The sequence below is a fragment of the Saccostrea echinata genome, unplaced genomic scaffold (assembly GCF_033153115.1).
Source record: "Saccostrea echinata isolate AGI-Se365-2 ecotype Australia unplaced genomic scaffold, CSIRO_AGI_Sech_v1 ptg000047l, whole genome shotgun sequence".
NCBI lineage: Eukaryota > Metazoa > Mollusca > Bivalvia > Ostreida > Ostreidae > Saccostrea > Saccostrea echinata.
Window position 1 is genome coordinate 2972272 of NW_026889796.1, and position 144179 is coordinate 3116450.

A 144179-nucleotide genomic window follows, 5' to 3' on the forward strand; every position below is an offset into this window, starting at 1 on the left:
TACCCTGGTGTTGAACATGTGCCTCTCATGTGTAATGTTCTTCCTCGGGTTGCAATAAGCCTCGAATTTCTCACAAATGTCCGCGACTTTTTCTTTATCTTTGTCATCCCAGGTAAACGTATTATAAACCTCAATGGCTTCAGCGCCAACCACGTGGAGTAAGGTCATAGCCTGCACTTTATCATCTTTCTCCGCCGTTCCGGACACTATATTATATATGTCGAATTGCTGCTTAAATCGCCTCCAATTCTCCCTTAAGTTTCCGTGTAAGTTGAGTGCGGCTGGAGGGTTTAACCTGTCCATTTTTCTTCTGACACCATGTAAGATTCTCAATAACACTTGTGCACAGTTGCCATCTTTAATACACAATGCATGACGTCACAATTACAAGGACAATAATACAAATCACATGACAAGCGGCATAACTCTGTAAATCTTGTTACATATATAACGTACTTACATATGTGCGTTCTATATATATATATATATATATATATATATATATATATATATATATATATATATATATATATATATATATATATATATATATATATATATATATATATATATATACATGTATATATATTAAGAAACGGAGAAATATTTTCTTACAATTTCATGTATGTGAAATTGATTAATCTTTTGACAGAGAAGAAAATGTAAAATGCTTAAAATAAAAAGGCATAAGACAATGTTGAATTTCATATCCCAAGGGGAAATTAATTAAATTTTCATGACTCACATGTTTGATTATGTATCAAAGAACTGTGCTCGCCCTAGCGCAGCCGCACTGTCAAGATATTGCTTAAATTCCAATACAACAGGCAATTTAAATCAAAATAATTCTGATGAATTTCAAATTGCAATATGCTTAGCGCTTCCCAGTACTTTCAGTACTTTGATTGTTCTGATTAGCAACCGGTTAGGTACTACACCGTGAAATTTATTGTAACACACCTGTGTATTAATACAACAGAAAAAAATGTTTCAGGAAGATGATGTATTCGCAATGTTTTTTAATAAATAATGTTATGCAATATATTGTAGTTTCCTGAAACATTAGAAGGGGCAACGGGATAATGCATAACACTCGCAGATATTAACTATTTTGATATAAATTTCAGGGTCAATGATTGAAAAATCATATGCAATTGGTTCGATGTCTCTAAGATTTATAGTTTTCAAAATTTTTTCATTATTCGTAAACAGGGGCAGTAACTCATTAGAGGGGTCAACGAATCCTTCGCAATGAATAGATTGAAGAGTCTCCTTAATTAGTTGAAAACATTGGCGAAGGTTTCGTATCTCTACAATCTACGGTTTCGGAGGAGTTTCGGAGGAGTAGCGATAACAAGATTTCTCATGCAAGGGGCAAGAACTCCGAAAGGGGTAAAAGTTTATAGTCAATGCGTCAAATCTAGACATAATTTTTAACGACCTTTATGATGAACAAAAAATCTTTTGGATAATATTCAAAACAAAAAATCAGCAGAAGAAAAATTACAAAAAACAGAACAATTTCAATAGGTCTTTCGACAGAAAGGTGGAAAGACCTAATTAAGGTCATGAAGGCAGATCCGTTTTTCAAAATGAGGGCCAACCTCCCTAAAAAAATGACAAGTAAAAAAGTAAACTGCCTAAACTTAAAAATCCGATTTCGTATGTGAGGATATTAATAGTGTTGGTATACAGTAGGCATATAGTTTTTGCCCTGTCCGTCTGTTTAACCTTGCCAACAACTTTTGATTGTCTGGAGAAATGTTTTCCTTATTGTATATTCCTTGTGACAAGACCTTTTTTTTGGTACCAACAATTATGTCCTTTTGAAAAATATCACCAAACCTTAACCTTGGGCATAACTTTTAAACAGTTGTTGCTTAGGCTTTTAAACTTCACATGTGTATTCATATTGCGACAAGATCTTTCCTTTTGGTATAAATACATCAGACCTTGACATTATACTTTGACCCACTTTTTATAAAACTTTAACCTTGGCCATAACGTTTGAGTAGTTAGTACTAGGGCATTCATATTTCACAGCTGTATTTCTTGTGATAAGACCTTCCTTTGAATACCAACATTTTTGACATTTGAACTTGGGGTTTTACCTACATTTGAAAATCTTTAACTTTGGCCATAATTTTTATACAATTGGTGCTAGAGCTTTTGTATTTCACAGGTGTATTTCTTGTGACAAGTCATCCCCTGGTACTATTAATTTTGACCTTGACCTTGGAGTTTGACGCACCTCTTAAAAGCTTTAACCTTGGCCATGATAACTTCTGAACGGTTTCATATTTTCATATTCCACGGGTATACATGGGCGGATACAGGATTTGTGATTAGGGGGGGGGGGGGGGGGCGTGGATAACTTCGTTCAGGCAGGGGGTCTGGGGGCCGCCTTAAGGCCCCCAGTGGGTCCAGGGCAAAGCCCTGGTGGGGGCCCAGGGGGCGAAGCCCCCTTTAAGCTCCTGGGTTTTCGTGAATATTAAGAGTAAAACCAGACACAAAAATAGTGGTATTTATTAGTTATGTACACTATGATATTTCACTTTTTAAGAGGGCTGGGTGGTAGTGGTCATTTTCAGACTATATTGATCTTCTATAGAAGAAGAGCTCCATATAAAGATATACAAAAATGATCAAATTTTAAAACTAAAATGTATGAAATTTTTGTTTGCCAAATGATAGTTGACAGCTTAAGATATCAAATCTAAAAAATTAAGTTATATTTGATGCCTAATTTGTTAACCCCCAGCCTCCTTAAAAGAAACACACACACACACACACACACACACACACACACACACGCACACAAACTAAAAAACAACGAATAAACAAGATCAGATTTTAAAAATAGCATTTTACCTAGATATACAAGAAGTCGCAAAAATCAGAATGTTTTTCAAAGTACATTGTCACTTAAGAGGGCTGGGTGGTTGTGGCCATTTTCAGACTATATTGATCTTCTTTAGAAGAAGAGCTCCATATAAAGATATACAAAAATCAAATTTTAAAACTAAAATGTATGAAATTTTTGTTTGCCAAATGATAGTTGACAGCTTAAGATATCATATCTAAAAAAATTAAGTTATATCTGATGGTTAATTTGTTGACCCCCCAGCCTCCTTAAGGTATCCGGCCCATATTAGCCTCAGATTCAATGGAATTGAATGCATAACAGATATGTATGGGCTGAGTACTCAGTATATTTAAACATAATTTTTATGTTTTAGAATCAGTATGTAAGAGCAGAAGGTGCCCTAATTTTTGACCTTGTCCTGTCCTTGAAGAGTTATCTCCCTTTGATTTTATTCAATAAAAATCAATTCTAAAAAATCTATCCAGTGAAATAATAGTTTTTAATTGTTTTTCTATTCCTTATGATCAAATACATCTTTCCATCATAGCATTTATTGATATTCTAAGTATTTAATTTTTAAAAAATTACTTTTTTCCATAAAATTCAATGCAATCTTCAGAGATTAATAACTGCTAAGGTAGTATTTTTTTGTAGAAAATTTCTCTTGGTAAATCCTTTTCTATTCTAAAGTGCTTTGAAATAATATCATAGTTTTTTAAACACGACTGATATTTAGAAAATTAGGTCCTAATATGGGTCGGATACCTTAATCACCAGTGGGGTTTTCAAGCAGCATACGTCTTGGATTCCGTGAAACAAAAATATCAATGATTTTACTAATGTCAACCTGGATGTCCCTATGTATAAATAAAAGCATAAGGGCGTTGAATCGCTCCCCACCCATCGTAGTGCGTAGATAGCTCTTAATGAAGCGTAAAGACGAATTGGCACGCTCCACAGAACTTGAGGTTACAGACGTCAAAAGTAACAGATGGATAACTTTGGTGACATTCGGGAACATTGTCCGGCATGTTCTGTCGTCCAGTAGTGTGCCTGAAAGCGTGTCTGGAGGATCAGTTTGACGGCTCCACATTTGCTTCCATAAGTTCAGCTCTTGTGGAAATGAAGATCGGTCTGGCATGTCCGGTCCAAAGCTGGTTTCTATAGCATGTAAAACTTCCTGGTTTAGGCGAGAGAGATTTGAAGGCACCAGACACAATGCTTGTGCACTTTGTTGAGCCAAGGTTGAAAACCGAAGGTCGAGCTGTTGGATTAAAGAATCCAAATAGGGAATGTAGGTATTTCGCTTGAAATACTCTTTTGCTGATGACGCAGGAACGTTGCTTCTTTGAGTTTGCCTCGAGCATTGACGAGTGACAGTCATGGCACCATCTGCTAATCGAGCCATCTCCTCCATCCTTTCGTATACACTGTCATACTCCTCATCGTTCGACCTCAAGCCTGATATAACTTCGCGCACATGTGCCACCATTCTGTATCCCTCCAACACATCCAAGGTGCTTCCCTGTAATTTCTTGCTGAGTCCAGACATGTATCCAAAGAAATTCCGGATTGTTTGAAATGAGGCAATAAATTGTGGATCTGACAATTTCGCTAGAAGACCATTTGCTTCCACAACCGCCTTTGAATCCCAGTTTCTTTCTCTTAAGGAAATCGCTTCTAAGCAGAGCAAAATTGGCTTATACATATCTTGATATGTTTGCAGGGTGTTGTGTTTCTCAACCCATCTGGTCTCTGAAAACACTTTAAACTTCTTCCTGTCAATTTTGTTTTCAGTTCTCTCTTCGTTGACTTCATCAACAGCCTTTTCCAGCCTTCGTGTGCGCTTTGGTGAATATTTAAAGAATATACCCAGCTTCTTTAGTGTGTCTAAGCATATTTGCACTTCTTTCAACGAACAACTTTTACTGATGGCGAGATTAAGATCATGACAGCTACAGTAATGATATACAGCTAGGGGATACTGGTTTTTAAATCGTGATGCACAACCGGAATGTTTACCGGCCATATTTCCAGCACCATCCATTGTTTGGGAACGACAATAGCTCGGATCCAGACCAACTGCATTCATACACAAGATAATGGATTCACAAATGGCCATCCCAGTGATCTCCTCACACTCTATAAATTCAATAAGTCGATGGTTAAAAAGAATGTGCTTGATTCGCCTAAAACCTGTGCTAGAGCTGTTTCTAAGGTAAATCCGAGCGCATCATTGTTGTCTTGTTTCTGCATAATAGTGCCGCACTTAGGGTTTCCCAAAGATACTAGCAGCTTTCTTCCTCTGATCTCCATTTCTCCCCCCAGCTCTTGAATGAGCATATATCCCCCATGATGACAAAGTCGTCGATAAAGTGATGTCCCCAGATGTAAAATGTGATCAACATCGGCTGATGTGTTCGGTGTGTCCGAAGACAGGTATGCCAAAGCGATACAGCAGCATTGACTTCCGCCATCTTCTATTTCCCCTTGGTGCCTACTTCCTTTACACAAAAGCCTATAAGATATGAATTTAGTTTGTAACTTACAATACTCTAAAGTCTTTGTAGGAATTTCACGTCTGCTTAAGAATAATGTACAAATTTATTAATCATTCGATAATTTTTATTTCAAATTTACTCTTGAGAAAGCAGAAACTTTGTGTGTCTCCGAACTTCGTGAATCTCCGAACTTAGTGTATCTTAGAAATCGTTCTGAATCATTGTTATTTCAGCAAGAATGCTAGTCAACCTGATATTTGTAAGTAACTCTAATGTTATTCCAAAAAGTTTTTTTTTAGATTCCATACACATGTATCTCCACCGCAGCCAAGGAAACAAAATAAACAAACACGCTGTAACGTGCAGTTCCGTTTATAGCAGTATGAAATAAACGAAGCACAATGATACACAAAGAATATCTGAATATTGAAAAATTAAATATTGCAACGTTTGTTTTTATAAGTATTATACATATATGACAGAATGAGATACACTGTAGGGTAGGGTGGTGTAATTTCGACCGATTATTTTTTTTTTTATATTCAGATTTGTTCAAGTATTTCACTGCCTATTACATGTATTACGCTCAACTTTTACTGGATCCTTTTTCCTTCGGAATACCTTTTATTGTTCAGATTACATTGTATTATAGGGGGCCTATATAAAATAAATGTGTTCGATTTACAAGAAATGTGTGTTGGGTAACTTCGACCGCACAGGGGTATTTTCGATCGATGTGCAAAAATATAAACAAAATTATTCGCGTCATCTCTAGACTAATTTATATATAATATATATATATATATATATATATATATATATATATATATATATATATATATATATATATATATATATATATATATATATATATATATATATATATATATATATATATATATATATATATTAATTTAAATTATTCTGTTGTAAACATAAAAGATTGTGAAAAAAATTGAAGACATTAAGTGCACCAGGTGACTAGAGACTGATTTACCGATTTGTCAAGGCATGCTTCAAATGAATATATATGCGCAGGCATCTAAATCACATGTAAACAGAACAGATGTTTTTTCACTGTTATTATAATAGAACTAGTTTCTACGGAGTATTCTTGTACATAATACTTATCCTAATACTTTTTTTTATACGGACGGTGGTAATGATTTTTTCTGGTAACAAATAGCATTGCGTCATTTTCATTGCATGGTCGGACTGAGTTACCCGCTGACGCCGTATTCATGCATGGGTAACTTCGGCCGATTTCTGTTCAGCTGATCTGATTTGCATTTTATTTGTAAAACTAAATACTATAAATTAAAAAGGTATGAATTTAAATTGCAAAATTAAACATAGTTGATAAATTTCACGCCAGGAATATCCACTGTGTCTTTCTATATATTCAAGATATTTTCAGAGGTGATCAACTGATATTCCCCGCAATGGTTTAAAAATACTCGTCCGTAATTTTTCGGGCGATAAAGTTTTTTCTTGGATGTAATTTTCCAGTGAAGAAATAAATTTCGCCTATTATTATCGACATTGATTTGTATATGAAAAATGCATTTTCTTTCTGCATAAAATAGATGTACGTACACTATAATGGGTTATAAACAATTTTTTTTAAGGTATTTATGAACGGTCGAAATTTACACCATCCTAACCTATATCCTGACGTTAAATTCCATTTATATGGAAAGATTATGATATGTGTGTGATGAAAAAAGTCTTGTATCTATGTAAGTAAATTACTGCATAGCTACACCATTGATAAATAGATACATCAATCAGTGGACGGGTTTGTAACGTAGACCGTCTGATTTTAAATTCATTTATTTACCTTCGACCAGCCTTAAAATATTGATGTATCTTTTCTTGCATCATGATAGGAAATAGACAAGTGCAGTCTACTCTTCAAACGAAATCGGGAGTCAGACGTTTTCCGGTTTGAATAATTATGAGATAATATTCATAGCCTTAGCCCTATGGAATGCAAGGTTTTCAGACTTGATTTTTAAGAAAACCGATACTTGGTCATTAAATAAAATTATCATTTTTTAATTGACCATTAATTATAAAACCAAAGTATGGCATTATTAATATTGGTCATGTCATACTTTGAAAATTTTAGGGGGGCGTGCGCCCCCCACGCCCCCCCCCCCTTAAATCCGCCAGTGGTATATTCATTGAGACAAGTCTTTTCTTTGGGTAATAACATTTCTTTTTATCTCTTTACCTTGGAGTTTGAATTGTATTTGAGAAATTTTAACTTTCGCCATAAGTCGCAATACGGGGGCATCAATGTATCACAAACACATCTTGTTTTTATTAAAACGCTTATTCTACGTTATTTTTTTTTTGGATTTTCCACATGGAATACGTTGTACATGCGTGGTAGAAGAATATTTTATGAAATATAACAGGTAAAAAAAAAATATTGGACATACTTTTCTCATAACTTGATCTAATTTATCTTGCATGTAGGGGGTCAGAAATATGCAACCATATGTTACAGTCAAAACATTTGAAATAGAAAATGAAATCGTCGGTTACATGTACAATTCGACACGGACGTCTTAGAAAACTGGATTAAATTCTAGTTCGAAATTTATTTTCAATCCAATTTGCTATTTTTTTAATGCGGAAATACATCCAATGTACATTGGAATTAATGTACATCAGAATTTTTTACCCAATATTTTTAAGGACATGCAAAATTTATAGGTAAAGAATATATAAATTATATATTCTTTCAGGGGACAGTCATTTGATTCGGGGGGTGCGGGGTGGGGTGGGGTGGGGGTTACTGGTAAATTTTGTCTTGTCAGATTATGTTCATGTCTTCATGTTATGTTTAGAAGAGATACTATTTATATGTTGTCACTCAAAAATGTTTAACAAGCAAAACCGGAGAAGGAGGGTGTGTGTCCAAACTAAAAAAAACTTTCTGAACATCTATAACTTAACGCCAAGATTTATTTTCTAACAAAACTCACGCTTTACCGAGTATATCCGAACGCAATACAGCAAGACATTTTTGCAAAATCTTTTAACTAATATTCTTTAGTATTAGGTACTCCCTACTTTTGTAGCTATTTTTGACAGGTACATTTTACTCTAGTTGATTTTGGATGATTTTTATCTATCTAATGTACAAATAATATAAACAAAGTACAGTGTATTACTGTAATTGCGTCATCTTTTATTCGCGATTCGTCATTTTTAATTCAATCTGCGTCGATTAATTTCCGCGACCAATGAACCATTTATATACAAAGCGTCTAAATAAATGGTTTGCGGCGATACATGTAAATATTTGCGAGTTAAAGAAGGTCGGGAAACTCGCAGATATTTCTCGCACGCGAATAAAAGTTGGTTTCCAGAATATATCTCTAAACAATGCACATAATTTCTCAACCTACGTTTGACAGGTATAAGATTAATATTACGTATTTGTTTGTTTGATTGTTTCTTAAACATCCCTTCGAGATTTTTTCATTCATATTGAGACATCACCATTTGCCGGTGGAAGACTGCATATTTAGACATGTACTTGGCACTCAGGACCTTTTAAGCAGTGAGTGATTTTTTTTTTCGTGAAAGCACCTACCGCGACTCGGGACCTTAGTTTATAGGTCTTATCTGAAGGACCGATGTCTATGCAGATCAACTCCTTCCTCCAAGACTCTGGAGCAAACGCTCTAACCACTGCGCTACACGGGCGACGATTTTACATTAAAAAACGAATCCTATAGATGTGATTCTCCCAACCTATCGGAAGCCTGTATCAGCTGAGATTGCCTCATAAAACACGCTATTGCTCAACCTACATCGCACAAACATAGGGATATTGTCATGATCAGACTTGCTTTTTCCACCTACCTGTACTTTAGGTTATTCGCCAACATACTTTGGACAGTCCGAGATTAATTAATGATGAAAATGTAACTCGGATCCCACATGATTTCTTCTACGTTACCTTGTATAAGCTAATATTCCTCCACAAATAGCGAATACCATTACAGACATTCGAAAATCACATGATTAATTAAACATGGAGATATTATGTTCTTTCAATATGTTCCTCCCACCTACCTGTAGTTCGTACCAGCTGAAATTCCAAAAACAGTATACCCCATTGATCAACATACTTTTGCATGTTGAAAGATTAATTTAACAAGTAAATATAACCCTGATCGCAGACGTTTTCTTCCACTTACATGTAGTTGGTACCAGCTTAGAATACTGTTCAACACCCGCCATTTCCCTACGTGCTTTGGATAGAAACAAAATTTATTTAATATTACCTTGATCCCAGATGTTTTCTTTCACCTGCCTAACCGTTCACGGTAGCTCAGTCGGTAGAACGCTTGGTCCGTGATCGGGAGGTCGTGAGTTCGAATCTTGGCTGCGACTGACCTAAGTCGATAAGAAATGGGTAGCAACTGTTCCTTCGCCTTGCGCTTGGCACTTTGAAGTGAAAGTTGCGGGTCCTTCGGATGAGACCTTAAAAACCGAGGCCCCGTGTCACGGCAGGCGTTTGCACGATAAAGATCCCTCACTGCTCAATGGCCCTGAGTGCCGAGTAAAGGTCAACATTTGAAGCTCTTCACCGGTATATGGTGACTTCTCTATATGAGTGAAGAATTGGAATGAGACATAAAACAAAATACAATCAATCAATCAATCATCTTTCACCTACCCGTGGATTGCACCAGCTAGTATTCATACACAAAACTCGCCAATACTCTAGCTACTATGCAGAGTCACAAGATTAATTTAACATAAGAATATACCCGTGATCTGAGATGTTTTCTCCCGCCTACCTGTAGCTTGTACCCGCTTTTATTCCATCATCAGTATACGCTATTCATCATCATACTTCGTATAGTAACCTGATTTAAATATTGAAATTATAACCCTGATCCCAGATGATTTCTCCCACCTACCTGTAGTTTGTACCAGCTAAAATTCCAGCATAAATCATCCTAATATCCTACCTACCTTGAAGAGCCACAAAACTAGCTCAACAGAAGGTTATAACCCCCATACCAGATGTTTTCTGCTGCCTACCTGTAGTTTATAACCCTCATACCAGATATTTTCTGCCACCTACTTGTAATTTTTACCAGTTTTATTCCCCGCATAGTATACGTTATTCATCAACAATCATTGTATAGCAACCGGATTTATTTAACCCGAATCTAAGATGTTTTATCCCATCCACCTGTTCATTGTTCGATTTAATTTTGAGAAAAATACATTATGCAAAGTCAATTACAAGTTTTGAACTCTGTATAACTGCATGGATCATACTTTTCAAATTGAAATCCATTCCATATAATATCATGAAATTAAATATCCTAATTTGTTTAAAAATATTTCTTTAAACATCTTGATAGAAATTTTTGCTTATTTCAAACAAATTTTACCATCAATAATTTGTTGATCTGCGAACAACACAAACATCGAATTGCAATTATAATTATATCTTCAATTTTTGTCAGTTTGTTTCATCTTGAAAGTTTATCATTAACGGAAATACTTAAGAGTATTATGCTGGAAATAACAATATATGTCCGGTATACTTGACCTCAGAGACTGATCTATCCTTCACTGACTCTTAAAATAATTCATCAAATATTCCATATATCTCTCTGTCTCTTTTACATTGACCAAAAAAGTTCCTCAAAATGTTCATGTGCAAATATACATGTACGTGTGCAATTCTAATTAATTTTTAGAATGTTATCAAAATCATTGTTTCCTATAACTTATTAAATATATTCCTTAAAATTACTGACCATATTCTGAAATAGTAATTATAACTTTTTCCGTATAAACCTTTCATAGGCATAAATATTTATCTTTCCTTGTGCAATTTCCATGCCAGAACATAACCAAAAAAAAAAAAAAAAAAAAAAAAAAAAAAAAAAAAAAAAAAAAAAACGAAACAATCTTTGAAAGATTGGATGGATGAGAGAATGTACTTTCCAGCTATTCAGTTGTTTATCGCACTATGCTATGGTAAGGAATGATAAGGGTAATTTTGTTATAATCATGCTCACAAGAAATTGCTGGCTAACCTTTTGTGTATTTTTCAGACGATGTATTGGCATCTTCCACAAGCTTGAAATATTTTGACACAGAGAAGGGTCAGTTTCATTCACCTGAATACCCTAACAACTATCCAAACAATGCAAACCACACTTGGATAATTAGAACAGGATCCAATGCAGCTAACGTTTCTTTTAAATTTATGATATGGATATCAGGAAATGGAATCCATGCGACGACTATCTTGAGGTAATATTAGTCTGTATGTGTCGGATATAGATACAGTAACTGAAGGTGAACAAGCATTCTCATAAAGTCGGTAATCAATACAAATTGTGAACAGGACAAAAAGCGGACCTGATGAAATACGAGAGGTAGGCTTAGATACCAAGAAGGAATAGGTATCTCTTGACAACGGGTCACACTAGCTGTAAGCCCTAGTATTGATAAGGTAAATAGAGTAATCTCTTGTCAAAATTAATATAAAACAATGACCTAACAATTAATAAAAACACATTTACATTTGCGAAAAAAAAAATATGAGAAAGTTGCAAATTGTGGACACTTAACGAAAATGTCCTGGAGCATCATTTGTTTGTCAAGAAGCCTACACCCTTTAAAAATTGATCGCACTTGGAACACGCTCTTTGGTGTCTTTGATTTCGAGCCATGTAGACATATGAATGAGGGTAACATTGGTTTTGAATAATTTTGATTCATATAAATATATAAACAAGTCGGTTGATAAAGCCGCACAATAAGAGCCAATCGGAATTCCGAAAGATTGTTGGATGCCCTGGTTTCAAAAGCCTACTTAGATGTCGATGTGGAACTCTAGCATCTTTTTTAATATCAACTACGGTGTACCTGTATGTAGAATAAGACTGATTTTCAACAAAGTTCATTTGCAGATGACTAATCACAAGAAATCGAAAATTATAATTTTCATTTTTAATGAAGAAGTGGTTGTCTGAAATATCAAAAAAGTTTGGTCTTAAATTTTTCATCAGGATTAATTGCACAAAGCGTTGAAATGTCATATGTTTTTGTATATTAACTTGGAGGGGGAAAACTTGATTTCAAATTTTCTTAAAGTTCCGTGAAGTTTTTGAAAATCCGCATTTGCCTCACATCACTTCTTAAATATTTTGTAGCACTGTATGTCTGAAGTTTCTTCTTTACAACAGTAACTATTTTAATGAAGAACAAAGATAATTGAACATTCACTGCTCCCTGAAATGTATCTTTGTTTGGAAGTATCTCTTTCTCTTTCTGTGTATGTTGGGTACATGTATGTTTAACTAAAACCAGCATTATCATTTATTTGCAGATTAAGGAGGTTGAACCATGCTGCTTAACTTCATTTCATAGATGTGGTAAAAAGCAGGGAATGTCCATTTACACAAGAGGGAAGAAAATCAGGATATCCTTCATATCCGACAAATCATTCACTGCAAAAGGATTTAATCTTTCTTGGACAGGTAACATCTCCTTTTTCTATTATTCTACATTGGATGTCATTGTCGTTATGTTTAAAACCACTTTTAACTTTAGTAACTTCACCACAACCACCACGACGGACTGCATATATTTTTACAACTACAAGAGCTACTACAACAACAAAAATGATGGTTACATCTTCGATTAAAACAAAAAAGACAAACTCTGTTTTGTTAAAAACACAGCCAACTCTATTAGCAACACGCCCGCAAACGACGTTTAATTCAAGAAGCTCAGAATTAACAGGTTTGTTTGTTTATTTTGTTTAACGTCCCTTGAAGAATTTTTCACTCATATTGAGACAATACCACTTGCTGGGAGAGGGCTGCAAATTTAGACATGTGATCGGCACTCGTCGCCTTTGAGAAATGAGGGATCTTTTTCATATCAGCAATTACTGCGCTAGGGAACTCGGTTTAAACGGTCTCACGGAAGGACTGGTTTCCACGTCCCGCAGTAAGATTCGAACCCGCAACATAAGGATCATCTCCTTACTCCGCGACTCTAGAGCAAAAGCTCTAACCATTACGCCACAAGGGCGACCGAATTAACAGGTAAATCGTTTTGTAAAATAACGTACATGTAATTGAAATACAGACCTAGGAAATGAAATACTGTAATTGTGAGTGATCATGATAAGAATTCAGAAACTGTACTTTTATTTTGATTTATAAGTATTTTTATTCATTCCCTTCACCTTCAAAAAACGTAAGCTATATATAAACAACTAGAAAAATTAAAGATATATCAGAATAATTTGTTACCATTTAAACCTATTAAAAGTTTAATATATTCGAAACAAATACCCTAGAAAGTTTGACTACCCAAAGGCAATCGCATTGAGCAATATTCCTCATGATTCATTTGGGACGCTTAATAACTTAACAGAACAGTAGATTGAAAAAAAATCAGTCCCTTCTATTCTTTGAAACTTTAAGAGAGAGAAAAAGAAAGAGAGAGAAAGAGAGAATAAATGTTCAAAAAATTTAAAACACATATTTTATCTTAATATTAGATTATTTTATTAAAAAGTCAAAACTGAATTCGAACGTACATGAAAAGGTTACAGATCGATAAACTTGGCATTTTGCAGTTGTAATGTGTGTGTAGATTATCCAATCCCAACTTTGTAAGGTTTAAGCCATGTTGGCTGTGAGTGATGAATTGTTCAGACATACTGGGGCAAACTGAATCCTTCTGTTGCTTTGTTACGATTATTTAATCAAATCACATTATAAAGGTTTAGGAAAAACTAAACCATCTACAAATGTAAGCCGCAATCTAAGGACAGTCCAGGCACTTGTAAATGCTTCCATCAGTGAAAGAGCTTCAACATCAGGCAGGATCTTTAAACAGGATGCTACAGATTTAACCTTCCTTGAAAGATTTCCAGGTAGACAAACAAATCTAGCTTTTACGCTTAAAATTTTTAAATAAATATTACGGAAAGTTTTTACAAAAATATAATGGCTTCATTTTGATAATTAGCAATACTCCTTTTGTTAATTTGTAGAAACATCTAAATTAACTAAAAATGTAGACCCTAGTATTACGATGACCCATACACTTGCATACAATCCTACTTACGATAAATCATCAACATTAGAGATAACTTTCAAATATGACGCTACAATACCATCTCTTGAAAGGTCTTCAGGTCGGCAAACACATCTTTCTTATAAGTGTTACATTTTTAAATAAAGTGGAAGCTTTTTCATATAAGTCAAAGACTATTTTCTAGAATAGGAATGTTTAAGTATAATTCATATTTATGTTCTGAACAGTACTTCCTACCGATACATCTCCTCTTGCTCCCGAAGACAAAGGTAAGAGTCGACCATATTTATAAATCGTAATATACAACATGTTCATATGTAATATTTTATTCAAGTTGAAAAAATTGTAACTGGGATAACTGTAAACCAAAAACAAAATTCGTAAGTTTTGTGAAAAGTTTATTAAATTACCGTGATCGTATAGATTTTCTAAATGCTTGTTTCTGAAATTTCACCAGAATAGACCCATACGCTGGTTGTGGCAAACGTTTTAAAGATCCGTCCCAAATATTCCAGAAGAGCGTAGAACTAAAACTCCAAAAGTAATAATTAAAATTAGAGTCCAATTTGTAATCCTAAGAGTCAATAGATACCTAATGAATGGTCGAAAAAAGAAGGATAGAGTAAAGAACCAAAAATGCCGCTTTCCGGCAAACAGGGTATTTTATGCTCAGAGGGTATTCATGGTCCCGGATTTTAAAGTACTTTTCATTGGTTGACTTACCATCGTCATGCCACCTACGCTTAGTCCGTGGGTCTGTCCGTTGACCTATGAACCCCAACATGACACAACCCTCCAATCCAGGTATACCTTCATTAATAATATTTATGGACTCGGTTCCCATCTCTGCACCACAGGATTTCTAGCCCTAGGCTCCTTTACTTATCTGCTTCAAAGTTCCCAATTTTATTACTCTTAATCAAGAATCTTAATAGTTAATTTACTTTTCTGTTCAAATTTTATTACTTAGTATCGATGGGCTTGATTGGTCTATTCTGATCAATTCCATTACATATGAGTTTACAAAAGTATGGTTCATTGTATCAATAACAACATCCAATTTGATCTAAAAATATAATTATAGTTCACGATGTTAAAGTCTCTTTTCCAATTATAAAATCACTGCATGTGGTACACAAACAATGTAAATCCCCGATTAACAAACTTTTATTTTATTTTACTGTCATTATTATTAACTAAAATAATTATGTTATGAATATAGTCCAAGTTTAAAATGTTCAGATAAAATGTCCATTCTAAACCCTCTAGGTTTACACAATCAGAAATGCAATGCATAAGCATTCAAAAGTGATTAAGTTAAACAAAATTAAGAGTGTCTTTATATACTTTTCTAAATTTTATAGTTTACATATTTATTGGGATATCTGGTTTTGTGGCCGCATTAATTATTATTGGAGTGATAATATTGAAGGGATTTCATTCAAGGTATAATCATTTTTTACTTCATTATTGTATTTTGTTTTGGATCTTGTTTAATTACTAACAATTGTATCGTCGTAGAAAAGCTGCTAATTCTATGATGATGCTTGCTTACTATGAGGGCTTTTGTATGTTCTTAACCTTCTTCAACTAAAATGCAGGATGTTGAAAGAAAGGTCTCCTCAACAAGGACTGGACGCAACTGATGAGGTAATGACGTCCTCGATAGAGAAAGATGCTCATGATGCATATGAATCGATTCCTTTGGAACATTTCCTTTCAAATGATTTAAAAGAAAATGATGAAGGTGTATACGTGGAATATCCAGATAATGTCTATGACAGTACATTTGTCCGTAGACCTTACGTCCTTCAACAAAACACTGTTTACCATACAAATGAAGGCATTTACAATTAAACTTTTGCAATTTGAGATCATGGTATTACAGAGGCATCAATCCTGTGAATTAACATATTCTTTAAAACAGAAGAGATATAAAGAGAAATACTGTGTACTAATCGTGAAAATGTAAAATTTAATAAAGATATGAAATGTCAATTAAAATGTTTTAAGATATGTCAGAGATACGTATGCCCTCAGCAAACATGAAAAAATATTTGAAAAGGATATCCTTTAATGCAGTCAGGTACACTAGCATTTGAATTAAAGAATACATTGTACGTCAGATATGCTAAATGCAAGTAACACAACACTGGATTTATTCTAGTGGAACAAGAATGCATATTTGTTAGTATTAAATTTTGCGAGTAGATGTTATAGAAACGATTATCATTGAATATGCATGCATTGTGATTATAAACTGATTAAAATCACATTATCACCATGCACAGTTCATATCAAAGATACTTTTTGGCTGAGAATATTTATGCTGATATGTTACAACTACTATAGTGGAAAGTGAAATAAGACACTATTAATTAAATGTATATAATAAAGATGGGTGTATTCATGACGTATTATCTCTATTAACAGATCCGGTAAAAGAATAAAACTTTTATATATGACAATATATTTATTTTTGCTATTCAAAGACCCAGAGATAAAAATCGTCTTCGTTTAACGTGAGATATTTTTCATCTGGACTCTTAAAAGAAATAACCTATAAAGCATGTCGTAATCGATTACGTTTTCATAAGAAAATACCTTCCTTATTATATGTTATTATTTATGAAGCGCGAGTAAATTCCACAGAAAGGAAAATGCGTTTGTAAGTGTTATAGAAACGTTTTACAATCAAGACAATAAATTAAATATTAAATGATTGTGTGAACTAAAGATAAATCAAAGAAATCTAGTAAATGATTTGAAATGGTTGTTGAAAAGGCATATGTACACGAACGAATCAATATATATATATATATATATATATATATATATATATATATATATATATATATATATATATTTATAGATAATATGAGGATTTCCTATCGATAACATAAAGCATACGACTTAATCTACACAAATAAGTATGGGTGACAGTCTGTTTCTGATATACCCGGACAGGTCCATGTCTTGAATATATTTGTACCAGGAAAAATCTGGGTCTCAATGGCAGGTTTGTGTCCTGGATGTATCTTTACCTAGACAGGCACATTTTCATGTACGGGCCCTCAATGTCATGATGTGTCCTGTACCCGGACACGTCTGTGTCCTGTACCCGGACACGTCTGTGTCCTGTACCCGGACACGTCTGTGTCCTGTACCCGGACACGTCTGTGTCCTGGATGTGTCTGTACCAGGAGGACAGGTACGAGTTTGAGGGGTTTCTGTCCTATGCCCGGACAAATCTCAAGAATAATTCCGTGGAAAAGTAATTAACACTTTATTGACCCTCAAATCATTTAATTTCTTTAAAATATTAATTGATTCTGATTGGATAAAAAAATCTTTTGATTACTGCGCATTAATAGAATCTGGAGTTCACTTGCACTAAGCAGCTGGAACTACTTTGTTTCCCCCTTCCAGATTACTTTGTGAAAGAAAATTAAATACTTTTACTCTATTCTCATGATTTTCAAAATTTGTCTATAGTTACTTTCTACTTTCGTTTCTTTTCGAATTATCTTCATTTGCTAAACAAATCAGATCGTCTGCTTGACAACAAAGCAGTTACGGGAAAAATGGAAAGACATCATCATACAATAAAAGTTTGTCTTTGAGATGACTGGTATAAACAATAGAACTGTGAAAAAAAAATTATATACTACCATAGCAGGAAAATGCCTTTAATCTGTTTGTTCTTAGAAAACGAATGCATGAGAAAAACGACAGTAAAGCGAGGCCAGATATTCTTTCAGTTTTAAACAGTCGACAACTGCTGACTCTTTCAGATTTTACAGTATGTTGTGTTATACATGGACAGGTTATGAAACGTATATACCGGCATATGTTCGATATGAAATTCAGATGAAGAGATGCGAAAATGAAATCCAAAATTTCGGTGACCTAGAGAGTTGTCAGGTTTATGTTTGAGTATCTTCCCTTAATTTACATTTACGAACAATATATAAGAAATCAGCAGAAGTAAATACATACCCAATGGGATATAGCAAAAATTAATAACAGAACTGGTAAGTTTTTTTTGTGTTAAAACTGTTCTTGTTAGAAACAGCTGGTAATGACAGAATGAAAATATTTGAGAACGTTTTTCTTTATGTATTACTCCGCGTCTGAAAATTTAGGTCATATATTTTCAAACTAATCTCTGTGTTGTTCAGTCGTTCATTATCCTGTTGAATGTAATCACTGAAAGATAAATATTAAATGATAAGAAATAAATATTACAATTTTTTTTCTTTGATCGATGTATCAAAGAAAACTTGGACGGAAAACTTTTTCATCAATGCGCTACTGGAATTGATAAGTTTTCCGTCCAAGTTTTTTTGATACATCGATCAAATAACAAATATAGGATTCATTTCTTAAATGAATTTTGACGTCAAGGCGGAGCAGCGGACATACATTAATTTTTGTGTACAGCTGAGTATTGAACTGTTCAGACAAATGACCTTCTAAAACAAAAACAATGCAGAGAAAATGTGTTTAGGACTTTAATTCATCGTTAATTTAAACATTTTTGACAGATCATTTCACCATATCGAAAGAAGGAGCTGGACGATTGTCAGTTATAACAGACGAATTAACGTCACCAGACCTAAAGTTGGTACCAAATGCATGGTGCGCGTCCGACTTAATATAGTTCACAGATATCATTGGGGTTGCAACACCAGTTGATGTTTTTTCCGATATCAATATGAGAAAAAACTATATAACGCTGAATTGACGTCAAAATGACGTGATTATCTCTGCAGTGCTCTTTTTTGTTCTTGATAAAACTCTGGTAAACTTCAATGAATCGAACTCTTTCTTCATTAGAGTTAAAGTAAAAGTTTCAATAATTTCTAAAAAGCCCTCGTATAGTGATATAGTCAACGGAGTGTGTGATCTTGGTTTTCATGATTCTGTGAATGAGGTTTTGACGCAAGCGACAACTGCAAAACAATGCACAGATAGAAAATGTACATTAAGGTTAAAACTAAATCAACATTGTTTGACTAATTATCAAAATAAGTTATGTTATATATATAGTCGTATAAGCAACAAATGTTATAATGAAAGGATGAATAATGCTGTTTGATTCTTTGTTTGTAAATGAGTTTCGTAATTCAACTGAAAAGCACTGTGAAGAGAGGATGCAGATATTTTGACTGATAATGACTACTGGTGCCTTTATTTATTTTGCATTGTATTTACTTTGATTTCTAGTAGAGGGTTTGGAAAAGTCAATTTATGTATATAGATTAAGGTAGTCAAAAGTCAATTATGTCAGCTATTACCTAAATGGCGGCCACCACATGTAAACATAAGATATTTTAATACTGTTATCATAATTGACAGAATCAGTCTATAGACAGTACATATTGAATATTTTCAATTAAAACTTGATAGTAGTACATTGTTTCTATTTTCAGTTTAAACAAAATGAGAGAGAGAGAGAGAGAGAGAGAGAGAGAGAGAGAGAGAGAGAGAGAGAAGATTTTTAAATTTCAGATGATACTGCTTGTATTTCAAGATACAGATATTTATAACGTGAATTACTGAAGAAAATTTTATAATAAAATTTATTAATAAGTTTTTTGCAGCAATTAAAATATGTTGTACTTATTGTTCAGGTTTTTAATTCAACTATGTTGAGAAACCTTAGTTCCTGTAATTATTTATCTCAGAATTATAAATGTTGCAAACTTGCATCTGAAAATTTTTGGGGAATTTACATGGAATTAAAAAAAGTTGGTTTTCATAAATGGACACCCATGCGAGTAAACAAGAAAACTAGACTTTAAAAAACAAATGCATGATGAGAGAAACCCACCCATCTATATAACACAACACGTCCATAGATCTGTATCACTAAATAAAATATAATGTTATCTGATAGATGGTTACCTGTTTACGGATGCTGAAGAATCTTATTCCCTAAAATTATTCATCAGGGAATTTTAACTGTTGCAAAATTGTATTGGTTTTAATAGTTATATACAAATATAAATTTTCAGCAAGCATGAAAATAAAATTGCCACAATCATTTAACAAATTTAGAAATTGTAGCAATGTACTGCTAAAACCTCTTACATTGCGTCCTTAATATTGAAACGTGAATATTTATTTCGAATTCAAATAATACTTTCTTTTACATTTTTATAAAAGCGAGCGCAGCGAGCTCTTACGACAACGCCTGGGCGAAAAGAAAATTCGGACTGTGCTTATTCATCCAAACGATTTTTTCCACTGTAACCTCTGGATCTATGAGACGCCGTTTTGGTATTTATTGCCATTTAGTGATATCACCTATTCGAATAGGTAATATCACCTATTCGAATAAGTGATATCACTCATTCGAATAAATTAAAAAACTTCAATGACGTCACCCATTGTTATTAGTCTACGTATATTTTACAGATTCAACCATCACTTTTGTCTAGTTGGATATATAAAGATCCAACTGGCCATCATTTGGATATTCAGATATCCAACTGCCTAACTGTTGGATATTTAAATATCCAAGTGGCATACAAACATAATGAAGCAATGAACAAAAGAGATAAAAGGGTTAAAATGTATTTCCAATGCATATAAAAAAAAAATAATTACTCCGAATTTGTCACACTATTAGAATTTATGTCCAATGTACACAGAATTAATCACTTCGCATTTTTTATACCATTAGAATCGTGTTAAAAATGTACTTCCAATGCTCACAAAAATTACAATTCCTCCGAATTTTGCACACTATTAGACTCTTGTCGTCAATAAAATATACAATACTTAATTATTTAACAGAATGTTTGCGGTCTTAAATTTTGAAAGCATAACTTTTTGACACGCTTATTAATACATTTTCACCTTGAACCTTAAACCACATCACTTCCTTTTGCTGAATATTATTTCAGTGGTCCGTTATCAGCAAATCCTCTCATATTTTTCGAGGTTCATCTCTGTTCTCATACTTTTCCAGCGTACTTCCCAAAACAGTTTAATAAATTGAAAGCCCATCTATTTTTTCACCTTTTTTATTCCAGATCTTGATATGGAATATTTATAAAGCAGGTTCCGCATAACATGCACCGACAATCTTTTCATCTGTTTTAGCAGTACTAGATGTATTGTCCAAATGGAACTCCATAAGATTCCAACACTGTTCCTCTTATATGTAATGATATATATCCAACCTTTTATCAAAATTCTGTAGTTTCTTCTGCTTTCAGGTCAAAATTTAAGTATTCAAAACACTATCTGAACCTCTCCAAATTTACTTTGGATTTAAAACTATTCTTCATCTGATTTCATGACTGTTCAGAACAATGAAAATGACATTAGCACTATGCAGTTTCATGATCACTAGTCCATGAATAAAATGGGTGTTCGATTAGGCTATTGTATTGTATCACTGTTGGATATCTAAATGGGCTAGATCCCAATCTATTGCAGCAAAGGTGGATATATGAATGGGTCAATGTTTCTTTGGGGTCCAAAGTGGGGAAGTTTTTTAAGTAAGATAAATAACTCGACAGTGCTGAATAGTTTAGAGAAAACATCCCCTCATCGGACCTTCTGCCCTCGGAGGGAATGTTTTCTCTAAACTATTCAACACCATATCGTTATTTATCCATTACATAGGTGATAACATCCATTTGAATTGGTGATATCACTTATTCGAATTGGTGATATCACATATTCAAATAGGTGATATCACCTATTCAATTTTGATTGGTGATATCACCCATTCGAATAGGTGATATGACTTATTTGTATTTCTTACAACATTAAATTATGAATGCTCCCTTTCTAAAGACTATCTAGCTTCAAAGCAAAGTTAAGAATAGAATGAACTTTTAAAACGCTTTCAAAGAGCAATTTTATTTCCTTAGCATTGATTCAAAATTGACGAATTAATTTTATTACTCTTGAACAAACTTTTCAAGAAAGGTTTTAAAGTTTTTATGGACTTTTTAAACTTAATTTGAGCCATAACCTTTAATATTTCATTGATCAAATAAACTGTAGTTACGTTGTAAGATCAATTATATCACAAAGAAGGGGGAGGGGCACTATTTGTAAGTTACAATATATATGTACACAAAAAATCCCATAGAGAAACCCGATTTGCATTTTAAAAAATTAGATTTTAATCCCCCAAGTCCCTAAGTAAATTCAGGCTGACTTTTTCCCCTGTGTTTTAATCCAAGACATTTTAAAAAACCATAAGTTATCGATCCTTGTGAAGTTATATAAATTTTACTTGCAGTCAGTTATGCTATATTTATTGATACTTTCTCTCTCTTTTATTATTTACATGTATGCAAAGAGACTGAATTTTTGACCTCCTGTAAAGAGTAAACGTATGCAGTACATATATAGTCTTGGGAGCAGTTGCTATTTCATAAATAATTTGAATAGGTGATATCACCTATTCGAATAAGTGATATCATGTATTCAAAATGAAAAGGTGATATCACCTATTTGAATAAGTGTTATCACCTATTCGAATACATGTAAGTGGTATCACCTATTTGATTTGAATAGGTGAACATTACTGCCATTAAGTGACATCACCTATTTGAATATGTGATATTACCTATTCAAATAGGTGATATCACTTCATGGCAGTAAATACCAGAACGGCGCCTCGTTAAAAGGGTATAATACCATTTACTCAAGTGTAAAATTTGTTCAGTCTGGATTCAGATAGTCCGAAATATCTGACGTTTTTAAGGATTTTGACATTTGACGTGCCAGGAAAACGTCAGAACCAACACCATTATGATAAGTGGAAATTCGAGGTCTCCAACCGCAGGCAGCATTCTCGGGTCGACTTTCGATACATGCGAAGTAAATTAAATGTCAACCTCACATCTTTTCAACAGTACAATGCTTCTAATAAATACGTGTACACATTTCGCGTTTTTTTTTTGGTTATAGAAAGTGTCTGGTGGAAAACAAATTATCAAAATGACGAGGTTTGTTTTGAATTTGTGCATTTTAAAATCTCTGGAGATCTGTATCGAAATGTGGAGTGAAATTTTCTTTTAAGCAATATTATTTGGTGAGAAGTAGAAGCATTGTACTGTTGATAAGTTATGAGTTTAATATTTACTTCGATTTGCAAGCAGTTTGGGGCTGCAAAATTTCCACTTTTCGTAATGGCGCCGATTCTGACGTTTTCCTGGCACGTCATATATAGGAAATAGTGAAAAACGCCTGGTTATTATTTCCTTTTGTAATACTACAAAAATCACTTCAATGTAATTAACACCTGACGTAGTAGATGTGCTAATGTGTGTTTATATTAGTGACCTGAGACAAACTGAAACCCGAAGTTGACAGCCCATTTAAAAAAAAATATTAGGTTTAGTTACAAGAATTATTAAAACCGCCAGTTTACACTATGCATCTTGACACATGCATCTAAACTCATGCTTCTGTTTGCCTCATGCATCTTGTTATTTAGACTATGTGTCTTGACACATGCATTTTCAGAATGCTTTCTCAATATGAAGTTTTATCCATAAAAAAAAAAATAACAAAGCCCTCAAATTCCCTTTCTAGATTTGTTTTAGCTGAGCAAATCATTCATACTTTCCTTTTTTTGATAATTCTGGGAAGATATAATTTATGTATATTCCCCCCCCCCCCCAAAAAAAAAATCTCTTTTTGATTATAATCAAATTAGTTTTTCTAATTGAAGTTTTAATCAGTATTTTCTTTGTTTCTGGTTCTTTTGGGATGCAATTTTCTGAGGAAAATAAGGCTTATGATCCAATGTCAACTCTGACCTCGCTTTTAATTGGTCAATTCCATGCATCTTGACACAAGAAAAAGAACAAGTTCTATTCCATCTGTCAAGCTGCAACACTTATTAAAGAAGTGCGAACGATGGTATTGTTCTCCCGCCTACATGTACCTCCAAGTCAATTTTCAAAAGTTAACACATTTGAATGATTTTTCATATCTATATAGATATTTATATGAATTTTCATTGGGAAAACGAAGAGAGATAACTCTATAAAGTTTTGTTTTTCACTATAGAAATCGGAAAACGGAAAATATTTTTAAAACATCTACCCCCCCCCCCCCCGTGAAACAAAAATTCCTTTTTACAGGTAATATGGACTGTCATTTCACAAATTCATACCAAAGCTTTTTGTGTTTCACGGGGGGGGGGGAACATATGTTTACAGACAAAAACCTAGAAAAATGCTTATTTTTTCACCAATTTCAAAGGGGTTTACGACTAAAACATTGTATTATTTTATTAATGACAGGCCCGTAGGAAGCAAATTCAGTTGGGGGGGGGGGGGGGCACAGCCATACATTTTCAGTTGACAGTTGAGGGGGCACTACCAAAAATTCCTTGTCAAGCAAAAAAAAAAAAAAAAAAAAAAAAAAAAAGGTCCTCAGACGTTTTTATTGAGGGGGCACAAGCATATAGTATCTATGTTTACTATAGTAATCTATATAGATTATTGGGGGGGGGGGGGAGGGGGTTCCTACGGCCATGAATGAAATATGTTTAATTTTCTATGAGTGAAACATAAGAAAAGATTTAAGGAACATTTATTCATATCCAAGAATATTTTAAAATGTGGTGATGCTTTCCAGCCCGATTTCAATAAAAAATATTGTCTACCCACCTTATTTAAAGAGCTCGAATTAGGGTTAATAGACTATTTATCGCTGCCATTAAAATTATCAGTCAGTTGCCATTGAACTATTCTTTTTATTCAACAAAGATTTTACGGCCAAATTGCCATAAATATTGAATTAAATGGATGTAAAATGTAGGTGGGAATCGAGAGTTAGCGCGCGTAGTTCTTTAACACAAGGGGCTTTTTACACTTTGAATTTAGATGCATGTATCCAAGATGTGTGTGTCAAGATGCATAGTGTAAGAGAACCTAATGTCTTTCTCAAGAACTATATCAGGGGCATCCTAAGTTTTGCCCTAAGACATATCTAAATTCATATCTTAATTAAAACTATTCGATAGCATACCTCCTGAAAATTTCGATAGCAAGTGTTCTGTTTCTCCATGATTAATGAAAAAAGTCAAGATAACGAATGGTGATCAATCTCATTTATCCCAATTATTAGCAGGGCAAAAACACGGATTCCTTGGAAGACCAGGGACGAGATAAGCTACCTGGGAGGAGTCAGCGTCCCACTGTGAGCCCTTTGTATGGAAGAGGTAAACGTATGGAACAGGTAAACGGATTAATTCGTAGTGAATTTTGGTATTGAAAAATTAGGAAATTGGCCCATTAGCAATGAAACATGTAAGCCAAAAATAGATTCAAAGATAAGGTTGTGCTTTCAAACAAGATCACTAAAACGACCAAAGAACTTGCGAAATGCTGATATCAAACGAGATAGTTACAAGTCCAGTCACTATCTGCTTATTTGTCAGTAGCCCGTCTTGGTCTAATAATTAATCACACCCAGGTATGCTCTTGCATACCGAATCAGTTGGGTGACATAAACATCATATACAAGAGAAAAGCGATATTTCTACGTAAACGGGGGAAGTTCACGTCGAAAAAGTTAAAATTGGAAGTTTGTCATGTAGGTTTTCTTTCTTTGCGAGATTTTTTCTCTTTTGAAATTTATATTTGCGAAAAAATTTAACGAAATTTGTGTATTATGGTAAATAATCGTTAAATAGAAGATATATACGCAAGAAATTTTCGCGAACGAATGGTCTTAAATAAATAAACGAAGAATCACGACGTCGTTCTAATGAATAAAAAGAGATTGACAGTGCATTAAATATTTTTCATGGGATAAATAAGGAGACATATCTTTATAAAATTATTGTTTTTTTTTAATAGCAGTGAATAATTATTCAAATTACTATAAAGACACCCCAGTAAAGTGCAAATTCATAATATTTGATCAAATCATACATGCAACCGTTCGGGGTCATCGCGTGACTTTATTGATCATCACAAACATGAGGAATTTCAATCATATCAATCAAACTTTTTTCCCACATATGGAGCATAAAAATAAATCAAGCTCTATCCTTGAACTGTTGAACGAGAGATAAATTTTCACTCTAGCTGATAATATTTCGGAATGGATAAAACGTGACCCCAAGATAAAAACAAACACGTAGTAATTTGCAAATACAAAGGAATATTGTACAAGTAAGATTTTCAGTCTATTTTTCTTTATTTTCAAATATTCCTTTTCTTCCCCAAAACCACTGATTGATTTAAATATCCACACAATTAAGTGAATTGTGTGTCCGTAGATGGAGAAGCAAGCTCAAACTCTATGGGAAAATAAGTAAGAAATGAGGACAAAAGAGAAACCTACAAATAGGAATATACTGTAAACGTAGTCCCTTTGGCTGTATATTTCTTTTAGGTGCATTTGCGGAAAGCAACTTCCGCTAATTTAAGTACATCGCTGAATGTCTTGCATAAATACACATAAATAAGAATATTAAAGAAATGCGCTATGTCAAATCTACGCTTACATGTTTAAGGAGGCTGGGGGGTCAACAAATTAACCATCAGATATAACTTAATTTTTTAGATATGATATCTTGAGCTGTCAACTATCATTTGGCAAACAAAAATTTCATACATTTTAGTTTTAAAATTTGATCATTTTTCTACATCTCTACATGGAGCTCTTCTTCTAAAGGAGATCAGTATAGTCTGAAAATGGCCACAACCACCCAGCCCTCTTAAAATCAATTTCCGCCAATATCGTACATGCTTAATATAATACATAGACAGTAAGCAAAACATTTATCAAGATTTTCCGGGAACAAATCAACCAAAGTAAAATGTAAGCCGCATTCACATGATGCAAAGATTCACGTTTCTTCGGGGGAGGATGTGGGTTGGAGTGAGAGGGTTATGTTGGAACACGGTAGGGCTTAATGTTTGATATATAAAGGATGACTGCACTTAAGGACATGCGAAATTTGCGACAAAATAAACTTTCAAAACAAGCATTTTTCTTTTCATTGCAAGAATGGTCAAAATCCAATCTACAACTTTATGTAATTACGTTTAATAAAAGTGTGTATTTACGAAGTTTGAATCTGTTTTCAAAGGCAGGGGTCATCACAATTTCTTGAATCTCCGTTCGATAATGAAGACGCCCACTTTTTTTACTGACTTTATACATAGTCAGCGCATGTTTGTCTATTGTTCTACGTTTAACAGTAGTTGTATATTTGCATAAATAACAATGTGCCAAAAGGAGATCAATAGACAAATATGCGCTCATGGTTAAAAAGAGAAAAAACTGCTTCTTCTTACATTCGTTCTCTGTGTTGTAACCAAGGATTGTGACTTGCTGAATATTATAATTCACCACGTGATTTCTTACCTCAGGTAACTTTGTGAATACTAGATTCCGTCACGTGACTTGTAAGGTAGCATGTTATGTGCTAACTAGGACATTGTGTTCGAACACGTTAAGTCATCTGGCATTGATATAAAATCTGCTTTAATCACATTAACGTGTTCATATTGTTAATTTCGTTTTGAAACCTTTGTCAGAAGTGTATTTGTGCCACACAGAATAGAGAGGGAGATTGGAAAGAGTGATCACGTTCTTTATCCAAACATGTCATTGTTATTTATCAAGTCTAATTTTAGACCCATTCTTACAATGTTAGCCCCACCTCTCTTGCATATCTAATGTTCAATCAAGGGCAGGTAAGTGTAAATTCACTATATTTGAAAAGCAGTAAGGACAAAAAACATTGAATCATTTTATTGTATCACAGTCTAAAATCATTTTAAGATTTAAATTTGGTTCCAAATTGACAGGATTCTTTCATAAACATACAAAAGTGAAATAAGATTTAGATATAAAAGCAACAGAAGCAATCGAAAAGGACCCAAAAACAGGCGTTAAGTGCAGTCATCCTTTAATAGGGGAAGTCCTTAAAATCTTCAACCGCCTCAATATCACCATATCCCTAAGACCAAAGACAATCAATCCGGCATTTTTCAACAGAAACTTGTTCCGAGATCAGTCAGGACAACAATTATTTGATTAATATGTAAATATCTCAATATCATGTCTGTTAAAGGTTTTATTAGCATTTGCTCCAGACCGTTCACGGTAGCTCAGTCGGTAGAGCGCTCGCTCTGTGATCGGGAGGTCATGAGTTCGAATCTCGGCCGACTGACCTAAGTCGATAAAAATGGGTAGCAAATGTTCCTTCGCCATGCGCTCGGCTCTTTGAAGTGAAAGTTGCGGGTCCTTTGGATGAGACCTTAAAAACCGAGGCCCCGTGTCACGACAGGCGTTGGCACGATAAAGATCCCTCACTGCTCAATGGCCCTGAGTGCCGAGTAAAGGTCAAAATTTGAAGCCCTTCACCGGTATATGGTGACGTCTCTATCTGAGTGAAAAATTCTCGAACCGGACGTAAAACATACAATCAATCAATCGGTAGTTGCTCCAGGAGTTAATATTTTTGTGGAATTAAAGATTAAAATATTTATACGCAAAAATATATAATACTCCCTCAAATGTATTCTCAGGAACATAAAAATACTAAAATCACTTTAATATGTAAGAATCCCCTAATATCTTTAAATCTTGACCTTAATTAATGTAGAAAGGGAAGATGTGAGCAGGATAGAAAAAAAAGTATTCAGTTAAATATAGACTTCTATGGTGGCATTGTTCTGCCACAACTTGTCAGATAATAATGTCAACTTGTCACCTAGTTATATCGACTTGTGAGATAATTTAGTCGACTTTTTGTTGACTTGTCACTTGATCAGGTGTTAAAATTTGACATATTTTCTGACAAGTCAGCAATTAGATCTGACAAGTCGACATAATTACCTGAAAAGTCAACATTATTTGACAAGTCGATATAAATGTCTGACAAATCGACGTAATTATTTCACAAGCCAACGTCATTATCTGTCAAGTCAATGTTACATCTGACAAGTCGAAATAACATCTTACAAGTCCACAACATTAACTGACGAGTAGACATAACATTTGACAAATCGACTGGACAGATCAACAGTTCAATGTCTGACAATAAACTATTCACACCCCACCCTTTCCCTCAATATAAAATCTTATGAATGTTGATTCAAAGGACTATATTCGGTAATGGCCACTGAATATCTTACCCACTAATCAAACTATAATAAGGAAATCTTAAATCATGTTCTTAGCCAGGAGAGTAATATATGAAAACATCAATACATTAATCATTTTCATCTACCGTGACGTCATACATTAAATATGACCTAATGTAAATTCAACATTTCAAGAAAATAATGTATTTCCTACGATAATTTGATTGGAAAATATCTAGCGCAAGTCTGCACACACACCATCTTTTAATATAAAGTGTATAACAAGTAATAGCTTTTCAAAAAGCTTGCCTGACTAATCAATCAATATCTATAGAACGTATATGCAAGAGAGGTGCTAAACGTTTCCGTCATCAAGGAGCGACATAGTTGCGATACTTCATTACACAAGATGTACAATTGACTTTCTCAAATGTCAAAACCAAATACTACAGATTAACGAATATCTAAGACATACCACTATTTTGATCATTCATTAGTTAGCCCACGGGCTGACTAGTTACGTTGGGATGAAACTGCAAGTGCGCTAGCGTAGATTATAATCAAAGGCGGATCCAGTACCGGCGCGCCGGGCGTACCCCCCCCCCCCCCGTTTGAATTTTTTGTATGTAGAACTTATATTGTTTATTATCCTAAAATCAAGGAAAAAACACCTTATTTGTAAGAAGTCGTCAGCTTCCGGGGGCTTCGCCCCCGAACCCCCATCAGGGCTTTGCCCTGGACCCACTGGGGTTTTAATACACCCCCCCCCCTAACCGACCCCCTGCCTTCTACTGCGCCCTCCCGTTATGAAATTCCTGGATCCGCCACTGATAATTCTGGAAAAAATAGTTATATGATTCGTTTTCAAGATATTCATATTACATGTACTCTCTTACTAGAGGGCGCACTTCTTCGATCATGCACACTCCCTGGTCAGTGATAGATTGATGAGACGGCCTCTATTTATAGACTGGTCTGCTTTCCGTCGTTCGCGACGACGAAGTAAATTATGAACAGTTTAACTGGGAAAGTTGTCTTGAAGTGTTTGAGACAAAAATGCTTCAATGCTGCTCTAGAAATCAAAGTAAATGGCCTGTACATTTTATAGCTAGCGCAAAACAAACACCCCCCCCCCCCCGGACAAAACTCTCGCGATGATGGTCTTACCATATACATGTACATGTATTATAAATGAGTTTAAAATACATCTTTATATACAGTTTTGAAATTGTTTAGTTTTTCTTTTCAATCGATTTCAGGACCTTTCTCATATTTATAATAACGTGCTTTTTTATGAAATGAAAACTGGTACAGATCATGATTTCTTATTCATTTTGCCGATTCTTTACTTACCGTATATACTCGCCTATAAGTCGGTTTTTTGGGAGTTAACTTTTGGTCCAAAACTTTATGTCCGACTTATAGGCGAGTCATCAAAAGCTTGGTATTTTTCTAGATGACGAAATGTAGTATTTTCAACATAACTTCGACGATTATCGTTGAGAAATGTCTGGACGTATTATATTATTTATGTATTCTAAGATTATATATAAAGTACAAGTATTTACATGTTTTCATGATTTTATTTTGATCTTAAGTGTATATTATTTATTTGATTAATTATAAACAAAAATATTTCTTTAATCAACTTGTGACTTACTGTAAATCTATCGTTTGTCGGTAAAATTGAATTGCGAACCCGATATACCGGTAATACGTTGAGCATTAATGTATAATTATATGTACCGTCTGCAATGTTTTTGACAACAGAAATAATATTCTTAAAAAATAATTCAGAATATTATTCTGGGGCTATTAAAACTCGATTGTTTATGAATGAATATTCCAATGTGTAGTACACGATTTTCTCGGGGCACGTGCCACTAAATAAACACGGTGTCAGGTAAGGGATACAGGTAATCAAGAGACCGTAATTGCTAATAAAAGATCAAACATAGCGTTATTAAAAACTATAAATATGGCTTGGACATTGAGCACCTCCTAATTAAATATCATCAAAATGTTACTAGCCTCGTTACATAGTTCTTCACCATGCCAAAGAGACCGAGATCCGCCTATGATCGAGATCGGTGTATAAAATATACAAGACAAGGAATTTAACGCTTAAACAAACCAGTATAAAAAAGAAAACTAAAATGGTAGTGGTTTGATTTGTTGAAAAATAAAAATATTAATTACCGATGTCATATCCTGACATATTATTTGAACACAGGTAAATACATTAGAGTATTGATATGAAATTTATATGAGAAGAAAAAAGAGAGATAAAAAATCGGCGTAATTTCTCAAAATATTATTTAAAACACGTTAAAACATTAGAGCATTGATTTGAAATTGTCCATCAATCCTGGCAAAAAGTTGTACCGACTTATAGGCGGGTCAATGGCAAATACCTCCAAAATAACCTCAAAAATCACAACCGACTTATAGGCGGACCGACTTATAGGCGAGTATATACGGTAGAACTTTACGGGAGTGAAGCCCATTCCTCTACGGGTACTGACCTACACTCTTGTCACTCTGTTAAAAGGAAACCCTTGTTCATCACAAAGCATGAAATAATATGCTACTCGCTGACTTTCTAAGCTTTTTTTTTTAAAAACCTAACCTTGTAACGTACATTATTAATAAATGTTAGTAATATTGAAAGAAAGACTAGGTGGAAAACAGACTGAATCAAGAAGGGATGTCCAATTTACTAGGTGGAGGGAGTTTGTTTATGATTAGACCAGTCCACTTATGGGATAAATAGTAAGAATAATCAGCACGTCCATTGCTTTAGTGTTGCCTGTCCATGTACAGTGTGTTCTCTTATAAAATGAGATAAAATTTACTGTTAATAAAAAATCTAGAGCTTAAGAATCATGCTAAAAGAATAAACTTTATTTATTCCTATAGAAGTTATCACACCCATTCAATAGAACAACCCAAGAAAAAGGCGCGAAGATAATTTACATGTGACATTTGGCGCGAAATCATTGTGTCACCCCTTTCGTAGAAGGCAAATGGACTGATCCAGTAGTTTAGAAACGCAGAAAAAATGTTACACGGACATGTCCGTACAAAGAATCGCAAAGAATAAACATGTGCATGCAAAAGAACTGAAGGAATTAAACACATCATTATTTTGCATCAGTTATATGATTCTTTCTTCTGCAAACTGTATTTGTTTAAATGCAGGTAACAAATTCCGATGTAAATCAGCTTGCACAAAATCTAGTTCATTAAGAATGATCGCTTAGTTTCGGATCCCTGAAAAATTAATCCTTATACTGCCTGACGCACGTGGCGTCAGGCAATGATAATATCAATGAAATATTTAATAATATTCCCGAGCAAGTTTGCGCTCTACAAAAAAAAAAAAAAAAAAAAAAAGAAAAAAAAAAAAAGAAAGAAACTACAGTCAAAATTGAACAAAATTTCCATTTTGTCCTCTTTTTTTAAAGATAATGGGAAATCTCATTAGTTTGTGACGTCACAGAGACAAAAAAAACTTAATTCAAATTTATGTTATACAATTTATACAATCATAATCATTTCATAAGGTTGTTCTATGAATAATAAGTATAAATTATACATAAATACTTATAACACTGTAAAAACTTGTAAATTTCTTTTGTTGATTCAAAGGTAAAAACATTTCAATTACAAACAGCATGAAATTTCAGGTAAAGATGTATTTTTTGCTTAATTATCAATGTCGGAGAATAAAATTCAGGCCCGTAGCAACGGTTTTCAAAGTACTAGGGGACCTCCAAAAATGTACACAACCGGAAAAAGAGGGGGCATTGCCCCGCCACATACTACGGGCCTGTAAGATATCCCCCTCCCTGTAACTATTTGAATTATTTTTTTAAATCAGACACCGATTCAATACATTATATTCACAAATCTGATATAACAAGTCGTTCAGATTTTGTTGACTTTCCCCTTTCATTCAAATGAGTCTCCTACGCGAAGTCTTCATATATGATATGCAGCACTGATGTCTGCGATATTTAATTTTAGCGGCATAATTTTTATGCCGCGGGATTCCGGGGGTATATTGTTTTTGTCCTGTCTGTCTGTTTGTCTGTCTGTCTGTTGTCAACTTTAACCTTCCCCATAACCTTTGATTGGTTGGAGCTATGACTTTCATATTTCACATGTGTATTTCTTGTGATAAGACCTTTCTTTGGGTACCATCATATTTGACCTTTCAACCTTGACCCACTTTTGCAAAATTTTATGAGGCTTTATCTTTGGCCATACCTTCTGAACAGTTGGTGCTTAGGGTTTCAAACTTCACATGTGTATTTTTAGTGACAAGACCTTCCTATGGATACCAACAACTTTGACCTTTTGAACTTGACCTTGGAGTTTGACCTACTTTTGAAAAACTTTAACCTTGTCCATAACTTTTGAACAGTTGGCGCTTGGGGTTTCAAACTTCACATGTGTATTCCTTGTGTCAAGACCTTCCTCTAGATATTAATTTCTTTCACCCTTTGACCTTGACCTAGGAGTTTGACCTACTTTTGAAAAACTTTAACCTTGGCCATAACTTTTGAATGGTTGGAGCTAGGGCTTTCATACTTCACATATGAAATCCTTGTGACATCACATTCCTTTGGATACCAACCACTTTGACCCTTTGACCTTGGCATAGGAGTTTGACCTACTTTCGAAAAACTTTAACCTTGGCCATAACTTTTGAATGGTTGGTGCTAGGGCTTTCATACTTCACATATGTAATTCTTGTGGCAAGACCTTCCTTTGGATACAAACCACTTTGACCCTTTGACCTTGTACTTACTTTTAAAAAACTTTAACCTTTGTCATAACTTTTGAACAGTTGCAGCTAGGTCTTTCAAATTTCACAGGTATATTCCTCGAGACAAGACCTTTCTTTGGGTACCAACATTTTTTATCTTTTGACTTTTGACTTGCATTTGAGAAACTTAACCTTCGCCATAAGCTGCCATACAGGGGCATCAGTGTTTCACAAACACATCTTGTTTAGTATTATTTTAGTGCAACATTAAGGAATTCAACTTTGATATACTAAAGTGTATAAGTCGTCTAAAACATGTCAGAAAAGTGTTATTCATCAGAGATTGTTGACATAATTAAATTGCCAAACCTTGAAGCAACTGTATTTGACAATAATTTTTGTCCCCCGCTTTCACTGGAAGTGGGGGATATTAATTTGGGTCTGTCTGTCCGTCCGTCCGTCTGTATTTCTGTCTGTAACACTTTCGTTTCCGCGCGATATCTCGAGAACCCTTTGAACTTTCGCAATGAAATTTTGCATAGCAACTCCCTATGGCCTAAAGAAGAACCCTATTTATTTTGAGGTCAAAAAGCCAAAGGTCAAGGTCATAAATTCAGTCTGTTTTAACACTTTCGTTTCCGCGCTATATCTCGCGAATTCTTTGAGCTTTTGCAAGGGAATTTTACGTAACAACTTTCCGTGGCCGAAGGAAGAAACCTATTGATTTTGAGGTCAAAAGGTCAAAAAGGTCGTAAATTCATAAATTCCGTCTGTGTGTAACACTTTCGTTTCCGGGCGATATCTCAAGAAGCTTTTGAGCTTTTGCAATGAAATTTTATACCATAACTTCCCATGGCCTCTCTTGCCCCTCTCAAAGTGTCCCACCCCGTTTTTTATTTATTTATTTATTTATTAGTCCCCTACCGGTGAAACCGGAGGGGACTATAGGTTTCCTCTGAGTCTGTCCGTCCATCTGTCTGTCTGTCTGTCTGTCTGTCTGTCCCTCTGTCTGTCTGTCAGTCTGTCCCACTTGGTTTTCCGCACTTTTTTCCTAAACGCTTGCAGATATTGAGCTGATTTTTGGTATGTGAGTGTATCTTGATGAGTTACAGAACAAATTTGCATTTCGTTCCGCTTCATTGATTTTTGACGAAATTACGGCCTTTTCAATTTTTAGGGGTTTTCCGCAATTTTCTTCTAAACGCTTTCAGATATTGAGCTGATTTTTGGTATGTGACTTTACCTTGATTAGTTATAGATCAAGTTTGCATTTCGTCCTGCTTCATTAATTTTTGACTGAATTATGCATTTTGAATTCTTAACGGGAACCAGATTACACTTGCCGGTAGGGGACTAGTATTGCTAATGCAATACTCTCAGAATGCTTATTAGTCCCCCTACCGGTGAAACCGGAGGGGACTAAAGGTTTCCTCTGAGTCTGTCCGTCTGTCTGTCTGTCCCTCTGTCTGTCTGTCAGTGTGTCCCACTTGGTTTTCCGCACTTTTTTCCTAAACGCTTGCAGATATTGAGCTGATTTTTGGTATGTGAGTGTACCTTGATGAGTTACAGATCAAATTTGCATTTCGTTCCGCGTCATTGATTTTTGACGGAATAACAGCCTTTTCAATTTTTACGGGTTTTCCGCATTTTTCTTCTAAACGCTTGTAGATATCGAACTGATTTTTGGTATGTGACTTTACCTTGATTAGTTATAGATCAATTTTGCATTTCGTCCTGCTTCATTAATTTTTGACTGAATTATGCATTTTGAATTCTTAACGGGAACCAGATTACACTTGCCGGTAGGGGACTAGTATTGCTAATGCAATACTCTCAGAATGCTTATTAGTCCCCCTACCGGTGAAACCGGAGGGGACTAAAGGTTTCCTCTGAGTCTGTCCGTCTGTCTGTCTGTCCCTCTGTCTGTCTGTCAGTGTGTCCCACTTGGTTTTCCGCACTTTTTTCCTAAACGCATGCAGATATTGAGCTGATTTTTGGTATGTGAGTGTACCTTGATGAGTTACAGATCAAATTTGCATTTCGTTCCGCGTCATTGATTTTTGACGGAATAACAGCCTTTTCAATTTTTACGGGTTTTCCGCATTTTTCTTCTAAACGCTTGTAGATATCGAACTGATTTTTGGTATGTGACTTTACCTTGATTAGTTATAGATCAAGTTGCATTTCGTCCCGCTTCATTAATTTTTTACGGAATTATGGCATTTTCAATTCTTAACGGGAACCAGATTACACTTGCCGGTAGGGGACTAGTATTGCTAATGCAATACTCTCAGAATGCTTGTTGTATTAAAAGTCGCTATGCACTATTTTTAGCACAGGGGACAGGGGCATGTCGCGAGTTATTACGTATAATACAGGTTGTCGGCGGACTTTATGTTCTAATTACATCTATTAGAACTGTTTAGTAAAGGCTAAATTAAACAACATTTATTGTATAAAATTTTGACATTGTCAAACGTGAATATATACATTTTATGTGACTTAATATTTGCATTTGATTTATTCTATAATCAAGTGCCTCCGTGGTCTAGTGGTATGTTGCTCCCTTAGCAAGCGAGAGGCCCGGGTTCAATCCCCGGACGATTCTCTTTTTTTTTTATTTAAAGTTTTTATTTATTTACTAAATGATACTATTCAACATGTGAAATGAAAAAGTTATGATGTCTGGCGTGTACAAACTCATAAAATCATTATTACAGTGTGATAAATATTCTGTATATAGTGTATTAAAAGAATCTTCTATGCACATATTAAAGAATAAGCAATTAAATCTTTATATTCATATTGGCTTTTTTATTTGCTTCAATATACATGTATACATTTAATAACTCTACAAATACAGGGGGGGGGGCAGTGTGACCCCCCCCCCCCCTCGAACTGCGCATGCTCTTCTTTTTTCCCTGAGCGGGGAACACAAATTCTCTGAGTTAGCTTGTATATTATTATATCGCGTTCTAAAGCAATAACACGAGGCGATTATATGTTTCCGTACATAAACTATACTGAGTGCCTAGTCATGATGATTTTTATCTGACAGGTCGCCATAAAGATCTGACGAATCGACAAACAAAAGATCAGACAAATGCACTGCTGTGGTAGAAATATGCCGACTTCCTCAAAAAGAGATTCTGTAAGCTGATAATAAAAATGGTTGAAATCATTCTTCAGTTGATAGCCAGGGTATGGGGCTTCATATGACAATATACATGTAATTGCATATATCAGAAAGTGTTGTGACTGAAGAGTCTTTTTATCTTTTTTAGTAATATCTGAGGTAAATTTTCACGACATGAGAGCAACAATATGTGAGTAGATCATTTCATTAATTTTATTATCCAGTTTTTTAACATCAAATTTGAATCCTTTTTTTCATTTTTAAAGTCCAAACTTTTTTTCCTTCTAGTATCCCTTTTCTTCGTCTCCTTATTCGGTAAGTTTTCTTCGAATTTAATTTTGCTATTCAATCTTTTGTAATTTTGACAAGAAACGCAAAACACCCGACAAAATTTTATTACTACAGGATTACTTCACGCTAAAACATGTTTGTATTGCATTGGAGCACCAAATATCTCAGAATGTTCGAAACGTGCTGTTTGTGGCGATAACGAGGTAAGATTCTTAAAAAATTAAATTATTTCCTGATTAATATATGGGCTCACGGCGGGTCTGGCCGGTCAAAAGGGGTTGCTTACTCATCCTAGGCACCTGATCCCACCTCTGGAATTTCCAGGGTCTGTGGTTTATGCCCTCTTCACAGAATTGTATTGTTTACAAATTTTTTGAGATCGATCACTGTTCGTTATCTTCACCTTTTTCATTTCATAAGGCCATCATTAAAAATATCTTTGTTTCCCCTAAGTTGGGTAGGTAGTAAGGTCAATATTTTTTTTTATGACAGCAACTTTGAAAATACATTCTTATATTTTTTGAAATAATACCTTTATAAATAAGAAATTAAAAGTACAAAACAAAGCGATTTGTAAACAGAATATCATACAAAGCCATTTAAAAGCAAAATTTAAGGTAAATTAACTAAAAACTATAAATTATAAAATTGAACTTATGAAATATCTCACGCCAGTGTAAATTTATTTAAATCAAATACTTAAAAAGACGAGATTCTCAGACACGCAAACCTACTATCAGCTACAGTACTTACACATGCAATGTACTTTTTCAAGGGTCTCGAGTTATGCAGTGGTTCTAGTGCATTTCGTTTTGGAGTCCTGAAATAATTAGCTAATTCTAAGTCACGGATTCAAATCCCAGTGCGGGACGTTGAGACCGGTCCTTCGAATGAGACCGTAAAAACTTACGTCGCACTAGATGCCGGTACGAAAAAGATCCCTCACTGCTCAATGGCCAAAATTGCCGAGTACACGTCTAAATTTGGAGCGCTTCACTGGGCAAATGTTCAAATGGTGTCGTCCTAACATTTCTCAAAGGGTCCAATCTTCAAGAGCCCAATTAAAGAAAAATACACCGGACGTCTCAGGAAGCTGTATCATGATTTCAAAACTTTTTGGAAAGAGTATGTAAACAATATCTAACTTAACCAAACCAGATCTAAAAATGATAAAAATGCCATACACAATGTCATAGTCACGAAGTTTAACCCATGAATAAAAGGCATGATGAAAGGACGTCTGAATTATATTCATCAAGGTGAAATATGTAGACTTATTTACAACAACTCCTATGGTCCCATATAGTAATTGTATTTTTTAAAAGTTGATAAAAAAAAAGAATAATCTTATTAAAAAAACTTTTTTAAAAACGATTTAATTGGGCCGGTCGCGTTAGGGGAATGATAGGTATTTTTTATTTTGGCCTAAGGCTTTATATTTGTTCTGTCTCTTAACTTTTTAAGTTAGATTTTTTCTAAATCCGTTCCAGTTAGAGATGAGCTATATAATCACTGAAAACTATATGTTTCTTATTTAGGAGTGTTATTTGGATAAATACCTGGGTGTCGATATGATTGTAAGATATGATGCAGGGTGTCGTTCGAAACAGGTTCGTATATAAATTGCTTAGTAAATGTAAATGAGATACATGTATGTTTCTTTATAGACACTTGTGAAATTCCATTTAAGACAAATGGAAGCAAATTGTAATAATATTCTGGAGTTCAATTTTGATGTGTTCAGTAGATCAGATCTTAACCTCTCTTCAGTATGAAACTTTATCATTGTAGATATGTGGTGCTAGTCATGCCAGGAGAAAACGACAACTGGTTATCTGTACGGATTGTTGCTCCGATGCCCCGGACATTTATGGTCCATGTAATTCAAAACTGTGTGGTCTTAGTAAGTAGATAATGAAAAAGGTGAAGATAAGGAACAGAAATCGATCTAAAAACAAATCTACAAACGCTATAAATCTGTGAACAGGACATAAAACATTGATCACCGGAAATTCCAGAGATAGGATCAGGTGACTAGGAGGAGTAAGGATCCCCTGTTGACCGGTTACAAATAGAAAAGAATTATTAATTAATTAAGCGCATGCAGTTTTATAAGCATATCTATGATCGAGGGGACGTATTATGGTATGGTTATCATGTCCGTCCGTCTGTTCGTCTGTTTGTCAGCTGAAAAATTCTTGGATAGAAAGTTAAAAGTTGGGTCACTGTAACCATTAATTAAAAAGCTATGGCAAAACCCTGTCCGACTAATAAATGGAATTTTTTTTTCAATTGGCTTAAGATCATCAAACTTGGTCAGACAATGTACCTTAAGTAGAAGGTGTGTCACACTCTTCATAAGGTCAGAGTGACCTTTAATAAAGGTAATATTTAATATGTTTAAAGGGAGATAATCCCTACAAATGTATACGTATTGCAGTGACCCTTCAAAAATGTTACATTTCAAAATAAGCATTTTTCTTGATATATAATTGAACATCTTTTGTTTCTAGCAATGTGTCATTTTTAATATGTATCAATACTTTTCTACCAAAAAAGAAAAAAAAGCTAAGTCATAACTAGTTCATCACACAACAGATAGAGTAATTTCATTTGTCCCATGGGGGTAATTAGCTAAGTTATAGGGGAACATGTCAGAGACATATTGCTTCTTTTAAGTAAGAGTTTAATTAATGAATTTAATGGAAGAAGGCGGTTTTGATCATTTCTGTAGGAGCATCTCTAATCAAGCAGGTATTATCTATATTTTTTGGTTATTGGAAAGAGGAATTAACGATCAGGCATCTTATTTGCAATTCATAGCATTTGTCATATTAAAATAGTTCTTGATAGCTAGTCTTTCGATTTCAAAATTAATTGGACGTCATGGTAGCTCAGTCGGTAGAGTGCTCGCTCCGTGATCGGAAGATTGGGTGTTCGAATCATGGCCACGACTGACCTTAATCGATAAAAAATAGTTAACTACTGTTCCTTCGCCAAGCGCTTGGCATTTTGAAATGAAAGTTGCGAGGCCCCGTGTCACGGTAGGCGTTAGCACGATAAAGAACCCTCCCTGCTCAATGGCTCTGAGTACATATACCGGGTAAAATTCTAAATTTAAAGCCCTTAACCGATATATGGTGACTTCTCTATATGAGTGAAAAATTCTCGAAGGGGACGTAAAACAACATAGTTACAATCAATCAATCAAAATTAATTTCATTTTAATATATGAAAATGTAATTCGATATTTTATAGAATTTTTAAAAAAAAATTTTTGTTTATATCCTACCAACCAAATTGCTGAATGTCATGTCTCACTAAAATGACAGATAGTTGCAAACTTTTCTTCAGTGTTATCAAAAGCATAGTGATGGGTAATTTTTTTTTTCGTTAGGCAGTGTCATTGTTTGTCTTTCATAAACAATACAGTGAATAAAGCTGCAGATTGAGAATTTGTGTCACGAAAAATTGAAACATTCATGATGTACTCTTTTTTTTTGGTCTAATTACATCTAATACCTACAGCATAGGATATGGACATCAAACATTAGATATGTAAAATCTTAGTAATCCTTGTACCAACATTGACACAACTTTTCTCCATGCACACTCATCTGTTTATGATAAATATGAACAATATCTGACGGGCGTATCACGGGCATTGGATCATGTGCAATGGAAGTGCCTTTTTATTCATTTTGGTAAATTAATGTCAACGTTTACCTCCAGTATGTCATTTTAAATTAAATCTTTTTGCGATGAAGGCTATTTTATTAATTAATTTTATAAAATGATGATTTAGTAATTGTACCAAGCCCGTAGGAAGAAATTTTGGCTGGCGGGGAGGGGGACACATCCAAACCTTTTTTGTTGGGGGGTTGCTCCACGATCAAGCAAACATTCCATGAAAAAGTTATTATTGAGGGGGCACAATTAAGCATAAAGTAGCTTTGTTTGCTTTACTATACTTTATATATATTAGCAGTTCCTAGGCCATGTGTATTATTTGCAGACTAAAACCACATTGCATAATACCTGTACGTTAAAATAATCAAGGATGTATTATGTTTTATTTAAGCTCCTACAACTGAGAACTATGAATGTCTTGTTTGTGCCGGAGTACTTAGTGACGTAAATTCTTGTTCTACAACTTCCGTCTGTCCTCCGAGAGAGGTGAGTTTAAAAAGTTTAAGAGAAAGGACGAAAACTCCGATGAAAAGCAGGTTGATTAACCTTTACTTTTAGATTTTCAATACTATAGTAACCGTACTACCTTCATTGATATAATGGGAAGGATGCATCTTTAACATTACTCTTTCGTTATAAATGCCAATTGTGAATTTCAAGTATGTGAATTTTTAGAAAAGCAAAGGATAACAAGACTTGAAAAAATTGTAATAATAAGTAAAAGAAAAATTGTTCACGAATTTGTCAATGCATGATCCTCGCTGAATAAAAAAAATCCGGGAGATAAAATATCATGCAATTCAATTTCGTTTTCTATTAAGTGTGCAATCAAAATCCCTCCTTTACAATCTTTTCAGTAGTTCGTTTATTTAAATGATTATACCAATAAAAGATATTTCACAATAGTTTGATAATTATTTTTTTTCAGGCTTGTTTTTCTGGAATCCGTATAGTGGGCACGGCTATTCGTTATGTTGTTGGCTGTTATGACGAACGTGTAAGTTGGTATCTTTAAGTACTTGCTATAATAAAAAAAAAACATTGCCTATTATTAGCTCGCCCAAGTGAGCTTTTCTGATCAAGAAGTGTCAGTCCGGCTTCCATATCGGCTATCTGTATGTCATGTGTCGTTTATCTATCGTCATCGTTTGTAAACTTTTCCTATTTTGAACTTCTTTAGACCCACTAGGCCAAATTCAGTCATACTTGTCATAACACCTATTTGGGTGATGGAAATTAAAGCTGGTCATAACCTGTTCTACAATGTAATAATAGAAATAGTGAGAATTGGTTAGAATCATTTACAAATTTTCTTCTCAGAAACCTTTATATGAAAAACAAATATATTTATATATTTGCATTAGTTAGAATAATTTAACTGTGTCTCGGGACAAGTCCTCACCACAGTTAGAATACGTCCCATATACTTGCAATGTAGCAAATCGGAGTGGATCCACTCCGAAATGATTTTGAAGAATACAAAAGGAGTTGCACTGAAAATAACTACCAAATTAATCATAACAAACCTTTTTGAGATTTATATGCCTTTTAACCTAAAAAATAATCCATATAAATACGAAAATTCAACTCATTTTCTCAACGTTTTTTCCTCGCTTCAAATTTAATGCCATGTTGAACATTCGGAACTCTCTGGATTGTTCATAGGAAATGCACAGAGTTCGAGTTGTCGCCCGTGTTTATTTTGCAACATTGCCAATACACGGAACGAATTCTATCGTTAAACCGGGTCCGTAGGACAATATCATTTTAACGATAGAACGTTCTATCTATATTTGCATATGCTCTGTTATTCCATTCCATAAACCTATAGCTAGCAATTGCATTTATGACTTCTTCATAAACAAAATTGCTCTCAGTTTAAGCCCAGATTATGGCAGTCTCTCGCATAGAGGGTTTGAACTACAAAATAAACATGCTGGTCAGGAGTATATATAGGAGAATAATTAAAAAGATTAAGTTGAAGGTAGACATTTAAAATCTCCAATAAATGAAATAAAGAGTTTTGTTGATAACATTTATTATCAAACTTCTTAAAATTATTTTCTTGACCTAACTTTTCTTAAATTTGCACTTAGCTCAGTTTCAAAGAACTATCCAAGATATTTTTATGTAAGCATATATTTAATTTGGTACGAAAAAAATATCTCCAAATGAAAGACATTGCTAAAAATTAATTATTTTAATGTGTAATTTTACACATTAAAGAATGATAAAACTTCATGAAGGTATGTGACTTACTGAAATGACGTCACAGTAAGCGGCATACCTATACAATGTTTTCTTAAAATTTGTATTTCAAAATTTATTTGAACTCTATAATATGAACAAAAAAAGATAAAAATTACACAAAAGTATATACATATATATATATATATATATATATATATATATATATATATATATATATATATATATATATATATATATATATATATATATATATATATATATATATATACTGTATAATGTATTCAGTACTATGTTACCGTTGTATACATTTTTGTAATGTAAAGCTTCTGAAGATTTTTAATGAAAGCGCTAAAGCTTTATGGAGGATTCTTGTGTTTTCTTTTTATATTTGTTTAATATTGTAATCCGATTACTGAGACTTTATTTCAATTTTGGATATATATATATATTTACTATGATTACTTGTCTAACAGGAAAACGACATACTGTTTATGAAATATGACGAGTGAAAATAAAATTTAGCCTAATAAGTAGATGCTAAAGACGTCATGTAAGCAGTTGGTAAAATGGGTGCTTAGAAAGTGCTCAGATATAGAATGTAGTGTAATGATCAGGTAAATCTGTGTTTTTATATTCCTATGAAGCAGAATGTATTCAGAAACTTCTGTGTGAGGGGAAGATAAAAACTTGCTTTGGCCTTCAACTCGACATTCAGGTTATATCTATATCGAATATCAATTTACAATAGTTCCTTCCATTCATTTGTCGACTCGGTATATCCCAGTAAACTCGAAATAAAAGACAACACAGAGTATGCCATATCTGTTTCATAATTGAATGTTTACTGACTATTGACGATAAAGGCAAATTAATAACTTAACTGTATGACAAACGAGATGACCAGCTTTCCCATCGTCAAATTTCCTTATTCATGTAGTAATATTCCACTATCACCTGCATATGGTGTTTATGTCTTCAAGCTTATTCTATACTCAAGATCATGCTCTGAGTACGATCAATTTTGAAACCAAGGCAGCCTACTGAAAATTAAATTGATTTTCAGGTTTACAACAACGCGGCTTAAAGTCAACATTTTGTAAATTATATGGTCATTAAATTGACCTTGTTAGCAAATATTGCTTATTATTATACTTTCATGTTACATACTAAAATCTGATTGGCTAAGACGAATTTAACAATCCGTAATGTTACCCTCAGCGTTAGCAACACACTTAACAACGGGTAACATTACGAAAATGTCACATGCGTTCAAATAATGCGCGTACGGTTCACCATAGAATTCTCAAAACGTCAGTTGTGCGTTTGAAAGAAGCCGAATAAACGACGTCAATAAAAGCTTGCGTCCGATGTAGCTTACTTGAAAACAGCAAACGACAGACGAAACATCCTTGCAAGTGCGAACTTTAGATGATAATGGACTTTTTGAGTAGCAAACAAACAAGAAAGAGGTTGGTAAATCTTTTCCGAAGCTTTCTTATTGAGAAAAATAGTAGCGGGGAGTTTGAAAGCTTTTTAAGCGTGAACTAAACGACGATTTCCGAATTTTTTTTATGACATCCGAAATCAATAAGACATTCAGTATAATGAAATAAATAGTGCACGTTTTTGAGGGTAACAGTTGAAATTGACACCCCTCGGAAAACCATTGTCAACCTCCGCTGACGCGTCGGTTGACAATGGTTTTCCTTGGGGTGTCAATTTCAACTGTTACCCTCAAAAACGTGCACTATTTATATATTATTGGATCGTATTTTGACTGTTATATTTCATACCAATTGTTAGGCTTTATTTGTTTTAATACTAAATTTAACTATTTTTCCGTCTATCTGATCAATTAATGAAATATATGGAGATAACGAACAGTATTCAAGCTCAAAAGTCCATTATACAATACAAAATAGGAGCAGAGCAAACACGAACCTCCAAACATCAGGGGTGGGATCAGGTGCCATGGAGGAGTGAGCATCCCCTGCCGACCGGTCACACCCGCCGTGTGCTCCTTGTCATGATCGGGAAATAACGGAAAAATCCGTCAACAATTCAGTGTGTAAATAATGGCCTAACAATTAGTATGAAAAACGTCAGTCAGCATTTAACTCAATTATAAATTGTATTTGCTGACAAGGTCATTGTATCGACCATAGAACTTACGAAATGATGACTTTAAACGAGACAGCTGATATTCTTGTTTCATCAACTTATTTGTCAATAATTTACCTCGTTTTAGAAATTGTACATACGTAGAGCATGCTCTTGCGTATCGAATCAACTGAGAGATATATACCCCGTATGCAGGATATGAAGGTATATTGCTGCATAAGTAAGGGAAGTTGACGATTGAAAAGTTAAAGTCATCACGTTTATCATAAAGCTTGGTTGTTAGATTACCATTAACGTCTTTTTCAAGTAAAATATCCAAATATGAAACAGATGTGTCAGACTCTGTGGTATCTTTTATCTCAAGTTCACCAGGATATATCGTATCGACATAAGAATGAATATAGCCATTGTTAATTGACAATACGTCGTTGATATATCTAAACGTCGAGTTGAACGCCACAGCAAGTGTTTTCTTCTTTTAATATGGCTCACAGTAGGTGTGGTCGGTCGCCAGCGGATGCTTATTAATCTTATATACATAATACCGCCTCTGGAATTTCCGTAGGTCAGTGTTTTATGCACTTTGCACAGATTTGTATTTTTTGTAGGTTTATTTTTTTTTTAGATCGATTAATGTTCGTTTTCGTTTTTATTGTATTACTTTTATCATTATTTTTTGCTTTACATTTATTTTTTTGCTCCCCCAAATTTTGAATAGTAAATTAATTCCCTCATTTAAGCACCTTTTGAAGAACACATGGAAGATGTATTTAAAAAAAATCGGAAATGGGAAATGTAATTTTTTCGCGCACGGGAAATTTAGTTGCAGGAAACTACTTCTTAGGTGTTGTTGTGGAATGAAATGAAAGACGTCTTAATCGTATAGTGGTTTATTTGAGACTTGTTGTTATCTATAGAAACGTAACGTAAGGTATTATGACGTCACAACAAAGTTAACGTTACATAAACTCGCGGATAATCCATGACACTCCGGGCACCAAAAATGAATAGTAAAATTTTGAAAAGCTCATATTAAATTAACAGTTCCATTGAAATAAAAAGCATGTTCATAATCATTAAATTAAGAGGTCCATTCACGGATTCTTTCTTTGGCTTTTGTTTTTGATACTCGATCAGAAGATTGTATTTGAAGTTCGTTCTCATTCACTTCGATTGGATATAGTTTCAAAATTGGTCTATTGGTAAGTCCATTTTTGGTCCGTAAAGTGGCAGCTCTGACGAATCCGTCTCTCCCCTGTATGAGTTCCTCCACGACAGCTAGTTTCCACATGATCCGAGGTTTCTCCTCATGGATTTGGACAATGTCACCGACTTTAATATTCTGCGACCTGTTTCCATTTGCTGTGTGGTACTCCCTCAGTGATGTCAAATATTCTCTCTTCCAGCGGCTCTAAAAGTGATTTAAAATAGTATTCTGATTATCCAATCGTTGGTTTAGACGACGACAAGTCAATGAATGACAGTCGTTTGAATTCTCTGGGTCCTCTGTTGGGTATGGTAAGGAAGTCAGTCTTCTTCCGTACAGCAAATGTGATGGTGTTAATGGCTCTGGATCCTCGAGGTTCGATGAAACGTATGTTAACGGACGGTCATTTACGATCGCTTCAACCTCTGTGACTACAGTTTATAAGGTTTCTAAATCGATGTATGAACGATTATTTTCTTCAGTGTGGATTTGGTTATTCCTATGAGTCGTTCCCAAAAGCCTCCATACCATTGAGCTGCCTTTGGAATGAATTTCCAATTAACTCCTATATTTGCGAGTTCTTCTTTAATAGTTTTAGATTCAAACAGTTGTTGCAGGTAATTCGCTGCGACTTGAAAGTTGGCGCATTATCTGAGATGATTATCTTAGGCAATGACCTTCGGCTTGCAAATCTACGGAACGCCCGTAAAAATGACTGTTCGGATAAATCATTGACTGTCTCTAGATGAATTGCTCTTGTATTAGCACATGTAAATAGGCAAATATAAGCTTTGGATTGTCTTCGGTTCCGTTCCTTAACGAATAAAGCTCCTGTGAAGTCTACTCCCGTAGTAGTGAATGGCGCTGATTCCTCTGTACGAAAATAGGGTAAAGGCGGTAGCTCTGGTGAGGAATAGTGTTTTCCATTTACAGTTCTGCAAATTACGCAATTCCGAGTGACAGAATTTACAGCCTGTCTGATTGCTGGTATCCAAAACTTTTGTCGGATGTATGACACTGTCGCATTCGTACCAGAATGGCCACTCCGCTGATGAGCGTCTCTGATGATCAAATGTGTAACAGTGCCCTTCTTTGGAAGTAAATAAGGGTTCTTTGTCTCGTTGTCTATTTCGGCATAGCAAATCCTACCTCTACAGCGTATGCATCCATCAGTATCAAGAAAAAGACGAAGTTGTCTGATAAGAGATGGTTTGGCTCCATTGGAATTCATTTTCATAATCTCCTCGGAAAATGAGTTCTTTTGACATCCTTTTATTAAGTTCTTTTCGGCTCTGTACAGCTCTTCGGATGTTAAACTGTTGAATTCCCTGTCGTATGTGTGAACTCGACAATTTTTTACAAATCGTAATACAAATGCAACTACATGTAGTAGTTTTTTTTATATAACGCTGAATCTTGATACGTCGATGATGTTCAGAATGTTTTCAGGTTTAGTAGTAAGGTCGTTTGACGTTGTCGTGCATTTCTCTTGTGTCTCCATTACAGATTGTACTGAGGTCGGTTGTGGGTTCCAACATGGCCATGCCTCTCTGTTGTAAATCCATGATGGACCATGTTTCCATAAGGCACTGTTCATAAATGAAGTTGCGTCAAGTCCTCGGTTCAGTAGATCAGCAGGGTTGTCATGTGTTGGACAGTATTTCCATGTAAATGCACTACATAATTCGCAAATTTCGAATATTCTGTTTGCCACAAATTTTTTCAACAGTTTTTTGCTAGATAACCAGTGTAACACAATTTGGCTGTCTGACCAGTAGACAATATTCATTCTTTGGTAATGAGTTTTGCAGGTGATTTCCTAGTCTTGCGGCAATTAGTGCTGCCATCAATTCTAACTGTGGAAGTGTGAGTGATTTAAGTGGTGCAACTCTATTTTTTGCCATGACTAAATTTGATTTGCTTCTGTTGCAGATATATGCAGCAGCTCCATAAGACTTTGTACTAGCGTCTGCAAAGATGTGTAGTGTTGTTTCACCGTCCACCTTGTTAAAATATTTCCTTGGAAATTGAACTGATGATGCGATGTTCAGATCATTTGCAAGAAAATTCCAAGTCTTACAAATTTCATCTGGAACTGGGTTGTCCCATTCATACCTTTGTTTCCAAAGTGACTGTAACAATATCTTGGCTCTGACCGTGACTGGCCTCAGGATACCAAGTGGGTCGTATATTTGTGATGAGTATTGTAGTATCAATCTCTTTGTAACGGTCTCAAGTTTTGGTATCTCTCGTTTCGCAAATGACAGTTTGTCGTTCATTGGGTCCCAGCGTAATCCTAGTAATTTTATTACATCGTCCGAGTCGTGTAATCCATGATGCATGGCTTCTGTGTGAAGTAGCTTACTGTTTGATGCCCATGTTTCATTCCTGCATCCATCATGATCTTCCTTGATTCCCGAAAGTACTCAATAGCATCAGTTTCACTTTCAAAACTGGATATCACGTTATCCACATACAGATCTCTCCTCAGAATACCTGCACTTGTAGAGTTCTTGTTCTGTAGATGCTTCAGAATTGTCGCATTTAAAATAAATGGGGAGCAAGTGGCTCCAAACAGCACTGCTTTGAAACGGTAATGCACTAATGAACTGTTGAGATCATTCGGGTCCTTCAACCAAAGGAATCTCGTTGCATCTCGGTCATTCTCATGTAAACCAACGTGCAGAAATGCTTTTTCAATATCAGTGGTTACAGCAAATTCGTGTAATCGAAATCTTGTCAGAATTGATGTCAAATCATTTAAGATGGGTGGCGTTGAATCCAAGCAGTCGTTAAGGCTCGGCTTGTCACGTGATTCGCTGCAGCTACAGTCGTACACTATCCTGATAGGTGTGGTGCTGGAATCTTTTTTGACATAGTGGTGTGGAATATAATGTACCACAGAAGACGTTTTTGTATCCTCTGGAACCTTTTCTATGAATCCTTTTCGTTCCTGTTCCTCGATTATCTCACTGTATTTCTTCAAAAGTTCTGGGTTGCTACTCAGTCTGTTGATAGTACTTTGGGTTCTTTTCAGTGCAATTCCATAATTCGATGGTAGCTCAGAATGGACATGTTTCCATGGCAACTTGGCGTAGTATTTGTCGTCTCGAAACTCGATGCATTTATCTTGGTACATCTTGACTTTATCACTGGACTCGTTCTTATCTGGTGTGTCCGTAATTCCAATGTTCTCTAATTCACAGAAGCGTTCCAGTGCTTGTTCTATTGACGTATGCATAGCTATAACGTTGTATATGTGATCACTGACACTGTCTGTACAAGCTAAGATGATTGAGAAGTTGGTCCTGAAAGCAGAAATCCAATCTTCGACTTCACAGCAGTTGGTCCCGGTCCCCGTTTGACTTGGTTTTCTACAATTCGCCAGTAATGATCTGCTCCAATTAAAAACGAAATTACAAATTCGCTGTCAGCTGAAACCGGATGTGCTAATTTGAGTCCTTGAAGGTATGGTAGTCTTTTTACTTCAGAAGAGTGGTAGCTGGTTAGAGGGCTTGCTATGGATGGTACTATCAGAACATTAATAGCAATCAATTCTCCCGAGTCGGTTATCAAATCGATGTTTGCACTATCTAGATACTGACCACTTCCATTTTCCCCAAAAGTAGCTAGTTTAATTGCTTCAGATTTCCTTTGTGTGATTTCTAACTCATTTGCGAGTATTTTCTGTTATGAACGATCTTTGCGATCCTTTATCAAATAAGATATTAGCATCGGTTGTCTGATTTTCATGACTCACCGGGGCAATGGCTGTTTTCAGTAAAACATTTGTAGGTCGATGTTCAACGTTCAGTACTTTGGTTTCTGACTTCTTGCTCGTTTCTACATTGTTGACACTTGTTGATTTGGTGGGCTCGTCTCTGTCCCTCGTTAGTTTCATGTCGCATATACTTGTGTGGTGTTTTTTCTGACACTTTTTACACCTGTTGCGGGATTTACAATCTGAGGCGCGGTTGTTTCCCAAGCAGTTGAAACATAATTTCTTCCGTTTTAAGATGTCGAATCTTGCACTTACGTCTGTAACTTTCTTGCAATCCCCTGGAAAATGATTCTCTGTGCAACAATAAATGCATGGGCGGCTCTTCTTCTCTGTTGTTTCAACATGAGGAGTTGACTCTCTTGTTTTCTGATTACGTGAATAATGAACGTTGCGTTGTTTCTTTGAGGCTCCGGTAAGAAACATTGCTGTTGCGTGAAATCTTCTGGCCTGATTCAAGGGTTTTGACTTCTTTGCTGATAGCTTTACGAAGATTTTGTAGTGAAATGTTGTCACCATCGTACTCACGTGCAATGTTTTTCCTAATTTCAGTTGGTAGCTTGTTGATTATGACTGGAATAAGTAATGCTCCAAACATCTCTTGTCTTTGTCCTAGACACTCTAATCTCCTGACATGAGATTCCAAGAAATCTCCATAATTTCTTAAACTAATGGCATCATTTCTGGGGGCAGGAAGTTCGATGAGTGCTCTCATATGAGCGTTAATAATTTTCTGTGGCTGACCAAATCGTTCTTTGAGCAAGTCTATTGCCGTTTCGTAATTAGCATTTGTAAGCGCAAATCCTGCTATTGTTTGTGCTGCTGTGTCGCGTTATTGAGCTTTGAGATAGCTAAACTTTTGAATTGGCGTCAAAGTATGATTGCAATGAATCGTTGATTCGTAAGAATCCCAAAATGTATTCCATTCTAAGACATCTCCGTAAAAGTGCGGAAGATCTAACTTTGGTAATCGGTGATTATTCGTGGCGTGTTGGGATGTTAATGACAAAACATTTTCTTGGCTACTTTGTGCATTGAGATCAGAGGCAGGAACATTGTTCAAAATATTCTCACAAGCCGTTTCACTTGAGTTAATTGTAGCTGATGTGTTAACGTTATTATCATAAATTTCTGTGGCGGGTATGAAACACTCAGCATTGGCGTTCAAAGTTTTACATGGAATTTTTTCTGTAAATTTTTCAGTTTGCCTAATTTTACAGTCTAATTCATACATGTACTCATCTGTATTTGCGATTTCTGTTTCGATGTCCCCTTCAGATAGGATATCCAATATGCGGTCGTTCAATTCTTGTAGGGTCTGCCTTTTCAGCGCGAGAGACTTTCTAATTATGTTGATTTCCTCGGTAATTTCTTCACTGGCTGGATTTTCCTTCAAGTCCAAAAACTGTCTAAATGGCTTTGTAACTGCTGATCTGTTGCCTGCTCGTATAGCTTTTAGTCTTCCTTCCATTGTATGTACACTACATAGAATTCCGTCGGTCACGGCACCAAAATGTTGTGGAATGAAATGAAAGACGTCTTATTCGTATAGTGGTTTATTTGAGACTTGTTGTTATCTATAGAAACGTAACGTAAGGTATTATGACGTCACAACAAAGTTAACGTTACATAAACTCGCGGATAATCCATGACAGGTGTATTTACATTTACGCATCTTTATTCGCAATATCCTTGCTGTTTTGAATTGATATATGTTTCACATTTATTCAGATGGTTATTCTTTGATACAAAAGTTACTTCTAATACCGTTATATAACACAATACTACCTGATTTTATCACTGTGCATGGATGTAATCAAGAATAGAGCCACTGTCTGCCACCAAAGTCTGATCGTGAAAATAATCACTCAGCACTCTTGTTTGCACTCTTTCAGATCTTTATTCCTTAATATTGTTTATAAACTGAGTTATCCTCCTATGTATAATTCAACAATTTTTACTCTCTTTCTTTCTTGTTTAGTCATCTGCGTTGATATAGTTGATAATGCACTACTCATTGTCTATTATTGACTACTAGTATTTCATTATCAATCTTTGTATTCTATTGTTCTAAGCATTTGAAAACTTGACCCTCTAGGAGATGACATAAAGGCATGGTGCCCAATGTCCAGTCGAATTATATACATACATGTATAAAATGGCTTTACATAATAATATATTGATTAGATTAAGGTAGCTAAGACACCTGGCCCCAAAAATACCTCCCAATAGATTTTGCTGAAATTTTCACATGGTGCAAAGGAATGTGTAATGAACATTTAGTGGAAATATGAACATGGCATTGAGGGTTAATTACGGAACCAGGGGGTAATGAGTTACCTCCCCTTTCCAGTCACTCCAAAAATCATAATACAACATATATATTGCCCATAAAAAATTTATTTTGCAATATGCATTCAATATTAAACATTATTTTTAAACAAATTCGATAATGTAAACTTATTTTTACAATTGATTGTCTGAACAGAGATAAATTAAGACAATAGTGCTTATAAAACATTTTAAATTCAACAAATTGTTGGACTATTTTCAGGGCACACAAATTTGACACTTTTTTAATTCTTTAAAATTTTGTCCAATAGAATTTTTATTTTTTATTATTATATGAAAGACTTGTCCAATACCATTCTTCACTCAAAAAATCTTGGTCACATTGAGGGCTTATAAAGGTACCAAATGGTCCACAACTACCCCACCCCCTTTTGTTTTCCCATCATGAAAATAAGAATAATGATTGAAGTGCTATTAAAAAATTGCAAACTAAATTAGGGAAAAAAACAATTGAAGAAATAAATCAGAAGTACAAAACAATTACTAATGATTAATGAAAATATTTATATGACATTAGGAGAAATCATAGAGTAATGACATGATGAGTTACCTCCTCTCTCCCCTCACTATAAAACTCATAATTTATCCAATATTGAAATAATCCATATAAAAATGTTTAATATGTGCTTTATTTTTAAAATTATTCCTAAACAAAATTAAAATATGAATTTATATTTCAACAATAGATTACTTAATTAGAAATGTAATTTTAAAGGAAAACAATTATGAAAACTCCTCAACATTAACAATTTTGATTACTTTCATGCAAACAAATTCTATATTTTCTTTACAAGATCTAAAAAAAACTGTTCAAATAGATTAGATTTTTTTTAAAATATCATTATGTGAAAAATTTGTCCAATACTATTCCTCACTCAAAAATCTTGCTACATTGAGGGCTAATTAACTAAAGGTACCAATTGGTCCAACCTCCCCCCTTCCCCCCTTCCACCCCACCCCATTTTCCAGATTTGAAAATAAGAATCAAAATTGGTGTGCTTTTAAAAAAAATACAAAACAAGAATTTGACTCAATACGATATTTAATTGGTAAACAAAAATCTTATTTTATGTCAATTTTAAATTATATTCCACTTGAATAGAAGTAGGATTGAATAGAAGTATTTCAATTTTCCCAATCAAATAAATATGACTATTATTAGCATTTTTTTCATTGCAATGTCAAAAAAAGAAACAAAAAAAAAAAAAAAAAACCTAATTACTTATATTAACATGTCAAATATATGCACCTTTGTCAGAAAAAAGACATCTTGACCATGCATACTGAGACTAAAAAATATATATTTGACATAGCACTGCACAATCGAATAATTCTATTGCATAGAATAAAAAGAATATCATTGAAAAAATATGATCAGCAATTAATGAACAAAAGTAATTTTATTCAATCAAACATATACGACCAGGTAGAATAATAACATACGTCTAAGAAAAATATATTGTAACAGGGACCTTGATCTGAGACATACATAAATTATATATAAAAATTAACAAAATGACAACATAAGAAGAGCCCATTACTGCACTTGACTTAACACTTCATGCAGGACATTTCATATGTTAAATGAAATGAAGAGTTACATGAATATGTGGAGCAGCCGATTAACGAACTTGACACTCACTCACATAGTAGATTATGCATAATAAAGAATAGTCTATATGTTGACTGAACCCAACATAACACTTGCACAGTAGATTATGCATACATTTTTTGAAAAAAGGATTGTCAGCAGCAGCCTATTACCACACCTGACATACATGTAACACTCACATAGTACATTATACATGAAATATTAAATAAAGTCTACCTGTGGAGCAGTCTGTTACCACATCCGACATAACACTCACAGAGTAGATTATACATGAAAAATGAATAAAAGTCTGTATGTGGTGTGGTCTGTTACCACTTCAGATGTAACACTCAAACAAGAGATAATATGAATAGTCTTTATTAGTTCAGTTTCATCAAGTGATTCTTGTCCTGCTTTTTTGGAAGAAATGGAAAGTCATTCTTTAGTCGAGCTGCAGTAGTTGAATCATTATCAGCATGAATGGTCTGGACCTCACATTCATATATCTTATACACCTTACTTGATGAACTTATCTGAAATACAAAATTTAACATTATTATCTGGTGTCCACATCAGAATATACTCCCCAAAATGTATATATCCTATATATAGAATTTCAGTGAACATGTATATGTACATTTTAAGTTGCATAATAAGTGTAGAAAATTGGCAATTTTTGGGGTGTAAACTTCTGCAACTTATATACACATGTATATGTACATGTATATAAGTTGCAGAAGTTTACACCCCATAAATTGCCAATTTTCTACACTTATTAAGCATTGAATCATTATTTTTTGAAAGATATAGTCTCATAACTGCAACGGGGTGTGCAAACATATTGAGAACGCGCGTTAGCGCATTATGAAACTTTGTTTGCACACACCGTTGCAGTTATGAGACTATATCTTTCAAAAAATAATGATTCAATGCTTATATTTACATTTTTCAACTCCTTGCTTTGACTGCAAATATGATTTATATTTCAAAATCCATGAATTATCCTTCGGGTAAGTTATTATTAATGGAAGGGCCGTTGCAACAGCTTCTGTTCAATGTGAGCGTGAATTTTGATTTTCGCTTATGACGTTGCACTTCCACAGCGTTCAACGTTTGTTATGTCAAAATAAAACGCATACTTTAACCTTTTGACCCCCTGTCCGTGTTATGGTGTTTTGAATGCCATAGCTTTCCTCACACTTTATAAGAAAAATACATATTGAATGTAAATATTTAAATTTGGCATAACAGAATTCAAATGATGACTTTACCAGTATCACTATTATTATACAGTGTACTAACAGCAAGACCACCTGGTTGGCTATTCAGCATCAAAACTGCATTCCAACTGGTCCGGTTTAGGATTCTTCGTCTCTAGCTATCCAATAAGATTCCCTGGCTTGGTTGTACAATAGAGGCCGACATATCTTTTTCTTTAATGTGGTGACACCATAGTTGGAGTGTTAAAGGTGCTGAAAAATTTATTACATGGGTTGGTCCCATACCAGAATGTACCATCAAGTTGGTTGAAAAAAATAATAGATCAAATAAATATATACCGGCATAAACAAAATTTAATAATGGTTGACTGGAAAATCAATTTTTAACTAGAAAATATTATACAGAAACTGGACTTATCAAGAGAAATACCCGTGCTGCCTGACCAATATTCTAACTATGCAGCAGTAGTAAAATAAAGGATTGAATTTTATCAGACCAGAAAACAACATGCAAACAGTTTCAATATGTACCACCTTTTCAAACTTTTTTCCAGTGAAGAAAAACAAAAAATAATCTGTCCCCAATCATCTTGGAAATAAAAAATAAATAATCTGTCCTTCACTGGCATGTTAATAAATAATCTGACACCCATAAAATTTGCCCCCCCCTCCCCCCCCCCCCCCAATCAAATGGCAGTTCCTTACATGCACTGAGTTTTTATATCCATGCTGAATTACAATTATGACAGAAGTTTGAAAGGGAATGTACATCATGTTAATATTTATTTGACTTACCAAGAGCTACTTTTCAGTTGATATCAAAGGCCTCTCTATCGTATTCCTAGTGTTGGTAAATCCACATACAGTACAGTACTATCAGTCGCGTTTAGGCCCAGTGTATTGATACAATAAAGTACCGAGTCCACAACGTTTTTAAAGTTGGAAAAAATCAACACAATTGCCTTCATCTTGTGGCTGTAAGCATATAAACTGGTCTTCAGCTCAACTCTTCGTCCTTCGTCCCATTTGATGTCAGTATATGATCTACATCAGCCGTGTCGTCTGCTTTGGAATAGGGGTGGAAGTCGTTTGCGACATGTGTATACGGATATTCCATTCCATAAAAAAAGTTTTATAATTTTTGTCCTGTTTGTTGACGTTATATTCTCTCATTCGCTCTGATTTACTTGATCTACCTTTACTGCTGAGCTTTCCTGTAAGTATTCCCGGGAACTTTTCTCGGAGCACGCTGTTTACAACTGCAGTCCGCCATATTGAAATAGTCGCATTTCCGGAATAAGCGGACCAAAAAATTCTTAGTTTAGAATTCACGTGTAATTTCACGTGATCGCTATCCGTAACTTCGTTAAAATAAAATTTAAAGTTCCAGAAGTAAAGATATACTCAAAACAAATAATGACGAAATATTTTAATAGACGCTCGGCACTTTATAGTGAAAGTTGCGGTCCTTTATGAGGCCTTAAAAACCGAGGCCCCGTGTTACGGCAAGCGTTTGCACGATGAAGATCACTCACTGCTTAATGGCCCTGAGTGCCGAGTAAAGGTCTAAACTTGAAGCCCTTCACCAGTATATAGTGACGTCTCTATATGAGTGAAAATTTCTCGTAAAACAATATACAATCAATCAATCAATCTTTCCTTAGTGCTCCTTAGTACTGTCAGTACTTTGATTGAAAAGAGCAGAAGGCCACAGAAGATCATTATGATCTGAAAACAGCTCCATGAGATTCACATAATGCGCATATCATGACCCTGAATCAAAGTAAGGTACAACGTTAACAAAAACAATTAAAGATTTACAAATTCATACATTGAGAAAATTCTTTAAATAAATAAATAAAAAAAAAAAAAAAAAACAGAACAGAGGTACATTAATATGCAAGCTGTACCATGTGTTGCTGATTAATTTTTTTCTTTTGAAAAAGTGTCAGATGAGATACTGTCTCCCTTTGCGATTTTTCTCCCACAAATTTGCTTAAATGGGATAAATCCCATGGGTATTGACAATGAGTCAATTTCTCCCATACATTGTTAAACATGGGGTTTACACCATAGATTATGATGAGTGAGATATCATTATCATAATCTATGGGATATATCTCATGTTTAACAGTGTATAGGAGAAAATGACTCATTGTCAATATCCGTGGAATTTATCCCATCTGAGCAAATTTGTGGGAGAAAAATCCCAATGGGAGAAAATATCCCATCTGACACTTTTTCTCCCATGGGAGAAAGATGGGATAGTTGTTAGGACTAAGAATCCCACCATTCTCCCATGGGATTCTGACTTTTAGGAATTCATATCTTAAAAAAAGAGATGTTTGTGAGTTCAATTTTAGACCCTGTGATACTGCTAGGAAATCCTACCAAGTGCTATAATTTATTTTTGGACATCACAATTAGAAATGGTAGTAAAAAGTCTGGACAATGTCGTGTCCGGAGTTAAATGTCGCACTGTTTAGGACTTTTCTGTAAATTACACAATTTAAATCAACCGCGTTTCAAAGATATCACAAAATTAAACAATAACCGATTTATTTACCGACTCCACATTTATATAAAAGACACATTTAAAGTCAATTTAATTATAGAAACACGTGAGGTTATTCGAGTTCAAAATCGGTGAAAATTTTTAATTTGAACGTGAATAACATTATATCATGTATATTTACATTCAATCTCGTATTATAATCTTTTCGCTCAAATATGCAATATGTAGCTTTAACGCATGTCCACCACGCACGACAGAAGGCACACGAAGACGGACAAAACAAATAGCAATAGGTCACCTGAGTGACCCGGGTGATGTAAGCCAATAAAAAAGAGATGTTTGTATCTTTTCCAAAAGTTTATTAAGACACCGTGATCGTACCGATTTTTAATTATAATCCTTGGAATGTCATCAGAATAGACCAACGCACTTATAGTAACAAAAGTTTTTAAGTTTAGTCAAATATATTCAATGCTGAAAACTAGAATCCAAAGGTAAGAAAAGTCCGAAAAATAAGAGTCCAAAAATGATTCCCAAAGGATAGTCAAAAGAATATAAAAGAACAACAACAACAAAAAAAAAAAAAAAAAAAAAAAAAAAAAAAAAAAAAAAAAAAAAAAAAAAAAACCGCCGTTTTCCGGCAAACAGGGTTTTTTATGCTCGAGGGTATTCATGGTCCCGGATATAAATCTACTTTTTATTGGCTGTTTTACCATCGCCTTACCACCTACACCTCTAACAAATGGTGCTTAAATGAAATTAAATTTTCAAATTAAGTATTGTTCTATTTCTTCAGGTTTTAAAATGTGATGTAATACATTGGTTCATTTAAAAGATTAAAAAGACAGACTTTATTAAAAAAAAAAAAAAAAAAAAAAAAAAAAAAAAAAAAAAAAACCGACAACTCAAAGGACGTCAGAACAGAGAGTGGCGTTAAAATTTTGCTTTGCATTCGGGAATCCTCTAAAACAAACTCTGTAAATGCTGGAGGAACCATGAAATATATGAAAAATGAGCCGTGCATACGTTGTGCATACATGGAAAGACAGCTTTTGAGTGGTAGACACTTTGAATCGGACAATAGACGGTCTACGAAGAAATGGATTATAGTTAAAACTCTGGTCAAAAAAAAGTTAGTAACGTCATGAAACGTGATGTGCGCTTCACTGTTGCGGAATTTGTGAAAGCAGAGTCATGCGGTAAAGAATTTGAAAACACTGACAGCTCTAACTTAAGCTACTCGAACAATTGTTAGCAAACTTATGGATACGTTATTATGAATGAATAAGACGCTACAAATCGTGTGTGAAATGAAAAGGCAAAGTAATTCTGAGACACTTTCTCGACGTTGTTTTGGACGTTACAGTATTGTTTAACGTGCTCCGTGATGTTGCTTTTAAAATTGAGTTCCATTTAACCAATTGGAATGAAACTTTACACATTAACAGATTGAATGTTTTTATATATGAAAACATGTTTATCTTAAATCTTGTAAAACTAATATGATGACGAGAGACATTGTCTACGTATTTTTTGAATGACCCTCGTACATTCCAATTTTCACTATGAAAATGTGAATAAACACACTGGCTCAATAATTTCCGAACAGCCCTTGTTTGTGTGAAAGCTTCATTATAAAGTGTAGATTCAATTTTGTTCAAATTATAACCCCCGGAGGGAAGGTGCGGCTACAGTAGGTCATCAAAATTTTACAAAGGAATATATAGGTAAACAATCTTTGAAAATCTTCTCAAGAACTATTTAGCCAAAAGTGTTGATACTTATGTGAAAGCTTCTTTACATAGTGTACACTCAAATTTATTCAAATTTTACATAGGAATATATGCAGTAAATATTTAAAAATCTTCTCAAGAAGAGCAAGCCCATGATTAGTCATATCTATATGGAAGCATCCTCAGGTAGATTCAAGTTTGTTCAAATCATAACCCCCTGGTCAAGGGTGAGGTCATATTGGGTGATCAAAGTTTTACATATAAATGTAAAGGACAATTCTTTACAAATCTTCTCAAGAAAGCAAAGCAATGATTAGTCATTTTTATATGGAAGCATTGCCAGGTATTGTCGTGCAACAGGTACGACAATATGTGCAGTGAGGGTAGGTACACATATCACCTCAATCACTCTGCATGATTTACGAGGATCATTAAAAAATACGTTGACAATGTCTCTCATATTCATATTATTTTTACAAGATTTAAGATAAACACGTGTTTTTTATGAGTTAAAGCTTCCAAAGAGAGAGAGAGAGAGAGAGAGAGAGAGAATGATTGACAATAAGACCCAAATTATACTCAAATTGTTCGCAAGTCAAACCTTTTTTTTCAGGGTTCTCCATGGGCCGTTTAACGTTGCGGCCCCGCCACAGTTAAATTCCGTACTGGCACGGTAAAAAAAATCAGTGCGATATTTCCACCATAGTAAAATATTAGCGCCAAAGTAAGATCGTCGTCGATCAGGAAGATTAATGATCTCAAAATGAACTTCCAATTTATGTACCGTTTTCAGTTTCTAATGCTAAACCGTTAATTTCTCTAATGAGGGCCTATTTCTTGCTTGCACAATCAATTATCTAGTCTAGACCTCGCTGGACTTCACACATGAATGAAAAGAGAGAAGCCATTTTTTCACATTCCCAGTAATTGCAAAATATTTAAAAACCAATTAATTACTTAACTTTATTATAGATAACCACGTCTTTAAAATTGCATTGACACCGCGAGTCAAACATCGTATACCTGTATCGTAATCATGTACGAAACTTTAGTCAACTGAGACCATTAATTGCAAATATATAGATGTACTTTGGTTGATTGTGTTACCTAGCTACCAGAAAACACTTAAAACTTGTTATTTCTAGTACTATTACTTTCAGATTCTATAAGAGAATAATTGTAGACATACATATTGGAAATATTCTAATTTTTGTTTTACACCATGTTTATTCGATATCAATTTATTGCTTTTATTATTGAATATATTTTCAATTTACCAAATAAAAATTAATACCATTTGTACTTTAAATTTGTGATTCAGAAAAGTTGTGTTTTTAAATAAATTCAGTGGTTTCTTCGCGAATATGGTCGTGAAATGACCGCGAATATTGGCAATTGGCGTAAATCTTGTGCCACAGTTAAATTTGAAATGATAGAGAACCATACTTTTTCTGTCATTGTACAAGAGAAGCCTACCTAAAATCAAACAGATTTTAAGCACATTTTTATAAGGTAAAAAAAAACAACTTTGCTTAAATTATAAAGTAAATTGTGTTAGTTATGACGTGCATAGTAGATTAAGGCCGCTTTTATTCCGCTTTTCAAACTATAGTTTCTGTGTCATATTCGAGAAGTCGCATTATGATTTTAAAGTTGAAATCTGATGAAAATATTCAAAAAGTTGACATTTTACTCTCCTCAGTTAGGTAGAATTATCAAAATAATCAAGTAATGGTCTTTTTTACTATACAATGAAATGAGGAAATAATAAAAGTAATCAAGCTCAAAAGTCCATTAAAACAATACAATCGGGAGCAGCGCAAGCATCAAAGGTGGGATCAGTGCCATGGAGGAGTAAGTATCCCCTGTTTACCGGTCACACCCGCTGTGTGATCAGTGCCATGGAGGAGTAAGTATCCCCTGTTTACCGGTCACACCCGCTGTGTGGTCCTTGTCATGATCGGGGAAACGGAAAAATTCGTAGACAATTCATTGTGTAAATAATGGTCTAACTTTTAGTACGAAAAACGTCAGTCAACATTCCACTTAATCATAGATTGTATTTGCTGACAAGGTCATTGTATTGCCCGTAAAATTGCGAAATGTTGACTTCAAAGCAGACTGTTGAGATAATTGTTTCATCAAAATGTGTTTATCAACTTGTTTGTCGATAACGTGCCTTGTCTTGTTCGTATGTAGAGCATGCGTATCGAATCAACTGGGAGACATAAACTTCAGATGCAGGTGATAAGGGTATATTGCTACATAATTAAGGGAAGTTGGCGATGGGAAAGTTGAAATCATCACGTTTATCATACATTTTTGTTGTTGGGTTACCATTAACGCTTTTTCTGATAAAATATCCAAATATGAACCAGGGATGGGGCAATGGTAATGTGTAATGGTAATTAACAGTAATTAATAACAAATTTCGATGTAATTGGTAGTAATGTGTAATTGGCCAAATTTTCAATTACATGTAATTGTAATTTAATTAATTACAATTAAAGAAAAGCATGTAATCCATAAATACTTTTCAATTACATTCAATTACACTGGTGTTTAATAAATGAGAAATAGCCCCCCTCCCCTTCAAATCCCATACACTTTATTCAAGAAAGGTTAACTGATTTTTTGGACAAAATGTTCTACAATAAATTTGAAAAATTATATATTTCCTTTAATTAGTGAATTGTTGTTTTCTCTTTAAAATGCATTTTCTTCAAAACTTTTTAATCATATTTATCTCCTTGATTATAATGTACAAATAAAATTAATAATTTCAATTAAGTTGTTTATGAACTGACACTTAAGATATCTAGTCCAATGGCTTCTAATCCTTTGTTTGCCATGAATCACCGTTTGCCATACCTACAGCTTGTGTTAGAAGTGATTAACAGGTGCTAATAAGTGCCCTAGGGTCATGCACATGTACATATTGACACTTAACTTAAATAGAGATTTTACACTCATTTTGACTTTACCTAAGGGTAGTTTAGTCCACACACATTGACTATGTCTTCCCACAGATCTTTTTGAAAATATATAATTTGGTGTTATAACACCAATTTTTCTATTTTAATAAAAATTTGTGGGAAGACGATAGTTTGACACACAATATGTCAAAGACGAACATTTTGAGATATATAGCTTAGGATGATGAAAAAAATCAGGAAACAAGGCAAAACGCATCCATTGCATAAATATATCAGAAAGCTTAAAAACGGACACATGAATTAAGGTAAAACAGCATCCAAGTCCTGTAAAGGACCGTGTCCCAGTTGAAAATTGACTTTTTTCCCCTACAATTCAGGTAACAATTCCCAAATAATGACCAAATTCATTTTTTAATGCTGTTTATACAATCATAGAAATAACATTTTTTGAAATTTTAATCATTTTTAAAGATATATATCATGTGTATATAGGGAACAAGTCCACTATTTAACTCTTTAATCAACAAATAAATATAAGTCAACAACATTTCCCAATTTGGCCACTTTTTCGATTAAAAATTCACAATTAAAAGGGTACAGGACCGAGTACCAAAAAGGGTCAATTAAGCCCTGGAACTTGCTTTTAATAAGTATCTAATATGTATTCCTGTCACAAATACCCCAGTGTAAAATATCAATGTGGCAGAAAAATCTTTAAACCTGATAGATCTAGGTTAGGGGACACAATATTTAAAAATTTCACTAACATCTAAACAATGTTTTCTTATTGTTATAAAAAGTAACTTAATATATATGAATATAAATAGGCGTTCATGACTATTTATCATTGTTTAATTTTATACGTTTTTTCTTAAAGTAATTTGTAATTTAATTAATTACATTTGCAAAGTAATTGTAATTTAATTAATTACATTTCAAAATCCTTGTAATGGTAATGGTAATTTAATTGAAGGTTTTGGGAAAGTAATTGTAATTTAATTAATTACTTTCCTATGTAATTGACCCCATCCCTGTATGGAACAGATTTGTCAGACTCTGCAGTATCTTTTATTTCAAGTTTACTGGGATATATCGAGTCGATATATGAATGGAAGCAACTATTGTTATTGATAATACGTCGTCGATATATCTAAATGTGGAGTTGAAGGCCATGCAAGTGATTTCTTCTTATGTATAAGTATTTGAATAAATTCTGCTTCATATGAATATGAAAATAGGTCTGCCAATAAAGGGCCGCAATTGGAACCCAGGGGAATTGTGACAGATTGTTGGAAGATTTAAGCTCCAAAAACTACAAAAATATTGTCAATCAAAAACTCAAGCATTTTTTAAATATCAACTTTGGAGTACTTGTGTGTACAATCAGAATGTTTTTTCAACAATTGAAAATAACAATTGACAAATGACAATGTAAGTAAGTTTACGGGTTCCATTTTTAATGAAAAAGCAGCTGCCTATTATGTCAAGAAGTCTGGACTTCAGTCGTGGGGTATGGTTGTATAAAAGTTGAAAAGCCGTATGTTTTGATGTTATTGATTTTGGTAAAATATTGTGACTTCAAATTTTCTGAAAGTTTTTTGGGGCTTTTAAGTATCCACATCTGATTTACACCACTTCTCAAATATATTGTTGTACAGTACTCCTGAAATTCTCCTTCACTAGTACTGCTGTGGATATTTTAGAGAGGAGTAAAGAATAAGGCTTGGTAGAACATTTACTGGAGCCCGCTATGTATCTTTGTTTGTAGTGATTTTATGTAGTTTAGGAATCCAGTATAAGTATGGTAATTCAAATTGAATTTGGTTGTTGGGAACATAAAAATATATTAATGCCCTGTTCACACGGAGAGTTTAATTCGCAGTAAATTAATGCGAAGTAAAATGATGCGAATTAAAATAATGCGAATTAAATTGCGTTCACACGACAGCTAATGCGAAGTAAACTAATGCGAATTATAATTTTATTTCTACAACAAGACTATTCAGTGAGGCTATTATGACGTCATTTACAAATCACGTCATATTGTGCAGAGCAGATATACATTTGACATAATGTCATAGTGTCTGTACACATTTTAGTGATTTACCTAATTTTCCTTTGTTTTCCACTCAAAAATAGCACAAGTACCTATATTTGACCATCGACATGTGGCCTGTGACTTAATTCTGCCCTTACGCATGCGTCAAATTTAATTCGAATTAGCTTCGCTTAGCGTTCACACGGAGCTAATGCGAAGTAATTTAATGCGCAGTAAACTAATTCGAATTAAACTAATTCGCATTAAATTCTCCGTGTGAACGCGAATCAAATTTAATTCGCAGTAACTTACGTTTAATTCGAATTAAACTCTCCGTGTGAACAGGGCATTAAAACTGACATATGATTTTGAAGAATTTCTTCCATAGAAAGGAAGATATGGGTATAATTTGGATTACTTGCAGAATTAAATCCCAGCTCCTCTAAAATATTGAATGTTTCAAAGAATGTTGTCCCCTGATTTTCTAGAAAAACGAAAATTCTTCTCATAGTTCTGGAAGAAAAATGAGATCTCTAAATCAGAGGAAATTTGAAATTGAGAAAATAAGGAGGTCTGTTAATGAAATTGAATCATTTTAAAAAGTGCCATATCTTAGCAAGATCGAGAAACTGTTGTGAATTCCATTATTTTTTTTCATTTTGATTCTGTATCTTATATATAGTTATTTAATTAATTATGCCTTACATTTGTTGATGCAAAGACTCTAAATAATAAACACTGCTTAATCTTTTGAAACTTATTTTAATAGGTTTGTCATGCTATAGTAGAAAATGATGGCAGAAACGGAACTCATGGAAGACGCGGTAGAGTTATTCACGGTGATCAAGGTACACGTATTTGTGACGCCTGTTGTAAAGGAGACAGATGTAACGCTGCAGGCTGTTTTGAACTTAGGAAAAGTAAGTGTCAAAAGTTGACAAATTTTCAATTTGTATTCTATAATTTTTATCCCCTCACAATGAAATTCTTGTGAGAAAGTGGGTGAGTGCGTGCTTAACGGAAGTAATGTAATTTACCTCCAGATCAATAGCATTTTAATTGAATATTTGTTTGGTGTTCTAGCTTGTTTTATTTTATTTTATTTTACTTTATTTTTTTTAATATGTTTTTTTGTATTTCAATCAGAGAAATATAAAATTAAAAAAAAAACAACTACTACATATAATATTCGGTATTTTAACGTTATTTTTCTCTTTTAAATGTGAAAATTGAATTGTGTGCAATCGGGTTAGGAATTATTCCTTCCTCGACTCAAAAATTAAGTGCTTAATCGGTTAATGGAAGCATCAGCGGTAAATATATCGTGAAATTAAAAGTTATAAAGATAATATGAGCATCTCCGTTTCGACGTTTACTAGGCCGACTCAAGCAGTGAGAATAATATGACCCTTTGAAATATGATCTTCTCTTTCTCTTCTATGAGATGGGTACGCCTCAGTTAACATTGTTTTTATTCATTTATCAGTTAAGATATTTAAATGACTTACTTTAAACTTTAGTAACAATTTTATTATCAAATACGTCATAAGAAATTTTTGAAAAGTTAAATATGAATTATCTTTGGTGGTACCACTGCGTTGGCAATTTTATCTAGTGTATATTACATTGCAATTTTGCATCAGAAATGATATAAAAATACTAAATTTTTTTGTTCTTTAGGTATCATTTATTAGAGATATGACTAAAGACATTTTAAAGTGTATTGTTATAGAATTACTCAATTTTAAGGTTTGGTAGTCTTAAGTCTTAGATATTTTTTATATATATCATGATTTATATGATTTTTTTTAATTCGCCTAATTTGGATTTATTGTTTAGATATGTCTAACAAATTTGGTCATACGTTTTTTTTTTAATGACCCTCGTACATGTACGTTAGATAGACAATACATTTTGAGATATTAAAGGAACTTGTAAAACAAGATATAATAATATATCATAAAATTTGCTCTCTCTCTCTCTCTCTCTCTCTCTCTCTCTCTCTCTGTGTGTGTGCGTGTCTCCTTATATATGGACTTCTGTGTTTATAATATTAAAAACATCGATATATAAAATAAAAAGGCTTTATTATACAAAAATATAAATAAATCATGTTTTCTTTTTCTTTTTTTTTTTTTTTTTGATAGATATGACAGCTGCCGAATATAGCAATAGCTTGGGCCCTGCTTTTGGTTGATCCTGGTTATCAATGTTTGATACGTATCTATTTTATCTGAACTTAATAAATAAATACGCAAAAAAACATTTTAGTCTTATCTTACTCATTACAAGGATGATCAAAATTTCGCGAACTAATTGAATTACTTCCATAAAAGAAATAAAACAGTTAATTTGCTGTCCTTTAAAAAGGACTGCAAAACTTGGACCATATGCATGTGTTTCTAAACGAAATTCAAAGAAAGTTTTAACAAAGGTGTAATTAAATTTATTTTTTTTTTTTTGGTAATTTTCATCGTTATTTAAGTCTGCTTAGGCTGTAATGATAAAAAAAATCATGACCTTGAAATGATATGAATATGAAATGTTGATCTAGGTATCTATCACAATTGAAATGTAGCCTTTAAAATTGACAACAGAATTTAAAGAGGCTTAAGCATGCAGGTATCGTAATCTCCATTGGCGGATCCAAGGAAGGGGGGGTCGGGTATTGGAACCCCCTTTATTTTTGTAGAAAGAGGAAGAGAGAATGTTTTTTCTGTAATATATAATATATTTTTACACCTAGTATTTTCAATAAAATAAGTACTTCAATCTCTGCCCTTTCAGCACTCTAGATAGAGTTTTACTTATTGCTTCCTCCGTGTACCTTCACAATCCTGGCGCCGGGCCTCGACCACCCACACGTAACATGAAAGATTTCACTTTGATATCATCGGAATATTCCAGCGAATGTACGGCTATGCCATTTTTGGACCATCTTCTAAAGTAACAAACTTTAAGAAGTATGCATAAAAAGTCATGAAAGGGAGTATCCATAAGAGAATATTTATCTCCTTATATTATGGAGATTTTTTAATCAATGCAGACAAAGGTTCAAAATATCCCTGTAGTATGTGAGGGAGGGGGGCTAACTTTTTCTTTTAAAAAAATCTTTTGTTTTAATTTGAATATATAAGTTTTAATTTGCATTGGAAGCTTCCCCGCACTTTTTGCGGGAAAATCAATATTTAAAAGAAATCAAAATGTATCGAAAAGTAAAACGAAGTCCCCTCCTCCCCCCTTCCGAAATAGGATTTTATAGGGTGGTGCACAGGTTGTTATTTTAACTTACTATTTATTCATTTATTTCTGCTTGTCAATTCTTTTTGGAGGTTACCCCCTTTGAAACCATTGCTACGGGCCTGAATGTAATTGCCTGCGGTGTGACCTAGACCCCTTTTTTTCAGAAATTGTACTGGAGCACTAGAGAGTCTCGGCACTAAAGGGTCTCGAGTTATCTAAAACGATGCTAGGTTTGCTTGCTTCCGATATGCAAACTTATTAGAGTTGTCTCGAACTGAACCGATAGGTGGCGCGTAAATCGAAGGTCACTTCCGGGTAGTACCCGACTCGTAGAACTCTAATCTACACTTATAGTCGCCGTTGGTAAATTTTCATCAAGAATGTAAGTATTAAATGAAGTTTTTTGTCTAAAATTATTAAAGACGAATTTTACAATGAAAATATTGATATCTATGTTTTGGTTGGCATTGATAACATTTTCAATCACGTATATTTATCGAGTAAAACATCGAGGAAATTCGCAATCTTAAGAAATACAAAAAAATCACTCGAGCTTAACACATGAAAAATGCTATAATCACAAGTATATTTCTTGGGAAATTTGATTTTATATTAAAATGGATAGTTATGATTTTATTTCTGTTTGCATATTTGTAGGAAATAAGTATAAAAAAATCATGAAATGTCATGCATGTACATGTAGTCTATACCCGTCCATCACGATTTCCGTGACACGGTTTACACTGTGCATATTGTTGTTGCTTCTTTTCTTACAGTTTGACAAACACTTTATAACTGTTTTTAACTTTACATCAATTTGTTTTGAGTAATAATCCTTTTGAGTTCATGCGATATTTATATTTTTTTACTAGATGGGGAAAAAGTATTGCTGTGTGCCATTATGCCACAGTACGTCAGACAGTCTAGATGAAAATGGAAACAAAATATTTATGAGACGTTTCCCAATTGGTGAGAAAAGAAAGAAGATAAGAGCTATGTGGATTTCAAGAGTTAAAAATATTCGTGCAAATTTTAAAGTTAATGACAACACGAGAATTTGTTCTAGACATTTTGAAGAACCTTACACTGAACATTCAGTTCCCACAATTTTCCCTTCTAAGGAACAAAAGCCACAAAATACTAGACGTCCCCTTGTAAAACATGATTTGAACTGTTCTTATAACTATGAAAAGAATGTTACAGATGGTGAGGATTCAGTTTCCCTGGGTTCTAACCTTACACAGGAAGATGAATCGCATATTGTGACTTTAACTAATGACAGCAATGAGAATATAAATCCACAGGACAATGAAAATGTTTGCCTGCAACATGTCTCCACTCAAGCTGGAGAACCACAAGTTACTGACGTAAAAGAATGTAGTGTGGAGTCTAAGCTTCTTTTCATGTCATATGAAGATATTAGACATGATGATAACAAAATTAGATTTTATACAGGGTTCTTATCATCTTCCATGTTTTGGTTATTCTTCTCAACTCTGATGAAACATGGTGCTGACCGTCTTAGTTACTGGAAAGGAAACACAAGATCTCTTTGTGAAAAAATTACCATGTTAATAACAGTGCTAAACCTGGTAGATAGAGAAAACTCAGACCTGTAGATGAGTTTCTGATGGTGTGTATGCGATTAAGACAAGGAATGCTGCAAGAGCATCTAGCAGACTTATTCAGAGTCTCATTGTCTTCAGTGTCCCGTATTATGAACACATGGATAAATTTCATTTATGATCATTGCAGGTCACTTGTCTGTTGGCTAACAAGAGAACAAATTTTTTGTAATCTACCACAAGCATTTCAAGACTATCCTGACCTACGGATAATTCTTGATTGTACCGAGTTCTACACTGAAAAACCATCACCACTTAGTGCTCAGTGGGCCACCTGGTCTGAATATAAACATTCGAATACATTTAAAATTTTGATAGGGGTAGCACCAAATGGACAAGTTACGTTTGTTTCCAGACTGTGGCAACACATCTGACCGTCATATAACAATGCACGATTCTCTTTTGCCAAAATTATCTGCTGGTGATGTAATCATTGCAGATAAGGGTTTCGCTGTTGAAGACCTTCTCCCTGCAGATGTTGGCTTAAATATACCACCACGTATACCAGGTCATAGACAAATGACCACTGAAGAGTTTTTTTTTTCACACCCAAGGCATTGCATCGGCCCGTATTGTAGTCGAGATGAAAATGGAACAAATCAGAAACTATAGCATTTTGAGTGGAACTCTACCATTATCAGAAGCACACTTAGCAGAACAGATGATATTTATCTGCACAGCATTGACCAACCTACTTCCACCTCTGCTTACATAAAACAAAATTCAGTTTCATTTTGTTAAATGTTAAAGATTGAAATTATAACAAATAAATCTATGAAATTTATTCACTTTAATTCAATTTTCAAATTGCATGGGTTAAGCAGGTATCTAAAAATGCCATTATTTTAAAGTATAGTCTGTACAGTGTGTACAAGTATTTGAATATCAATAACGCTTGTATAATATAGAGTAGTGTACAAATATATCAAGTGACTAAGACATAATAAATGCAAGTGTTATGCAAAAGTTCACATGAAGTTCAATTACTGCCTGAACTACTAATACCAGGCCTAAAAGTATAAGCCACATTGCTCACCTGAGTCACAGGGTTTTCCCTCTTCATTCTAATAAAACATATTGGTCCTATATGGTAGCCCCAACCTAGCCCAAGGAGTTATAACCAAACTTAATCAACACAAATTGCTTTAATATCAAAATGATACACATGGATCTGATATTTTCATTGGATTTTTTTTCTCTTTGATTTTTGCACACATGCATTATTAGTCCCCTACCGGCGAAACCGGAGGGGACTGTAGGTTTTCTCTGCGTTTGTCCGTCCGTCTGTTCCACTTGGTTTTCCGCATTTTTCCTAAACACTTAAAGATATTGAGCTGTTTTTGATGTGGAGTGTATTTTGATGAGTTTATGATCCTTTGCATTCTGTTTTGCTTCAAATATTTTTTGACTGAATTATGGCATTTTCAATATCATACGGTAACCAGATAACACTTGCCGGTAGGGGACTAGTATTGCTAATACTCTCAGAATGCTTGTTAAGTTAGACCTGTTCTGTTGAAGTCATAACTTTAAGAAATGATATAGAGGGTTATACTGCATGACTATTAAGGAAATAATTAAACTGTGAAATAAGTGTATTTATGTGCTTTTCTCAATTTCTGCATACCTAGCAACAGTAAAGCGGTTTGCCCTTTTTGATACGTCTAGTGAAGAGTTCAGGAATCACACAAGTACCATAAAATTTCCTTATTTTTACAAGCATTTCAGCCCACATATTAACATCAAACTTAATCCTTTGGACATTAAAGCCCTCCTTTGTCCACACTACAAAGTCAACCCACTTTAATTCATACAAACCTAACTGTCCGTGTACCTGATACATATAATTGTGATTTACCTTTAACAACAGAGTATTATGATCAGAGAGATGACAACAAAATGAACTGTCTTGGGCACATTCAGCAGGGGTCATATTTTTCCATTTATTATCCTTATGGCCATAGGGACATTTAACGTCCACTAACCTATTTCCACAAACTTTACACAAAATCAAACTATCGGCACTGGCACCAAGGAATGGATATTTAGGATTTACATTAAGACCCCTACTACAATATTGCACATTTCCCTTTCCACATTTTAAAGAGTGTTCTTTTACATAAGCTTTAATACCCTTCTTTTCATTGCTCCTTCCGTATGTTAGGCTATTTGCCTGGTGAGGGGGTTGGGTATATCCCATAAGTCTACGGACAAGTGCATCTGGACATGCAGTTTTCTTTTACATACATCACCCATTTGTGAGGCGGTTATTAAATATTTGCGTGCTTCCTTCCAATTGTTATTGATAGACTGGCCCCGTGTTCCTATTTCCAGATTCTCACATGTTTCTGATGATAATTTTAGATTTTCTAAAAACTCCTGAAACTTTTGTTGGTACACAGCAGTGTTAAGGTCAACATCATCTGGTATTTCCTCAGTATGTACTTCATATGCTGAAAGAAAACTGCTTATATCTGCTGGTTTACACCCAAGAGTTTGGTATAGAACACATCTTGGATTTACTTCACCAATTTCAGACATCAAATCTTGTAGGAATTGATCAGGGTCTTTACAGGGACCTGCTTGGTACACATCAGGGTAGGGTTTTCCTGTACAACATTCATTTTTAGATAACTGGATATCAATCACTCTCATAGGATCTGGCCTATTTTTCAATGACCGAGGTCTGTTCCAATGACATTCTTGGGAAGTACAAGCATTCTTGACTTTTGAGACAGTGTACATCAAGGCACCTACATGAGCACACAAACCACACTTTCCAGCTTTACAATTGCAATAAGCTGATTCTATTTTCCCAGTTTCTTTAACTAGACAGACATGTAGGGAATAATGGTCAGTCATTTTTCCACAAATACCCACACTAATGTTGGTTTTCATGGATGGTTTACAGTCTGATTTTATATAACAGTAGTCAGACTTCCCAGAAACTGCATTATAAAAAATGTTGTAAATATAACCTTCTGCAGCAAATTTTTGAGCTTTCTTCATATGCCGTTGGAAACGTGCTTTTTTCCCAGATGTAGGATTTTTTGGTAAATAAAATAGTTATCAATATCTTTTTCATTTAAAGGAGGAAGATAATCTACAGAAATGTTTCTCCATGGTTCAGTTATTTCATTTATGGGTGTTACACAGGATGTGTTGTCAAGATCAGACCCGGACGCTGAATCACTGGAAGAATCATTCCCAGAGTGCATCGCTCTATACACTCTTTTCAAAAGTACTTCTTTCTTTCCACTTCGTTTAAGACCTCTGGTAATCAGCCATTCTTTCAACTGGTCCACCTTCCAGGTTCTTAGCACTTCTAGAGACACATGTTCTGTATCTGACATGGTTATGGGATCTCTACAATTTTAAAACATATTACAACTAATATCTTTGCTAACATTAACATAGCATAGTCACCCCCCCCCCCCCCCAATGAAAGAAATTACCAATAAATAAGGCTTACTTGTATATCTTTAACGGTTTCTTACAAACTAATACACTCACATTGTAGCTACATGTATTATCTATCATGCATCAGTTTTACATTTATATACACCAGGGACCTATATATGTTAGTATATAGGTCCCTGTATACACAGACACTAGACGCACAGTACACTAACATCGGCAAAGTTATGCACATAAATAAAGACAATATAAGATTATTTTACTCCAAAAGCTAATCTTATATACATAATTTATACATGTAAAACAGAATTAATTAATTCGAGAGTAAATCGTGCGTACTACAACACACACACAAAATCGAAAGTTAATAGTGCGCTGGTGCGTATTACAACATGTAAAAGTACAACATACAGTCTTGTGCGCTGTATTTGTTTATTGTGCATGTATACAAAACTAACTTTTCTGCTATAAAAGATAAGACACTGTTTGGTTTAAATATTGTGTCATTACTCACCGTCTTTCAGTGCTTGTCATGTCGATAGTCATACACATCAGAAGTTGCAGCGGTTCGTCCCGAGTATTGACCTACCCGGAAGTAGATCTAGGGGTGATAACTCTAATACAATTTTGATATCGGAAGCAAGCAGAATATTAAAGAGAAAGGTCAATCATAGCCATTCTTACGTATTTTTCACCAATTATACAACTTTTAAAGACAAATTAGCTGCAAACAGGCCCACAACATGTTTCAAAGTTTGTGAAGGGATCTCTAAAAAAAATTGACAAGTAAAAAATAAAAGTTCAAACTCGAAAATCCTATTTCGCGTGTGTGTGTGAGAGAGAGAGAGTTTGTGTGTGCGCTGTAAGTATAGGATAAAATTGGATAAAAGTTATTGTATAGTTGCAAATAAAATACTCTGTATTTTTTATCCTTACAATTATGTATACTCTGTAAACCAGCTATTTTTCGCGTCATCTTTTATTCGCGAATCGTCTGTTTGAAATCAATCCGCGACAATTAATTTTCGCGACTGAGGAAATACTTTCACAAATACAAAGCAAAATAACTGGTACGGGGCGATAAATATTCGCAAGTTAAAGTGGCTAATATTTCTCGCACGCGAATAAAAGTTGGATTACAGTAACCATCATTATTCGGATGTATCATGCCGATTTATTGTGAGTGTGAAAAAAAGAAAAAAAAAAAACAGAAAAAAAAAAGAAAAAAAAAACAGAAACAGCAATCAAGTTTTTTTTTAAAAAGGTACGCGTCAGTGTATAATTTTTTTCCTATTCTAAATATAAAATCTTATTATATTTAGTAATTATAAGCGAATTGAATATTATACACTCCTAAGGTATTTTACTGCATGTTAAGCGATCTTATTATTACTATTATTATATACCGTAGATCGCCAAATTTTTATAACACTGTGGCCTATTTTTGAGAGATGGTCATTCGTTATTTACTAGTATAAGCGAGACATTATTTTCACGAACAGACAGTCTTCGAGTAATTGCGCGAAGTTCTCGCAAATAAAAAAAAGTGATTTTCCTTATTTAAAAAAAAAAGCCTAAAATAAATTGAAATATTATTCTTCAATCTTCTGTACGCCTTTCACCTTCTTCTTACGATCAATGTCTTTTTCATAAACAACTTACACATCGGTATTTTCGATCGTTCTCAATTTAGCAGATAATCGCCAAAGAACAAAAGTCGCTATGTGTCAAAATCGGCCCTGTAAAAATGTGAAAAAATAAATTAAAGTAATATTTTAATTTATGGTCTATATCATATGTCCAGGACACAATACATGGCTATCAATGACTTTTTTCTTCATTTCACAGATTTATTATTAAAATAATAATCTTTTTAAAATTTGTATTTAGTTTCATTCTTACGACTATTAAACACTAACAACAACTAATTGTTTATAAATATAAATGTATATAAGCCTATCCATTTTAATAAGTTTACCTAGCTAACGGTCAAATATCTGTACAGGGCATTTCATAAATTATCATCTAATTAAATGAAATCTGTGTTGAATATATCCCAAATAATCACCCTGAACTTACTGTGAACGTATATTTCTTTATTATCTTTTATTTATTCCTTTTATTGTCGATATTTAAGAACGCAAAGAATTTAAATATTGCCAGTAGCGGTCTCAATGTTATTATTAAAATTACGTTGGCTTAAAAGGGCGTATTGATGACGTAAATTACATTTACAAAATGTCACAATATATCTTGTCCCAAGATCATAAAACAGACTTAAGAGGGGAGATGGCAGATTCTGGAAATAAATTTTCTGTCTTCGAAAATATTAAAAAGAAATAATCTGTCCTTGACCGGCAAGAAAATAAATAATCTTCCCATGACTAGAGCTTGTCAAACTTTTTCAGAGAAGAAATTAAATAATCTGTCCTTAATCACCTTGATATACCTGTGATCAATTGATGAGTGCTGAACAGATAAGAGAACGAATAATAATTCTGATGATCTTTTTTTCATTTTTTTTGCCCGTCAAGGAATATTTGGTAGTTGACCCCCCCCCCCTCCCCGGTGAAAATGTATGGTTGTTCCTTTATATGAAACAAGCATTCTGAGAGTATTGCATTAGCAATACTAGTCCCCTACCGGCAAGTGTAATCTGGTTCCCGTTAAAAATTGAAAATGCCATAATTCCGTCAAAAATCAATGAAGCGGAACGAAATGCAAACTTGATCTATAACTCATCAAGCTTAAGTCACATAACAAAAATCAGCTCAACATCTGCAAGCGTTTAGAAAAAAGTGCGGAAAACCCTGAAAAATTGAAAAGTTCGTAATTCCGTCAAAAATCATTGAAGCGGAACAAAATGCAAACTTGATCTGTAACTCCTAAAGATACACTCACATACCAAAAATCAGCTCAATATCTGCAAGCGTTTAGAAGAAAAGTGCGGAAAACCAAGTGGGACAGACTGACAGACAGACAGACGGACAGACGGACAGACAGACAGACAGACTCAGAGGAAACCTATAGTCCCCTCCGGTTTCACCGGTAGGGAACTAATATATATATATATATATATATATATATATATATATATATATATATATATATATATATATATATATATATATATATATATATATGTATATATATATATATATATATATATATATATATATATATATATATATATATATATATATATATATATATATATATATTTACATTTGCAAATGTTTTCCTTTATATAACACTATTAAAAGCAATGTGTATCTATATCCGTATAAACACGAGTTCCTCGCGTCATAAACGTTCGACGTAATTTCTCAGTGACGTCATAAAGGGTCGACGCGCAATCAATGGATTAAAAACGTGCCGTTGAGTTTGAAAAATAAAAACATTCCAAACGTTAAAGATTATAAACAGACAAATATAAAATATAAATAGATCACAAATGTAAATATAAGTAATAAGGTATCATTTTAAAACACCTATCGGGCTATAAATACGGGTTGGTACGAGATCAAATTTACCATAAAGCCCTTCGGGCTTTATGGAATTTGATCTCGTGACCAACCCGTATTTATATCCCGATAGATGTTTTAAAATGATACCTTATTTCTTAAATATACATACAAGTATATATATATATATATATATATATATATATATATATATATATATATATATATATATATATATATATATATATATATATATATATATATATATATAAATACGTTGATAAGTTAAATTCTTGGTACACGCAGCACTGTTAAGGCGTACTTCAAAGAAATCAACAGAATATAAACGTGCATAAATACATACTTTTTAAACTGAATTTATTTTTGTAAAGGTTCTATATTATCTTATGACTTTAACATTCTTTGAAATAACATTGTATACCCGCTCTGTTCTGAATTTGGTTTGGTCACGTTATTTGATAGTCACGTGATAAATGCATGTAATGTGTACTGTATGTAGGTCACAAACAAATTTCAATATCGCAAGGGCATACCCTAGTTAAAATTAAAAATAAAAGTAATACATTGTTTCTACATAACTTGTAGTTTATGGAAAGTGCTGCTGCTTTAAATAGAATTCGCATTTTATTAGTTTAAATTTCAAGTTATTTGGCTAATGTCGAAATATGTGTGACCTTTACCAAGTATTTTATGTATTTATTAAATCATGCTATCGATTTCAGGAAAGCAGCAGCACTTTTCAAGTTAAGGAGTACGTCCGTTATGTGTATTCAAAAAATGGTCAAGATCTATTAAGTGTATGCCCTTGCGAAAAGGCGATTTAATGAGGCACCTCGGCGTGAAACATGCACACCCTGTAGACAAAAACACGGTAGAATTAATTCAATACATTCTCTCGATATTTTTTAAATAATGGCACTAAACAAACGTTTCAGATTTGTATTAATGGTCTACCTAAGATTTGCAAATAATATTCTGTTTAATAATAAAATGCATTTTTCACTGTGAAAAAATTACTTGATCCGCCTCTCACTGCACATAAAATGCGTCAAACTTTACCATGATGACGTCATGTCGACGAGTGCATTGCGATCAGTGACTTGTTTATATCTTGCTGTGTGGGATTTAACTAGCGACAAAAATGAATGCAGTAGTAAGTTTTGATGTAGTTCATTACTCTTATGCAGTTTAGATTCGCAAATTATTTCATTTTCTGTTATTGTGAGGAATTGCTATATTTGTGTGATGTCACAGTAAACTTTTCCCGTATAAATTAGGCCCCGCCCCCTTTATGCAGCCTTAACAGAGCTGCGCAGTAAAAATACTTAAATAAATGAAAACAGAATGCTACAGTCCAAATTAAATAAAATCTTTACTGTTAGCGCTTTCAGCCATGTTGGCTCTTCAGACAGTTGTGAAAAGTTTAAAACGTTGTCAATAACGTTGCTAATGACGTCGTGATAATCTTAGGTATTATGACGTCACAATGAAGTTTGTAGTAGCGGCTGCATGAACTTTTTCAACGAAGTTAAAATACAATGTATAATTAAAGCATAGAAATAATATAAAATCTGTGAACATATAATCTAGCATTTGCGATTAAGTTTTGGATTAAACAGTTTTATAAAATAGGCCTCTTTGGTAACTCGGGCGATTTCATCCGATGTCCACATTTTGTAGAACGGGAAAATCTTAAATTTTCCTTTACCACACTCAGCGAAATGTTCTGAACATGGGGTGCATCTGACAGTTTCGTCCCTTATATGTTGTTTGTGAACCCTAACTCGTGCGTTGAGTTGATTTGTCTGCCCTATATAATACTCTCCACAGGTAGGGCATATTGCACAGTAAATCAAATTTGAAGATTTACAATTCATACTCGTATTTGGTTTTAAAACTTTCCCGTTTTTAAGTTTAATCTGTTCGCCCTCCTGAATGAAATCACACGTTCCACATCGGGGGTCACCACACTTTTTGACGACTCTCTGGTTGCTAGAGGAAAATTTCGCTTTGGTTAGAATCCGCCTCAGGTTTGGTGCTTGTCTTCTGCTGTTAATTATTGACGATTTGTCCAGAAGATTTTTCAACACTACCCAATAAACCTTATTGAGGACGGAATCAACCAGGCAAAAGACATACCAATAACCCAATAAGAAAAAGTCGCCATCCAGAGGAAAACGACGAAGAGAACATCCCATTTGTGATAACTCATAACCCACGTAACCACAATATTCTCAATTCGGCGAAACGATTTTTTCCAATATAAGAACAATCTGGAAACATGAAAAATCTTCTGGACAAATCGTCAATAATTAACAGCAGAAGACAAGCACCAAACCTGAGGCGGATTCTAACCAAAGCGAAATTTTCCTCTAGCAACCAGAGAGTCGTCAAAAAGTGTGGTGACCCCCGATGTGGAACGTGTGATTTCATTCAGGAGGGCGAACAGATTAAACTTAAAAACGGGAAAGTTTTAAAACCAAATACGAGTATGAATTGTAAATCTTCAAATTTGATTTACTGTGCAATATGCCCTACCTGTGGAGAGTATTATATAGGGCAGACAAATCAACTCAACGCACGAGTTAGGGTTCACAAACAACATATAAGGGACGAAACTGTCAGATGCACCCCATGTTCAGAACATTTCGCTGAGTGTGGTAAAGGAAAATTTAAGATTTTCCCGTTCTACAAAATGTGGACATCGGATGAAATCGCCCGAGTTACCAAAGAGGCCTATTTTATAAAACTGTTTAATCCAAAACTTAATCGCAAATGCTAGATTATATGTTCACAGATTTTATATTATTTCCATGCTTTAATTATACATTGTATTTTAACTGCGTTGAAAAAGTTCATGCAGCCGCTACTACTAACTTCATTGTGACGTCATAATACCTAAGATTATCACGACGTCATTAGCAACGTTATTGACAACGTTTTAAACTTTTCACAACTGTCTGAAGAGCCAATATGGCTGAAAGCGCTAACAGTAAAGATTTTATTTAATTTGGACTGTAGCATTCTGTTTTCATTTATTTAAGTATATATATATATATACATATATATATATATATATATATATATATATATATATATATATATATATATATATATATATATATATATATATATATATATATATATATATTATTATTATTATTATTAGTTCCCTACCGGTGAAACCGGAGGGGACTATAAGTTTCCTCTGAGTCTGTCTGTCTGTCTGTCCCTCTGTCTGTCTGTCAGTCTGTATATATATATATATATATATATATATATATATATATATATATATATATATATATATATATATATATATATATATATATATATATATATATATATATATATATATTATTTAGCATGTTGGAAGACAGTGTTGTCTTTACATCTATATTTATATTCTTCATATCTAGAGAGAATATATTTATTTTAGAAAGAACAGTACTGTTGTTATTCGGGGTCTTGGATGCAACCTAAATATTGTAGGCCTGTTTGACACCCTCAATTCAGATTTTCATTATCATTGACACAAAAATAAATTGCTCATAAGAATATTACCTCTATGTTTTAACTACCAGTTTCTCTTTCTCTCTATCAGTCTCTCTTTTAATAACTAAAACATTTTACAAACAATAAAGTTGTCCCTGATTTCATTGCCAATTTACATGTATAAATACATGTAGTATTTATAAAAAAAAATATATGTATATAAAGAAAGATAATAAATATTCACATACAAATAAAAAGCGAATTCTTTTTAGGATATCATGTACAATGTTAAGAAGGCAAATATACGAATGATATAAAGTTATTGAACACAGGCATTTCAAACAATTTCCTGCTTACAAAAAGGGGGGGGGGGGCAGAAGTGTTTCAACGACCATAGATCATGTGTTTGCTGTTTACTCTATTAACTGAGGTCTTATTTTTCATTAATTACGCACGGTGTTGGTGACGCTTTGAATTGATTTTCCTTCTATAGAGAATATCGGCATCCATTACTCTATAATTGTGTAAATAAATAATACCTCTTGAGTACTTTGCTTCAAAATAAATTAGAAAATCTTTTGAAACTCGGAAATATGTCATTATTTTTATTTTATCTACATTAAGATATTAATACCTTTGATATTTATGCATAGATACACATGTAGACTGGTAACGTTTGAGGCATATACTCAAAATTGTAATACATATATGAGCGATTTATAAAATTGTAATATTGATAGTTTTTATATCAGTCGGCGGGAAAAAGCATCGTCTTTATGACATCATAAGTAATTTGACGTAAAAATCGTTAGGTCTGAGTAAATACGCCCGTTAACGCATGAAGATAGAAGGTAGACTTCGGAAAGAAGAGGGGATAATTTCAAAGTTGGATCAGGTAAGGGTGTTTATGGAGATGTACATGTGTTATATATTTTTAAAATACTGGACATTTGATTTACACAAATATCTATCAAAAACAGATGCTTACAAGAGTTCTTGAAAAATTTTAGGTTCATTTTTAAATCATTTTCAAACATTTTAGCATTTATTTGAAACTCATACCATATAAAACCCCTTTGTCACCTTATGTTTTTTTTTAAACATTGTGATTCCATATAACCCTTACTGTTTGATTTTTTTAGTCCGTCGTATAAATTTCAGAAAAAATGTGCAATTTAATTCTGAAAGGAGTGTATCAAGGATCTGCTTAAACATTTTTTTTATGAATTTCAATGCATAAAAATAGCTCATGTGGAATTTCGCATGTTTTTACTTGTCCGTCACAGGAAATCTTTGACGGTTTCATGGCGTCTCATAATATAAACTAGCCCTATTTAGTCCAAGTTTATAAGACTTATTTATATATCAATTCCTATTATTTTAATCATGGTCTATAATCTCCTACTATGCTTTTTATTAATTGGTTCCAAAACGTTTTTTGTCTCAAAATATGATACGAAATTCTAACTGAATCTCTGTCTACTTAAATGTCCTCGACAGTGTTTCTAATGTTTTTTCTGTGATTTTATAGTCTGTCCCACGACCGGAACGTCACTACTTTTTGCAAGATATCTCAAAATATATATACCTTGGCTTTCAACCTAGGTTCGATCGGTAGATTGATTTTTTTCCAAACTTCCTGCATTTATACGAACCCTCGAGGTCACCCAGTGTATTGACACGGCGGCAAATTCAAAGTCTACGGGGATATAACATGGTAAACTCGTCCATTAGCGTCTAGATTACGGGGCGGGGAACCAGTTTTTGAAGGGAGTAGTCGTTCTTTCCAAAGTAAAATTCCGAAAAATCTGAGAAAATCAAAGGACGTAATTTAAAGTGTTTTTATTAATAATGTGAGTATTTATTTGAATTAAAATATATTTTAATACTGTATAACGAGTTTTGTCATAAACGCCGAGAAAATAGTCCGCGGCCGAGTATAATGCAGTACAAGTTGTGGATACAGACGTTGAAATGGCCATGATGATGCAAGAAAGTGTTTTTAAAAACGTAAGTTGTTTATTTTATTTATTTTTTGCTGTTGTTGTTTTACTACCTAATGTACACACAAGAAAGGAGTGTTTCCAAATTGTAAGAATATGCCAAAACGCGTGGTATACGTATATTTGGCATTTTAACAGTGCCCCATATATACAGAAGTATGTGTTTAAAAAAACGTAAAAAGGTACATATGACACAATCAGCTGATCAAACAATTAGGAAAAAAGCATTAAAATAACACCAAGATTACATGAAGAAAATAACAGCTGGTAAAAACATTATTTTCAATATATGAAAGTCTATACGTTCTCTTTCAACATTTCATGCTTTTGACGGTGAATCACAATCTACATGATGTAAAATGCATTTTCTTTTTGCATTTATTTGTAGTGTCAACACCCTGGGGAATCAATATAGAGTGTTCTATATCATGTATATATAACACATATTTTTGGCATTATTTCTTTTTTTTTGAATTTTTATTGAAAAATGTGTATTTTTTACAAGTTCTAACATCTAAAATATACCTTTAGCTCAAAGTTTTGTCAATTTTACAGGACCGAGTTCTAAGCGTCATTTATGTACATGTACTGATGTATAGCACAACTATCTTGGTAGATGAATATACAGAGTGTTTCAGCAATCATGTCCTGACTTTCCAGTTTAAATAAAAACATAAGCAAAAGAGGAAAAAGGATAAAATTAAATAACAAGTCATGTCTATATAATTTCACCAGTATAAACGTTAAGATAAAACTGAATCATTTATTCTGAATACAGACATTTTTTAAAAAAAAATTGACATCAGAGGCAATTTTCTAATTAATGCCATGTGCCACATTCAGTGTTCCAAATTGCTGTGTTGTGTTTCTCAGGCAGCAGCTTCATTTTGTCTCCAAGTTCCCATACTGCTCAAATGTGGGCTTAATTTGAAAAATCTGTTTCCTAGTACACTGTAGGGTGTCATCTGAGTATTTCTTTTTCAAAACTCTATTCACTGGTACAGGTACCCGCATCGTTATTCTTTACAATTCTATCGTGTCCTATCGTGCGTTTATCCTATCGTATCGTGCGTGTATCCTGTCGTATCGTGCGTGTATCCTATCGTATCGTGTTTTCCGTTTATCAGGTTTTGCGTTTTCTATCGTGTTTTCCGTTTATCAGGTTTTGCGTTTATCGTGAAGATCGTTTATCAGGTTCTATCGTGTATCGTGTTTTGCGTTTATCGTGTGCATTCGGAAACCTTCGCTTTTTATCTTTACCTTGAAAAGAAACACCCGAGATATCTCGAGTTCATCTTTCGTTTTGTTAATTTATTTAGGATTAATCTAACTGTTGAACAAAAAGAGAAATTAATACTCTAACTCTGGTATATTTTTAAAAGAAAATAAATAAATAAATGAATAAATAAATAAATTAATTAATTAATAAACGTCAAGTACCGTCACCAAGCAGAGAGCACAAATCGAAAGTCAAATTCTATTTTGATACTTGAAATAATCGATCTACTATTTTAGTCATTTGTTATTTTTTTTTTAATTTGTCGATATGTAAGAAATATTTTTGTCAAAGATAGAAATATTATCATCCCTTTACACAGTCAGAGTCACAAAAGCGAGACCTTTATCAACTTTGTTTTGATAATTATAGAAACATAAAACATTAGGTATGTGTGCAAAAAATAAATTATGAATAAACAAATATCAGTATCTTTATTAAGGCTATCCTTTTTATCAATAACGGAAACATAAATTTTGTCTATGCGCGCAAGTTTTGTTGTTCCTTTGTATTATTATTTTTCTCTGATAAGTATATATTAAAATATAGATGTTTGCCATTCATATTTAACTACTGCATTAAGAAGAAGTAAAAAATAAATAAACAAATAAACAAAACCACACACATGTTTATTATACATCTTACCTACTTCAACGCGGAGATGAAGTAATATACCGTAACTTAGTGACAGGTGGAAGCGCTACCGTGACAAGAGAACTGACACCTACCTGCCTAATCAGTACACTGTCTTCTTGTCAAGTCAAGACCCCCCCCCCCCCCCCCTTTCCCCTACATGACCGGCCCGTGTGTATTCAACGTAGACATACCTGAACTCTAGCTCTCACCTGGTGTGAAGTATTTACCTTGAACATCTACTTATTTTCTGGATATTGTTCATAATTTTTATGAACAACACTTAATTAACAATTAAAGATTTTATACTAAGAAAATTGGTAAATGTACACTTCCGTTACAGATTAAAAATTGAATAATTGAATCAAATAAAATATAGGCGAGGTTTGTCCTCCAAACTCCGTTGATTTAGTTCATTTGTATATTTTTAAGTAATTTTTATAGGTTTACAGTCATAAACATGATTGGTGTGATCAAATAAAAAAAAAAGCGCTTGCGGTACTTCTGGATCTTAGAGTTTCCTGTGTTGTCTGTCTTTGTTACATGTAAAGGCGTCTCAAAGATACATGAAAAAAAAAAATCACCCGGTTCTGCGGTGATACACAAGACTGGTAAATACCTTGTATTTAATTTTATTTGTGTTTATCGATTGCATATAATACGTGACTATATTTGAAGAATTAAATATATATTTTTATTCTATTTTATTTTTATTTAATTTTTTATTTTTTGGCTTTTTGAATCGGATTTTTTTCCCCCGCTGACTGTGCCTCAAATGGGGTTAAGACTTTCATAATTTACAAAGTTTTGTCTAATTTTGCCGATGTCGTCCTATATAAGATAAGTTTTGTAACAATTATTACAAAGTCTAATAGCAATAATTGACAATTATTCAATCCGAAAATACACTTGTCAAATTGTGGAAATTGATTTATTATTTTTTTTTTGTGTGTGTGTTCTAATTTGTTGTAAACAACAGTACGTAATCATTCAATGTTATTTAATACAAAGTTTAAGTACCCAATAAATATATTCATATACATTGTAAGCTTAGTTTACACGTATCTATAGTAGATACAAATTCTGTTATTGTAAATGCTTATAACACAGGCACGCTAAGAAAGCAATATCATTTCTTTGGGGGCGGCCGGGGGGAGGGGGGTGGGGTCTAAAGAGAAATGTTTTGAAAAGCAAACAAAAATGGCTAAAGACATTATTATTGTCGATGGGCAATATTATATAAGCATTATATCACTACTGTATACTACACATGCTGGTACACTGTAACATTTTTTTTATTTATACGACTGCATGCTCTATTCTAGCTTAATCTTACAGGCCTATAAAAATACCAAAATAAATACAAAAGAATGGAAATGCGATATTTTTTCGGATAATAGATGATGACAGATCTAGTGACGTTTATTAATTTTATGAAATTGGATTTTTTTCGCAAGTCTCCTTCCTCATATATACATATACAATGTGTGTAATTGGAATGTACTTGGAATATGTAAATAATTTCTATGTGCACGGGATATGTGTGACATATATATTTGTATATGGGAGAGATTAATTATTCACAGTCCAGTGCACGGTCTGTCTCAATGCAACTAGCAATTTCAGCAATTTTAAAACGTAAAAAAAATTAATTAATTTATATAAAATATAAATCAAATTCGTAAAAACTTGGAGGAGAAAGCATTAACCTTAAAATAATTATAACAATAATTTTTCAATCCCCCCCCCTAAATTATGACTAGAAAGATTATGACTTTGGTAAGATTTGAATTATTAAATACAAACTATTAAAGGTGATTTTGGATATTTCGCAGAATTCTAGCAAAAGATAATGAATCCAAATATTTCATTTTTTCTTTTAGATGTTTTTCCGTAAAAATAATCAATGTTTGTCACGAATTTCATAAGGTTTTATTTGTGAAAATAATGAATATATTTATAGCGTTTCGTGAATTTATTGCACTTGGGTGTAAAACTTCGCTTATCTACGGACTCAAATTTCACATTTAATCATTCGAAGGAATATTAATTGACATTTGTATAATTACACAAAAAATCGCCTAATTTCCATCATAGAGTGGAATTATTCTTAAAATAATTACAGTTTGAATTTGATGACGATCAATTTTATTGACAAAAAGACCATATCTTTTACAAAGCATAATTACTTCAAATGTTTTATCATGATAAATTTAAAATGTTTTATCATTTCGATTTGCTGCTTTGTAAGTAATGAAAATTATCATACTATAGTATATCAAAAAGAAAACTTTTCGTCTTGTCAAAAAACGTTTCGCATTTTGAAACAATCCTATCAGGTTTTGCGTTTATCCTATCGTGAAGATCGTTTATCAGGTCTATCGTGTTTTGCGTTTATCGTATTTTGCGTTTATCGTGTTTTGCGTTTATCGTGTTTTGCGTTTATCCTATCGTGCGTGTATCCTGTCCTATCGTGCGTGTATCCTATCGTATCGTGCGTTTATCCTATCGTATCGTGCGTGTATCCTATCGTATCGTGTATCCTGTAAAGAATAACGATGCGGGTACTGTATATGCAATTTTTTGTTTGCAATAGTTTAGTGCAACAATATTCATATAGAAATCTTTTAACACCCATATGAAAGAATAGTTTTCTATTGTAATAAAAAATATATGGTAATTGTATCCATAGCATAATATATATTTTCTGTCGGGAAACCTACTATGAAAGAGAGTTATGTAAATATTTTTTTATTCAACAAAAATTTTAACTTCTAAATTCAGAACATTTTCAAATTTGATGAAATAGATGCCCTGTTTATACAGGTATGGCACATTCTCTTGATTTAGCTATGTAGCTTGATTTAGCGATGAGGGTAGCAGATCAGAAATCATGGCTATAAAGCAACAAGAGGCCCATGAGCCACAATGCTCACCTGAGTCAATATGGCCCTGCTGTTCTTCGTCAGCAGATTTCTTCTCTTATATATTCATATGTAAAGCTTTGATCGCCTGTTCTAGGCATACCCTCCCCCAGGTGCCATGTTTTGAATGAAATTGAATCTATATTTTCTGATGATACTTCTATATTCATATAACTAATCATGGTTTTTCTGTTCTTGAAAACCGAATTTTAAAGATGTCTGCCACCCTACCCTGGGGGTGAGGTCATGATTTAAACAAACTTGAATCTACACTACCTGAGGATGCTTCCATATCAATATGACAAATCATGGCTTTGTTGTTCTTGAGAAGAAGATTTTTAAAGATATTTCCTATATATGTTCTTTTGTTAAACTTTAATCCCCCATTATGGCCCCACCCTACTACTGGAAGATGCCTTGAACAAACTTGAATCTATAATACTTGGGGATGCTTCAATATCAATATGACTAATCATGGCTTTCCTGTTCTTGAAAAGATTTTTAAAGATTTTTCCTATATATTCCTATGTAAAACTTTGATCCTCATTGAGGCCCCACCCTACCCCCGAGGGTCATGATTTGAACAAACTTGAATCTACACTACCTTAAGATGATTCCATATCAATATGAATTATTGTGGCTTTGTTGTTCTTGAGCAGAAGATTTTTAAAGAATTTTCGTATATATTCCTATGTAAAACTTGGATCCCCCATTGTGGCCCCACCCTACCCCTGGGGGTCATGATTTGAACAAATTTGAATCTACACTATGTAATGAAGGTTTCACATAAGTTTCAACTTTTCTGGCCCAATGGTTCTTGAGAAGATTTTTAAAAGATGACACTAAATTTTCACCAATTCTTAATTATCTCCCCTTGGGAGAGGGCGTGGCCCTTAATTTGAACAAAATTAAACCCCATCACCCAAGGATGCTTTGTGGCAAGTTTGGTTAAAATTGACCCTGTGGTTCTGGAGAAGAAGTCGAAAATGTGAAAAGTTTACAGACGGACGGACAGACGAATTACGGACAAAATGTGATCAGAAAAGCTCACTTGAGCTTTCAGCTCAGGTGAGCTAAAAATGATTTATATAATAAACCAGTCAGACTATTATATAATGTCTAATATCTTCAAATTATCCTGTCTTTTAAATATTGAACAATCAAAATGAAACTTTTAAGCTTAGAACACTTCATGTCCACATTTTACAATCTTTTTCTAATCTCTCGTGTATTTTTTTTTTATCCCTCAGCAAACTCAGTGCTTTCATTTTTCTCTTTCAATCAAGAGATTTTGAATATAAAATTTACAAGTCATTTTTCTTTATTCAAAATAAAAAAAAAATTAATTTCAAGAAACATAATACTATGTAACTTACACAATACACACAAAAAAAAGTAATATATCCTGATACAAAAACCTTATATATTTTTGTATATCGTGATACATAACATTTTAAGCTGTGTCATTTTTTTTTTGTTTTATCTTCCTATTGCAGTCCTAACTATTTAAAAGACAAGTCATTGATCAAAGAAATGTAATAATAACCAAATCAAAAATATTTGATGATGCCTTTATTAATTACTAAATAACATTTTTGAAGGTATAATTAATTGGAGTGCAAAGTTCTGATGACCAGACAGTGTGACTTTAAGACATGCATGCATATAGAAGACTATCTACTCAATTTTTCAGAATAATGTGATTGAAATTCATCTGATGGTGGACTAAACATTCAGGTTTCAGGACATTCTTCTAGACATTAGCTACATGTAGTAAGTATTTATATAAATGAAAAAAAGGTTTTACTCTTCCATGTATTCTTCAGGTTGGAACCTGAAATTGAAAATTGACTACATACATGCATTTTTAATATGTATCAATTCATGTTAACATGTAATGCAAGTTCAAGTATAATCATTTGAATTTTCATTATTCCTTTAAATTTCACTTTGCACAGACTTAAAAGTATTTTCATGCACCAGAATCTTTATGATGGATTAAAATGTGTTTCATCATCATATTTTTTTTCAGGCTCAAAGTATTGGCTGAACGAAAGATTACAGTCTGCCAGTGGGTTGATCATTGGATGAGCCAGACACCAACCATTTACCACAGAAGTTTTAGTGGAGACAAACAAAAACACTCCTTCTCAATCTTCATTCATGACTTGTTTCTCACTATGGATTCTGAGCTACGACTTCTTTTTTCAAAAGCCTGGACACCAGCAGCTTTGGGCAATCAATTTTCATAATCATTTATTCTTCCAAGTTTGATCTGGTATCTTTAAATAAAGGAAAGACAATTCATTAATCGTTTGCAATATTTCCTGTAATCTCACTAAATGTGTTTAGAGTTTGAAGCAATTCTATTTGATAATTTAAAAAAAAACATATATAGCTGTTAAACAAGCAGTAATAAAATTCTGAAAACAATTATCTGAGTTAGGGTTAATTACTTTGCCCATTTCAGACAGGTAGCTTACAAAAACTGATTGACATCTACTGTGGAATCATCATTGTTTGTGGGGGACCAACATTCTTGGATTTTATCACATGGATCAGCTATACCCATAAATTTATATTTCCACAAATGCTTATTTTAACATTTTAATCAATCCATTAATTCCTTTGATTGTATTTTGGTTAACCTTATTTATGTCCTGTCCACAAAACAGCAAAATTATATGCCTGCCCACAAACACTGACCTCCACAAATTAAAATGATTCCATAGTATTATGCAATTTAGAAAAAATGTATATCAGGAAGCCATATGTACCAGGGAATGGAATAATGAATAAACATGCTTTGAAAATTTACAAATACATGAGGAAAAACATTTTGCTTGACTGGGAATCAAACCCAGGACCTCTGCATTGCAAATACTTGTATACTAATGAGGTATTCTAACAACTAAGCTGCCCAGACTGCTCATGTATCTACAGTCCATATAGCAAAAATTACTTAGGATGTATCTGCAGCTACTTATGGCTGAATTTATTTTATGTACTTGTTTGTTTGTGCTTGTCTATATTCGATATGGTGTTTTTAAAATTTTAGGTGATTTTTTTTTTAATTGCCTGCATTTCTTGAGAGACTTCTTGAATTATAGGGTAAAAATGACCATTTTCAAAGTATATTGTGTCTTCACTGGGTAGCTATTTTGGTATCCTGGCCCTGGGATCATGAAACATCTTAAGCTTAACTCAAAATCTTTATGTTGTACTAAAATGTTCTAGAAGTCAAGAGCCCAAAATTAAACTATTTTACAATATTGCTTTACAAAAGAGTTGTTATTTGCAAAATTAGAGATTAGCTCAATAAATGATAAACATTTTACAGGCAATTGAAAATATGACTTAAATCAAAGTCTGTTTCATGATCCTGCAGCCTGCAATAAAATTCTTGTTTCAAAAATTTTATCTATTGTTTTTATGAATAAATTTTTTTTTATTATATGAGAATCAAACTAGCAGCTGGCTCTGACTTGTATAGAATGTGTCAATATTTTTATGTAAAACTATTGAACTTTCTACCAAAAGAAAAAAAAAGATGATAAAAATAGAAAAGGTAAAAATTAAAATAAAAAGTAGTATAATCTTTTACACTTGAGTTATGTAGTTTTTGTGTGTAGGATTGAGTATTTAATTTTTGGCATTCTGTTATATTTGTGGAAACACTAAAAATATATCCAAGGGCCTGGATTTACCTAATGCCGATATTACAGGAAGTTTTCGAAGGGCAAGGTCAAATTTCATTGGTGACGTAGCTTGATGCAGACAACAAAAGTTGTTTTGCACCGAGATTCAAAACATAATATTGATTGTGGATTTATGTGTTTAAAGTGTTGAAAGTCTAAGAAAAACAGGATATACTGTGCAGTTACGGACATCAATTGTTCACATAGAAGTGATACGATGCCTCTTTTGACCATGTTTACAACAAACTATAGGGAGTTGGATTTATGTGGAAGGCCAAGGAGTAAGGTAAAGCAGCAATTAATTTTAATAATCTTAATAATATGACTTCGCTTATTAGAAGTTAGATCTCTACGTTTTGGCAATAAAAGCAGTCATGTCACTTGAGCTAAATTTGCAGTTGCCTCGATTGTTTAAATTAACATGATAATTACAATCTTAGGATATATGAATTGAGTCATACCTCTTTTCTTTCTGCAGTGTATAAGCTAGCTGTTTTTAAAAATCTCTGATCTCTTCTGTCTGGCCCTGGGAATGAAAGTTTTGTCGAAGACGTAATTTCTCTTATATATAGGCCTAAATATATACTTCGGGCTTTATAGCTTTTTGGACGTCGATAAGCACAGAGCATTCCCGAACTTGCGTGACCTCACTGACGGCAATGTACGGAAAATTACGAATAATGATGGATCCCCTTCCGAAGTGGCTGCCATTTTGACAAAGTTAAATCCCCCGTAGACTTTGAATTTGCCGCCGTGTCAATACACTGGTTGACCTCGAGGGTTCGTAAAAATGCAGGAAGTTTGGAAAAAAAACAATCTATCGATCGAACCTAGATTGAAAGCCAAGGTATTTATATATTTTGAAATATCTTGCAAAAAGTAGTGACGTTCCGGTCGTGGGACAGACTATAATTTGTCTCAGATACAGGATTTTGACGTGATCTGCAATTATGACGTCTCGCGACAAAAAAGCGCAGATGTTCACGGCTTAGATTCACCTTAATTAAGACACATCAACACATTCATTGTTAAACCCAGAAAATTGTAAATGGAGGGGATGCACAAAATGAAAGGGGGAGAGGGGGGGGGGTAGAGGGAATTCACAACTTGACTGCTTAGATAGTTTTTACAGTCTACATCCCATTTACATTTCCTTTTCCTCTTTGGGAGACATGGGAAAGTTTACGACTTACTATTCATCAGAACATACTAATTTGTTCATTTCTCAAGTGTAGTTTTGTCTGCAAAAAGATGGTGGTGATGGGTGGGTGGGGGGTTCTGACCACCTCCTCTGGATCCGCCCTTGGAATGACGCACATGTTACAGTATGATTATAAACAGATAACGATATGGGACAAACTTTAAATTTTAAAAAATCGGAACAATACGTGGTATGCATATTTTTTTATATTGCCAATTACCGTCGGCAAATTGAATTCAAATACCGAAAATTTCTGCTATCTAAATCAAATATGAATTTGATTACATTAGATATAAATGTATGTTTTTACTGAATTGTGGCAAATGAACAGTTTATAAGGGGTTATTGTATACATTTGTCATAGACAATATGAAGGGAGCGAATCAAAGAAATACATGTATAGCTTTCATTAAAAGGTAATCAATTTAAAACAACAATATATTATGCATACCAGCGCAATTTTTCATGTCGACAAAACTAAGGCCTATATACTAATTCTTCAGTGTGTTTTAAGAAAAAGAAATGGTGTTATCAATGTTGAATTACTAGCAACGCTCCCGTCCCGTTCGATTCAGTACGATATACAGAGATGCAGAATCGGCTTTAAAAAATTTAGGGCGGGGGGTAAAAAGGTATCAAATTAAGACAATTTTTAGGACAGAAAAATTCGACGAGAACAAAAAATGTTTTGGAAATAAAGTATATTATTATCATTCAAAAACATGCATTAGAAAAGGGAAGAAAATAGTTTTTCTCTCTCTTTTATTCAGTCTTTTACATTAAAATATTTCTGGGTGAATTTAGTCTCCTCAGAGACCCCATTTTAATCCGCGCCAGGTGTGCCTACGGCTCTTTGGATTGGATAGCATAGATATTATACATTAAAATTAAGGATTACATGATTATTTTTTAAAGAATTTAAAAAAAAAAAAGAATTTAAAAAAACCTTATTTTTTTCTAAACATATTTGGTAAATTTAATTTTCTTGGCTCTAAACAAAATTGATCTAAAAGTATTCCTTATTTTTCCCCTTGTTGGGGGTGGGGTAATCTTAAATGATATTGTTTCACATGTACCTAAAAGAGGACCCACCAGGCATTATGTTGTCTATGAAACATTCAATAATAAATTCAAATTTCATTCCTTATTGGATGACATATGTAGATATGTAGATATATTGTTTGATAACTATTTTTATCGTTCCTTAATATATTAGTTTACATATAAATTATAAAATTTGTATCATATATTGGTACAGGTATGTCAAATTGCTCAACGATCAAAGAAAAGAGAGGAAATACGCAGAGAACAAAAGAGAAAATGGAAACAAAAACAAAAATTATTGAGACCAGCAAAGGAGTTGTCTCAATCTATAGCTGCTGTAAAGAAGAGGTAGCTGAGAGAGAGGCTTGCTCGGAAAAAAGAGGAAGAACGTGAAAAAAGACAACAAGCTACAGAAAGAAAGCGGAAAAGTAGGGCAGCCCTTAAGAGTAAACAGATTCAAGAGAAATTAAAGAAGGAAGAAAAACGCAAGGAAAACACAGAGAAACAAAGACGATAGCGAGAAAATAAAAAAATACTCACGCAACACAATCTTCCGCTCACACAAGAGGAACAACAAATATTTCAAAATAAAATGAGTAAATCCCGTGCAATAAGAAAGTTAAAGGAAGCACTTTCTAGGACACCTGTAAAACGTATTGCAACTGTAAAGGCGTACTTGTCCTCAAAGAAATCACCCACGGTTAAGGAACTACAGCGTAGAAAGGTTGTACCATCACCGGAAGAACGCAAAGAATTGGAAATGAATGAATCGGTTATACAGGATGTGAAATCTTTCTTGAATTCGGTGAAATTTAAGAGGAGTGATAAGTCGCGGGAAGTCGTCGACATTCTAGCTGCATCTGTATCAGGACCATTAGTTCAAAAATCTAGGGCCAAAGTTGACCTTGCGAGAAAACTCGGAATGCCAGTTAGAAGGATCTCAAAGGGTGTTCGAATCCGACAACGAGTTTTGCATTCAGAACAATCATCCTTTGAGTTTACAATAAAGGAAAACAAGGTCAGATAAACTAACTGAAGAAGTTCAAAAAACAGTATATGATTGTTTAACAGTTCATGATTTCTCGGAAAACTACTGATGTAGTGAGCAGGTTGAAATCCAGTCAAACTATTTTCAACGAACTGAGGTTTCCATTCACATTTCCCTGATTTATAGACATGCTATTTTAGAAGTCGACGGTGTATCGAGCACCCCCGATGACCCTTATATTATTTGTGAACATTTTTTTCTTATTTCTCCTGACGAAAAGCACGACCATCATTTTGTTAAATGTGTTCAGAAATTGATATCTGAATATTTGCAGTCCATCAATTACCCGCTCTCTACAATGCATGAGTTTTGTGACGGATGTCAAAGCCAATATAAAAGCAGGAACTGTATGGGAAATCTCGTTCATTCCGTTGACGAGCTTGGATATCAGAAAATGATACGAAATTATTTTGAAAGTAGCCATGGTAAAGGACCACAGGATGCAGCGGGAGGTTTACTTAAGAACCAAGCTGATATGGCCGTTATCCGCGGGAAAGCTCAAATAAGATCTGCGCTTGATTTATTTAATTTTGCAGAGGCTAATCTCAGGACACCGCGATCTCATGCCTGCAAAAGAAGAATATTTCGATATATTGAAGAAATCCCGAGGTTTGAAGAGAACTTTCAGCCAATTAAAGGAATTCAAGCCGTACATCGAGCAGAAACATCTAAAGACGGGAAAATCATATTACGTAATATGTCGTGTTACTGCGACAATTGTCTAGAAGGGGAAAAGTGTGAAAATTTACCTCAAGTTGGACTTTCCAAAGAAATGAAAATGAAGTCGAATAGCGAATCTACACATCAGGATCCTGACATTTCTGAGGAAGAATATACCGAGGCAGAAACACTCTCAGATTTTATTACTGAAGGAACAGTGTTTGCTGTTCTGTGCACAGGGGATGACGACAATGACTTTTATCTTTTACAAGCCACATCAAAAAGCAAAACTCTACGGAAAGCCAAAACAGACAAGTGGGGTGGATCGTTTGTTGCAGGGTCAACAGTCATCCACGGAAACTATTTTGCTAAAAAGGAAAACTCAATCTTGGACTATAAGCTAATAAAACGCCCAGTAGCCATGGTTCCAAGTGCATCTGTACTGTTTATATGCCAAAATGTATCTATACAAAACGAAATTCTTCACCTAACCGAAGAGGAAAATGAAGATATCCTGGAATGCGTCGATTTGTGCGTGTTAACACACTAAACTGATATTAAATGGCATCTAAATAATTTTTAGAATTGATTTTAAACCTGCATTTTTAACAAATTAAAAGAAAGTTAATTAATACGGTAAAGAACACTTTTGCCTGTTTTTGACATGAACGTTTTTCACGCTACATAATAAACATATTCATTCATTAAACTTCCAGTTTCTTTTCATTTTATTTTATTTTTACTTTTAACAAAGAAATGGATTTAAGGGGACTCTAAATTCTAATGAAAACTTTTTTTTTACTTTGAGATCTTTTATATAAACGCGTAGATACTTCAATTTCAACAAGGGTACTAGTGCCTAGCTACAACATTCACCAAGAAAAAAATATATAAAGATGTTTAAAGAAAATGAAGTATTCGCTCATGTTTACGTACATGCAAATAATGTATTCATGTTTTTTTTTGGTCAATATTACTTTAATTTTATTTCAAATTGTGTCATTTGCTGAAGATTTCCATTTATTCCAACTTACATAAAAGAGCAGATCACTTTAACTTCATAAAACATATGGAGTTAGAACTCTTCAGTATGCAGTTAAACCTTTATGAAAGTTTTACTAAGTCGCTGATTGATATGAGTAATTTTTACGTCCCGTTTACGTGACGTTAAACGTCATTTATAACGTTACCAAATGTGACACCAACACCGTGCGTAACGTCTATTAATATACTCTTGATCGTGTAGTCATTGAAAGTTGTGCGGTACAGATGTAAGGTGTGGGCTTGCGTAAGACAGGTCAAGCTGGTTACGAATCATTTCAATGAAAAAAAATATAAAAGATTTTTTTCACTAGTGTCCCTTTTTAATTGATTTAATCATATATGTTCCATTTAAGATCTCTTACAAATAGAATTTCTTTAATACAGAAAATCATAAATTAATTCAGTTTTTATTGTTTCATAAAACAAAATATCAGAAAAAATATGTTGTGTTTGACTGAAATAAGCATATTATTTCATAATTAATATACCTCTGTGTAAATATAGATATGAGTTACTAAAAGTACTGATATCGATACCGTATCAGTTGTGGATCCAGGATTTGGCGTTAGAGGGGGTGCCAAGAGATGACAAGGGCTCTGAATACCTAGTAGCTAGATCAAGAAAAGTGTCCTGTGGGGGGTCATGGGTGAATTCCCCGTAATCTCCAAAGAATAGTCTTATTTTGACACGAAAATGGCTGATATTTTTCTTCATGTCATCAAAGCATGACAGTAAACTATACTATTTTTTTCTTCTTTTTTGAAAGGGGGGGTTGGTCTGGAGCGCCCGCGTCTGTATCCGCACCTGAGTATAGATCTAGTTTAAGTCCCTACCACACTGTCACGATTTAGAACTACCATTCATTACGAATTCAAAAATCGCAACAGTTCGGGGTTTGTCGTTGAGATAGTCGTAGGATACTAGTACCTTCCTTATTCGTGTTTAATCGCAGCAAATTGCTCCACCCTGTAGATATTACCCTGATCAACCAACTTTAATATGGTGTTTAATAATTTTAAACAACTCTCTTATATATATTCTATATGCATTTCATAACATGTACATGTATGTTCGTATGAAATCGTCCTTAGTCGTCGGAATATCGTGTATATGTATTGTGCCATATCGTAGTGTCATTCGTACAAGTATCTGAATGTAACCGCGTTTAATCCGAAACATAATAACCAGATGTGATTGGCTCTGATTTTCTGTTATGGACCATGAATCTACGTAGACCTCTACTACATATGTACATGAAATTGTAATCTTAATGAACAGTTAATTTTTTATTAGATAAAATTATTTTGTGTAATTGCTGGAATGTATAAAGAATCTCTCTTGTTGTTATTGTAATAAAGACTTCTTAAAAAAATTATTTATATGAAGGGAATAAACTTTTGACAGTTTTTCTCTTCAAAACGTTTTTATGTATTTATTTCAGTAACGTTTCAGCATAGATATAATAACAAATAATTTCAAAATAATGATATTAAACTACAGAAAGTAAATAATGTAATTTGGTTAATGTAAAAAAAAAAATCAGTTAATTTGAAATTAACAGATTTTAAACGTAAAAAATTTGATAGTTGTCTATAGCAAATATTGATAACGTAAAAATTACATCATGACGTCATACCTTTAAGCACGACTTTTGTGGACAATCATGCCATTTTTAAGAGGCTCCTGACGAAAAACTAAAAGTGGTATCGGAAAAATTTAAACTGTTTCAGGGAATATGCATTATAGACATCCTGTGAAAAAATCCTGATCATATTCAATAACAGGGCCGATAATCTTCCTCTTTATATCGCTGCTTCTTTTCAATTGCTCGGGTTTGTGATACAGGAAATATAGAATATAGAAAGGAATTCCACGCAGACGAATATCAGTGGGTATGGATATTACGAAGATTTTGTGTAAGTTAGCAAAATAATATTATGCATATGTCCTTACTGACTTAGGAATGTATGCATGTAGATAAGTCAAGCCAACGTACATAAGCACATTGGCTTATCTACTGTACATGTATATCGGTAATACATCCCTAGGTCAATAAGGACATTTCCTATAACTCATTTATGCAATATTATGTTCATTCAAGACCGTTGACATTCTCTAATTCGTGGTTATAGATAAAAATATTTTTTTCTTCTGTTGGAAAAGTAAGAAGTTGGCCCATTTAAAAATACTTTAAATATGACTGTACTTAAACACGAGATAAAAGGACCTACTATAAAATACATAATACTATAGGCCTAGTCCGAAATATCTGACGTTTTCCAGGCGTTTTTCACTATTTTTGATATTTTACGTGCCAGGAAAACGTCAAAACCGGCGCCATTATGTAGCTATGGAACATGATTTTTAAAAGCACTTCTTAATTTAAAAAGCAACACTTTATATTTAAGAGCCATCAAAAACCATTTCCAAAACAGTTTCATTTTTTGAAATTGGTTGAAAAATAAAGTTATTTATTTATTTATTTTTTTTCTTCATTTTTTCACATCTTGAAACAGAAAGTGTTGCCATTTTTTTTTTAAATCAAAGAAATAAAATCTACTAAGGTGCAATTCTTTATCTAATGCAAATTACCTTAAAACAATTATATAAACAAAAATATGTATTTGTTTATAATCACATGAAAAACAAATGTTATATGGTTGCCAGAATTAAGTTCGAACTGTGGTAACACTTTGTCTTTTTCATTCTTTGCAAGATATAGTTTTAAAAGTATGAGAAATATCAATATCAAAAACTTGATATTTCTCCAGCTAGATTTCTTTGTAAATTCAGCAATTCTGATAATTGCTAAAAAAAAAAAATTAATTAACCCCCCCCCCAAAAAAATTTAAAAGAGAGGAAGTATTATATATGCAATAAAAAATTATGAATAGAATTCTTACTAGGGGGAAAAGATGTTTTTCACAAATATTGATTACATATACTTTCATGAAGAGATAGGATAGGTTTAAAGTTATGAAACTTAATATTATGATCAGAAATTCTGTAATTGCACCATAATTAAAACCTCAGCAAGTAAAATAAAAGTTAATGAGTAACATCCACATTTTTTAAATATACATCAAACTCGCACACATTTTATTTTAGTATTAGAAAGTAACAAGAACAGGACTAGACAAATAGCATTGCCCGACGCCCAGGACAACCAATTTCGTTTTGTGGGCAAGTTATTTGATAAGTGACGCCTGCCCGCGGATAAGATTAGTGCTTTTTCAATTATTAACAAAACAAAACAAAAACAAAATCATATATATACTCAAATGTCTTTGTGTTATCACTTTTAAAGTATCATTAATCACAGCAAAGCACATGTTTTCACTGCTGTTGACCACTACATCGAATACTCGGTCGGAACTTTTCTAGAATTTACGCATGATTAACGTTTTGTTAAAATATTCAGAAGTCGTAAAACATGGTAGCTAGCCTATCGATGTCGTCAAAAAAAAAAATATACAGAAGTCGTAAAACATGGTAGCTAGCATATCGATGTCGTCAAAAAAGTTGAATGGGATTTTAGACTTTTTTTTAATTGTCAAAATATTAAATTCATACTCACGGTGAATACAGACGAGTTAGTTTAAACCATATTTTATTTGAAAAATACAAGCAGAAAATACAGATACAGATAAGTAGTACAGAAAAAAAAAATCAAAAAGGATTCGGAAACAAGTTTGAAAACTTATACTAATCCGTTTCCTTATTATTATGATTAAGATGACAGACCCTTATTACAGACCCTGAAACGTGCTACTACCCCAAAAAAGCGTGTGACTTTCGTGCGCTTTTCGTTTCGTGCAAACCGTGTAGCGTTTCGTGTAAACCGTGCAGCGTTTCGTGCAAACCGTGTAGCGTTTCGTGTAAACCGTGCAGCGTTTCGTGTAAGCTCCAAAGCGTTTCGTGCAAACCGTGTAGCGAGCGTGCGAGAAGCGTGTGAGAAACGTGTCGACTTTCGTGTAAGAACCGTGTGAGAAACGTGCGACTTTCGTGCAAGAAGCGTGTGAGAAACGTGTAGGATACATTCGGAACTCATTTTATTTTAAATATGGCTATTGATGGATCAACATGTCATTCTGTGTTGTTTGTAACTAATATTATTCGAATATATTATACCGGTGGTATTTTAAGAGAGAAAAAACTACGGAAACAACAAAATAATATTACTCGGTAATGTACATGTATTACATATTTGTTTGATTTTTATTCTTTTTTTATTTAAATAAAGAAGGAAAGAGAATATGTTCAAAGTAATTAATTATACGCACATCAATTTTAAGGTATTCAATACATTTTTTTAAGGGGGCAATACTGAACATCGTTTAAAAAAAAATCATCAATAATCCGGTCTTGTTCTTTTCATTCATTTATTTGAATCTCTTCACCATTTTACAGTTGTGGTATATAGATATTACAAAAACATATGGGTGATTAATGCAAAATAGTAGATAGATAAGGCAGGCGTGAAATATAAAATACTAAGTTTATTGCGTTGCTATAATTGTTAAGTATGGGAATTCTAGGCTGGGGAGCACAATTATTTTTTTTCTTTATAAACGAACATAATTTTCTTCTATTACAAGATTGTGATACAAATAATTTTTAAACGATGAGTCACTTATAGTCCTTTTATGCATAAAATTGGTTGATTAATAATTGTCTTATAAATGAATCATAATTCACATGCATCGGCAAATACAAGGTCAAATATTTCCGGGGAAGGGGGGGGGGGGGGTGTTCAAATGCAAACACAAACTTTGAGTTTTTGTTATTAACATGTTTTTATAGATGATTTTCTTTTTAAAGAAAATATTGATTTTTTCGGGGTGCGCTTGATGCACCCCTTAAAAATGTATAGGAATCTTCTTTACACTTCCGACACTCTTCTTACGACTGTGATCAAGGTCATTTACAACAGCGATCACGGGCTCCGCGTGCCGGGAACTGAAAACTTGTTCTGCTACATGTACATGTATTATCTCTTGTCAATCATGGCTAAGACGACACCCGACAATTACGATTGATTTTTAATTCGTGAAATTTAATAGTTGTATTAGTATTTAAAGGGTAAAAATAAATACCCGTGGATTTTATTTCTTAAATTTATCGATTCTCTGTAAACAGTGAATTGATTTGCCAGTGTATTCGTGAATAATAAAATATAAAGAAAAAAATCCGGAGTAATTATATATTAGTTGTTTTATTAATCACGCAGTTCTAGAGCATATTTTTTAGTTTTTAGGACACTGGACATGTATTCATGTATATTGAATGTATTGTTAAGAGCCGCGACTATTGATTAAAAATATATATATATTTTTTTTTTTTTTTTTTTTTTTGGCTAGACGGGATTTGAAATCAAGGATCTTACAAGGTGGTGGGTATATTGTTTTTATTTGATAAACACAATGCCTCAAAATGGAGAACTAAAGCATTACAATACCTATTCCCCCGGCTTCTCTAACATATTAAATTTTAATGATAAGTCAAAGTTTGATTCTGTAATGAAGCGATATATTTACCATTCTAATTAAATTGCAGTTAATGAATTACATGTATCTGGTCCCGCTGGAGATATGGATATCCTTTTTTTCTTAGAACGGGCATTTGTTTCTGTAATATTTTTTTTCCCAATGGTATACTTACTGAAACAAGTGCCAGTTATATTTAGCCATGAACAGAAGTAAGATCTCGGTAATCTACCCCCCCCCCCCCCTCCTGCACAATGTTCCTATTTGATTTAGTGTACATATTACCTTTGCAAATTATAAACAGGACCTAATTCAATCACATGAAAGTATTTATTTACTAAATCAAAAAAATGAATAAATCAATCAATAATTAAAAAAAAAAAAGGAAAGGAAAGAAAATCAATCCGATTACAGAAATCATACACAATTTAATCATTTTCTATCTTCAAATCAATAACTGGATTTATTTGTCAGTAATAAAACGATTTGTTATCAAACTATAATTGTAGAAACATTGAATGCTGTAAATATTAAGAATTACAAATATAATTATTTTTTTCAGTTCGTACATGTAATTTAGAGTCTAGTGAAAATGTTTTGTACATAGACGATGATACATGTAGGCATTTCACCGTACGCGTCACATTAATTCTCAATGAAAACTATATTATTAATTAAAAACAACTTAACATTGTGTATATTTATCTGTTAATATCGTACTGGTGTAGCGAGGTCTAATCCTAACTTAATCTGAATGATTGCAATTCTTAAATAATCTTTGATTAATCCGTAATTTACTTAATTTAAATAAAGTCCGAGAGATTCCGAATAAAAAATCCAGATCGAGGCCAAAACGTGCGAGAATCGTGTACAGAGCGTTTCGTGCAGGCTTTCGTGTAAACCGTGCAGCCTTTCGTGCAAAGCGTTTCGTGTAAACCGTGTAGCGTTTCGTGCAAACCGTGTAGCGTTTCGTGTAAACCGTGCAGCGTTTCGTGCAAACCGTGTAGCGAGCGTGTACCGTTCGTGCAGCGAGCGTGTGGGGTAGTAGCACGTTTCAGGGTCTGTAGATAGTTACATAACACGGTTTGAAGCTGCTTAAAAACTAATATTTGAAAATGACATACATGTTACGTTAGAAATCATATCGATTCACACAAATGAATGACTTTCTAATTATACAGAAGAAGTCTAATGGATTTGTACAATATGTATGTATGAGAGAGAAAAAAGCGACAGAATATGGTTGAATTTATAGGAAAAATAATAAAGAACAAATACAGGAGATTTACAGCAGTAACAGATATTAATTCAGAATTGAGAAGAAAAATAACAATGAGAAAAAATAAATAAAAATGACGCTTGCTACACACACTTAAGAGAATATACACAAGAACATACCCACGGGAGGAGGAGTAGTGAATAGATACTAAGGAAAAACTGATTAAATAAATCTCTTGGTTGCTACAATATATTTTTGGACAGATTTAAAGATTGCAACATTTTCTGCCAGTGGTAGATTTTGGTCACCAAATAATAATATATTTGTGTTGATGTAATGTGGAAGTGTATATATAAATCTATCTCTGAGATTTTCAAAATAAGGACAATGTAGGAGGAAATGTTCAGAAGTTTCAATCTCGCCACAATTACAGTTTGGGCTGCTGGACATGTTATCCCATATAACGTCACCATATTCGAGTAGCGGTCTAACGTAACAAAAATGCAATTTTTCAAGCGATTTTCTATCAATAAGAAATTTAAGTTTTCTTAGTAGATGAAGACGTTGAGATGCTTTCAGAAGGGTTGATTGTATGTGCAAATCCCAATGGCCATTTTTTGAAAAATGTATTCCAAGGTGTTTGTGACTTTCCATATTTTCGATTAATTGGCTATTCAGATTAAGCGGGGGATGTGTGATTGGAATGCGTTTATTGCTAAATAATAAACATTCGGTTTTTGAGGGGTTGAAATCGACCAACCACTGCTTAGCCCACGCACTTATCTTATCAAGGTCATTGTTTAATATCTGACTGGCTGTGCAAGCATTATCAACTACTATATACAGGGTTGTATCGTCTGCAAACAATTTAATTACACAATTAATTCCACATACAATATCATTTATATAAATAAGAAATAACAGAGGACCAAGAATAGATCCCTGGGGTACACCAGCTTTGATGCTACCCCAGGCTGATGAGGTGGAGTTGAGTATTACTCTTTGCTCCCTATTTGTAAGATAACTTTTAAACCATTTAAGCAAATTCCCATTTATCCCTGCAGTTCTTAGTTTGAACAGGAGACCCTCATGCCATACTCTATCAAAGGCTTTACTTATATCACAAAAAACAGCTCTTACTTCTTTTCCGGAATCTAGTGCTTTGCCTATGTCATTAGATACATCAAGTAATTGATTTATTGTAGAGTCACCTGGAATAAAACCTGACTGGTTTGAACAAAAGAAATTATTGTTGGATAAGTATAGATATACACGATTGTAGATACATCTTTCCATTACCTTTCCGGTTATGGAGATAAGTGATATAGGTCTATAATTAGAAACATTATTCCTGTCACCTTTCTTATATATTGGGGTAACGTTTGCTCTTTTCCATTCCATCGGAAATACTGCTTTTTTAAGAGACATATTGAAAAGTTTACATAATGGTAATTTTAATATAGAAGCTGCCTCTTTAAGAAGACGGGGATTAATAAGATCTGGGCCTGTAGCTTTGGAAGTATCTAATGATAGAAGAACTGTTTCGATTTCGGTTGCATCAAGAGTTAAGTCAAATAGTGTTTCGTAATTACTAGAGGAATGTGTATTAGGTAATCTGTTTGAATGATCATCAATTGATGACTGTTTTAGGAAAAAGGTATTTAGTAATTCGGCTTTTTCATTGTCATCTTCATATGTTTTACCTTCGAAAGTAAGAGGAGTATTTGTAAAGGGTTGTTTAGAATTTGAATTTATTAACTTGTTTACAATTTTCCACCATTTTTTTGAATCATTGCACACGTTAATTTCAGATGAGAGCTTACTGTAGTACTCATCTCTGAGTTTTCGGACAAGACCGACACACTGATTACGAGTACTTCTATAGTTTTCCCAGTCATTATCTCTCTTAGTCCGTTTAGCTTTTTTATGGAGACGACGTCTTTTCCGAATGAGTTTTCTTAAAGTGTTGTTGAACCATGGTGGGTCAGATTGCCGAATGATCACTGTTTTATTGGGAATTGACATTTGTGCGCATTCGACTATAATTTTATTTAAATTAGAAACGCTATTGTCTATGTCTGATTCAATAAGTAAATCATCCCAGTTTACGTTTGCTAAATTTTGTCTGTAGGAAGTGTAGTCACCATTATCAAATAGCCATATTTTCCGTTTGAAACAGTGAGATTCTAGAGGGGGTTGACTGAGGAGCCCGTAAGTAGGACAATGATATCGAACATACTGGTCTAAGAAACAATCACCAACCGAAGACCTCACCACAAGTGAGGTGTTACTTACAAGTATAATATCAAGAAGTGACGACGAATGCTCAGTGAAGTATGTAGGTTCTTCAATAATTTGAAACATGTTATAAGTCTGTATAATGTTTAATAAACGATCGGCTTGTGTGTTTGGTGAAAGTAGATTGGCATTAAAATCCCCAACGATGATTATTTTGCTTATATCAGTATTGTAAGCTTGATCTATTGAGAATTCAATGTCATCCCATATACTTATAGGTGAACTTGGGGGACGATAAAATGTACCGTATAAATAGATTTGTCCACGAATAACTATTTCAAGCCAGACGCATTCAATTGTGACAGGTTCTAAATCCGATCGACGTTTTGCAAGTATGTGATCTTTGACATACACGGCTACGCCCCCGCCTGTTTTGTTTTTCCTACAGTAACAAAATGGTATTTGGAAATTTTTTAATGAAATGTCCGAAAACGATTCATCGTTGTTTAACCATGTTTCAGTAAATGACAGTATACTATGGTTATGCAGTTCGCTTTCTAAAATGTCTAGCTTGGGTTTTAAGCTTTGAACATTTAAATGTACAAATGATATCCCGGTTGTACCGTCAAAAATTGATGAATATGAGTAAGATGAAGAAAAAAAGCCTTCAGTTGTGTTTGTTGAAGGACCAGGATTTGATTCAATATCTCCTGACAATTTTAGAGTTAGTGCTGACAAGTTGGTAAGCAAGTTAATATTTTTAGAGATATAGGCATATGAAGGCATAGAGAATGGCGCAAAGTACTTATGAGTAGGATTTTTTTGTACAACTTTACAATACTCGTTAAGATCGGAAAGTAAGATGATCAACATGATAATTGGAACTCCATTACCTTTAAAGCTTAATATCAAGTTGATACAAATAATTTCAAACACACTTAAATGCAAAATAGAACGTGCAGCTTTTGAATAGTAATTTCCCACCCTGGCTCGATATTGTGCTATTTCAATACCCATATCTTAAGTCACACCTCGACAAAAAACAAAAAAAATGAGAGAGCCAGGGTAAACACTACATGAGCAAGAATATAACCAAAAACATGGGTATGTGGAATCAGCTAAATAGCAAGCGATTTGTAGGCATCTTATAAATGGGTTGTAAAAAACAAAGTCTGAGATAAACCAAACAGAAAAACAAAGAGTATACATGTATATACAGGGGATCATAAGAACAAGCATGATGGGAGTAGTGCAAATGGTTGAGGTGCATGGGAAACTAGCGTGAATTGATTAGAAAGATATGTACCTTAAAAATATGGTTATATTACATACAAGGGAGTGTTCTAATGGAACAAAAATGTCACAGATCAGAGTTCAGGATTTACATGGTATGACCAAATGGAGTGAGATCCGACTCTTGTTGGATTATGAACACTTTGTCATTTAAGTCACGGATACGGATCTTCCCGTTTGAGGACCAGACTTGTTTGATATGGTGTTTACGGCTGAGCTGCCTCGCAATAAACATGAGTCTATCTCGGTATTTGGTGAGGTCCTCGTTTATCGAAATATTTTTGGTATCGGGATGGTTTTTGAATTTCTCCCAGTTTTTGATTAGCCTGAACTTTAGGTCGACGTTTTTCATCTTGGCGATAATCTGCCTTGGACCATTTCGGTTCTTATTGTTGGGGTTACCGACTCGATGGGATACTTCGATATCACTTGGCTGAAGTGGGATACCTGCCTTTGCTGATGCTTCAAGTAGCAGTGTTGAGGTGTCCTCACTTTGTTGTTCTGGGATCCCAGATATCCGGACCATGGGGCGCCTGCCATATTGTTCAAGTTCGTCGAGCTGGCGGAACAGGTTTTTATTTTCATTCTCCAAGTTGATAATCCTGTTATTAAGTGGTTCAACTGCTTTCGCTACCTCGGACACTACCAGCTGGGAGATCTCCTCTTGTAGTGCCTGTTTTACAGCCGCAGCAATCCGCATGACATCATCCTCTCCAAGAACAACTTGCGGAGGTGCAAAAGCGGGACTTGGAATACCTGGGTGGCCTGGTATGAATGGCGGATGGCCGTAAGGAATCTGTTGTACTGGAGTAGACATATGAGGGAATGGATGAGATTGTAATGGGTTGACATTACTTGGACTGGTGGAAAGAGAACCTTCCCTCTGCTTTTTAGGGGAGCGAGAAGTTTCAGAGTTAGATTGAGATAGGGCACTCAGATTTCTTTTGTTGTTTTCGTTGTTACTGTCACCCATTATGCGTTTTTTATATTACTGTTGATGTAAAAATTACAATGGAACACTCAAAGTACACTCAAAGCACACAGTACTTGTATTTGTAACACAGTGCATGTAAGCATAGACGGTAAAGTATAATGATAAGAATATCAACCAACGGGTTCATAGACATAAAAAATAACTGTATGTTGGGCGAAGTTGGAGGCTTATAGCTTGAAGTCCCTATAAATGTTTGAAGTATGTATTCAGAAATGTCAGACGATGCAGCATAAAAGAACACAGAGGTAATGAACTATAGCGCACTGACATCGATAAACTGTACGGTGAGTAGATCTCATCGGTCGCTCACTATCTACACAATACAAGTTCTATAAAAAACTGCATCTAAATAATAATTTCATGACATGTTCACCAATACTTCTCTCATAAATGTTGTCTCCCAACTCCTACTATGACCCATCACCGCATACCAAAATGTTGCACAGAATAAATTACATATTTTGCGGAGCTGCACAAACCGTGTATACTACCCAACAAGGGCAGCAACTCTTTTGACGAGTTAGTGGTATTAAAATTGACTGACTGCTGTTCCCTGGCAATCACACAGCCAGGATGTAGATAGCTCAATCGACATGCAGTAGTGTTCACAGATTTATAGTGTTTGTAGGTGTTTGTAGGTATTTTGAGCTCGATCACTGTTAGTTATCTTCACATTTTTCATCAAATAAATACACATTAATTTTTAAAAAAGAGGATCTTATTGAAGAATTTTGAGGAAGATGGTTCCTTAAAATTAACCCCCAAAATTTATCTGTGGGATTTTAGATCAAGGTTGGTCCTCGTGTAGTGTCTCAGTCGAGAAATAATTTTAATATTAATGCTTTAACTTCGTGTAATTTAAGAAAAAAGTGGGACAAGCATATTTTTTGGTAGGACAAGTAATTTTATGATTGTTACCTGTCCGAGGGCAAGTACTGCAAAATTGTATTTGTCTAGCCCTGAAGAAAAGGTAAACTGGTTATCATGGTTATGACCATTTGGCACATCGCAGTTTACTAAAATCCTACACACCCCTCAAGCGTGTTTTCCTTAATGACAGCAAAGGGCAAATAACTTTGTCAGGCATAAAAAGTCATATGATCAAACGTGATTTGTGTTGAATACAAGGATTTAAAATTATTTTAGATTAAATTCTCATAGAAAGTAGTTTTCTGTTTTATAAAAATCAGGTTTTTCTTGGTGTATATTCTGAAATTCAATTAATTTTTTCTCGAGAAACGAATTTTTCATTTTTACTTTTTTTCTCGCTAAAATGATGCAATTTATTTATTTTCATCAATATACACTTGCAGTAATACTTCATGAAGGTTTCCGAAAATCTTTTGCGATTGTACATGTCGTCGTCTTTTTGTATCAGTCCGTAACACACGACCACCCGATCGTTTATTTTACACGCCATTTTTGACAACACAAATTTAGCAAATATTAGAGTTATCGCCCGTTGCTTTTCCGTCGCTAAATCATTATGAAAAGGGAAAAATCGCCGCCTCCAACTGGAGGCGGCATTCTCGGATCGATTTTCGATACTTGCGAACCGAATTAAATGTCTAACTCACATCTTATCAACAGTACAATGCTTCTAGTACTTACCAATATGGCTTTTTTTGTTCATTTGTAATTAATATAAAGTGTTCTGGTGAAAACATTTTATCAAACTGTCGAGGTCTGTTTGATTTCGTGCATTTTGAAATCTCGTGAGACCTGCATCGAAATTTCGAGTGATATTTTCTTTTTAGCGATATTGGTGAGAACAAGAAGCATTGTGCTTTTGATAAAATGTGAGTTTGACATTTAATTCGATTTGCAAGTATCTAAAATTGAGTTTACTTGGGAGAGGTGAAATTTCCACTTTTCATAATGGCGCCGGTTCTGACATTTTCCTGGCACGTAAAATATTAAAGTCGAGAAAAAAGCCTGGAAAACGTCAGATATTTCGGACTTCTACATAATTTAATATACCTCATTATTATTATTGTATACTACGCGTTATCTGATTGGTTTTAGATTATCACGTGACAGGGCCGTAAAACTTCATAATTCCCTGTCGTCGTCATGCTTTACATCATCATATAATTCAACCTCTTCGGAGACCTAGTGCATTTCCCGAGAGTAGTCACAAAATTAATTGCTGATTGTTTCAACGGAGTGTGATGTGTCCAAGGAACTTCTGTAAATTGTTTCATTAACATTGAAATTGAAAGTGAATTTAAAAGCGGTGCCAAATTTGAACGTTTGTATTTATTTTTAAAGTTTTTGCTTTTTTCAGTGTAATAAACAATTTTTTGCATGAATGTTTGGGAAACATGAAGATTCATTCAGTCAAGAAAATTCATATTTCCCTCGGGTGAAGCCCTCGGGGAATATGATTTTTCTTGGCTGAATAAATCTTCATATTTCCCTCATGATCATGCACTAAAAGTATAACGTTCAGATAAATCCCTGTGGCTGAAAAAAAGAGACCACTATTGATTTTGAGGTGAAAGGGTCAAAGGTCAAAGTAAAAAATTCATACATTCTGTCAGACGTGTCTGTATGTAAAAAGCCATGATATTTTGCAAAGAATAAGTGCACTTATAAGGGATGTGCAATTTTATCAGTATACCGGTATATCATGATTTTTTATTGTGCGATACGTATAATGATATGGACACTGAATACTGGTATTTAGAATGTTACTTTAAATTAAAGAAAAAATTATTTTTTTTGTTCAAACTTTTTACAATTATAGAATTTGTAAAAAATGTTGTAAAACAGTAGAACAGCGGCATCTAAGCATCACAAAAATGCTTTTAAATCATTAAATATATAAATAAAAATGAAAAAAAGTGAAGTTATGTTTTCACTCTATATTTTTTTTTTTAGAAAAATCATGAAAATTCATTTAAAATCAAAGAAAAAATTATTTATAAAAATATCATGATATTATTGTGATATTTTTGGGAAAAAATCGTGATACATCACAATGCAAAATTTTTGGCGATACCCACTTATGGGCTCCAGTAAAGTGTGAAAACATGAAGATTCAAATTAAAACATAATTTTTTTTCTCGCATCATCAATTGATATCTTAATAAAACCATAAGATTCAACAAATTTCAGTGCTGAAATTCATGTGTATGCAAAGAGCATTACCAGCTTTAGGGGGTAGTATATCTTATAAATAAAATCTATATGTGTATGTTCATTATGTTTCTTTGTTGTCCAAAACTTTGCCAATAAAGGTATGGTATAAAATTGTCAAAAGATGTTTAAATATTTAAAATTAACAAGAGGCCTGAACGGTCACCTGAGTATAATACAACAATTTAGAGGATCCGTAGATATAAAATAAACTGGTAGATGAAGCTTTGTTGCCCAAAAGCAAGAGAAATAGGATGATTAGGATCAATGAAATAATTAAACTAGTATTCAGTAACAATTCATAAATTGAGTTCTAACCTGTCCCCCATTTATCACTATCACCATGCAGACTATTAAATTGTAACCTCTCATATTGGTCTCTCTTGGTCTTTGAAGAACATTCAATAAGTTATTTTTGTCTCATTTTAGCTCACCTGAGCTGAAAGCTCAAGTGAGCTTTTCTGATCACCCGTTGTCCGTCGTCTGTCCGTCTGTCTTTCCGTCCGTCCGTCTGTAAACTTTTCACATTTTCAACTTCTTCTCAAGAACCACTGGGCCAATTTTAACCAAACTTTGTACAAAGTATCCTTGGGTAAAGGGGAGTTTAAATTCTTAAAATTAAGGGCCAAGTCCCCTTACAAGGGGAAATAGTCAAGAAAAGACAAAAATAGGGTGGGGTCATTAAAAAATCTTCTTCCCAAGAACCACGGGGCCAAAAAAGCTGAAACTTATGTGGAAGCATTCTGGGATAGTGTAGATTCTAAATTGTTAAAATCATCACCCCCGGGGGTAGGGCGGGGCCACAATAGGGAATCCAAGTTTTACATTGAAATATATAGGAAAAAGCTTAAAAAATCTTCATCTCAAGAACCACTGGACCAGAAAAGCTGAAACTTATGTGGAAGCATCCTGGGGTAGTGTAGAATCTAAATTGTTCAAAACATGACCGCGGGGGGTAGGGTGGGGCCACAATAGGTTTTACAAGGAGGAAATCTGGTAAAGAACAGCATGGCCAAAGTTACTCAGGTGAGCGATGTGGCCCATGGGCCTCTTGTTATTTATCTATTACTTACAAGTCTATCTGATTATTAAAACTATAAAGTACTTTTTGTATTTTACAATAATTTTTTTTTTTGCATAATTCTCTTATTCTATTAACTTTTCAAATACATTATATACAGTGATTCATTATCAAAAGTGAATTGCAAAGGGGAATAACTTCTTTCAGTAGAATACAAATTAATAGAGCCCTGGCCAGGGCCAGAACACTTGACCAAATGGTCCAGATGTTTGAAAATCTGGTAAAAATATCCTTGCTTATTAAAGCTTCTACTCTGTTTGCCTTCGATATGCCAAGGAGCAGAGAAAATTTTCAAAGAAATAATGCATTTTCACTATAGATTTAACACAGCCCTACCCTAACACCAAACCCATGACCCAGGGTCATGAATTTCACAATACCCTCATCGTCATAACTCTGCACTCAGTTGAAGATTTTCAAAGAATTAACACATTTTCACTATACTATCAATAGACCCCCCCAATGAGAAACACAAAAAACTCTCACTCTAGGAAGAAGCACCCTTATTCATCATAACTCTGCACTTTGTTTATCTGCTCAACACTAAGGAGCAGACAGGATTATTTAACAGAATTAATGCATTTTCACTATATAATCAATAGAGTCCCGCCCTAACACCAGAATCCCGGCCCAGGGGCCCTGAAATTCACAATTTTTGAAGAGGCAGCCAGGCTCATCATAACTATGTACTTAGTTTATTTAATACCCAGGAGCAGAGAAGAAGATTTTCAAAGAATTAATGTATTTTCACTATATAATCAATAGAGACCTGCCATAACAACAGAACTCCTGACCCTGGGGCCATGAAATTCACAATTTTGGAAGAGGCACTCTTCCTCATCATAACTATGTACTTTCAGTTTGTTTTTTTTTAATACCCAAGAGCAAAGAAGATTTTCAAAGAAATAATGCACTTTCACTATATGATCTATATAGCCCCGCCCTAGCACCAGAACCCCTGACCCATGAATTTCACAATTTTGGTAGAAGGCTCAATGCTTATTACAATCATCCCAACAGTTTGACTGCTTGATGTCCAGGAGTAAAGAAGATTTTTAAAGATTGCATTAATTTTGGTGGTTTTAGCCCCACCTCCTAGGCCCCAGGGGGGCACCCAGCAGGGATCATGAAATTCACAATTTTTGTTCCCCTTCAGCCATAGATGCTACATGCCAAAATTGGTTGAAATTGGTTAATCAAATGTTAACGGACGACAAAAACGGATAGCAATAGGTCACCTGAGTCACTCAGGTGACCTAAAAAGCAAGGTTAGAAAGGATATGCTGAGAAAAAGTGTATTTCATGGCAAAGGGAAATAACTCTTGCAAATGGATTATGTTCTGTTCACACATGAAAAACCTGGTTTGCTGTCACATATGAGAGTGTAAAAGTTAATTAAGTTTATTAAGCATTATACTTATATGACTGATGTCATGGTTGCATGAACTTTAAATGTTGAAACAACAGAACAACATACATGTATTATTATTATAAACAGCATGCACTGCAGTCTTCATTACTGTATAGTTTTATATCTATTAAGGATATGCAATATTTTATCAGTGTACCAGTAATATTGTGATTTTTTATGTGCAATACATGTATGTATCGTGATGCAGAGGTTAAAATACCGTTATTTAGTACATGTAATTTTAAATACCAGTCTGAGAAATAATTTTATTGTTCAAACTTTCGAATTACAATTACCAGAAGTGTAAAAAGACAAGTATTGTAAAACAACTTTAACGGCATCCTAGCATCCAATCATACTCGACTAATATATATAAAATGTGCAGTTATGTTTTCACATCATATTTGTTAGAAAAATTATGGATATTCATTTAAAATTATAGTAAAAACTGAGTTCACAAATATCATGATATTATGTTTTTGGAAAAAATCTTGATATAATTAGCGATACAAAATTTTTGCCGATACCCATCCCAAATATCCATGGAAGTCAGAGAATGAAAAGAAAGGTTGTCTAAAGAAACACATATTTTTTTTTCCAGATTTAGTAATGCTGTTGTCCCAATGTCGAGGCAGGTACAAGGTATAAACTAACCCCTTTCCCACCAACAAATGTTGAAATTTTTTTTAGAAATTGGCATTAATGATTTCTTAAAGTTCATTGTTCTCTTATGCATATGAAATCTTACTAATTATTAATAGTATAAAACTCTGGAGACATTGGAGGAAACATACAAGGGATGGCATAAACAAATGAAATATAATCATTGGACAGGTAACCGACATTTATAGATTTTATATGATTTATTTTTCCTTGTTTTATTAAGAGCTTTTGATATAATTTGCACTATCACAATAATTCTAAATAACTTGATTGGACTAAATGTCTTGCAAGCGAATTAAAGGCCCAATTTTTCTTTTGAATAAAACATGGAAACCACATCCCAAGTCATGAAGTAAACAGCAAAGTGCCAGGGACGAACGATTTTGCTTTGTTATATATGTAATTTGATGTATTCAATAAGTCTATAATTATAGGAATGAAAACAACTTTGCTGTAAGTTCATTACAAACAAGTTTACTATATAAGTGTGATATCTTGCATTAGAAAAATTGCTTTTCTTAATATTAATGTTTAAGTCATATTGAGTTAAAGGTTATTTTATTTATTGCATGGTCTCTCATAGAATCATTTTTTTCATTTACAGAAAATAGAATGATTGTTGCTACAGGAGGGGTTAAACATATTGGTAAAGCAAAAATTGTGACTGTAAGATGTCACTACAATACTGTTACAAATGTTGCTTTTAACGTAGCTGAATGGACTTTCTTTTTCATTGTACGGTGGAGTTCCAAGCATATGCCTATCCTTAGTAAGCCGAGATGGCCTAGACCAGAAGATGAATTCAAAATGATTGGAGGTAGGAGATCATTTTATTTTTTAACCAAGAGGATTTTTTTTTCTCATGGAAACATTTGTATGGTGAAATTAAAGGATATTATTGGGCACGATTGTGTTTGTGTTTTATTTGAACCAGAGACATTACATCTCATAGGTATACAAAATGTGTACATAAATATTCATACATAAGATTTGCACAGGATAAGTGTAGTATATGCTGTACAGTATACATTACATGTGGCAATTACATAAACAATAGATTTAATGTATTATCATTTCTTATTGTAAACTATTTAAAACATCATTTCTTAATTGATAAGAAAAATACAGAAATTTACCTAGGTTACATAGTTCTTTAGTATTTGTGGAACTCAGTAACTGTAATAATTTAAATACTGATGGTTTTTTAAAATAATAACTCTTGATATATTTAATTCTTAGTTCTTCATATCGAGGACATTTCAAAACAAAGTGAAATTCGTCCTCTATCTCAACTGATATACATATTTCGCATTTTCTATCTTCTCTTTCTATGTTAACTATATCTTCCCCTCTCTATCTTTAAATCATGCGCTGATAGCCTTAAACGACTAATAGGTATTCTATACTTTGAATGTAATGGTTTTCTTAAATACGTCTGTAGTACAACATTATCCACTAAGTGATGATATAAAAAATAAAAATTCTTGCCATAATATCTTGTTTATAACCGTCATACATTCTTTGAAATACGATGTTCAAAGTATTATTATCAATACAATTGCTATTATACATGTCAGTTAAACCAAGCCTTTGAAATTCCTTCTTAATGTTTACAATCCATTCATCATTATTTCCAACCATATCTTGATAACATGATTGTAAAATACAATTATCAGTTTTTTTAATTTCACCCAGTATTTCAAAATTTTCTTTTTCCTTTCAAGTATAAGTGGAAATCTACCTAATTCACAATAAACTGCATCAATGCTGGTGCTTTGGCTGACCTTTAAAACTCTTTTACAATAAAGTTAAGTGAACATTTTCTAATGATTGGCACTGCAATTTTCATTGGAACAATGCAGCTATAAAATATATGATATTTTCAGGTTAGCATTGTAATATGGATAAATTTACTGTATAATGGGTTATTTTAGCGGGCCTTTCAAAATTTGCCAATACCTGGTACTTTTACCCGGCTGAAATCGTGATTATATCGGCTAAAATATTTGATGGAGAAAAATTCTATAACATTATTTTTAACTAAAGTCACTTCCACAAGGTACCTCCTATTTTTGTAAAGTACCCCTTTTTCTAATCTTTTTGAAAGCCCTGTTTTAGCAACTGTCAAAAATGGGCATTGATTATTAGCGTGATTAATTTCTAGCAATTATATTTAGGGATGCATCTATCTATTTCCTTAGATATTTATTTGTGACTTGATTATTAGCATCATTTATTTTTAGCGTTACCAAGACAATTGCTAATACGGACTGTCAAACTTAGATGGTTGTTAAAACCACGCATTATACAGTATTTACAGTTAACAGATTGATAATTATATGCGTTGCATAATATCAAAGCACCATTCAAAGATTTAAAAATAGAAAATCACAAGATTACAGCTATAATAACAAAAGTTGAGGATAGTGGAAATGTGAACATAAATTCGCAAATGACATTTCACTTAAGTGTATTAAATTAGTTTAATTGTCTGTATTGCAGGTGCAGGATATCTGGATTATGAAAGAATGGGTTTTACTAACATAAGATGGCAACCCAGGAGAGATCTTAAAAAAAAAGTCAAGCCTCATATATTGTGTGCTGCAGAAAATCAGGGTGGTGATCATCGATTAGAAAGAATTCGTACATGTAAGTGTGTATTTCTATGCCAAATATTGATTCTTGTCAATGCTAACCACTATTAGAAAATAAGAAAAGGACTAATGAGGCACCTTTCTACGCTTTATAATATGATAATCCAAACGCTAGCCTCCTTTTTAGCTCACCTGAGCTGAATTCCACAATGGATGATCAAAGTTTTAGATAGGAATACAAAGGGAAAAAAATCAGCAGATGAAAAACAGTAGGACTATAGTGACTTAGATGAGCGCTGTGGCCCATGGACCTCTTGTGTCTACTGGAAAAGAAATAACAACTACTAATGTCTGTTTGCCTGTACATTTTCAGCATTTTTTTTCAGTTTGTCCCTCTGTTTTTATGTAAATGTTTTTACAAGTTTTTTTTGACTTCTTCCCAAGAACCAATAAGCCAATTTCAACCAAACTTACTGCAAAGAATCCTTAGGTAAAGTGAAATCAAGTTTGTTCAAACGATGAAACACACCTTTTCCCAAGAGGAGATGATTATAAATTAGCAAAAAATAAATGATGTCTTTTAAAAGTTTTCTCAAGAACCACTGGGCCAGAAAAGGTGAAACTTTTGTGGAAACATCCTCAGATAGTGTAGATTTAGATTTGTTCAAATCATGACCCCCTCGGGTAGGGTGGGACCGCAAATAGGTGATTTAAGTTTTGTTTAGGAAAAATCTTTAAAAATCTTCTCAAGAACAGCGAAGCCAAGATTAGTCATATATATATATGGAACATCCTCTGGTAGTATAGATTCTAATATGTGATCAAAGTTTTACATAAGAATATGTAGGGAAAAGAATCTGCACGAAGAACAGAAGGGCCATAGTTACTCAGGTGAGCGTTGTGACCCATGGGCCTCTTGTTAATTATTAATAGCCCCTCAGTCAGTGGTAGTACCTTGTTTTGTTTATAGCCCGAGACATGATTAGAAATCACAGTTCAAATTAATTCAATAAACTATATGGTTTCTTCTTTTATTTAGTAGTGAAAATACTTCCAACTTCTTGTAATCCTGGAAATTAATATTTAAAAAAAACTGGCAATTCTTAAGCTATTAAATGTCAAATATTGAAGCTGAATTTAGAGTGGCCATTATCCCATGTTTCCAACTGTAGTTGTTGTCCCTGACATACCCAACAAACTAGACAATGTCGAATGATTCATTATATATACATTTATATGTGAAATAAAAGTGTAATATAAATACATGTAAGAAATGTTCCAAATAGATTTAAAATACACAAGGCATTCCATGTTAATTTTCATAGTCCCCGCCCACTGACGTCAGAGCTGCCTTAAGAGATTGACATGCATATTGGGCACTCAATTAACCTTTCACTTGGCGAAATTTACATTCAGTTGTAAATACTGAGAAATCAACAGACATAACTTTCAAAGAGTTATTACAGAGAAATCAGTTGGAAATGTAAATATTAAATCATTATTTAATGTATCAAGCAAAGTGACACAGAAGTAAAACTGGAGAAGCAACAGTTTTAAACTCTAAATTCTCTGAACAGCAAAGCGCTTTGTCAGACACACATCCTGGTGAATTAACATGAGTCATGTATAATGACAAATAGTTTATAGGTGACATTCCACAATATACATTTATTGACTGGGTTCGAGGGCAACATGCATTTTGTCGGAAACAAGAACCCAACTGTTTGGTTCGAGGGGTCGACAAAATGCATTTTGCTCCGAGAACACATTCAATAAATGTTTGTTATACCTTTTATTTTTTTAACATACATGTTTCTTGTGCTGGCTTCCGTGATGTAAATTTCCTTTACTAAGCATTGAGGTTAAACTCGGTCAATTCCGTCACTGTCAAACACCAATGAATGCAAATGAGATATAGCTGATCCTGCCCATTATGTGTGACATAAGCGGTCCAATATCTCATCAACAGGTCCAATATCTCACTTTGCGGTCGAACATACATTTTTTTATGACCACTCAGTAAAACATTGAAAATGTTTGACTTTTTTTAAGTATAGATTTATAAAGGAACAAATTTTTAAATGTATAACAATGCTATATTTACAACGGTATGTACATGCAGTTGTGAATGGTCAAAAACATGAATGTTGAAATTTATAAAATGTATTTATATGTACATTTGATATTGATGATCATTCCAAAGTTCCATTAAATCAAAATTGAATTTTAATTTTACTTAAGTGATTTTTTTATAATCTTCTTTCACTCTATGACTGAATTAACGTTGACATTTAGGTCTTGAAATTATGTTTATTTAGTTGTAAAAGCCCTCTGAGTTTTCTACAACATTTCAAAAGCATTTTTTGGATTTACTTGAAAACTTGTCTAATCCCGATATTGTGTATTCCAAAATCTTGCTTAATATGGTGTAAATTCCCTTTCTGTAAATTCAGTTGTTTAAAATGTTGTTTAATCTGGCGAACTTCAAAGGAACCAGTGGTGTCTTGATAAGAGAAGTTTTACTGTAGTATTATAATAAAAATATCTACAAATTATAATTTTAAGAATGCTTTGACAACAAATATTACAGGGAGAACTGATTTTCTGCAAATGTACTTCATTATGGATGAGTGCGACTCTCCTGGCCAATTCCAATGTGAGTCCTTATTTAAGGTTAGGACAAGAGGTAAATTTTTAGGACATCCTGCCTATGCATATTTTAATGCAGACAAAGCACCAGGAGGAGGAGTCAGTTCTAAATGTATGTTCATCTACTCATTTTATATCTTTCTTTAATTGTATTATTTACTTATTCATGATCAAATTAGGTACTGCTGTTTTTTGATATGCAAAAATGACAAATCTTTCAAAGTTTTCATTTTTGATTATTTTTTTCCCATTTTTAAGCTACCTAAGTCACTCAAGTGACCTATTGCTACATGTATCCGTTTTCGTCTGTTGTCATGCGTCGTGCGTTAATTAACATTTGAACATTTTAGCTTCTTCTCTTGAACTGCTGATCAGAACCAATTTCAATCAATTTTGGCATAAAGCAATCATGGGTGAAGGGGTACAAAATTGTACTAAGCAAGGGTATGTTACCAGAATTTTGAAATTCTGAACCACTTGGTTAAGTGTTCTGGTGCTGGGCAGGACTCCATTTTGTATTCTACCAAGAAAATTTATTCCCCTTTTTAGTTCACCTATGACAATTAATCGATGTAAAAAATGTAATTGAAAGGTCAATTGAATAAGAGAATTATACAAGAAAGGTCATTATTAAAGAGAATGAAGGCTAGCTGGTATGCACAGTAAGATTTGTATTGTAATGCAACTTTGTAGTATTAATAGTACTTTACTGTACACACGCTAATACAAATTTTATAAGATTGTAAATAAACGTAAATAAATTCAAGTGTGTTTTCCCTCATTATTTCTCTCAAAACAATTTCAGTAGTGAGTTGAAACCACTGTCTGTTATAATTCCTTTATTTTTTTTTTTAGTTCTCTACTATAATAACACAATCATTTTGTATTTTTGCATTTCTCTGAGTCGCTTAAATAAGAGGAAGAAGTACATGTATATGGCATATAATGATATTCTTTGTAATTATGGGAATCTATTTTATATGAACTGTTTCATTTGAATTTTTTGTGTCAAAGCAACAGGTAATATGAATAAAAATAGAGTGCTTAATATATGACCCTGCTATACATACATCTATTATATACATTGCTCTATTCTTAATAGATTTTATGAGATTGGAAAATCTAATGATACACTGTATTAAGAGTGTATACACGATAAGATTTTGTAGTATAATACAAGTGTTTACAGTGTTGTATTATTCCCAGGTGACTGTTCAGGCTCTTGGGTTTATTTAAATAAAGTTATAATTATTATTTTTAATTATATGCCTGTTTTTTGTTGGACTGTATTATAGCATAGTATTTCCCATCTGTCCGTCTGTACCGGTCATATCTTTCACATTGAGGCTTAGGACCATCAAACCTTGTCAATTGATCAGGTCCAGTACAATCAGTACATTTAGCTATGTAGCTAAAATTACCTACCGTAGCTTTATTTAGCTACTTCAGGTAGCTTTATTTAGCTATTTCAATGCAACTTTTCACAATTTTGCTTTTTATTTAAAAAAAGATAAAAGACGCATGTACGAGGGTTGTCCGGTAAAATCGTGGACAAGTTGTCTAGATTGAAAAATAATCATCACTGCGTTCTAAAACTTTCACTACTTTTTAGTACATTTTTCCTCAATATACTTAGGAAATTTCAAATAGATATCTGCTCAAATAATAAAAATATGAGACTTTATGTTATGTGTGGTATCGCCTTACGGCGCACGGATGATAACGTTAAAGTGTCTAAATCAGCGCCATGTTTCCTCTTTGCTAAATAAAAGTCGGATAAGCCCAACTTAATTTCGGGAATTTCATTGATGCACATACTTGATTTTCCCTTTATTCCTCCATAAACAGTCGAGGAACTAATCTCGCACACACATGGGACCTTCTGAAGATTTATTAGTAAGTTATGGACAGTACGCTCACTATCATTCAACTAAATAGGCTACATGTTTCTTATATCGACGGTCTACAGTAACAGCGTCTTTTGCTATTGCCAGTAGCCGTTTGTCCGTATGTTTTGTTCTACCCGGGGACTCGATCAAAAAGCTTCCGCTTAGAAAACTCCCATTTCACTTGTATACTAAAGATCTAGTGATATTTTTTTTTCTTCTGTTATCATTTTAAGTTTCTTAGGGTGCCATTAGTACATCTAGATCAAACTGAACTGCTCTCCGGTGCGCCGTAACGTCACCAAACGTCGCCATTTTTCGTGTGTTGTGTTTACCACTTTCCCATTTCGAATGCTCGGGAAACTGCCAAATATTAAGCAAATGCCTTATTATTTTACAAAAGTCGAAATAATAGATAGTGGATTAAAAATGGGATAATTTTTACACCAACCTTATCTATTTAATACTTTTATTTCGAAATAATACTCCTGTATTCGCTAATGAAACGCTGGTTTTTTTTTATCGTGCGCCGTAGGACCGTACCCTGTGCACATTCAAGCATAATAAAATCCTTATTTTTGTCTATATCTTATCGAAAAAATTAAGATGCACTTAAATATGATGAATAAACATTTGCTGAAAATTTTAGCTTAGTGCGCCCATTATTTTTCGAGAAAAACGCTTTGTCCACGATTTTACCGGACAACCCTCGTAGATGTCTGCTAATATCAAAAAGTTCGCGAACTAATTGAATTACTTCTTTAAAAGAAATAAAATTAGGTGTCAGTGTTCATTATTTTTTAAATTAGTCCTCTCCGACTTTAATGCAAATCTGCCACCGTTCTGCCTATGCGCGAATCATGTGATCCAGGCGGTCACGTGACATGCTCCGTAGCGGTCTGATGAAAGAAGCTAAAAGATTTTTCCGAGACTTTTATTTCTTACCATGCAAGTTATTTTTATAACATGAACAGTCGATCTGTCAGAAATAACCAATCTCGGCATGGATGGTTGGATAAGGATATCCCTTCCCAGAATTAGCATGGTGACCATCACAACCCGAGTCCTCTGTCTTGGGAGCGTCGTTCAACCAATGTGGATAAAGTTTGGGCGCCTTCTTTTTTTCATATCTCATATGTTTAAAGTCTAAAGTAAACGATATTTTAGGAATTTAATAACTATATTATTGTTAAGATATTCAACTATTTTTCTTATTGTACTTGTCGATCTTTCATTAAAAAAATGCACACCTAAGGATACACCTTTTCCCGGCTTGCTTCGCTGGGCAACAGAACAAACGTCATTTTTAACGATCTGAATTTTGGTTTTGTAAATATAGAGATAGTTCGCGAACTTTTTGATCACCCCTCGTATACTAGGGTCATTTAAAAAGCAATCCAAAGCAGAGATAGTTTGAACATTGCTGCATTTGGACACTTTTAAGCAAAAGGTGTATTTCCATTGTTTAAGTAACTGTACACCACCTTGGGTGCGGCAAGGCGTGAATAAGTATGATTAATTCACATTGTGTTGAATCAATTACCGATCAATTATCATGTTAACCAAAACTGGTCTTTGATTGCGAAAAAAAGAAAAATCTTCAAAGGTGATTTTTTTTCATGAATTGTGTTCAGATGAATTCAAAGTTGAAAATTGTCAATGCATCTAAGTGCAATTTTCTGCGCTTCCTAAGAAAAATGCCAATTTAAGAAATAAGATTGATTTGGTAGCTAAATAAAGCTACTTCAGGTAGATTTGTATGTAGGTAATTCAAGCTACGTATATTAATTTATCATATGTGCTAGGTACACGTGGTATTGTTTATGTGCTAATAAAAGCGGTCGTAGCTATTGGTCAGAATTCAAAGGTCGGTATTCAATTCAAGCACGCTTTTCACTCACTCGAAGGCTTTTCTTTGCCGCATTTAGACGTATAATACATAATGACAAAGATTCTTTTTTCGGAAAGGGTTGATTCTAACACCTAGTCTACAAAAGTTAATATGGAATTGCATTCGACAGAGACAGTTATCCTCTTCAAACGTTCAGTTTACTGGAGTAAATACAAAAACAGCTTATATTTAAAGCCGTTATCATGGGAAAGTTTCAAGAATGGCGCAGACCAAGAACCTTTCTACCCTTAGACGTTTATGACTATCTCTTTAGAATGATCCACTGCTCATTGGAAAATGAAGAGTCCGTCCCTTCAACAAACAGATTTCACATCCATAAGCAGAATACAAAATGGCCATTGAAGTAGAAGATAAGTATTTTGATATACTTAAGTTTAGTTTGAAGATTATGACGAAAAATTTTGAATCCTATTATTATTTGAAAAAAAAAGAAGATGATAAAGATAATAACAGAGCACAGACATAATACTTTTAGGCAAAGTTATTTCACTTATGACTCTATCTTGTTAGAATTATCATAGTCAGGCTTTGATAATTACCGATTTGGACTTGTACATGTATGCCTAACAACAAACCCAAAAACGTCATTTTGATTTGGTTTTACAACAACTAAATTTAGTTAGGTTTGAACGTAGAATTCATAATATTTTTACAGACTTTCTTTGCAAGCACACCAAGCTTCACACAGAAACAGAAACATAAAGGATAATATCATAGATAGGCGTAATATAAATGAAATAAATCCGTGTACTTTAAATATATTATTGGATGATTTCCGGAAGCGTAACGCTGGCAAATATAATCATTTTGCTATGTTGTACATACGAGATAATAAGTAATTTAAAAAAAAAAGCAGCTCGGGATTGATTTTTCACATTTGTATTTCTACAAGGTTTCAAACACTTGACGATATTAGTAATGAAAATTCTATTTGTCTACATTGTCGACTCTCTGTCTCGGTCAAATACCTAGAATCTATATACTACATATTTCACAGAAAGTTTTGTTGAATTTGTATTTAGACAAAGGTTTAAAAAAAAAATTAACAATCTGAAAAGTGTATTTGCAGAATGATTGGGTTGGATTTTATGTGGAATACGATTTTAATTAACTTTTCACTGTCGATTCTAGATACAACTGTAAATGCATTGAAATTTATATTCAGTCATATCACTGGGAGGAATCTTGCAAAACTAAGACGTAAAATGTATGTTTAAAAAAAAAATACTGTAATATGACAATCGTATCTTGGTAGCAATTTGGACATTGAGAAATTATGATTAAAATAAGGTTAATTTCAGATATCAAACATTTTGATGCAAATAAAATCTAATTTGCAATTTGTTTAAAAAGACATTGTATATTTGAATACAATCAATGAGGCGGCTGCAGCCTTTGCGTGTTAGGAGCTTTTCAATTTCAGTGTGTAGCAGTCTTGGTTACTTTTCTGGTGCATTAAGCATAAAATTAAAATTTATAGAATACCAGAGCTTGGTTAAAAATATGTAAATTTCTTTTGAAGAAATAATTGAATAATGTTGAATGAGGGACGTTTTGCATCCCTGTGTTAGTATCTACATTAAACACTGAATAATTGTGATTATACTTTATCTGTATGTTGTATATAATACTGCTTTGGTAAATATTCTGAAAATTGGATGTAAATGCCGTTCTAAAGGCTAAAGAAATTGAAACGTAATGACTATTATCTCCATGCTATCTCCATGCTAAAATGTTGCAGGAGATGAAATGAACAGTATTCAAGTCGGTAACAAATATGTTACACTTTTGAAAAAATGCATTGGATAGATCTGACATTAAGTCTGCAATATAAGTTTATGAAATAGCAAACCTTTTGCGTATAGCATTTTGCAGTTATAAAGAATTGGTTTTATTACACATTTGAGATTCATTATATAAGATTTGGTACACAGTAATGTGCAGACAGAGATATTTAAGTACTTTGTATGATGCAAAAACGTCCTGTTGCGTATCATTGAGCAACCAGTGGATTTAACAATATGTTCCTGGTGCATAGCGTTATGCAGCCAGTGAAGGTAATAAGATGTGTTTCCTGGTGCATAGCATGTTGCAGCCAGTGAAAGTCCTGGTGCGTAGCATGTCGCAGCCAGTGGAAGTCCTGGTGCATAGCATGTTGCAGCCAGTGGAATTCTTAAGATGTTCCTGGTGCGTATGTGACGCAGTCAGTGGTGTTATCAAGATGTTCCTGGTGCGTAGCATGTCGCGGCCAGTGAAGTCCTGGTGCATAGCATAATGCAGCCAGTGAAGGTTATATGTTCCCTGGCGCGTAGCAAGTCGCAGCCAGTGGATTTATCAAGATTTATTTGTTCTTGGTGCGTATATGACACAGCCAGTGGAGTTATTAGGTGATCCTGGTGCGTATGTGACGCAGCCAGTGGAGTAAAGATGTTCTTGGTGAATAGAATGATGTAGCCAGTTATTTATTTACAGTGATCTGAATCTTATTCAAGAATTGATATACTCTTATTTATTCGAAAAGTTTGTTGCACTTATCAATTAATTAATGAACCTATATAGGTTTTGCAGGAGTATTCAAGGAAATACTAAATACTAGTACCGCACATTATGATGATTTACATCTGATAAACAACAGTCTGTTCTAAAAAAAATGCATTTTAAAGATACTGTTTAAAAATTAAATGCTGATAAATGTATAGAAGAAATACATGTATACATTCACTTCTAGATCTATCTGGCAAATTGTGAAATCGAAATCAGTATCCAAGAAGAATAAGACAAGGATGATTTGTATCGTTGTATATGGTTAATATATAGCTTATGCTAGATGTTTTTATTATTTATAGAAAAAAGCAAAACAGATGAAGAAAGAGGGTATGACACAGTTTTTCATTTCCAGCATCAACATCAAAATTCCGGTTGCCATGCTGCAAAGATTTTTGCTTAAAAATGTTCCCTTTTCTTTAGAACATATAGTTTCAAATCATTCGTAAAAGATCGACATGCACAAGAATATTAGCAAAAATTCATTTAAAATGTTAAGCATGTCAAATAACAAAATTCCTCTTTCTTTATGTTTGAAATGCTGGCAAACAAGCGCGTGTTCGTGTTATGATTGTAAATAATTTATGTTCGTTTGGGTGAAACGAATTAGAACATAAATTAATTTATCATATGTACTAGGAACACGTGGTATTGTTTATGTGCTAATAAAAGCGGTCGTAGCTATTGGTCAGAATTTAAAGGTCGATACCTGTGGAACAGGTATTCAATTCAAGCACGCTTTTCACTCACTCGAAGGCTTTTCTTTGCCGCATTCACACCCACCCTCCCACCCATGCTTTTGTAAATAAAAGAAAGTTAATTAAATAAACTCTGTTTAAAGAATTGAATAAATGATTCTCATCAACAATGAATGATTATTTTCGCCCAGTACGAAATAGTTGATTTCTAATATACATTTTTTGCACAGGCTCTACTCAAGAAAGTCAATTTTTTGTACATCTTAATAAATGACAGGTTTACGTAAGTTTGTGAGAATGAGTCCGCCATTCATTTTGTTTACCTCGCAATTGCTGCGGACTTACAGGTTTCCATAGTTTTTTCAACATAAATCAATGTTGTTTTTTATCTATGGTTTTTCCTGGGTGGCGAGGGAAGCATAGTGTGTTCATTATACGTATATTATATAGCTTTGATTATTGTGGTAAAAACAATAGGGCCTGGCATCCTTTCGCAGTGTGCTAAAATGCATTTTGTTGTAATCAGTGAAGTGTGAACATATGAACATTGTGTTTATAATGCTTTCATGTATTGTGATATTTTATTAATTACATTTTTGATACATTGTAGAAGGAAGTTAAAGAATCGGTACCATTGCAGACTTGTGTTTTGTAATTGTATACGTCTATTAAATGCTGGCAAACAAGCGCTTCTTTCACTAAACATGTGTTCGTGTTATGATTGTAAATAATTTATGTTCGTTTAAGTGAAACGAATTAGAACATAACTAAATCTAGTGATTGTACCAGACCTATTGATGTGTCTTGGGAGGAATGAAATATGGAGATAACGAACAGTATTCAAGCTCATAGTCCATTTAAACAATACAAATTGAGAGCAGAGCAAACACGGACCTTCAAAAACATCAGAGGCGGGATCAGGTGGCATGGAGGAGTAAGCATCCCATGTCGACCGGTCACACTCACCGTGTGCTCCTTGTCATGATCAGTTAAACAGAAAAATCGGTAGAAATTTCAGTGTGTAAATAATGGCGTTAGAATTAGGAAGATGAGTCATAATCTAAAAGTAGATCACAATGACCTCATTTTGAATTTCTATAGCTATACAAAGTCAAATTGTGTTCAAATTATATTATTTACAGTGTGAGACCTAGAATCGTAGCTGTTGCATCTTGGAGTGGGGTGGGATGGGTGGAGGGGGGATGGGGTATATTAGAAGAGACATGTTCACATCTTTAAAGATTGTACTGATTTTATAGGTAATACACAAAAGAAAAATAAAGATGAAGAGAAACAGTACCTTGAACTTTTGGTATGTTTATAAGTTGAAACATAGAAAATTCTGGTAAAAGTGATCATGTTGAAAGTTGCTTTATATTTGTTTAAACTTGCATATTCATTTGTGTTTTATGCAGGAAACTCTACCAGACATCTATTTGGAATCTGCAAGATTGTCTTATGTTGAATCAGGTTATCAAATCAGAATTAAAATACACTCAACCTCAGCCTAATTAAGAAGTAGAATGTTTAATTATGTGTCCTTAAGAAATCAAATTTTTACAAAACTGAGTATTTTTCAGAGGGTTACAATAAAGAAATTCCAACTATGGTTCAAGATCCAAAACAAAGACCATCAAAGGGTGTGTATGCTGAAATGTTCTTTTTGGCCATGGTCATAACATTTTCCCATATTTTTTCAGAAAGTGCTGCATATTGTTAAAAAAAAGGTAATTTTAGATAATATAGATTGGTTAATTTTTTGTAATCAGGGACAGGCACATTGAAGGTTATTTTTTTGTAACAAGTGACAGACCTGTAGGAACTGGGGAGGGAATATGGAAGGAAGTCTTAAGTGCTTCCACCAGGAGTACATGTAAATTTTGCCAAGATGATGGAAAAGATTGACAATCTTTACATGATGTACTATTAATCTCACATCTCCTCCCCGGGAAATAAGATTTTTGCAAATGGAAAAATGTTTTTTAGATTTGTTATTGGTATTTTAAAAGTTATAGAAGTTGGTCCCTCCTCTGGGTCTTTCAGTGAGGACCTTAGCAAGTGAGGTTCCCTGTGACAGTAGGCCTTAGCACAATAAAGAACCCTCAGTTCTGTAGCCTTTAGTGCCATGCATGGGACAAATTTGTGACACATCACCTTCTGCAGGTGACATCTCTACGTGGGGGAGAAGTTCTTGAATAGGACATTAAACAAAATACAGTCAATCAATCAATCTTGAGAACAACAAGCCATTAACTAAAGGTTAAATTACTAAAGTGGGTGAGGATGAGGCTCTTAAGCATCTTGTTTCAGCTTGTGGTACTTGTACCAGGTACATTTACAATTAAAGCAAAGTGGATGAAAGATAATTAAAATGTTTTATTAACATTTTAATTAAATTAATTAACTTTTACTTTCTTCCATATATTATATGGTACAAATACACACATATATTATCATCATGTACATGTTTTTCAAGATTGGTCATATGTAATGTTATGATATTTATAAAACTTTACAGTACAGTATTTAAACCCACTTGAGATAATGAATAAAATTAGATTTTAAATACATGTTTTATTTTTAGGTGGCTATACCCAAATTCATGCAAAATATGATGAAATAAAAAGCTTAAGATACATGAAGTTACAATGCAAAGTGGATATGCAGAAAATCAAAGCAAGAATTATAAGGGTGACTGAGTTTTACTTCTTCTATCAGCCACTGTCTGACTGGCCTAATGCACGGGTGATATTGGCAGGCCTGGTGAAGAAAAAAGCATTATTTGTGCATCCATACAGATTTCGAATGTTTCCCCAGTTTCGTATTCTGCTGGATAAAAAGAAAAATGCTGCATGGGATGGTAGAACAGGCAGTGGTGAGAATAATTGGTCTTATTTTGTTTGTTCTTTGAAGCATCAGTTTAACTTAATATTTTTGCCAAGGGGCTAGTTTTTTAAAAAAATCTTTTTATAAAGATTCTGTACCTGAAAATGCATGGAGAACTTAAGAAAGACCTAAGATTTAGTTTATCTGATAAAAGGTGAGACATGAAAGCATTTTAGATTATTATTAGATTATTTTAGACACAACTACCAATTAAATATGTTTTTATTTTTTTTTGTAGGAAATCAAGCACATTTTTCTATAACCATACCAATGGATCTGTGTGATACTCTTACGGGGTCATTCCAATGTCAGGCTAAAATAATAGCACCTGGTTTCTCTGAACATAATAATATCTCATTGGTCACAGGATGGTACAAACTAGATCACTCCCCTTTTACCAAAAAGAGCAAATACTGTGGAAAAGTTGCAGTATCAAACATGTCAAAAAGTAAAGATGTGAAAAATGAAGTAAATGTTGAAGGTAATTATAAAAGTCTTTTAAATAAAAGTATACAGATATAACACATTAGCCTTTTTCTGTTACAGCATTAATATTAAGGCTGATTTTCTAAAAAGTATAGCTTTCCTGATTTATACACAACTCGCAGAAGCATGAGGATTTGTAAATTTTTTTCTCTGCAATTACTGTAATTGTTCATCTGATATTTTAGTAAACAGAGAAAGACATTTATTGTTTATACCATATTTAAATTTGTCTTTATATTACTCATATAACGTGCATAGGTGAAAAGTATGTAAAATATTGTATTATTTAATCCATACATTACAGTGATTAAAGAGCCACAAAATGTCTGGCTGTTGACAAGCTTTTCTACATTTGAATTTGAACCATAACAATTTCACCAATATTTATTGTATGTGCATGGTCCATCTTTTTGGGGGAATCACACAAAGTGGTCTTTGAATGTATTTGCTTCCTTACTGTATTTTCATAAGCAGTTATTCATAACAAAATTAAGCAAAAAGAAGATTATGCAGTGTTTCTCATATATAAAATATTCACATTCCAAGTATATACTCAAATGCAGCAATTATTTATGCCCCCGCCATGAAATGGCCGGCGCATACAGTGTTACCCTGTTCCGTCATTCTGTCATTCCATCATTCCGTCATTCAATCATCATTCACTTCAATCTGTTCAATATCTCTGCAACAGTTGCACACATTCAATTCAAATTTGACATATGGATACATCATAGGAATACACAGGTCAAGTTGAATTTGATCATGGTCCAATGGTTTTTGACAGAGTAATCCCTTTTGAACTTGGAAAAAAATAAGAATTTTTCAGTTTTCGCTCTCTAACTTTTGTAGGGATGTATGTATAAGGTTGAAATTGCATATGCAGGTATTTTACCAGAAAATACAGGCCAAGTTTGAATTTGGTCATGGTCCAGTGATTTTTGACAGAGTTATCCCACTTGAACTCAGAAAAAAATAAGAAATTTTCAGTTTCAGCTAACTTTTGTAGGGATGTATGTCTAAGGTTTTAATTCCATGTGCAGGTATTTTACTAGAAAATAGAGGTCAAATTTGAATTTGGTCATGGTCCAATGATTTTTGACAGAGTTACATGTATCTCTCTTGAACTTAGAAAAATTAAGAAATTTTCAGTTTCTGCTCTCTAACTTTTGTAGGGATGTATGTAAAAGGTTGAAATTGCATATGCAGGTATTTTATCAGAAAATATGGGTCAAGTTTGAATAGAAATTTAAAACTAAATATTGCATTTGAAATTTTGGCTGCTTGCGGGAGCATTCTTGGCATTAACGACACATCTTATTTTTAGTTATATATTCCACAGAATATTTTGAGTTGTTTTGCATTTGAAGATAAAGATGACATTGATGTCTCAGTATCAGCAACTCTACAACCAATAATTACAAATGAGGAGGAATCAGGAGGAGGAGGAGCAGGGGTTGCCATTGGAATTATCTGTGCCATAGTTGGGCTAGGAGTCATTGGATTTGTAGCCATCAAAATGTGAGAGGAAAACCTTGCTTTCTAATAGATACTGAGTAGATCTGTTGTTCCGTCTTTCTGCCCATCTGTCTGTAGGTATTTTTTGTCCAGTGATTATCTCTTAAACTTTTGAATTTTTTTTCCAAACACTGTAGAAATGATATACATGATATACGCGTATACCATTTGAACCTGTGCCCCTGGTATTGTCAAAATTTTGAAATGTAGTGGCTTTTGCAAGATTTTATCGTAAATCATTTTAGTCGCTGTTAAATGAGAAGTGAAATTCTTGCCTGGATATAATTCGAATGTGAGAAACTTTTGTAAAAAGGTTGCATGTGACCAGAAGTATGTTTTGATTTTGTACCAATTATAAGTCATTTGGACAATGTCGAGGTTCAAGAGTATAGAGTTGTTTAAGTATTGCCCTGGCCAAACCTTAATTGGCCTTAACTTTAAAATGGAGAAATATTAGAAGCTCATACTTAGGATTTAGGTTAATAGTGATATGTCCTAGCTGAGACTAATTGTAATTTGGAAAAGTTCAAGGATATAGGTTTTAGATTGATTGATTGATTGTTCGTTTGTTGTTTAACGTCCCTCTCGAGAATTTTTCACTCATATGGAGACGCTACCACTTGTCGGTGTAGGGCTACAAATTTTGACCTATACTCGGCACTCAGGGCCACTGAGCAGTGAGGGATCTTTTTCGTGCCAGCACCTACTGCGACACGGGACCTCGGTTTATACGGTCTCATCCGAAGGACCGGTCTCCACGTCCCGCAGTGGGATTCGAACCCGCGACGTAAGGATCAACTCCTTACTCCGCGACTCTAGAGCAGACGCTCTAACCACTGGGCCACGCGGGCGACTGATAAAGGTTTTAGAAGTGTAAAACTCTTTCTTTTGACATGAATTTAAAGTGGAGAAACATTAGAAGATTATAATAGTTTACTAATACAGCTTGCCTGTGAGCACCAGGGGTGTCATGACTCTGTTCCATGGTCAATGGAACAAGGCAAAGGTCAAGGAAACCCAATTTGAAATATAAAATTCTTGCTCATATCTTTTCTTTGTAATTGAATAAATTTATTGGAGACCAAGCTTTTCCTCACACTCAATTATGAATAAAGGATATATGATGACTCTGAACCAAGGGTTTGGAGCATACAATTCTAAGTCATAATTATGTATGTAATAGAAGAGCATCAGGAGGTGGTAAGTGGCACAAAGATTGGTAAACTGCCATAGTTCGTGACATAGTAATCTGCAATAATTCTAATCGATAGTGATTTAGTCAAGGACACTTAGTTCAGAAGTTTTAAGTCTTACTGGGGCCATAATCGACTTCTTTTAATGCTGTGAATGGTAATGCTTACAAAATAGTTTTCACAAAAATGCCCATGACTGGAAGAGTCAGTTTAGCCTTCAATTGATCAAAATTGTAAGAGAGTCAAGAGCACAGGTATTTTAGTAAATTATATAAATTATACTCCTTGCAAATGAAAGCTTTTCTTGAAGGGGGTATATAGTAATTAACTCATTAATTTGACTGTCTGTTTGTTAGTGCAGTCATTTCTGATCCATAAAATGATCAAAATTGTAAGAGAGTCAAGACATTGCTCAAAACTGAGGGTATGTCATAACATTGAATCAAGGTCATTTGGGCAATCAAGGTCACTGGCATTAAAATGTATTAATTGTGTCCAGTCCATACCTTTAATGGATAAACATTTGAAGTCTATTCTTAACACAAAGAATACTTATTACTTTGGAGTGTTTGATAATTATGGTTAGTGTAATTTCAAAAAACAAGTTTTTTTTTGGTGAAGCATTGATGCCCTCATATAGCAGCTCAAGGCAAAGGCTATTAGTTCCTCAAATATAGCTCAAACTCTAAAGTCAAGGTCAAGAGATCAAAACATGTTGGTACCCGAAGAAAGGTCTTGTTGCAAGGAATATACCTGTGAAATATGAAAGCCCTGTCACCAACTGTTCCACTGTCAAAAGTTTTTCCAAGACCAAGGTCAAAGGTTCAAAATAAATGGCGCCAAAGGAAGGTCTGGTCACAAGGAATACACTTATGAAGTGTGATTGCCTAGCACCAACCATGCAAAAGTTCTGACCGAGGTTGAACTTTTTCAAAGTAGGTCAAACTCCAAGGTCGAGGTCAAAGGGTCAAAATAAATGATACCGAAGGGCATGTCACAAGGAATACACCTGTGAAATATGAAAGCCCTAGCCATTCCATAGTGGACAAGGTTAAAGTTTTTGCAGACAAACAGATGGACAGACAGTATAAACTATATGCCCCCGAATCTTCAATTACGCGGGCATAAAAATGTGTAGTTCTTGTCTTGGCTTGTAATGGCGAAAAAATTACTTGGCACAGGGATTGTTTATGACCTGAAAATATGTTATGACTGACCAAGGTCATTTGAGCAAGTGCAAAGTCAATGGCAGAAATAGTGTAAAATTTTAGTTTTCCTGTAATTCCAATATGGCAGCTCATGGCCAAGGTTAAAGTTTCTCAAATGTAAGCCAACCTCCAAGGTCAAGAGAGCAAAGATATTGGTACCCAAAAAAGGTCTTGTCAGAAGTAATACACTTCAGAAATATGAAAGCCCTTGCAACAACCATTCAAAAGCTATGGCTATGGTTAAAATTTTTTCAAAAGTAGGTCAAACTCTATGGTGAAGGATCAAAATTAATGGTGCCCAAGGGAAGGTCTTGTCATAAGGAATAAACATTTGGAATATTAAAGCCCTAGCATTTACTGTTCAAAAGTTATGGCCAAGGTTTATGTTTTACAAACATAAGTCAAACTCCAGGTCAAAAGATCAAAACGTTGGTACCAAGGAAAGGTCACAAAAAATACACATGTGAAATATGAAAGCCCTAGCACCAACTGTTCATAAGTTATGGCTAAAGTTAAAGTTTGTCAAAAGTAAGTCAAACTCAAAGGTCAAAGTCAAAGAGTCAAAATTGTTGGTACCCTAAGCTCAAAAGTTATGGCCAATGTTCAAGTTTGGATTAAATTTTGCAAAAGTGGGTCAAACTCCAAGGTCAAAAGGTAAAAAAAAAAATGTTGGAACCCCAAAAAAGTTTTGAAATATGAAAGCCATAGCTTCAACCAATCAAACGTTATGGGCAAGGTTCATGTTTTTGCTGACAAACGGACAGACAGACGGACGGACAGAGTAACAAGGGGCCCAAGGTCCTTGAATCGCTCTTCTGATAAATTGTATAACCTGTCACTTCTATCTGAAGCCTCTAAGTATCCTGTTTATTTAGACAATTCCAAAAGTATGTTATCATGACCTACATTTTGGTTAAAACACTCTGAGAACCCAAGATGCATCAACTGACAAAGTTCAATGACTTGAAGCCCATTATTATCTTAAATATTCAGATATTGCCATGAGATTCCAAACGTAGGTCATAGTGATCTACTTTTTGGTAAACATACTCCAAATGCCTCAACTGACAAAATTTGATGATTTTAAGTCTGTAATTATTTGAAATATCTAGACATTGCATTGAAATTCAGCTTATAAAAATTTATAAGTGGGTCACTGTGACCTACTTTTCAGTTGACACATTTTGAGGACTCAAAATACATCAAATGACAAAGTTCAACGATTTCTAAGTCAATTAGTACCTGAAATATTTAAATATAGCCAGAAAATTTCAAAAAGTAGGTCATGGTGACCTACTTTTCAGTGACATACTCCGAGGACTCAACATCCATCAACTAACAAAGTTTAATGATTCTGAGCCAATTAGTACCTGGCATATTTAAATATAGCTATAAAATTCCAAAAGTAGGCCATGGTGACCTACTTTTCATTTGATGTACTCCGAGGACTCAAGATGCATCAACTGACAATATTTACATTCAGTGTGATTTTCCTTATGAAATCCATTAGAAATCTACAACGTTCAAATCTCTTTAACACACACGAAACCTTTTCACTGCGCGGTAGAATACACAGTAGGAACTATATGCATTTTGAATATTCTAGGAACACCTAAATGTATATTGTTTTGACTCAATTTATTAAAAGAAACCAATTACCTTATTAAATTAACGTAAAAATACACTAATTGTGTGTTCAAAACTAATTTTTCATTTTTTTACTCGCAATGTCTATTTGCGTTATTTAATTTTCAACGTCACAAACGGCTCTTACGTCTATTAAGCACACCAGTAATGGAAGGCGCTAAATTCATAATAAAGATTAACAAAATAAACATTTATGAAGTGAGAAAATTAGAGAATGTAAATATAAGCGTTGAATTCTTATTTTTGGATGTCGTCGGCCCTATAACACACCTGACCGTGCCGACAAATTATCATACCTCGCTAACGCGTGGTATTCAATTTGTCGACACGGCCAGGTGTGTTATAGGACCGACGACATCCAAAAATGATAATTCATTGCTTAATAGTTCGATGAATTTAAGCCATTTAATACCTGGAAATATTCAGATATAGCCATAAAATTTCAATAGACGTATTCTGAGGACTCAAGATGCATCAACTGGCTAAGTTCGGTGATTCTAAGCCAATTATTACCTGCAATATTTAAATATAGCCATAAAATTCCAAAAGTAGGTCACGACGACCAACTCTTCTGTTGACGTTCTCGGAGGACCCAAGATGCATCAACTGATAATTCTAAGCCGATTAGTACCTGAAATATTTAAATATAGCCTTAGAATTTCAAAAGAAGGTCATAGTGACCTACTTTTCAGTTGACATACTTTGAGGACCCAAGATGCATCAACTGACAAAGTTTGATGATCAGAGGCCTTAAAGTGTCCAAAATATGCATCTAAAACAATTTGAAAATAAATGCCTTCAAAATTCAAAAAGTAGGTCACTGTGACCTACTTTTATGTCAGCATGATATGAGGTCCTTAGATGCATCAACTGACAAGATTTGATGATTGTAATGTCTATAGTAAGCAAAATATCAAAGATTTAACAAAATTTAATTTTTGGTCAACTTTGAAGTGACCTTGAGACCATGTCCTTTGCACCAGAGTAATGCCTTGAACAATTTTTAATCTACAACATATCCTCATCCTTGTTGGTGAGTTTGGTGATAATCTGCCCAGTGGCTCTTGAGAAGATTTTTTAGGCAACCAGTACTTTTGTTTTTATTTTCCTAATTATTTCCCCTTGTTTAAGAGTGACATCCCCAGTTTTAGTATAAACGAGAGCCCTTGGGCCAAGGATACTCTATGACAAATTTGACAAAAATTGGCCAAGGGGTTTTTGAGATATGGCCCATATTCTAAAAAGTTTACGCACATTGCACAAATGGCCATAGCATTAGCTCTTTGAGCCTTTGCAATTGGCTCAGAAGAGCTAAAAACTACATGCGCACGAATCTTCGATTACGGGGGCATAGAAAAATTTCAGAATTTTATGAGCTCTCTTTGAGTACCTCTTTTTCCTTGTGAACTTTCACAGTTCTGTTTTTTTAAGCATGCTTTAGCTACTCTATGGGGGTAGTGGACTTTTGCGAGAAACCCCGGTTTTTACAGTCGACGGCTTACTTTTACAGCAGGACAATATATGGAACTTCTTTTGCAATATAAATATTTAGATTAAAAGTTAAATAAATTAAAAAGTTATTATGGGCTATTTAAAAGCACACATAACGTTCTCTAGGAATTGAACGACATCCTCCCTATCCACAACCACCTCCCTTCCCACCTTCACCAATTCCTGCCTAATTTTCCTTCCGGAATGTTTTTTCTTCTTTATTTGATTCCATCATAAAATGAATGAGATTGAAAGTAGATACTATTCCTCATGAATTAAGTAGTTTAAGTTATGTTATTCTGCCTCACATAATCTCTTGCGTTGATTGTATACCGGTAAATCATGTTAGCACTCCTCTTACAATACCTTATAATAACCACTAATAACGAAGGTTTCATTATTTATTATCAATTCCGTACCTCCGTACATAATGCAGGTTTAAATGCCAAAGTAAGTAGTCAACTGTAAAAGTCAGCTCTTCTCACGAAAGTCCATTACTAGTTCTATTATATGTACAGTCAAACCTTGTTACCTCAAACCGGAACTGCCTACCCTAATCTGCTGCTGGAGTATTTCTTCCACTTTTTATCACTGAATTACACTATGATGCCATAAATGTACGAACTACTTTTGAGTTTAAGAACAAACTAATTATAATGCAATATACGCAAATTATATGCAAAAAGATCTATAAAAACCTTTATATATCAAGGGAGCTATAGTTCCTTTAAGAGCACAGTACAGAAAATGATACATGGAAACTAAAATAGCTTCCAAATTTAAACACGCAGCATTCTGAAAATTGTGAAGAAGAATATCCACCATGAACTTAAATGATTATAATTATATGCTATCAATACTTCTAATAAGACTTGATAAGTTGTGATATGCAAGCTATTGACCAAATTAAAATTGTCATTAACAGGGAGTTAAGTTTAAGACATATTGGGATGTTAAGATGTGGATGTTTTACCTGTTTACAGAGCATATGCTTTATATCAATAAATGGTTTTAAATTTTATGTCCTTAATTATTTGAGATACAATGTATAACACAGAGTCCGATTATAAATTACAGTCAAACCTCGTTATCTCGAACTCCATAGGACCAAGAAAAAACCTTGAGATATCCGATGATTTGAGATACTGAGGATAAAATATTTAAAGAATAAGTGATTGGGACTTCCAAATCTGTATATAGAATCACAATAAGAAATTAAATAGGAAAATTAAGCCTTTGTCTCTTAAATTCCACCAAAATGAGGATTTAGAGTATACCTCTGCCATAAAAAGGGTATAGAGGTCTGTCAAACATAAGGGACCAAGATATAGCAAAGAATTAAAGATATTGAAGCTAAAATACAAAAAAATGCTCTAGTCTTCAAAATCACTTTGACATAGATCTCTATATGGTATTTGAGATATCAATACTGTATAAGCAGAAATATTCGTTTGGGATTAAATTTTGTTTAATTTCATTGATAGCAATTAGCAGCGAAATTAAATCCCACACGAAATTTTTATATAACTGTATATTGAATAGGGTTACTTTCAAAACAATGAAATTGATGCCCACGAAACCTTTTAGATGACAAATCAACGAAATTTTATCCCCACGAAAATTTGTGCTTCTACAGTACATGAGATATCAAAGTTAGCTGTATTTATATGTGCTTTCTTGATTTTAGATAACCAGTTGACTTAATTTTTTTGGATGAATGATCTAGATAAAAATTTTGAATCTGTGCAGTTAAATTTGTTAAAGATGTTTCATGTATAGAAGTCTAGCAGAAGTTTGTGGATTTGGCCTTGGTAGCTCAGTGGTAGTGATTGAGCATCTGACTGATACAGGGATTCCTTTTTTGAGTCCCAGTCCAACAATATGTTTTCTTTATTCATTCCTCCTTTTGTTCTACATTTGGTGGCCAGTGTGGGAAGGGGGGGGGGGTACAAGACACTTTGAAAAATTACGCACTTTGAAAATTTTTCTCAAAGTGCGTTAAATTTGGGACCAAGTTAACGCACTTTGAAAAAATAATATTTCTTTTCAAAGTGCGTTAATATCGACCATATTATCACACTTTGAAAAAAAATGTACATGGCTTGGTCAATACTCTTGCACATTTTAGTTACGTAAAATAATATTATTTGAACCTTATTTGATATCTTATCCATGATCATGTCACTTCAGGATCGATCTGAGGTATAGACGTTTTAAAGATTTTAGGGGTTGTCTTGTTTCCAAAGATTCACGTAAATGTTATAAAAGGGAAATGAGTCTTTTAGAAATAATGGTGGAATCAATGTTTAATAGCACGATTTCATTTATTTAATGATTATTTATCCAGTCTGTACTAACTTCGGTAGATGAAGGGGTCAATAAGTCTCTTAAAGCATCGCATTTTTCCTAGGGAAAAGGGAGCAGTTATGATTTTTCCATATCATGAAAATTCTCTCTCTCTCATCTGTCTATCTTAATCTATCACATTCATCTGCTGTGAACATATATGAAAAAAAAATGGTTGACTCATTTATTTGATAGTACATGTATATTTGGGTAGGAAAGATGAAGAGTTAGGCTGAGGGACCTTTTACCTGTCTTCTTCTCGTTTTCGATGAGGGTAGATCAATTCCTCAGTTTTTTCGACATAAATATAACAAAATAATGCTGTCTGTTACTAAAATCTGAGTCAAGAATATTTATTTTATACATATTTTTTCGAAGTGATGTTAAGTTTCTCCATGGTAAAAATATTGATGTACACTCTTAACTCACTTTGAAAATTTTTTCAAAGTGCATTGATTTTGTCCCAAATTTTATACACTTTGAATTTTTTTTTTCAAAGTGCGTTGATTTTGTCCCAAATTTAACGCACTTTGAAATTTTTTCAAAGAACGTAATTTTTCAAAGTGCGTTGCCACAGGGGTGCTTGTCAGGATATGTGCAAATTATTAAGTCCTGACAGGGCCTGTGAACTTGTGTGTTTGAGGTCGAAGACTATTTAGGGGGGAGGAATGTAGAAGTTCAGGCTATATGGACCATGGATATCAGCCTGGGTATCTCAATGGTAGAGCACCTGACTAGTAATGCAGGGGTCCCAGGTTTGAATCCCAGTCCAGCAATATATTTTCTTTATTTATTCCTCCTTTCCTAATCCATATATGACATACTTTCTGGTTGAATAATTAAAATTTTAATCTTATATTAACAAAACTTTAATTTACAATAGATGTTCAGGTAATCAAATAATTCTAATATAAGTTCATGGCCCAGTGATTTTAAAATATTCACTGTTCTAACTTTATTAGTTTAAATGCCATCAATTAAAAAACTAGTATTAATTGTAACGGGGACCGTTACAGATGTTCCCCAAACGCTCCCCAACTTTCTTTTGGTGTCTTATTCCCTGTAAGCTTCATTAAATAAGACAATCAAGTGTATTGGTTGTTTTACGCATTACACGTGCGCGCACGGGCATACATGTACAAAATGACCATGTCAACTTGTCAACACTTTTAATACATCTTTATATTCAAATTTCATCAAAAGATAAAAAAAATTCGGCTATATTAAGTATTTCTGTCATTTTACGCATTGCAAGCGCACGCACGTGCATGCATGTCCATGATGACCGTGTCATCTTGTCAACACTATTAACATATCTACATATTTTGAGTATCAAAGCATTTCATCAAAAAGTATAAAAGTTACAGCTATATCAAGTATAATGGTCATTAACGCGCATGTGCATGCATGTGCATGTTGACAATGTCGTCTTGTCTACATTTGTAATATGTCTATATATTCTGAGTATCAAAGCATTACATAAAAAAAAGGAAGTTATGGTTATATCAAGTACATTGGTAATTTTACTCATTGCACGCGTACGCACGTGCATGCATGTGTGCGCTGACCATGTCATCTTGTCTACATTATTAATATATCCTTATATTCTGCGTATTAAAGTATTTCATCAAAAGATATGAAAGTTTGGGCTATATCAAGTATATTGGTCATTCTACTCATTGCACGCGCACGCACGTGCTTGCAAGTGCATGCATGTGTGCGCTGATCATGTCTTCTTGTGTACACTTCTAATATATATTTATATTCTGAGTTTCAAAGCAATTCATCAAAAAATGTACAAGTTAAGTCTATATCATTTGTATTGGTTATTTCAATCATTGCACATGCGCACATGTGCATGCATGTGCATTCTGACCATGTCATCTTGTCTACACTTTTAATATATCCTGATATCCTGAGTATCAAGGCATTTCATCAAAAGATATGAAAGTTATAGCTATATCAAATATATCTGTCATTTTACTCTTTGCACGCGCGCACACGAGCACGCACGTGCATGCATGTGTGCGCTGATCAAGTCTTCTTGTGTACACTTCTAATATGTATTTATATTCTGAGTTTCAATGCAATTCATCAAAAAATGTACAAGTTAATTCTATATCAATTGTATTGGTTATTTCAATCAATGCGCATGCGCGCACGTGCATGCATGCGCATTCTGACCATGTCATCTTGTCTACACTATTAATATATCCTTATATTCTGAGTATCAAAGCATTTCATAAAAAAATGTAAAAGTTACAGCTATATCAAGTATATTGGTCATTTTACGCATTGCACGCGCACGCACGTGCATGCGCGTGCGCGCAAAATGACCTTCGTTCCGCAAATCTACATAACATTCCTATTAACCCTAAAAAGGTTTCATCTCAATCGGATGTGTAGTTTCGGAGATCACTCACGGACAAAAAAGTACCCAGGAAGAAAAATAATAATAACTAGACTCTTGTTGCCATGGCAACAAAAAAGTCTTCCGTTCTTCTAAATCTGTAAGAATTTGCTTTTTTCTGTGTAAAAACCATACATATCATATTTACTGTGAAAGAAAAAAATAACTGGAAAAAAGTCCTTTCAGTACTTAAGGTACTTTGATTTTCATTATCAATCTTGTATAATACATTTGGCACCTATGAGAGATATACGTATATCATTAGCAATTTAAAAAAAAAATGTTTGCAATTATTTCTAAGACAAACAAACAGACGAACGAACACCGTACTATCATAAACTTCACTGTGTGTATGTTTTGGCATAATTGTGATGGTGTTATAAAAAAATATAATGAATTAAGTTAGTATCACATTAAACGTAAAGTCACTGAGTTTTGTAAAGTTATAATACCAAGTTTTGACAACATACCTATAAGACAGATTATTCAATTACAGTAATTCTTCAGCAATCGATTGATTGATTGATTGATTATACGTATGTTGTTTAACGTCCCTCTCCAGAATTTTTCACTCACATGGAGACGCCACCACTCGCCGGTGGAGACTGTAAATTTTTGTCCTATACTTTGGCATTTATCGCAATTGAGCAGTGGGGAATCTTTTTTTTTGCCAGCATCTTCTGCGACAAGGGACCTCGATTTATACGATCTCATCCAAAGGACCGGTCTCCACGTCCCACAGTCGAAGTTCATAATACCGAGATATTTTATTTTTTATTTTATTCTATTTTTTTCACAAGTTTGTTGCAGCAGATTTACTTAAAGATCATACTTCAAGATCATTTCGAACTCAGGCTACTTAATTGCAGTGCATACAGCGTCAAGTGATTTTGATTGACAGGTCAACACAGGTGCACTTCGTGTGATACTTTTTAAGCTGAAAAATATACAGGATGTGACCATGACTGACTATGAAATCAGAAAACATCTAATAAAGAATGGGTGTGACCGATAAAGAACTAATTTTTGGTCTGGATCGGGATTAAGAGGGAATCTCTCCTCTCTCTCTCTCTCTCTCAGACATGTAAATTGAACATTTCATAATTATAAAATATGAAATTCTGTATACATGTAAATGGTAATGTTATTCACATGTTCCAGATTTAAATCTAAAACGAATATATAATTCAAATTCAAGACGGGGGGGGGGGGGGGCTTCAAAGGAATTAGATAATTTTATGAATTACAAGGAAAAGTACGGACGTCAGTTGCATGTACATGATTATATATCATTGCATAAAATTGTGTTCATTCAGATATACTTATCCCACATATCAACAGACTTGTACAATTTTTTTATCATGTTTTTTTTTTTTTTCAAAAGAAACATATAGCGTACCATTATTTCACACACTCTTCAACTCTTTGAGTATTTCACAAAAATCCAAGAGTCGCCTTTTCACATCTTTTATAATTCCTTGGGTATATAGAGTATAGATCATGTGTCATAAATAATTTAACCTTTTATCAAATATATATGTAATAACCAAATCTAATCTATAGATTGATTTTCTTTCTTTTCAGTGACAGATATCAATTTATTTATAAAGGCTTTAAAACAGGACTGTATTACAATATTCTATCGCTTAATTCCTTTTTTGAGTGTATGTAATATTTTTTAATATCGAAAGTAAAACTCGGAAATCGGGATAATTTCGCATTCAGATCATAGAGAATAATAAATCGTCTGCATTATAGAAGGCTTATAACTATCGTATTCTGAACTTAATATACGAAATAGATAAAACTGCATGCCTGTCCATCACTATAAATGTATATTCAGTGCTTATAATATATTTACTTGAATTAGCTACCTAGCATATATATATTAATTTTTTTTTTTTAGATATATTCATGTGTAAATTAACTAACTGTCAATACAGACTTACACTACACTGGCAACTTCAAACTTTACATGCACTGGAAGCGGTAACCAACGTCCTCTTAAATTTTGAAGAGTGAATATAGAACGTCTAAATATTTTGATATGGAGAGTGTATACATGTATGTCTCTAACGTCATCGATACTATTTCCGCCTTTATCTCGAAAGTTCTATTCTCACTTACAAGTCAGAGTTATCTTTCTTTGCCCATTGTCTACACACTAGGTAAATAGGGAAAATGAGGGTACCGAAAATCTGCAAAATGTGGAATCTGATTTCAAAACAAATTATATATTTAGTATTTGTAGAATAACCTCTGTTATACATAATAATATCTTGAAAAAATATTAAAAAACAAAAAAGTTGAAAATTGACCAAACACAAGTTCACTTCCGGTTCGGACAGGAAGTACCGGAAACACACGAAAACAACTTCGAAACAAAGAGAACGTCATGATCTAATACTCCTGTAAATTTCACATCTTTACCTCAAACCGTTTCCGAGAAAAATTCCGGACAAAAGTCCATTTAAAAATTGGAAATTCGGCCGTAACTTCGGACCGGAAGTGAATTTTTCAAAAAACGGAATTTTTTATAAACTTCATATATCAGCCTACTATCATGTGAAAAATTGTGAAAATCTATCCAACCATCTCTGAGTAATCGCGCTCACAAAATTTGGGAGGAATAATAATAATAATAATAATAATAATAAAAAGAAACAATACAATCACTATAAGTCTTCCGTTGTGAACGGAAGACTTAATAATAACTAGAAACTCATTGCGAGCAATGAGAGGTCTTCCGTCCGATTCTGAAAATAAAAACGAAAATTCAAGCTGCAAAAGTGATAAAAGAAATTCAGACACTCTAGAGATTTAACTCTGGTCGTCAGCGTGAAAATCCAACTTGCTAACCATTAACCATTCACTTTTTTGCATCACTTCCTGTCACGACCGGAAGTAACGGCGACACACGATTTTCATACGATGCAAATAAACTAATGACGGACTATCAGTCCTGAAAGTTTCAGACTTCAGTCGTTTACTGTTGCCGAGCAATTGTGAGAACAAATTCTAATTTTGAGGACAGGAAAACACGCGACCGGAAGTGAATTTTATAAAAAATCTCTAACGTGTCTCTAGACATTGCAGTATCTACGACATGTATTAAAACATTTCAATTCTTTTTCTATAAGCGATATTTATGAGAAAGATAAATATCGAAATATCGTATTTTATCTCCTAAAACCGGAAGTTGACGTTTTTGTTCCCGGAGGAG

The 144179-nt window shown here is 33.7% G+C and overlaps 3 protein-coding genes across 3 annotated transcripts in view; 2 read left to right on the forward strand and 1 right to left on the reverse strand.

The window, feature by feature from the left end:
* Positions 1-3632: 3632 nt before the first annotated feature.
* On the reverse strand, positions 3633-4988 carry LOC133202889 (52 kDa repressor of the inhibitor of the protein kinase-like). Its single transcript, XM_061338757.1, has one exon. It carries the CDS (start codon positions 4986-4988, stop codon positions 3633-3635), a length of 1356 nt encoding a protein of 451 aa, XP_061194741.1.
* Positions 4989-16083: 11095 nt separating this feature from the next.
* On the forward strand, positions 16084-67385 carry LOC133202890 (uncharacterized). The gene is made up of 8 exons (XM_061338758.1): positions 16084-16264; positions 16915-16919; positions 17477-17692; positions 39569-39680; positions 41859-41953; positions 42396-42464; positions 65939-66089; positions 67317-67385. Exons 1-8 carry the CDS (start codon positions 16084-16086, stop codon positions 67364-67366), a joined length of 879 nt encoding a protein of 292 aa, XP_061194742.1. The 3' UTR covers positions 67367-67385.
* A 30479-nt stretch (positions 67386-97864) lies between these two features.
* LOC133202416 (uncharacterized) overlaps positions 97865-144179 on the forward strand; it is a 59356-nt gene continuing 13041 nt past the window's right edge. Inside the window, exons 1-12 of the mRNA XM_061338233.1 lie at positions 97865-97881; positions 113430-113470; positions 113590-113662; positions 114096-114308; positions 115994-116140; positions 118676-118846; positions 127034-127086; positions 127190-127244; positions 127355-127414; positions 128359-128649; positions 128899-129141; positions 130514-130664. Of these exons, the coding sequence (XP_061194217.1) occupies positions 113438-113470; positions 113590-113662; positions 114096-114308; positions 115994-116140; positions 118676-118846; positions 127034-127086; positions 127190-127244; positions 127355-127414; positions 128359-128649; positions 128899-129141; positions 130514-130664 (1490 nt within the window). The 5' untranslated portion in view covers positions 97865-97881; positions 113430-113437. The remainder of the gene's footprint in view (positions 97882-113429; positions 113471-113589; positions 113663-114095; positions 114309-115993; positions 116141-118675; positions 118847-127033; positions 127087-127189; positions 127245-127354; positions 127415-128358; positions 128650-128898; positions 129142-130513; positions 130665-144179) is intronic.

Excerpts from the sequence above, each read along its gene's own strand:
- LOC133202889 (XM_061338757.1), bottom strand. The coding sequence starts at position 4,988 with ATGGCCATTTGTGAATCCATTATCTTGTGTATGAATGCAGTTGGTCTG.
- LOC133202890 (XM_061338758.1), top strand. The coding sequence starts at position 16,084 with ATGTTGAAAGAAAGGTCTCCTCAACAAGGACTGGACGCAACTGATGAG. Across the intron at positions 42,465-65,938 it reads TTGGCTGTTATGACGAACGT|GTTTGTCATGCTATAGTAGA; the intron begins GTAAGTTGGTAT and ends TTATTTTAATAG. Across the intron at positions 66,090-67,316 it reads CTGTTTTGAACTTAGGAAAA|ATATGACAGCTGCCGAATAT; the intron begins GTAAGTGTCAAA and ends TTTTTTTGATAG.